Below are 144,179 nucleotides of genomic sequence, written 5' to 3'. Positions count from 1 at the left end.
ATTGATTATGTTAGGTTAAATGGATGCACAGGGAGGGAATGCACTTGGCCAAAGAAATCAAATTCGTCCTTTGTGATACCATTGCAGAGGAAATAAGGAGGAGGGAACGAATAGACCGGAAGGCAGAGGGCTTTTATAACGCGTTAAAAGGTATTAAAGCCCTCAGTAGGCAATGGCAAACTTCCGAGTGTATTTCTGCCATCAAAAATGGCCTCATAAAAAAATATCTGCCTTAAAAGTGTAGGTAACTCCATTTGTAGAACAGCATCAAAGCGCACACAGTAAATAGGAGGAGAAGCTAGGCCAAACACCCACAAAGAGTGTACGCGCCAGTTATATATGTGTTACAATCAACAGTTATGTAAAAAAATTATTCATATTCGCCACAGAAGTTAACCCGTTACTGCACATAGCGTTGAAAAACAAAAATTTCTTCACAGTGAAAATAACATTATTAAATTATTAATAGGGCATATTAAAAAACAATAAGGATACAATTTTATATACCATATGTTTATATATTTTTCTTTTTTTTTTTGCAGAAGCATTTATGAAAATGACATGCGAATATGGAAAACAGTTGAAAATCGGAAAAATTATTATCCAGTGAGAATGACGAGTAAATCTACCCCAAGAAAATATTTGTTTTGTCAAATTAGTCAAATTGAACCCTGTTATCGTTTTTTTGAAAATGAATCACTCGCTCTTAAATTTTGATTTTTCACCCATTTGCACAAAAGTGAGGTTATTTCGAAAAGTCATAAAATCATAGACAGTTTCTTGCGTTTTATTATTGCTAAATATATATTTGGTGGATCAAAATAATTTTATTGATTTTATAATACTTAGTTTGGAAATAAAACTGAATCAAAACTGCACTACCAGCAATATGTGGACTCCTATGCGGTGAAGGGTTAATTTGAGCCTGTCACATGATGATGTGCCATTTTGTTGATCGGTATTTGTTTCGATGATGGCGGCCGCCGTAGCCGAATGGGTCGGTGCGTGATTACCATTCGGAATTCACAGAGAGAACATTGGTTCGAATCTCGGTGAAACACCAAAATTAAGAAAAACATTTTTCTAATAGCGGTCGCCCCTCGGCAGGCAATGGCAAACCTCCGAGTGTATTTCTGCCATGACAAAGCTCCTCATAAAATATCTGCCGTTCGGAGTCGGCTCGAAACTGCCTGCCGGGCATCCTGATGTTCAATATGAAACGAAAGGGGATTATCCCTCTAGAGTAAATTAAAAAAATTAATTCACTGCCAACTCTTCTACTTATTTAAGAAGCCATTCTGCACTCATTTAAAATATGGCTGTTTTTTAAACCATAAGCCATAACCATAAGCCATAACCATTAGCCATCGAAAAATTGTTTATGGACTTCCAATTGAATTCCATGGCTAACCAACTAGCATACTAGAAAATGCAAATTTAAACTGAACAATGTAAATCTATTTCACAAACAAATTATTTCTGGCTCTTATTTAAAAAAAAATGTTTACTTTGATAAGTTAGTGAGCATCTACTTAAAATATAGCCGCTACTTAAAATTCTCAGCAGGATAGCCTTTACAACATGCTTCGGTGCTGCCTCACGCAAAATAAACAAAACTTGCCGGCAATCTCTGCATACTGGTAATAATTCCTGTTAAACGCCAACTCCATTCTCCACTATGTATGTATGTATGTAACAAAAGTGTATGCTTATTATCAGCCTAATTTTAATGCCATGTAGACACGAAAGCTTGCAAATCCACGGGCCAATAAATTGTTAGTACTGCTATGGCCAACGACCAGGCGGCGTTGAAGAGAGTGCCGGCGTCACAGTGGATATAGTGCATGTGAAGCCGCTAAGTAGTAAATGTTGAGCATATATTTGAGTGCAAAATCCCAGGTTGTTAACCCTCGTGGCTTTATAAGTAACATTGCGTACAAAAAATTATTTGCACAAATTCAGTATACTCAGGACTGCGGCGGTTCGCAGGCGCGATTTAATATTTACTTTGTACGCAATTAAGTGGAGCACACAGGCAAAGCCAGATGCGGTGTAGTGCGGCGAAAATTAATGACCAAAGTGAAAAGTGAAATTCTAAAAGAAGAAATTAATTTTAAAAGGCTTAATAAGCCATAATAGTAAATTGAAATTCCAATCAAATAAACAAGCTTCGTAAAAGCATATGGCTCGTAGCTGTGCTGTTAACGTTAAATTAAATTTGGTATTTTGCTACACTAAACACCATGGATAACTAGCTTATGGTAAGCTGCGCCGGCAGAGTCTACCTACGTGGCGTATGAGTAACGTGCATGGAGAAAAATATATGAATATAATTATTATTAGAGAACGACTGAAAATCGATTTGTAAGGCCGAGCGGAACCAAACCGAACCTCGGCGAACCTTTCAGCCGAAACTGAGCCAAAGACGAACCAAGTATTTGAAAGGATCTAAATAATAAACGACCACGATTTTTGTATTAATTAAATTGCAAAAAAGATACAAAAGTCTCAATCGCATTTATTGAAACTCATGAAATAGCAAACAAAAAATTATGTATAGTATTTATTAATAATATTTAAGATTTAATACTCATAGTTGAATAATTTTATATTGCAAAGTACAAACAATAGCTTATCGGCATTTTCACCTTATAAGCGGCACCTCCTGTCGGTACAGTGATTTTTCAGGATGAATGATAGTTCAGTAGCTACGCTCGATGAAATATCATCTCAAGGCAATTTAAAAAAATAGGAATTGATACCTTAATCCAAAAAATGTTAAAAACACTAAAGTTGATACGATGTTTTAACAACAAATTTAAATAACTTAAAACTTCGGGTACTTTTCGGCTGAGGCCGAAGCGAAACCGCGCTGTTCAAAGCCGAATCTCGGCCTCTCTCGACTTATAAATCTAAGTTATTTTAATATTAAATAGAAAAAATATATACTATTATTAAATAGGTAAAATAGAAAACATATTACTAAACGTAATATTGCAATTCCCTTTTAATCAATAACATTACGACGACATCTTATTTGTTTACCTGGCACTGGCGGTTTTCACAAATTCAGCCACAATTTTATAAAGCAGAAAATTTATTTTGCTTAACTATTACAGCAAAGCTTACGCCATTTTACAAAATAATACAAACATATGTGCGTTAGCGAAATAACTACACCGAACTAGAAATACAGACAAGATAATATATGGAGGCACGCGGCGTATGAGTGGTGTTAGTTTGTGGATAAAAGTGCTGAGTAGAGAAAGGGTTGCGAGTTTTTTCTATTTCTATGATCCCGGCTATTTCACGATGTTGTTATTATAATTCTGCTCTCCCAATATTAGTGCCGTGATTTAAATATTAATTATTTTGCAAGAAATTAAGACGAAAAAAATGTTATCGATATTGTTTGATAAGCTGTTCTACGATACAATAAATCTCGGGAATTCTGCCCTCGAATTAATGTGTGGCGTTTTTCAAAAAAGTGTTTGCCATCACTTGAACGTACACTGAGACCTTCACTTCCAATTGAGTTACGCATTGAACCTTTCCAAACAGCCATGTGATGCACTGAAATCAGTTTATCTGCAATTTATGTAGCCCTGTACCTTATGAGAGCGCCTGAGAGAGGAATGTTATTGTTTCGCGCATAGGCAAACTACTCGTATCGTAGCACTGCTTACCAATATTAGCTTTCTGAACTCAAACTACTTCTTCTGCCAAAATTGGCGCCACATTGGCAAACATTGACAAAATTTGGTCTGTATTTTTGTTTATTCTAGCGGCTTGAATTTAGTATATCTTACCAATTTTTTGCTAACTCGCACGTAGTGAGTTTTAGTTTGTATGTAATTCAATCTCATTAGCTTTGTTTCTAACACTTAATACAACAGCTTTGAGCAAATATGTGCTTTATTTTATCTAACCCAACGTGCAATTCGCGTGCAGAGGATTCGCTTTCTATAATTTGAATGAAAAATTAAAAAAAATGGAATAGTGTCGCCAACTATTTCGAAATGAGGAACTTAATTGCTGTTTTTGAAGTTGATGCGGACTCTTTCCTAATACAATGGAGAAAAATCACAAAAATTCTTTAACATATTTTTGATACATTAAAAAGTGTATCTTTAAGAGAGAGACTTCTTCCTTAGGGTATTGAATATTTTGTTTTAGAAACAAAGACTTGAGGTTTTTATAGAAAAATCCATTGTAACCAAATTTCTTCGGAATAAAAGAGCCAATAAAAAACTATTTCATAAGGTCGGAATACTTTTGAGTGCCAATGCGCTTGAAGGCCAAATATACCATAGTTACTGTGCATAACAACTATTACATTCTGCATTTCAGAATATAGTTTGCCTAAATAACTTTTCTTCATACTAATGAATCATAAAATATAATCGGACAAATAACCAATTTCCCATATGTTTGGCAATCAAATACCACTTGTTCTCACCTATTTTTTCGCAAAAGAAGTCAACGCAATCAATACAATTTCCAGTTTAAGTTTAGGATAGATAACTTCAAAGCATTCGAAGAAAAAACTATTGGTTGAGGGATACTAGTTAACATCAAGCATCATCGAACACCGATCAAAGTTAATCTTGTAGTAAATATACGAGGTGTGTTCAAAAAGTATCGCGAAGTTTGTATTTTTTCGAAAACTATTTATTTATTCTTTAATATTATATTTATTTTGTCCCCTTCAAAGTAATCCCCATGAGATATTATGCATTTGTGCCACTTTTCCTTGTTCAGCTCTTCTTTCGATGACGTCTTTATCTCGTCAATTGTAGCGTAACGTCGTCCTTTCATGGGCCTCTTCAGTTTCGGGAACAAGAAAAAGTCAAAGCGACAGATCTGGGGAATACGGTGGCTGTGGCATCAGTAGTGTGTTGTTTTTGGCCAAAAAGTCACGCACAAACAACGATGTGTGAACAGGAGCGTTATCGTGATGCAAGAGCCAATTTTTGTTCTTCCACAAATGCGGGTGTTTCTGGCGGATTGCTTCCATTGAAATGATTGAGCTTTGGTTTCCACGTCATAACCATAAGCCCACGATTCGTCACCAGTTAAGACCCTCTGGACCAAATTGCGACGTCGCGGGCAGAATCCAACATCGCATTAGCAACGTTCATGCGATGCTGCTTTTGGTCGAAATTGAGCAGTTTTGGTACGAATTTTGCGGCGACCCGTCTCATGCCCAAATCATTGGAAAAAATCGAATGGCACGAGGCATGTCTAGGTCCTCAGCAACTTCTCTAACGGTGTTTCGACGATTGGCCAATACCATTTTCTTCACTTCGTCGTTCACATCTTCTCGGTCTTCTGAGAACATTTGGTACCACCGATAAACGTTGCTTTGGTCCAAAGTAGCTTCTTCTTCTTTGGTACAGGTTCTTTGATCCATCTTTTTGAATTGGTAAAAATCGAAGACGAGCCGAGACACATGCAAGCAAAGCACTGTCAACAATTAATTGAACATTTAAAATGGCCGAACTCGTCGGCATGAGTGAGAGACATGAGTACCAACATATCGCCACAAAAAAATCGAAATTCGAATATACGTAACCTGCGAAATTCAAAATTCGGGATACTTTTTGAACACACCTCGTATTTTTAAGGACTACTCTGTGCTTTGAAATCTGATTTGCATGCTTTTCAGACGTAAGCTACCTCTTTTAGGCAAACCACTGTGTCGACGACTGCAAGTTACAGTAAAGCTCCACATAACTCGAGCTACAGTTCAGGAGCAGTTTTTCCACTGAACACTAAGAGCTATCACTAGACTCGAGCGTAATACACAAATTTTTGAAAGTTGCATCCATTTAGAAAGGCGAGTGAGTTTGATCTACTCAATCTAGTATGCCCCACCAAGTCCCAGCTACCTGATAAGAATCTTTGCTTGTGTCCCACTAGCTGCCGCCTGACAGGCATAATCAACACAACATCAACGCTGATTTAGTCGCATTACCACCATCGTGTGAAAGACGTGGGGGCGCGAAATTAAACCGAGTGTGCTGGGAAAGACTTTTTAGGCGGGCCAACCAAATGTTACGACGCATCCAACTTGCAAAATAACACTAGAAAAATTAGCAAATTACATGGAAAGTAACAACTCAAAATTCTAAACTTGAGTTGATATAACCGGTTTGAGTTAAAGGCGCATAACTACAGGGTGTCCGGTAGCAGAGTTAGACTTTAAATGTTCTCCCTGACCGCTAAGCGTATGAGTGGAGAGGAGAGCTTCGTTATTCGTGCGGGTTATTTAGTTTAGGGTGAACAAGGCGGTCGCAATCGAGGCGAATTTCAAGTCCAACGGTTTGTGTGCAACTGCTTGTCCTAAATTAAATTTTGTTCTCGACGTTTATGTGATGCCCCAAGTTAAGATTTGATTCGTTCTTTGGTGCAAAGGTTCCAGAAAGAAGTTCCGTGTCAAACAGCGCACAGCCGGGGCCTAGCCAGACACCGAGAACAAAATAATATATTGAATTGGTTGCTACAAGTTTACGGCTGCCCCGGGACTCCAAAAAGGACCTCACCCCTTCATATTTCACATCATTAAAGAATTGCCGTTATTGGTCATTCAAATAAAATAAAATACCGTTCGCGAGCTTAATAGCAGCACGTCATCACTTCTCCAGTGAGTGGCATGGAGTACGGAGGCCAGATTCCAGGAGTATATCCAACGATTAGAGGAAATAATTGAAAAAAACCGCACTTGTCTTCTTGTAAAAGTAATTGAAATAAGCTTTTGTCGTTAGTAATTATTTTCGGATTAAGCTCTTAATTCCTAATTCTGCCACGGGAGAACTTATACATATGAAATTATTGGTCTACCTCTACCTTCAATATCACAATGAGTTCTGCAATAAAATCCCTTGTTTCCCAGTTGCAGTAGGCGATCAAATGTCATCATCGGGCTATTTACAGTGAATTTTATATTTAATCTATTTTTTCTGTCAACTATTTTTATTAATGTAAAGTTTGGCATATCTTGGTTGTCATTCTCTTTTCTGCGTTGGCCAAATTCATACTTCTCTTCCACTTGATTGGCGCGATACCCGCTTACGCGATTTTAGCCGAGTTCAACAAAGCGCACCAATTGTATCTTTCTCTTGCTAACCGCCGCCAGTTTGGAACACCAAGCGAAACCAAGTCCTTCTTCACCCGATCTTTCCAACACAGAGGAGGCTTTCCTCTTCCTCTGTTGCCATTGTGTGTATCCATTCGGACGACATAACCCAACCAACAAATTCGCTGGAGCTCTATTCGCTGTACTATGTCTACGTCGTTGTAAAGCTGATACAGCTCATTGTTCCATGGCCAACGATACTCGCCGACGCCAACATGCAAAAGTCCAAATATATTCCCCAAGATTTTTCTCTCAAACACTCCAAGGGACGCTTCATCGGATATTGTCATCGTCCAAGCTTCTGCGCTAAGCGTTAAGGAAAAAGGATTTTACTACTGAATTGAATTTATTTGCTACTTATACTTTTATTCACCGTGTGGTTGGGGCACTCAATTTATCCGAAAGGACTAATGTTAGTATCCGCTTTCATTATAAACTTCAAAATTTTTCTCGATCCATTCTACAATGTAACGACTTAAATAATGCTGTCTCGCTGGACTTCGTTTTGTCAAGAACAGTTTTCTTGCACCTTGGAATTCCTATTTTCGACTTTATGATAAGTTTCTAATTTTTTTTGTTACTAAGGAACTATTACAAAATAACTATCTCTCTGCACACATTACCGCTCCTCGTCGGAGTGCAAGTCAATTTTTACGTTTTAAAGTCTTAGTGAAAAATAATAATGCAACTTAATTAAGTAAGAACGTTTCTATTATGATTTCCTATTTTCAATGAGTTCGTTTTTTGTTAGCCTCTCAATGATATCAAAATTCAATCGAAACTTTGACATTTCAATTCAAACGCATATAAAAAATATAAAAATAAATATTATACTTACACAACATCATGACTGCAACAGCCAATAGTGTTGTTGCCAGAAATGAGTAATTAATATATCCTCCAGCATTTTATACCGATTTCAGAATTAGTTCAAATTCAACTGCATTTTGTATATTACCAGAAAATCTTAATTTAATTTATATGAGAATTTCAACCAATCATTTCGTTAGCCCATATGTTTTGTTAGGAAATCTGTTAATCATTTGGCCACAAGTATATTAGGCTCACATTACAAACAACGCCTTCAGCAACCGTTAACCTTAAAGCCGATTGACGGTTTGGGTTTGAAACTTTTGTTTCCTTTCTGCCTTTTGTTTCATTTGGTTCTTTGTTTGCTCCAACAAATTCAATTTCTTTTCTTCTTTTGTTCGACTATTTGTTGTTTTAACAGCTCAGCAAAATTCGCCACTACACACTACCATACACTTCCTTTGTTTCCTTCAGCTGAATTATATTACTTTTAGCCACATTAGTTTGAGATTGTATCGTTTTTCGTTTACTTCTCCAACTTTTTCTACTCCTTTCTTCTACTTTTTCTTCTCCTTCTTCCACTAGAGCAAGAGAAACACCAAAACTAAGAGGCAAACTTTATTATTTTTCTAATTGTATTATAGTCGCAAGCGTTTTAGCACACATACACAAACACACAAAATTATATACACACATTTCCGTAACACTTTCACTTTTATTTTGCCGGTCTCGTTTGCCGCTCGTGCCTTGTTTTTTTTTATTTTTTTATTTTTTTTTTTTTTGTTTAAGAGAGAGTAAGGGCTTTCGTAAGGAACGGAATTTGTTTTTGGATTTTTTCCTTTTACAAATTTTCGGCCTTTCGCCTTCTCTGCGCTCACTTTTCGTCTTCTCTGGGCCTCTTTCGCTGCCTCTACTACTTCCGTTCTTGGCCAATCTACCAAAACAAAATCAAGTCAAATCAAGTCAAGAATTGAAAATTAGCAGCCACGTTCTGTTCGTATTGGATTGATAACGACGACTGAAACGTTTTCGGTCAAAAGGTTTACTTTTATTCGCGGATGCAAGTGTCGCTGTTTTTGCTTGAAAGCTTTTTGACAAGCAAAAGCTCAGCAAGACGACAAACAAGCACAGGACCAGTGCGAATAAGAGAATTCGAGTTGCCATCAAAGAGAACTGCCACTTCACTTAGATTCGACCAGTTTGCGTGGAAAATGCTAATTGTAATCTGGCTAAAGTTACGCAAAATTTAATATTAAGAAAATATAATTTAGTTACAAAATCCAAAGGCAGAAATGAGGCACTATTGAACAATTATTGCTGTAATAAGCTACTAAACTAATAAAGGCAGCCTGAAACTTTCTGATTTTAAGAAATCACACATCATCATTTAACGCTACTAGTATTTTTGAGTTTTTACCGGCACCAACATTTTCCTCCACCTTTATGGTCTCCTTTCAGTTCCTCAGCTTGATTCCCTTTAAGTTTTCTTTCAGTTCACCCATTCGTCCTGATCTTGGTTTCCATCCTACTTTGTTTTTGTAGGACAGCGCATCTACTATTTTCCATTGAGTTCTTGAGTCACCTAGCCTCAGTATGTGATCTAGCCATCTTATTCGTCGTGCTTTTATGTTATGCACTACATATTTTCCTTGGATTAGCTGTTCCCGTTCAGCTTGCGCTATGTCGACCTCGCTAAATGTTTTTCTAAGAATTTCAAAGGAGTGCAGTTTTGCCCTGCTTCTATTCCTCAGAATCAGTGTTTCACTTCCTTAGTGCAAAAGGAATCTACCATTAGTTTCATAAAGCAGTTTTGTTAATGTGGCACATCATGCATTAGCTGCTTGAATTCTACCGTCACTTTGTTTTACCCACCGCACTATCCGTCATAACTTTATATATTCAAAAACTGGTATTTCCTTTATATTATCTGGATTTTTTGTGAAAACTACTCCGATCTGACAAAGAGACTTTGTCTTACTAATCAAAATCATCGAAGAAGTAGTGCATAAGAAACTATAGTGCGAAGCTCCGAACTTGGCGGTCATTCAGCCAATGATCCGTGGTACCAGCTCTGTGTTATATATGTAAGATTGGTTAAGACCTGGAGAAACTACCGCAGAAGTTTACTACCGAACTGAAGGAATAGAGGTTAAATATAACGGATGAAAACGAGTTTCCACCTCACAAATGCTCACCTGCATATTAACCACAGGCCATTAATTACCAATACCAAAATTATGAGTGTAAACCCCAATCATATATACACTTATATATATAAAAATACGGAAATGTAGGATCATCCCATCTACCAAATAGTATGCACATTGCTCCTTCCGACTGCCACTTGTTACTTTCTTCCATGACGCATGGTCTGACTGAGCTGATTTTTCCATTCTTACGAATAGACTGAATGCCAAATCATAAGAGTAATTTGCAAGAAAAATATAATTGAGAATTTAAAAAGGCGCACATTTTTTGACCCATGTTACCATGTTACCAGAAAAGGATATAGAATCAGTGAAAAGTTCTTCTTAAAAACAACTCAAAATATTAGCTTACGAAAAATATCGACTCGTGTTATAAAGCACTGAGGCTAAGGCTGTTTATATTATATTAAAAAGTTTTAAATATTCCTGTTTTTTTTTAAGATAAGTAAGAAGAACAGGTGGAACATAGCTACCCTTAGTGATAGATAGGCTAAACTAAAATAAATATTTATTTGAAATTAATACTTTTCATAAATTGCTTTAAGATGACATTGACAACTCCTAAAGAATCCGGGACACAGGCGAACAACTCAATAAAAAAATTATTGTGCAGTTTGTCACACAGCAAAGCTTACCTGAGGAATCTTTAAGCTGGACGGTTACAAGATGTGATTTTTCAGTAGAAATCGCTGTTGTTCTGGAAACCCTAAGATGACTTTCAAGTTGAAGTCCTCAGTCAAGTCTGGAGTAAACCGGAATAGTGTTTGGAACTCCTCTACGGGTAAATTGAAGGCATTATCACATCACCGCGTGAATATCGATCCACTCTTCAAGGGCTCTCTAACTGCTCCCCAAGCGATAAATCCAAAGCCAACTAAATAATAACTTTTTTGTAATGCAGTTTCACCGTATCTGGAGATTGTAATTACCAACAGTTATATACATTAACAAAAACTGAGTCGAAAGAAAATTTTACCATAAAACTCTTAAATAATGGAGTACATAAAGTCAACACCTTTTCAATTGAAGACTATAGAAAATTATCAGAAACTTTTTCCACTAAAAATATTTCCTTGTACAGTTTTGAGAACAAACAAACGCGGCCAATTAAAGTCGTAGTTAAAAAACTACACCATTCCTGTGAAGCCAAAGCAATCATAGAAGATTTAAGAAAACAAGGTCTTAATGCACTAAGTGCTCACAATAAACTAAAATGGAAAACCAAGGAGCCTTTAGATATGTTTCTGTTAACATTCAACTCCATGGAAAATGTAAAAATATATCTGACATTAAAACTATTTTAAACTCAGTTGTCTCGATCGAACCTGTAAAATTATCAAATTTGAAAAAAATGTTGATGTCTGTATGATATCTGAAACGCATTTCACAACGCAATTATATTATATAATTATAAAAATTAAAAACTATGAAACCTGTCATGTGATTCATCCAAGCAATTGTGCCCGAGGTGGTAGTGCAATAATAATAAAAAGCTACATCAAGCACTTCGAAGAAGAACAAGTTTCTGATGATGACTTCCAAGTTACGGCAGTAACCATTAATGAAGATCAAAACCCCCTTTCGCTTATCGCACTATACAGCCCCCCAAGATACTAGATCAAATGTGAACAATATTATAAACTATTAAAATTATATAAAAATAGATTCATCATGGGTGGAGACTTTAACGCTAAAAACGTATACTGGGGTTCAAGACTAACTACAACGAAAGGAAGAGAATTACATAAGGCAATGCAACTTGCTGGATGTGATGCGGTCACAACATACAAACCAACGTACTGGCCAACTGATTCCAAAAAAATGCCTGACCTAATCGATTTCTTCATAGTTAACAAAATATTTCGAAACTTTCTAGAAATTGAATATAGTGATTATCTAATCTCGGATCACTCACCATTATTTTTATCTCTCAGCGAGCATATCATTTTTAAAGAACATATGGACAAATTGAGTAACCAATTCACAGATTGGCATTACTTCAAGAAAATTCTACAAAATTGCAAAAATAATGCAGCACAAATAGTTAATGAGGAACTTCGCCACTTCGCAGTAAGTGGCATCAAACACGAGCACCAATAGATAAAACTAGGCTAAACAAAATGACCAAAGATCTTAGTCGGAAAATAAAAAAATTTAAAAATGATGGGTTTTCTCGTTACTTGCATTCATTGTCCAACGATCGTCGGGTGGATTACTCTTTATGTAAATGCACAAAGTACTTAAAAAGGCCACAAATGCACTGTCCTCCTCTCAAGATAAAAGAAGGAAAATGGGCTAATAACAATTCTCAGAAAGCAAAACTATATGCAGATTATCTAACTGATATTTTTACACCTCATGAGGCAACATCCGAAAGCCTGTCTACATCCGTGCTCCAAGAGTTTGAAGAAATTCCACGAGTCACGAGCGCCGAACTAAAAAGAGAAATTAAAATGCTAAAAAATAAAAAGTCCCCTGGTTTCGATATAATCACAACAGAAATACTCAAGCAGCTTCCTCCTAAAAGCATTCAAATTCTCACTAGCAAAATGAATGCATCTTTTAAGTTTCATTACGTTCCTATTCTCTGGAAAACTGCGGAGGTTATTATGCTCCAAAGACACGAAGTTTCATCGTATAGACCTATATCACTCCTACCAGTGATCTCAAAGCTGTTTGAAAAGATTTTGATTAAAAGACTCATTAAAATAATAGAACGAAAAAAAATAGTTCCAACACATCAGTTTGGTTTTCGAAGTAAACATTCTACAATCGACCAGGTACACAGGATCTCGCACGAAATAGAAAAAGCACTCGAAAATAAAAAGTATGTTCTGGCGTATTCCTCGATGTGGCAAAGGCATTCGATAAAGTTTGTCACACAGGTTTGCTTTTTAAACTAAAATTAATACTTCCTAAGCAATACTACGAAATCTTGGAGTCGTACTTATCAGATCGCTATTTTCGAGTCAAGCAAGAAGCTGCTTATTCAAGTCTTCGACAAATAAATGCAGGAGTACCTCAAGGCAGCGTTCTTGGGCCTCTGCTGTACCTTATCTTTACACATGACCTACCGTCTGATCCTAATTACGTCACAGCAACGTTTGCAGATGACACCGCCTTGATTGCAGTTGGTGAAACTGAAAACGCATCGACAGCCACATTACAAACTTTTGACCACTTGTGCAACATGTGGCCGGGCATTGTCATGTTGCAAAATAACTTTGTCGTGTCTATCGGCGTATTGCGGCCGTTTTTCTCGCAGTGCTCGGCTCAAACGCATCAATTGTCGTCGGTAGACATCCCCCGTAATCGTTTCATTCGGTTTCAGTAGCTCATAATACACAACACCCAGCTGGTCCCACCAGATACACAGCATAACCTTCAGGCCATGAATATTCTGCGCCGACGTCGATGTTGAAGCATGGCCAGGGTATCCATACGTTGCCCGACGTTTTGGATTGTCGTAATGGACCCACTTTTCATCGCCAGTCACAATTCGATGCAAAAAACCCTTTCTTTTGTGCCGTTGAAGCAGTTGTTCGCATGCCATAAAACGGCGTTCAACGTCTCTTGGCTTCAATTCATACGGCACCCAATGGCCTACCTTTCGGATCATTCCCATGGCTTTTAAACGTTTGGAAATGGTTGATTGATCAACTCCCAAAGTTTTTGCAACCTCTTCTTGCGTTTGAGCCGGATCTTGATCGAGCAATTCCTCCAATTCGGTATCCATGAACTTTGGCGGCGCACCCTCGCGTTCTTCGTCTTCCAAGCCAAAATCACCACTTTTAAAGCGTGCAAACCACTTCTGGCACGTTCGCTCAGATAGAGCATGCTCACCATAAACTTCCACCAAGATACGATGACTTTCGGCTGCTTTTTTCTTCATATTAAAATAATGAAGAAGAATTCCCCGCAAAAACACATTATTTGGCACGAAATTCGACATTTTCAAGTGTGGTAAAAATATTGTTGTTTACGCTTCAAATAAAAAACTTATACTGACGTTTGTGCCTTACGACAGTAGCTCTCCAATGAATGTTTGGAAATGTGGATCGATGGAATAATAATCAAGTTACGCCATCTGTTGTAAAACCGCACGAACTTATTCATAGTCCTATTAGTTTTCACAAACACTAAAATACAACATATCCCACTATACATAGATGATCAACAGGTCCCATACTTAAACTATGCGAAGTACCTAGGTATGACACTTGACTGCAAACTTCGATGGAAAGAGCATGTCAAGAAAAAGAGGCAAGAATTGGACATCAAACTCAAAAACATGCAATGGCTCATGGGTAGCAGATCCGCTCTCACGATAGAAAACAAGCTGTTAATTTACAAGCAGATACTAAGGCCAGTATGGAGTTATGGTGCGCAGCTATGGGGATGCGCCAGTCAAAGTACGAAAAACCAAACCCAACACTTCCAAAATAAGGTCCTTAGGTGCATTGTCAAAGCACCATGGTACTGCAGAAGTTCCGACGTTGAGCGCGACCTTAAAATAAACTCCGTCAGCACTGCAACCGCAAAGATTGCAGTTGCCCATAAAGAAATACTATTAAACCACATCAATGTAGAAGCACCTAATTTAATTGAAACCAACGGATTAATACGAAGGATCAGACGCACTAAACCTAGCGATCTCATACCTCCATAGAAATGCTTTATGTCATGTAGAGTGAAAATTGTGTAATGTTATCATAAATAAATTGCTTGTTAGTCATTTGTAAATACTTATGAACTAGTTGCAATAAAAAATTAAACTAAAAAATAAAAAAATAAAAATTCACCGTTTTAATTAAAACCACTAACGTTCTAACTGATTTTTAGTAAGATGAATTTCGAACAGTCTAGGATTGGATATGAGAATGGAAATTGCGAAATGTTTTCTCATGCGACTGGTTTTCTGTTTAGAAATAATGATATAATTAATTATATAGAAGACTTGTGTTGGGTCATGTTATTTTGTATATAAAATGGCAGGTATTTATTATTGTATTGTATTATTATTATTATTTAGTAACTGGTATGAATACCAGTACTAAAATTATGTTTGAGCAGAGGCCATCAGCTCTGTGCCGTCTGTGGGTGTCTGGATTATTTGTTATATTGTCATTTCGATAGTTTTAATGAATTTGCTTATTTTTTCGATGTTTGAATGACTGGGAATGGCGAGGATGTCGCTTATTTGTTCTAAGTTTAGTATTTCTTTTCTTGCGTTGGCGTGATTTGGACATTTGTTGAGGATGTGGTCCAATGTTTGGTTTGTGTTGCAGGTTGTACAGATAGGGTGATTTTCTTTTTTTAAGATATGTTCATGGGTCTGTGTTGTGTGGCCTAGGCGAAGGCAAAATGGCAGGTAATATTCTGTATTCTGTTCTAAAGAGATTCAAGACCTCTTTCCACTTGAAGGTTCCAGATGGGTGTAGTGACGAAAGCTCTAAGACTGGAAAATACTACGAGTATATTACGGAAAAATACATTTTGGTTTTTTTATTTACGTAAAGTTAAACAAATTCACAATACGCCAAATCTTGGAAAAGACCCATGAAAGGAGAATCGACACACACCATATTTTCGTCGACTTCAAAGCTGCATTCGACAGTACGGAAAGGAGATACCTGTATGCCGCTATGTCTGAATTTGGTATCCCCGCAAAACTAATACGGCTATGTAAGATGACGTTGCTCAACACCAGCAGCACCGTCAGAATTGGGAAGGACCTCTCCGAGCCGTTTGATACCAAATGAGGTTTCAGACAGGGTGACTCGCTGTCGTGTGACTTCTTTAATCTGATGTTGGAGAGCATCGTACGAGCCGCAGAACTTAATCGCTCAGGCACAATTTTTTATAAAAGCGTACAATTGTTGGCGTATGCTGATGATATTGACATAATCGGCCTTAACAACCGCGCTGTTAGTTCTGCCTTCCAAACTGGATAAAGAGGCAAAGCGTATGGGTCTGGTGGTGAACGAGGACAAAACGAAGTACCTCCTGTCTTCAAACAAACAGTCGGCGCACTCGCGTATCGGCACCCACGTCACTCTTGACAGTTATAATGTCAGCATTAAATGTCAGCCTCGAAATCCAACGCAGAATCTCTCTTGCCAACAAGTGCTACTTTGGACTAAGTAGGCAACTGAGCAGTAAAGTCCTCTCTCGACGAACAAAACTAACACTCTACAAGACTCTCATCATGCCCGTCCTAACGTATGGCACAGAAGCTTGACCGATGACAACATCCGATGAAGCGACGCTTGGAGTGTTCGAGAGAAAGATTCTGCGTAATATTTTTGGACCTTTGCACGTTGGCAACGGCGAATATCGCAGGCGATGGAACGATGAGCTGTGTGAGCTTTACGACGACATAGACATAGGGCAGCGAATAAAGATCCAGCGGCTACGTTGGCTGGGTCATGTCGTCCGAATGAATACAAACGCTCCGGCTTTGAAAGTGTTCGATGCGGTACCAGCTGGTGGTAGCAGAGGAAGAAGAAGGCCTCCTCTGCGTTGGAAAGATCAAGTGGAGAAGGACTTGGCTTCACTTGGTGTGTCCAACTGGCGCCGGTTAGCACGAGAAAGAAACGACTGGCGCGCTTTCTTAAACTCGGCCAAAATCGCGTAAGCGGTTATAGCGCCAATTAAGAAGAAGAAAGTTTAACAAAAATGGAATCTGAAGCTACACAGAAGCCTGCTCTTCCAAACCCCATTATACAGAATACTTTTCTCATCAATGGGTTCTTCGATTCATGTTCCAAGTATTAAATTTGCGCTGTATGATTGAAGGGTGTGCGTAATATTAGCCCTTAGCGGTACTCCATAAAAAAGTTCTGAAGAAGTCTCACTCGATTTTCAAAACAGTGCGGTAAACCTTGAATGTAAAATTAGTTGTATGACTAGTAGCACAAAGGTGGTAAAACCAAATGCCGCCTAAACATCGATTAAAACTTATTTGGTATTCAGGGGTCAAATTTGCTCAAGACGAATGATGTGTGATAGTGTTATAGACCTGCCATGCTTCACTTCGGTGCAACAATACTGACTTCACACATGAGCTCAATATTCGCACCTGGAGATTTGCGAACTCGAACATACTGTGTGTGGATTCGCCCGAAAGCCGTCCGACATAGTCAGAAAAAACGATAGTTCAAATTCCAGGCGCTAAGTAAACCGCCCTCTGTAGAACACCTTGGACCGCTCTTATTTAGAAAAAAGATCCCGGCAGACTTGTAGCAAAAGAAAAGAAGCAACTCAGCTTGAGCTGGCGGGAAGTAAGGGTAAATATAGAAATCAATGAAAATGCACGCCCGTGCACCCGACGTAAGGAACTAAGGCAGCATTTTGAAAATTAGTATCCCCCCTGTGAATTTCACTGATTATGCAGAGCAATAAAAATCATTTTTTTTTTTGTTTTTGTTATCCAAAAAAAGTTTACATTCTCAGGAAACCATAGATATTATATGTTGTACAAACACACCTTGAGAAACTAATACGGATAACAAAGGGAAGGGGATACTCGTATATAGATATTAAAAGAAATTTGTTTACTTCGATAGGACTAATATAGATTTTTATAGTATCCAGCATATACTTTATTTCTTAGAAGAAAAATTTAGCTTATTTTTTGAAGTGCAAGAAGAACGAAGTTTATTTAAAAGTAAGCAAAACAGTTTTTTAATACCTGTATATATTTTATTTTTCTTAATATTCATATTAATATCAAACAACTTTTTCAAATTTTTTTTTTGAAAAACGTACCTATGGGAATCTTTAACTCCCCTTAAGTGCTAAATTGATAAGAAAAATTAAGAACGAAGTATGCCGCACTACTATATAAGATCTTCAGTTCGACGAGCTTATGAAATTTTTCGTGGATAACAAAAAATGTTGATTTTTGTCGAATGGTGTTAAAAGTGCAATGAAGAAAAACAGCAACAAGAAATACATGTATATTGATTTCCAATCATTTAAAAAAGCTGCACACAAATATATATCCGCATGTCTACAAAAGAATGCAAAATCTCCATGTCGACCAAAGTAGAGGGTTATGAAAGCATTTCCGCTTGTATGCACCGTTATACGGAGTGTAATTTTATGCAAGCGGAAACCGTGTCGCTCTTCACCGAGTACACCTACGGTTATGAAAAAGAAACACATAGTAACTGGCAAACAGGGCAGAAAGAATGGGGGAGTGCAGGAAAGCTCAATAAAATCTAGGCAAAGCAGCTACGTTGTGTGAAAGTGTAAAATAGCGGACAGAAAGCAGTGAAGCGGCAGTAAAGTAGCAGCATGCAACATGACAAAGGACTTCGGAAAACATGAAAAGGTCGCGGAGGCAGCAGGAAAAAGCTGAATGGGGAACACACATGCATTGAAGAGTGCATGCAGGCTTCACATAACACTTACGAACAGAAAGTATGTAGCAGTTTGTATATGTAGATATGTGTATGAATATGCACGGGTATCTGTGTAAGTTTCAACTTCCCTTTCAAGTGCAAACAGTAACGCAAAAGAAAGAAAAGTGAAAGGCGTGTTGTGAAATGTGCTGACAGTTAGCGTTGAGATATATATATATACATATACACTCATATACAATAAACAAGTATTGTACAATATACAAAATATCGATTCGAATATTTGATAAGCTGACAGCGCCTGACACCGGCAAACTCATCAGTTTGTTGCTCATTCGCCAATTGTGTGCAAGTTAAAGCCAAAAGCAGCTGTAGAAAGGTGGAGACAACAGTGCCGGCGTTATTACCCAACAACAGCTGCTGCTAGTTGGTACTCACCTCCGTATGAAGCTCTTGAAAGTGCATGCATTTCGAAGGCTAGCCTGCGATGTTCACCCACATACAGATATACAAATGTATGATTGTATGTATGTACGCTATAGAGTTTCTGCAAATTGGTTGCACCTTTGAGCAAAGCCGCAATATGACCTCGCTTCTCGAATGTGCAACAAACGTTTATTTGAAAGACGTTTTGCTCAAGACTTGCATTTGTGTAATCCAAAACCGCACCATAGCCTTAATACCTGCATAACGGCATATGTACTATTTGATATTGAACTTGACAAAGTGCACTCTCTACTCATTTGTTAGACAACTTGACACTTGATTGAAGGATATGTACGGTTGGTCTCATTGCACGTGTGTGCTGGGGTTATTGGTTAGTAGCTTTGGTTTTCGCTAACTGGTTGAGTGTAGCTGCAGTCGGGTGAATTTGATTTGATTTGGTGATGCAGAGAACTCCTTTACGAAGTAAAATAAAAACTTTGCGGTTTTGGTGATACAAAAATAAGTCGATTTCATTGCTTAGAGGCCCACATAGTTTGCCTCAAACGCAGCGCAGCATCTTGTAAAATCAATCCCTTAGCTGAGTTCCCATTTCGGACTCTTAGAGAGTGATCAAAGCTTAAATTTCTTGAAAATTTTAAACACAATTACCTAAAAAGGTTCCAGCAATATATACTACAGTTCCTTGCCCGAAAGAACAAATATTCCTAATACTTTAGAAATTGCAAAGAAATTCACAAACAATCCTGTAATGCAATAGCGCGATGCAATAACTCCTGTGCTAAACATTTCAAGGAATTTCAAGATAACTATTTTAGAACGGGCTCTCTGGGAGACAGGTAACTTATTTTGTGTTTATGTTTGATTGCCACATCTATGATTTACATTACTACTAAAATTCTGTAATCATTGCTTAACATTTGTAACACACCGCCGCCTTGAGTAAATCTACCTCTGCACGTGTTTTCGACTTTTTACAGTTTGAAAATGAATTTCAGACCACAACAAGGAGTTTGTATTAAATTGTGCATCAAAAATAGAGTCAATGATGCAGAAACTTCAGACATTTGGAAAAATTATTTCAGTAATGATACTCTAAAGAAAACATCCATTTACAAGAGGCATGAACGCTTCAGAAGAAATCGTGAGTCCAATACTTCGAAAAGCATCGATAAAGTGAAAGTTGATCAATAAGATCAAATTAACCATCAGAGAGCTGGCAGAGAACTTGAACAATGCTTATGGACCCGTTCATGATATTATAGTTAATGCTTCGGATTTTCCCAGTGTTGCTTCAAAGTTGTTCCTAAAGGACCTGAATTTCATGTAAAAACGAAACACGTTGATATCCGACTCAACATTCATCAAACTCGTCATTACTGAAAACGATTTAGGAGTACGACAGGCAATCCAGCCATCAGGCGAGTGCTTGGAGAGCCCCGAATAAATCAAGACCCAAAAACCCATGTCGTTTTCAGTCAAAAAATAAAGAAGGCCATTTTGTGTGCTTGGTACCAGGATATGAGGCTTATGATGGCAACGAAAAGGCGGACTGCCTATCGAAATTAGGCGCTATTTCTATATTCCACAGTTCAGAACCATTTTGTGGGCTCACTCCAATAAAAGAGTACATCAAATACTTGAGGATCAATTAAACATTCTTAAGACTTTGCATGGAAAGTCCAGTACACAGGCAGGCAAAATAATGTACATTTCCTTCTAGAGAAACGTCAAATAGACTCCTTACATTCCCAATATTAGAGTTGAAAGGGGCATTAGTGCCGCTTGACTATTACTGCGTTCTTCTGTTAGCCTTGGTTCTCCCTGAGATACTACTTGACGCTTAGAATTGGTAACACTTCCACTTGAAAATCGATATCGTACCTCTCTTGGGAATAAAAAATTTTTAAATTACTACGCTCAAACTATACCACAGCTCTAGACTCTTGCGCCAGCGAATCAAATCGTGATGTTAGTGAGCATTGAGCATCCAAAATATTATTCGTTCCTTTTCAATTCAATATTTTGAAGTGCTTCTACTGCGGTGGTATTCCATAATTTAGTACCTTCGCCTGGTTGGTGGAGTATCCATTATCAGTTGTTATTTTCATCTCCGGGTCATTAATGAGTCTTATTGGATTAGGAATTCATGGATGTATGCATGTAAAGGGTGATTTTTTAACTATTATCGTTTTAAAAAGTTGGTTCAAACAGCTGACGCATGTTTCGTGTTCTGTTTCACTGTTAAACATCTTCAGTTTGGTCTATAATTTAACCATGAATCGTCTAGCAAACGAACAACGCTTGCAAATCATTTAATTTTATTATAAAAATGTGTGTTCTGTTAAGAAAGTTTAAAGTCGAAAAATTGTGTTCAGCGACGAAGCTCATTTTTGGTTCAATGGGTACATAAATAAGCTGAATTGTCGATTTTGGAGTGAAGATCAGCCAGAAGAATTGCAAGAGCTACCAATGTATCCAAAAAAGGTCACAGTTTGGTGTGGTTTATGGGCTGGCGGTATCATTGGACCGTACTTGCTGCGAATCGTAACGTAACTGTGAATGTTGAGCGCTACCGTGAAATTATATCCAACTTTTTTTTGCCCAAAATGCAAGAGCTTGACATGCATGGCATGTGGTTTCAGCAAGACGGTGCCACATGCCACAAAGCACGCGTAACAATGGACTTGTTGAGAGGCGAGTTCGGTGAACATTTTATTTCACGATCGGGACCTGTCAATTGGCCACCCAGATCGTACGATATAACGCCTTTAGATTATTTTTTGTGGGGCTATGTTAAAGCTCATGTCTATTCAGACAAGCCTGCTTCAATTAACGCATTGGAAGACAACATTAAAGCATTTATATGTGAGATACCGGCCGAAACATTGGAAAGAGTATGCCAAAATTGGACTAAGCGGATGGACCATTTGAAGCACAGTCGCGGTCAACATTTGCTTGAAATAATCTTCAAACATTAAATTATATGGACTGTACTATCGATTTAAATAAAATTTTCATGAATTTTTCTGAATTTTATGTGTGTTTTTTGAAAAACTTTCCTATAGCTCTTAAAAAATCACCCTTTAGATACGAGGTCAATTAGAAAAGTATTCGACTTTGCTTTTTTATTTCTAACACCTGACAAATTTGAATTACGCGCGCTTGCATAAGCAGACCTGTAACCTTCCTCCTTGTGTGAATTTTTTCTCGCCTGTCGCTAGCGTCAGTTGCTGTCATGGTATTTAGTGCTCTCGTCGGTCTTTGAATACAAGCAAAATGACGGAACGATTTGAGCACATTCGAAAGATTCGGACGGCTTTCCGTGATGATGCCATGGTTCAGTCGGTTTAAAAACGGTCGCACATCGTGTTGAAGTCTCACAGGACCCGCTGGGCTCCATAAACAGTGATCCTGACTCCATGAACACCATTATCACTGGTGATGAGTCCTGGGTGTACGGATACGACTCGGAAACCAAAATGCAGTATTCACAGTGGAAGCATTTTAGGTCACCAAGACGTATTTAAAAACCGACGAGAGCACTAAATACCATGTTCCGTTCAGACTGCTTGACAACAACTGACGCTAGCGTCTGGCGGGAAAAAATTCACACATGTGCGGGAAGGTTACAGGTCTGCTTATGCAAGCGCGCGTAATTCAAATTTGTCAGGTGTTAGAAATAAAAAACAAAGTCGGATACTTTTCTAACAGAGCTCGTAGCTATCGCTTTCCACATACTTTTCTACTCTCGCTGCACAAATCTACTTGGTAGTCTTAAAGCTGATTTTTACGGTTGTTAGCTTTCACATTTGCATACGTTTTGTATTCGAAATGGCCAACCACAGACTCAACCACCAAAGGCAAGTCGAGAGTTGTAGCCAGTGCTTATTTCTAAGAAGAGATGCACAAATCTATTACAGTACTCATACAGCCGTTACAACCACATGGTGAATAAAGCATTTGATAGTGTGAGAATGCCGGGGAAAGGTGAAGCGATGAACAACAGTAGCTTAAACAAAGTAAACTACATTTTCACTCTGCTTTATTTCTCAGTGGCCTGTAGCTCTAAACGTTTGCTTGCTTTACTATTAGTTTATTGTACTCTCTATAAATGCTCGAACAATTTGTTTATGAATTTAAAATGTTTTTCGCATGACTACGCGCCAAAAAGGCTGCTACCTAACAATTTAACACCATGTCAGAAGCAGAGGAGCGGTACAGCAAAAGCAAGAGAAAAAACTTGTGTACACAAGAAAAGCGCAAAGGAACTTTTCAGCCGATGGATGTATTCAAATTATGTTAAAAGTTTTATAAATTAATACTCAAGGAAATTGGCCACTGTAGCGGTGAAAAAATAGGCAAATTACCGCAATTTTTTCAATGGAGCACTAAAATAAATCGAAATTCTAAATAAAGTTATTCATTGTACAAGTCGGGCTGTACCAACTACGGTCGTATCAACCACATCATTGGGATCCTGTCTTCCACCTAGGAACCGCTTTAAAATATGTTAGGGTTGTTCAACGTTGTTGTTAGGCGCTTCAACTTTTTTCCGATAAGGAGGGCGAACGACGCAATATTTTTTTGTTTTTCGCTTGTCATTTGTAAACTTCATTAGTATACATTTCATCATGGAACGCTACACACTTCAGCAACGATTAAAATCGTGCAAATTTTTTATGATAATAATCGTTCTGTTGCTGCTACTTTAAGAGCATTACGGCCATTTAACGGTCCATTTAACAAGCCGTCCCGTTTTGGGGTTATGTGAAGTCATTGGTCTACAGTAACAAGCCGGCGACGATTTGTGAGCTCAGAGCCAATATTGAACGCGAAATTGCTGGAATTTCGGCCGATTTATGCAAAAGAGTGGTCGAAAATTGGGTTCAACGATTGGACTTCGCAAAACGTGCACGCGGTGGTCATGCAAAAGAAATCGAATTTCATACTTAAATATATATGTTCAAACTCGATAATAAAAAAAAAAAAAATAGTTAAAAAAGTCAAACCGCTTGTGTTTTATTCAAAAACGTTCAAAAGTTGAAGCGCTCTTACTGAAAAACCCATTATATAATAGGACTATGAATAAGTTCGTGCGGTTTTACAACAGATGGCGTAACTTGATTATTATTCCATCGATCCACATTTCCAAACATTCATTGGAGAGCTACTGTCGTAAGGCACAAACGTCAGTATAAGTTTTTTATTTGAAGCGTAAACAACAATATTTTTACCACACTTGAAAATGTCGAATTTCGTGCCAAATAATGTGTTTTTGCGGGGAATTCTTCTTCATTATTTTAATATGAAGAAAAAAGCAGCCGAAAGTCATCGTATCTTGGTGGAAGTTTATGGTGAGCATGCTCTATCTGAGCGAACGTGCCAGAAGTGGTTTGCACGCTTTAAAAGTGGTGATTTTGGCTTGGAAGACGAAGAACGCGAGGGTGCGCCGCCAAAGTTCATGGATACCGAATTGGAGGAATTGCTCGATCAAGATCCGGCTCAAACGCAAGAAGAGGTTGCAAAAACTTTGGGAGTTGATCAATCAACCATTTCCAAACGTTTAAAAGCCATGGGAATGATCCGAAAGGTAGGCCATTGGGTGCCGTATGAATTGAAGCCAAGAGACGTTGAACGCCGTTTTATGGCATGCGAACAACTGCTTCAACGGCACAAAAGAAAGGGTTTTTTGCATCGAATTGTGACTGGCGATGAAAAGTGGGTCCATTACGACAATCCAAAACGTCGGGCAACGTATGGATACCCTGGCCATGCTTCAACATCGACGTCGGCGCAGAATATTCATGGCCTGAAGGTTATGCTGTGTATCTGGTGGGACCAGCTGGGTGTTGTGTATTATGAGCTACTGAAACCGAATGAAACGATTACGGGGGATGTCTACCGACGACAATTGATGCGTTTGAGCCGAGCACTGCGAGAAAAACGGCCGCAATACGCCGATAGACACGACAAAGTTATTTTGCAACATGACAATGCTCGGCCACATGTTGCACAAGTGGTCAAAACATACTTAGAAACGCTCAAATGGGATGTCCTACCCCACCCGCCGTATAGTCCAGACCTTGCGCCATCCGATTACTATCTCTTCCGATCGATGCAACATGGCCTGGCTGACCAGCACTTCCGTAATTACGATGAAGTCAAAAAATGGATCGATTCGTGGATTGCGGCAAAACCGACCGAATTTTTCACAAAGGGAATCCGTGAATTGCCAGAAAGATGGGAAAAAGTAGTAGTAAGCGATGGACAATATTTTGAATATTAAATTTGTAACCATTTTACGTCAATAAAGTTTCAAATTTCGAAAAAAAACCGCACGAACTTATTCATAGTCCTATTATATGCATATGAATACTTAAAAAAGTAGGCTGGAACTTTCTACGTGTAAATTTAGCAAAACTGTCGTGTTCAAACACAGAAGGTGTAAAATCTAGAATTAAATTGTGAGAAAATTTTTTATAAAAAATGAGGAATGTATCATCATGTAACAGCCATTTGTTTGAAGATTATAATTGTGATTATACCGTTAGAATGTTATATCAATTAATTAAAATTCGATCCTACGTCCGACCTTAAAAGAAATAGTTTCAAGAAAACTCTACAAATCTGTGATAAAACCAGTCTGGACTTACGGAATCCAACTGTGGGGTACTGCGTCAAATTCAAACTTGGAAATCCTGCAGCGTTTCCAGTCCAAGACTCTACGCACCCTAGTCAACGCTCCGTGGTACGTGACAAATGCCCAAATTCATCGGGACCTAGACATCCCTTCAATAAAAGAGGAAATACAAAATGTAACCAGTAAATACCGAAATCGACTTCAATCGCACCCAAATGAACTGGCCTCTACCCGGATGTCACCATCATGTGTTTTTTAAGGTTGAAAAGAAAAACACCAATTCAGCTCGTCCAAGAGCCATCTATAAAATATTGAATTTATTTAATAGAAAGGATATTTCACTGGAAATATTCCTTTAATACTAAAATCAAAGCCACTCTTAAATGTAACCAAATATTTGTAAAATGTCTTCTAAGAATTGTAAGTATAGACAGAATACAAAATAAAGTTTTAAAATAAAAAAAAAAAAAAAAAAAAAAAGAAAACTGCATTTCAAGCTTACGGTACGGTACGAATAGGACTGAGAAGGCCAGTGTAAAAAAAAAAAAATTTTGGATGCATTCATATTTTGGCATTTTTTAAGCAACAAATAAGAAATTTTTGGAATTTTTGGAATTTTATAAAAACATAAAGCATATATATTACATATAATTGGCGCTTACACCCTTTTTGGCTGTTTGGCCGAGCTCCTCCCCCTATTTGTGATGTGCGTCGTGATGTTGTTCCACAAATGGAAGGACCTACAGTTTCAAGTAGACTCCGAACGGGAGACATTTTTTATCAGCGGCCTTTTCATGACAGACATATACACGGAGGTTTGCCATTTTTTCTTAATTTTGGTCTTTTACCGAGATTCGAACCAACGTTCTCTCAGAATTCCGAATGGTAGTCATGCACCAACCCATTCGGCTAATTGGCAGCCTTTTTGGGTATTTGGTCGAGCTCCTTCCTCATATTGGTCGAGCTCCTTCCTCATTTCTCCACAAATATAGGGATTTGTAGTTTTATGCCATCTGTGCACGGCAGATAGTTTTTATGAGTAGCTTTTTCATGGAAAAATATACTCGGAAATTTACCTTGGAGACCGCTATTATAAACAACTTTTTCTATCACTTCTAGATTTTCCTGACCGTTGTTTCGAACCAGATACGGCGACAGCCATACATATGTACATACATACACCGCTGAAACTTTAACAAAGGCACCAACATTTCTTACAAAAATTCGATACATTTTGATCAAAGTTTCAAAAAAATGTATGAACATTTTTTTATAAATTTTGGTACGCAGTTGCGTAGGTCATAAAACTTTAGTACAACGAAGTAGGCCGTTGGTTGGTTGGTTGAAGTGGGGATTCATCCAGAATCCAACTAGCACTTCCACAGAATTGTTGCAGCAACCTCGCTACCAACTTGTTTAATGGTAATTTTACAGCATGCGGTTGTGAACCTTATGAGACAGGCAGTTGTGTGAGACTCTCGAACAGTGGTTTGCTCAGAGTTAACATGACATTATCTCCTTCCATAAGGCAGGGCATTCAAGCAGGAACTGTCACAGTGTGCGATCTCCATTTTAACAACATGTTCTCCGACAGACAAAAAGCCAGTGAGCCTCTAAGTGCACGTCGCTCACAATTTTCGTTGATTTTTGATCATTGTTTCTCCTAAAATTGCTGCGCATTTTCTTACATACATTTATTGACAAAGCCCATACTTTTTACATACATAGCACCCTAGAAATATGTCCAATGTTATTAAATCGCAAGATCTTGGCAGTCCTTTGATCAGATTGTTTCGTAGTATAATGCATTCTGGAATCTTCGATCGTACTATGGCCATTGTGGAAAGTGACACTATCCGGTGAAAAAATCACGCAATGCGCGAAATGTCCTTGCAGAACAACGATTTTAACAAATCATTTGGATAATTTCATGAATAAAGATCCAGCAGCTACGTTGACTGGGTCATGTCGTCCGAATGGCTGTGGAATGAACCAACACTCCGGCTCCGAAAGTATTCGATGCGGTACCAACTGGTGGTAGCAGTGGAAAAGAAAAGCCTCTTCTGCGTTTGAAGGATCATGGGGAGAAGAACCAGGCTTCTTTTGCGGTGTCCAACTGGCGCCGGTTAACACGAGAAAAAAACGACTGGCGCTTTGTTAAACTTGGCCAAAATCGCGTAAACGGTTATCGCGCCAATTGAGAAGAAGAAGAATTTCATGCTTAAGTTTACTTAAAAGCCGGGAGTGCCAATCATCTGAAATAAAAAAAAAAAAAAATGACATTTAAATGCTGCGAATGATATGAATCAGCCTTGATCTATTCTATATTTATGCACCTTTTATTCACAGTTGAATTAAATTAAATTTCAAAGGCTAGATAGACCACCCTGTATGTACTAAACCTGGTAAGAAATCACACTTTCTCGATCTGCATTATATTTATTTATTTTTATCTAAGTATATAAGGGTGTATATGTAAGACTTTAAATAGAGGTTACAAAGATTTAAAAACCTGAACTCTAGTACAATGGAATGTAAACTTAAAAAAAGCTAACAGTCAGATACATAAAGATTTGAAGACAAGTGTTGAGAAGTGTAAGGCTCTCAAAGATAAATTCAAAGCACAGAAAAATTAAATAAATAGACCGAAAAAACAAGATCAACGCAAACTTAGCCTAAGTTTTCAATTTTGTTAGTAAACAACAGGGTGCTATTGCCGACAAATAATTTTGGAATATCTTCTACTTTACTAATGGAAAAAACATATGGCTTGGCCGCATTTATGCTTCCACAATTATCATGATACCATTGTAAAATTTCAGATAAAAGTAGACCAATCTTACTGGACAAATGTAATTGAAAATCATCAGCATAAGCATGGGCATTCACATACTGACACATAGAGAATACATCATACACAAAAAGATTAAACAAGAGTAGACCAAGGACCTAACCTTGCGTCACACCAGAGCCAACAAAGCAAGACGTACATTACCTGTTGAGTTCTTCCTGGAAGGGCCCTTGATCATAAGCTTGCCAGAGCTATCAGAAAACCAAAAGGAGTGCTTCAGATTTTGCACCAAAGTTTGTGATATATCGAATCAAATATGTTATTAATAATATGTGTTAGAGCGCCTATAGTAAATGGTAGCACAAGCTTTGTAAATTGTGGGGATATCCCGTCCTATCCAATGGTACTCGATTTGATACTCATCTGTGATTCTGATTCTGATATCTCATAAAATTTAACTCGCCTTCTAAACCATAATATCTAATAAAATTTTGAGCTGCTTTTGCAGATTACGATGCATAAAGAAACACTATCAACAGGACGATTAAATGTCACATCTAGGCCATAAAATATCATGGTTAGAGACAAAAAAACATTTGGTCAAACTTGAGAATATGGTGAAGGTTAGACGTGATAATAAGGTCTAGAAAACTAGCATTCGAATTGTTGGTATATCTAGTTAGTACGGATCTGTTACTACAGCAAAACCTGCAGCTGATAGATGGTCATATTAAAAATTAAAAATCGGCCCCGGGACCATACCCACCACAAATAAGAAAACACTTTTTTAGGGCGTCCGTCAACCTGTATATGATTTTAACCGCTCCATAAAAATCTTAGCAAAACTTAGAATAAATGTTGGTCTTGGTAAGAGATAGGCGGAGAAAGTTTTATGATGCTTTAATTTCTTTGCGATATTTCCACATCATCACTCATATCAAAATGTGCGGTCAGGCCAATACAGGTAAATGCTGTATGAGCTTGCGTTTAGTGAGTAGCCTTTTATTTTGCTCCATTGCTGAAATAAACATACCTACATACATGCGTCACGTGTGAGGCTCTGTCTACCAATACAGGTAATTTTCTTTGTAGAATTTTGTTTATATGCTCCTTTGTTTGTTGGTAAAAATTAAGCCGTGGTGTAATTTTATAGTTTTTTGGAGGTGCCACATCTGACTCTAATAAATTGGCTAGAGGAAATATCACTAGATGGAAGTTAATTGGACGATGATTTCGATTCGGACGACGGTGTGGCTGACCCCACTTACATCGCAAATTGAGTTGATGGCATGCATAATATTGTCGTACCAAATCAAAGCCGATCCAAAGCAATTGATTTTTATAATGAAACAAAAAGTGATGTGGACACATTCGATCAGACGAGTGCTCACTCAAGCTGTAGCCTTAAAACCAAGCTTTGGCCAATTTGCATGTTTTACCGAATTTTGAATGTGGCTCTACCCAACATCTATATAATCTATGTTTACAATTGAGAAGTTTTGAGAATCAAACCAATGGCAAGAAGAGAATTCATCAAGAATTTAAGCAAGGCCTTATGTAGCGTTTGGTGCGCCAGCCATTTGAAAAATAGGCTGAAAAGGGTTCGTGCGACAATAAATGACTTGGTTATAAAACTGACGATTGGTCATACGAACATCAAGATATGATTTCTGTCATCCGAAGTTATGCGGAAATACAAAAAAACTTACTGCTTAGAACACAGGTCACCAAACTGTTGGCAATGCGACGAAAAAATGGAAAACATTTTTTTCTAAGCAACACGAAAATATCACGGACCGAAATATTTTTTTTATTTTTTTTTTCAAACCATGAAAAAATGTTATCTATTTTATGGCCGTAAGAAGTCTCAGATTTTAAAAATGATTTGTTTTGCTTATTTTTACTACAAAAGCTATTTTTGGTTTTATTTTAAGGTAAATACTTTTTTTTATTTAAATAATGCGTTTTTATAAAATCCGCCTCACAGGCGAAGTTTACTATTAAAGGGCTAAAAAATATGTGTAACATTCTAGGGTTGAAAGAAATTAAAAACAGGAGCCACGTACATAAAATTTGGTTCCGCCCGAACTTCATCACTTTTTAAGTGTTTTATGTAAAAAGATTATTCCTAATTACTAAAATTCAATCATTACCAATCTGGAAGAAGGCGTTATTTTGTCCACATAATCTATCAGTACCAAATGCGTAAACTAATGAAGCTTTCTTAGGCACTTATCTTAACCCGTATGAGTTTTTCAACAGTACATAAAATTGTCTGCTTAACATTTTTTTTAATCTCTAATTGGCCTTTATAACGATCACTTAACTATTTTGAGGTCGGGTCAACATTGTGCAAAATTGCAATTAAATTCTACTGTAGATATTTGACCAGAGACATTTTACGTGATAGTTTTCATAAATTGCACACTTAGCGGATATATTAAAATTTCAACTCCCCGTGATGAAAATCCGACCCTCCTTAGTCCTACTGTTTGCGGCAAAGTTGGTCTGGGAGAAATGCCTGTCATAATTATTAGCGTTTGTTCGTGTTGAGTAACATTTATGAAAAATTGTTGGACTAGGCTACACAGAAATATAACAGAATATGTTGTGTTAACAGAAAAACCCGTATGCCAAACGAAATTATTTTTGCAAGATGCTTTCAGGCGCAGCCAGTACTAGAACAATACAAACATAAGGCGAATCATTATTTGAGTTCGCGTTTAATTTGATCATAAATATATATTTCATGTAATTGAGCTAACAAGTTTCAAAACGCAAACCATATAACAGGTGGCGCTAAAGTAATCCTCCTATCAGAAAATGCTATAAATTTTGCGAATGTCAGTTCTGTTTTGACATTTGTGTAGTAAACACATGCGAAATACAGGTTAATAAACAATGCTACGCTACACTGCTCCAGAACGCGGAATATTGCTGATTATTTATTTGACCAATAATCGGTCGGTGACTTTGGCACAACGTGAATTTCGTCGCAGATTTCCTCGCCGTCCAACGCCTACTGGTGAAACACTGCGACGTTTAGCCGCTCGCCTCGAAGAGACTGACACAACCTGAGATGCTGCCAGGCGTGGTAGACCCCGGAGTTGTCGTTCTGCATAGAATATTGCTGCTGTAGCCGAGGATGTCATGGAAGCGCCGTCGACATCGACCAGACGACGTGCCACGCAAATGGGTATCAGTCGACGGTCTTTACAGAGAATTTTGGTATGAGATTTGAAGATGTTTCCGTAAAAAGTCCAGATGGTGCATCAGCTGTTAGCTGCTGACCGCCAATCGCATCTAACATACGCTCAAGCCATCCTTAATCACCACCAAGAGGAAGATGATTTTTGATCAAAAATAATCATGAGTGATGAGGCCCATTTCCATCTTAGCGGGTACGTAAATAAACAAAATTTACGCTTCTGGGGCACTGAAAATCCGCGTGTAACCCACGAAGAGCCATTACACCCGCTCAAAGTCATTGTATGGTGTGATGTTTTCGCTGGAGGAGTCATCGGACCTTTTTTCTTCGAAGACGTTGCGGGACAAACGGTTTCTGTGGATGGTGAGTGCTACAGAACAATGATCAACGAGTTCTTTTTGCCGCAACTTGATGAATTGGGATTGGAAAACATGTGGTTCCAACAGGACGGTGCAACAGCACACACTGCACGTGCCACAACCGATATGCTGAAGAATGCATTTCCCGGGCGCCAAATTCCCGCTTTGGCGATTTGCACTGGCCAGCAAGATCGCCTGATTTGACCGCTCCAGACTTCTTTTTGTGGGGCTTTTTGAAGTCGCGGGTTTATGTCAACAAGCCTCAGACTCTTGCAGCTCTTAAAGACAATATCCGTCAAGAATGTGAGGACCTATCGCCGGAAGTTTTGGCCAAAGTGATTGGAAATGCCATAAAAAGGGCTCAAATGGCAAGCAACTGTGGCGGCGGCCATTTACATGACATCATATTCTCGACTTGATGTAAAAAGATTAAAAGACCAAATAAAAATAATCTACAAGAAGAATCAAAGTTTTTTTTAAATTACAGCCAAAAAACATCGCAAGGTTACTTTTGCGCCACCTTCTATATGAAATTCGCAAGTGGCGGTTTCTACAAAAATATATAAACATCTCTGCTAAGCATCTGTTGTCAGCTAACCTCAATGTAAACAAAGCCTCATTCTACCGAAGCAGTCTATTGCAGTGGATTTAACTTAACAGAGTTCTTACGAGCAATTAAATTGGTGATGGAAATGGGCATTATAAGGATTTTTTTTTTTGTAATTCTGTTTGTTACATCACACATACTTTTATTATTTTACACGTACATATCTAATTATTTATTTGGGTATTTAATAATAACTAAAAAGAGGACTTGAGGTAAATTTAAAATTTTTTTTTATTTTGCTATTTATAGCATATCCTTCTTTGATTACTCCTATTTCTTAATATTCCAAAAAAAAATTTATACTCTTTAACGGGACAGCAAAGATTTTTAATTTAAATATGCCATCGCACGCAACTTTTTCAAAGAAAAGGGAAGTATTTTGCTAATTTGAAATTACTAAATCAGTTTTCATGCTAAAGGTTTCGTAATTTCCTGTAATTTTACACAACTCAACGCAAATTTCGAATGTTTCTCAAAAACATTAAAAGCCTACGCACTCACACATATACATACATACATAGGCAAGGAAAAAGGCAATGCGCTTCAAGCGAATTTAATCCATTTCACGCTCAGGCGAATGACAATAAAGGCTCACGCTAGTGGTTAAAACATAATGCCCAAACGCCTGAAATGCTGTAATGTGAGAATGGAAAAACCTAAAATCGCTCGAAAACCCGCATAAAATATAAAGTGGACGAAATTGTTGAAGGCATCATTGCAATTCTTACTGATTTGCTTCGTTTAACAAATGGAACGGTAATACAAAAGGGAATTACAGTTGAAGTGAAATTACAAAAACAAACATAACAAAGAGTGTACATTAAAAAAAATGCTAATAAAATGAGCGGCAATGCACAGAAACGTGCGCTTACCGAGGAAAACGTTGAAATATAAGATATAAACAGGGATAATGAAAGTAGAATAAAAGGCGTACGAAATAAAAAATGATAAAATTAAGTACAAATAAAACAACATCAGAAAATCAGCCCATGGTAATTCGACCCAATTTTATGCCAACGTTTGCAATAGCCAAGAAAGAAACACAAACAAAACAGCGCTTAACTGGAAAACGGCAAAATATGCTTAATAGCAGGCAAAGTAAATTTCGCTTGACTATCTAAAAAATTTAATCGTAGTGGCGCTGAGAAAAGGCACGGCCTTTATTTATGTACGCAAAATATCAACGGATGTGAATAAATGAAGTAGACACGTCCACAAAATTCCCAAAACAACAAAGGCAACAAAAACATCAAAGCTCACTAAAACGCATTACACACAAACACAAGCATGAACGATCGTTCGCTTGACATTCGCTAGCAAAAAAGTGAAGTGAAAGTGATGAGTTGGCGAAAACGCCCAACGATGTGTTGGCTTCGCAAAGATTTGCGCTCACTTATAAACAAATTAAGTTAATAGGTGCTTAAGCGCGAGGAAACTTTTTCATAGATTTTGCGTTTCATAGGTACTACAAATGTATCATATGACAAAGTGAGCAACGAGTGCGTCTTAAAATGGACTACCGACTATTTGTCATGGCAGTTGAGAAAAGTTGAGATGGACTTTGCATTAGGTAACGTAAAATGTTGTCAATGTTTTTTTTGTGTGCTTTATTAGGACCATGGAATTAACAGTCATAATTGCACAGATCTACAAAATCAAACAAATTACACCAGCGTCTTAAGAAACCTAGTTGAGGTCGTATATCTGGTCAACTAGTATACGAAAAAGTGTTTGGAAACTTTTTAAAGCCACCAAATTTCCTATATTGTGGATAAAAAATCCAATTTGGTATGCCCTAACCTACAAAGTAAGTCTTAGCTCCTTTAATTTTTTAGCAAATAGAAGTGTGAATACGTCCCTGAAAAAAATAATTTTGACATTCTTTAATGCAATAATGGCTTTGTACATACTTTTTTGTAAAATTGTATATAAAAATCCGTCAATTAGAAAATATGAAAGAGAGTTGTGCAAATTTTAGACCTATTGCAAATTGTTTAAAATATGCAAACTATTTCCGCAAAAGCACAAAAAGAAATTGTCAACATGTTTCTTTGCAAAGACGTATTAAAACGAAAATTTCTAAGAATTTCCAAAAATTTCAAGGAGGTAAAAAATGTTCTGTAGGCTAGGATATGCCGAACTGGTTTTTTATGAATAAGTTGAGGATTTGAGGGGGAGGGGGGGGAATTTTTAAACATATTTTTACGAGCTGCTCGACCAAATTTGGACCTCTTATAAGTAACTTAAAAGGTAAATTTGTATTGTAAAGGGTGGAGGTACTTTTTCTAATAGCGTTTTTTCGACAGATCACGCGTGACTACTGTCAAACTAAATACATAATTTTTTTCAGCATTCATTGACATTTCATTGAAGAAAAACTTACGTCTCTTTGGGCTGAATAACAACCCGAACCCGTTCAAGAACAACGGTTTGCTGCGGCCTATGGGCCCATATTTCTTCAAAAACGAGGCTGGCGCCAACATAACCTTAATTAGGGAACGCTATCGCGCCATGATAAGCGACTTTTTGATGCCTGAAATTGAAACCCGCGAACTCAACAACATTTGGTCCCAATAAAACGGCGCTACTTGCCATACAGCCTGGGAAACAATGAGTTTCGGTGTGCAATCTATCTCTCGTCTCAGTCCAGTGGGTTGGCCACCAATATCGTGAAGTATCAAACTTTTGCACTTTTATTTCACAAGATACCGACCGAAGTCCTCCAGAGAGTCATTCAAAATTGGTGTTTACGGATGGCCAAATTGCGGCGCAGTTGCGGGCAACATTTGAAAGTTATTATTTCTAAAAATTAAACCATTAATCGTTGTACACAAAAATAATAAAGATTGCCCGATCAATTTGAATTTTCTTTGTTTTATTTCTTTTTATTTATGCAAACACTTTTCCGACTAATCTTCAATTCCTATGCTAAATGCAAATAGGAGCAAAATGGAATAAGTGAGTTTTCATGATCTTCGTTCATCCACAGTACGAATACGAAATGAATGAACAATCAATTTTACTTACTTTAATTTAATTACACTAAAACAAAAAACAGTGAGAGTATAGACTTCTTCTACTTTCTAGAGACTTTAAGTTAGTTAAAATCAAGCGGGAATTATATGAAGCGATAGGATTCGTGAATTTTAACAACCTGCAAGCACACAGTCAATTCTAACTCGATATTCAACTGTACTCGTCTATCGGTTATTAAGGCAGCTCCTTCTTAAACTTATGAATTTTCAAAGCTCCGCGTAGGCGCGTACGGCATAATAGACGGTTGCTTCGCGACTTGTTCTTTTCAATTCTCTCAATTGCAAATAACTTACGAGGCATCCAAATAATTGTTGCAATCTAGAGAAAACAAAAGAAGTAAAAAATAATTTGGGAGTTTAAGGATTCGAGACCTTCAATCTATTACGCCGCATAAAATCTATATCGAGTAAGAAGTGGATACAACAACGTTAATGTTAATATTGAATGAAAAATGGGAGTCAAATATCACACCTAGAGCTCTAAATTTATGAACAGATTGAAGTCAAGTATTAATAATACTAAAGGGTGGTTGAATTTCAAAGGCCGATGATGAATGTAAACCACACCTAAACATCAAGCTTTTTCTGCATTTCATTTGAAATTTTTCAATTTCAGACTAACTCTATTTGAACCATGGAAACATGCATAATCGAGCAACGCGTTAAAGTTATTCAGGCTTATTATGAAAACGGGCGTTCAAATCAAAATGCATATCGCGCACTTCGTGAAGGAAATCATCTTCAGTGATGAGACACATTTTCACTTCAGTGGATTCGTAAATAAGCAGAACTGCCGCATTTGGGCGAGTGATAATCCAAGAGTGATTGCCGAAAGACCAATGCACCCACAAAGAGTGACTGTTTGGTGCGGTTTATGGGCCAGCGGCATCATTGGGCCGTATTTTTTCCAAAATGAGGCCGGTCAGGCAGTTACTGTGAATAGTGTTCGCTATCGTGAGATGATAACGAACTTTTTATGGCCCGAATTGGAAGATATGAATGTGGACGATATGTGGTTTCAACAGGACGGTGCCACTTGTCACACAGCTAACGAAACAATGGCTCTTTTGCGCGAAAAGTTTGATGGCCAAATAATCAACCAAATCAATTGACCGCCAAGATCATGTGATTTGACACCGTTGGACTTCTTTCTTTGGGGTTATTTCAAAGAAAAGGTATACGTCGATAAGCCAGCAACAATTCAAGAGCTAAAGGATGAGATAATTCGGCACATTAACGGCATAGAACCTCAATTATGCCTCAGCGTCATCGAAAATTTGGACCATCGGATGGAGGTGTGCTGCCGAGGGCGCGGCTACCATTTGGCCAATGTTCTATTTCATACATAATTGAGCCATACCAGTATTATCATAATAAAGAGAAATGAATATAATTTCTTAAAAAACTTGTATTTTATTCAAAATCAACACCGGCCCTTGAAACTTAACCACCCTTTATGAGGTGATTGAAAACTATTTTAAGTTTTTGTGAAATTAGCATGAAAACATTAGCGCATTAATTTCCCATTGCAACAAAAGAACATTGGACACTGCAAACAGATCTAACATCTAGCATAAAATATAAACATGATAGAAATATTCCAATTTTCAGTTCGCAAGAGAGAAAAGAAGCTCACTTTCATCGCTTAGCGAATTTAAAGCCCAGTAAGCTCTGCTAACCTCGTAAGCTCAATTTAACAATAAAACAAAACTAAATGGTATTCCTTGCTCCACACATCACCTGAGAATGACTTGACTAACTTGAAATTTGTTTTTTTTAACATTCGTAGTCAAGTTATCAAGGAGGAAAAATTTAAACAGTTGCACAGAGAACTAGAAAATTCTGGTTTGGGATTTTTATACGAACTCAATACCACAGCTCAAAATGCAAACGATGGATATTATTATTTTATTTAATTACTTGGTATGGTTCGAAAATAATTTGAGAAAAATTACTATATTTTACAAATGGAAATCAAGAATTTCTAACAAACTGCGAAAATCATAATTTCAGTATATATCTTCGTTCATAACTGATATACATTTTTGTTTGACAATTCTTTTTTTTTTTTGGTTTTTGAATATTCAGTTACAAAAACCATTTCGAAGATTAATTCGTGGTCGCCAAAAATAGGTTCCCGGCGCACTCAGAAATATTTTCTCATCACTCATATTTTCTTAATGTATTTATAATACCTAGTCTACAATAACAAACGTTTTTTCATGCAATGGATATCGATTCTTCCTAGATACAGGAATATATGTATATCAATATATCAACATAATGATATACTACATACATGCAGGTCTACTCTGCGCGTTAACAAGGATGATAGATTACTAGGTTTGGCCAATAACTATGGTGAACAACAGAATTGCGAAAAACAACAATTGTCGGCTGCCACAGAGAACGTTAATGTATACAGAAGTCTCGCGGGCTACGAATAGTGTGAATTGTCAAAAATGAAGTCTAACCGCCGACGTGGTGTGGTGCAACTTTTAACAGAGCTGATTGCAGTGAATTCCCTATTTAGTATATTGGCTCTGCACAGTTTTTGGCTTCTGTAGGAATTCAAATTGACGAATGGCCGACGGCATTTTGCACGGCATTTGAATGAGCTTATTCCCATCTTCCCTTGCCGAACGAAATTTTATTCATTTTATATTTTCAAAATTTTTAAATGTACATTCAAAGTTTTAATCGAGATGCGTTAGACAGACATAATATCTATATATATAAAAGAAAGTCATGTTAGTTACACTATTTATAACTCGAGAACGGCTGAACCGATTCGGCTGAAAATTGGTGGTGAGGTAGCTTGGAACCAGGAGACATACGATACTTTTTATCCCATTCGAACGCGTTTCCGTATAAAATGTGGTATAACAAAAACGCATCTGATATGGAATAACAAAACGCAAATGACAGCAGTAATATAAATTTTGTCAGTAATATATTATCACAGTAATTTGTATTCTCGTTGAATCATCATTATCAATGCCGCGACCAAGACGATCGAATCTTTCCCGGCAAAGCCGTAATGCAAGAAGGATACGAAACATTGCGAATGAAACGACTGAAGAAGCACAAGGAATTGCCCGTGAAGAACACCGCTTTAGTATGGGTCGCCTTCGTGCTTCTCAATCACAAGAGCAAAGCGAGGCAGCCCGTGAAACGGCTCGGTTGGCAATGCGAAATCGTCGAGCGAATAACAGAGATCGACAAGTAGATTATTTTCGACGCACAAGAAGAGAATTATCAAGTGCTGATTTGCATCGAGCAGCGTTTCGATATGATTGCAACACTGATTACTGCTTTCATCCTAGCGTTTGCATTGCAGAAATCACTTGAAGCACCTAACTTCATATTGAAGGACCTTTTGCGAAATAACAACACTTTTGGCGGCTTGATCATATTGTTGGCAGACGATTTCAGGCAGACGTTGCCAGTAATTACCCGTGGAACGCCTGCAAATGAATTGAATGCTTGCCTGAAGGCATCAACTTTGTGGAATAACGTAAAAACATTATCACTAACCACTAATATGAGAGCTCAATTTCAAAATGGACAAAGTGCTCCACAATTTTCCAAACAATTGTTAGCTGTTGGAAATGGAAAAGTCCCAGATGATGCGACAGCTGGATTAATTACTCTTACCAACGACTTTTGCCGATTTTTAGGCTCTCAATTAGCTCTTATTGAAAATGTTTTCCCAAACATTAGTGAAAATTATAAGAAATTTGCTTGGTTAAGTCAACGAGCAATTCTCGCCGCAAAGAATCATGATGTATACGCACTGAATTTCACCATTCACCATTCACCATTCGATGGCGATTTGGTGACATACAAAATCGTTGATTCCATAACAAATCCCCATGATGCAGTAAATTATCCAACGGAGTTTTTGAACTCTCTGGAATTACCAGATTGCGTAATTTAAATCCACCGCGACTGTGGAACGGTACTCGACTTGCGGTAAAAAGACATGCCGAATTTGATTGAGGCAACCATTATTAACGCAATTACGCAGGTGAAAATGTATGTATTTCTCGAATACCAATGATTCCGACTGATCTGCCGTTTGAATGTAAACGATTGCAATTTCCGGGTCGCCTTGCGTTCGCAATGACAATTAACAAGTCGCAAAGCCAATCGCTTAGTGTTTGCGGGATAAATTTAGAAAATCAGTCTTTTCACATGGGCAGCTATACGTTGCGAGCTCACGAGTTGGGAAACCATCCGCTTTGTTTGTGTTAACGTCATACCAAAGAAGAAAAATGTGGTTTACCAAAAGCACTTCAATGAAACGGATGAATGAAATATAATTTTTCCTTTTCAAATATAAAACAAAAAAATATTTTTTTTTCATCTTTTAATCCCTAAACGAAATGTTACAAAAAACGAAGCCATCTGGTGGCGAAACGGAGTTCGGGGGTTTGCTAGTATGTATATACTTACAAGGAGAAGTCCAAACTAAACAAGACTGAGCTTAAGTAGAAACGACAGGAGCTTTGTCCTGAAAACTTCGAGTTTATTTATTCAAAATAGTCCCCTCTGACCTCGATACACTATTTACCGTTACTGTTAAAAGCGAAAGAGTGCTTCTGGTCATTGACCGGAATGTCCTTCAGAATGTCGGTACAAGCCTTTTGGATAGCCTCTACGGACGGAAAACGTTTTCCTTTCATGGCCAAATGCAATTTTCCGAATAGGTAGAAGTGAAAGGGATCTGGCTAATACCGTGAGTGATTGATGATTAAAATGCGATTTCTAGTAAAAAGTCAGTCACAAGAGTGGATCGATTAGATAGTGCATAATCATGCAATAAGCGCCAGTTTTCTCGTTCGCGATATTCGACGAATGTGATGCAATAAACGCTTCAAAACGCCAAAATAGAAAATTGCACTGACGGTTTGGTCCATTGGTACGAAATTTTTGTGGACAATTCCTTTGGAATCGTAAAAACAAATGAGCATCGACTTGTTGTTTGACTTCACCAAACGCAATGTTTTGTGGTGGATCATCTGGAGCCTTCCATTTAGCACTTTGACGCTTAGTTTCAGGTTCATGTTGGAAACGCCACATGCCATCACCAGTTACAATGTTGTAAAAGAAGTTCTCGTCTTTTATCGCCTCTTCAATGAGGTCTTTCGAATGTTGAATTCTGAGCAATTTTTGTTCCTCAGTTAACTTGTGCGGAATGAAAAATGCACAGCACAAATGATCAGTTAAAATGCGATCAATCGATTTTCAGAAGATATTCAACTACGATTCCATGAATTTCAACGATGATTTCGGTTCATTTTTGATAATTTTACTAACAATTTCGATGGAGTTTTCGGTGGTTATTGTCATTTATGCCCTCACAATCATCTTTGCAACATATAAACCACTCATGAACTCTGGCACGAGATAGGCAATCGTCGCTATAAATTTGTTTCATTAATTCAAATGTTTCGGTAAACGTTTTACTGATTTTAAAACAAAATTTGATATTAGCTCTTTGTTCGAAACTCATTTTTGTACCGATGACACAAACATACTTACATTTTAGACGCAATAACTTCGCTTCCACTGAACCGAATGTCACCAAGCGTTCACTGGAAGACAGCTAGGGATGTAACTTCCAACGCACTAACTTTAATGAGTTAGGTGCCATCAAAAACGTTTTTATGACGCCAGGCTTCTGTATTTTGGACTTCACCTTGTATTTTTTGATGGTTTGCTCTTTCTAAGTTACTATTGAACTTAGCATATTTGTTTTTTTATGATAAAGTGCCTGTAGCTAGCCTACAGCGTTCTTCCTACATACAAACGAATCTTACTCAACTGCTGCAACACGTTCAAAAAACGAGTACCCCTCAAAATTCCATGCTTTCCCGACATTGAGACTTCTCTAACGTTCTCTGCTGTATATTTACTTACCCATATTCTGATTCCATGGTTCCACCTACAATAATTTCGTTTTGTCTATTCTTAGAATCTTATGGTGCTCACACTCCCCAACATAAACATACGCCTGTACGCCGGTACGCCCGTACGCCCGTATCAGCTGACAGGATGAAACAACGATCTACGATGCTACGAAACGGAACGGTGGTGAAAATTCATTTGCACCGTAAATGTCAGCTGTTAGGCGGTAGTCTAAGGACATAAATTTATAGTAAACACTTGGATTGTTGCCATCACTGGATTGCTGCGGTTCATAGATGGGCACTTTGCAGTAACAGTAAAAATGCAGTAAATATAATATTTTACTGATATTGCAATTTAATTTTCATTACCAGTAAACTTTTACTGAAGAAAATTGCAGTAAAAATATTTTTTTACTGATTCCACAATTTTTACTGACTCTACAATTCCGCTTAATTGGTTTTGTGCTCCAGTAACTTATTTACGGAATCATAAAGCGAGTTCCACCTTGTTATGCATGGAGTTATTAAATTCGCATTTATCACTCCATTAACTACTTCTGCAGATTTCGGTCTATTGCATTTATTCCAAAGTTGTGTGCATCTGTGCGGTAAGAAAATATGTAAATATAAAAAATTTCAATTAAATTGAAGGATTTTTTACCTTTGGAAAGATCTTTTGTGAATATCTTTTATATCCTGACTTGAAGAATTCATAATTCTGTTGAAATCGGTTGAAGCCAAAAGATTTAGAGCGTGGCTCGCACAAGGAAAATGTTTCGACAGACGTGTAGTTACAGATCGAAATTGAGGACCTGAAACAATTGTCGAGTCATCTGAATCGGAGTCAGTGTAAGTGTAAGTTTCCTCATCACTGTCATGTTCATTTATATATCCTAAATCATTAATTGAATATATTGATTGGGAATAAATACGTGTATCTGATATACTATACTTTATCACTTACTTAATTCAACTCCAAATTCTTTAAATGCTTTAACGAAGTTGGATCCATTGTCAGTGATCGTATAAACTATTTTTTCAACTGGCAGTTTATATTGCTTGTTTATGTCGCATATCATCTTCGTCACACGATCAAAGGAATGAGTTCCCTTAAACCTCCGACAAGCCAGTGCTACAGACATCCGCTCAAAATTGTTACAATCTAGCCAGTGGCAAGTGTAACCAAAAAATGATTTTTTTCCACCTGACCACACATCAGCAGTTACACACACGTATTCAATTTTATCCAGCTCAATAACAAGATTTTGAATATATTTAGTGTGGCTCTCCAAAAGTAACCTGGTAATTGAGCGACGGCTCGGAATACTTTTACCAGGAAATAATTTTTTAAAACTTTGTTCGCTGACTATGGACAAGGGAGACGTTGTGTTGCAAATAAAGTCCAAAATGTCACGGTTAAAGGAGGATTTCCGGCTTACGCTCTGCCTTCTTTCTTCTTTTATTGACTTGAAGTCGCAAAATTTTTATGGATGTTATTTTTTCAAATGCTTGATAAAATTAGAGCTAATACGAAGCGAACCTTTTTTTTTTCCACACACTTGACAAGCACCAATCAAGTCACACATTCTTCTTTGATTAGGAGTTTCGTTCATCTGCATTTTAATGAAATTGCGAAGCTTTAAATAAAAAACAAGAAAAAAGATCTCCGACGCACCGAAGATAATATACTCTTGCTAAGCCCTAATAGTATCTTATTATCTAAGAAGGGACTGCAACAGTTATAACTTTTATAAAACAAAAATTCCTCTTTATCATTATTTTTTGTTGTAAACTTTATTCCAAAATTAATTAAGCCTTAGTAAGAGTATAACATATACAGTGTTGTTCTTTTGTATCTTTTAAAATTGCCGTCTCCACAATTTTGAAAAATTTTTCACTAAAGAGAATTTTATTGACACCAACCAATTCTTTGTTTATCACCGAATCTGGTGTACTTGAAGTTTCACTTACATTTTCACATCCAATATCGTGACTTGTTTCTATGCTCCGACCGTTTGAACCACTTGGAATATTTTGTGCGCAAACAAAATCTGAATCATTGTCACTATCGGACTGTAATGCATTCATTTTACTGTATATTATAGTATTTCACTTAATAATTTTTCCAATATAGCACTTTAAACGTTTAAAATAATAATTACGATTACGCTCGCAAACTTATGACCGAATAGAATAATCACCTGTTTTATTCATTGATTGTGCACATGGAAAATATTACAAAAGACTTCATAGTCTAGCGAACCTGACTTGTTGATACCCTGCAAAATATTTGCAAATTATTCATTCTTCTTAATTTAAAGTGTACTTATTATTATATTGAAATAAACTTGATTTGATAAACGAAAGAACGTAGTTTAATCGATTCTGACAAAGAAGCTGATAATTTATGTAAAAATAATATATCTTATAACCTCCACTCTTTCTATGTTGTATAGATATTTGTAGCGTGCAATAAATATTTATTGGCCTGTTTTTTCTTTGCATCTTCATCCAATTCTTTTGTTTGGATTGTACGACAGTTACAGTTATGGGGTTATTATTTTGTTATTTAGGGAAATAAGAGAAACCAAAAAAAAGAAAGAATTATTGAGTACATAAATGATTGAACTTCGTGATGAGAGTGTATTACATTTTGACTTCCCATAAACAGTAAATATTATACTGATAATGCAAATCAAATTATATTATCAGGAATTTCACTGCAATTTTTTTCAGTAATCAGTAAAAAAATATTTTTACTGCAATTTTTTTCAGTAATCAGTAAAAATATTTTTTTTAAATAAAATATTTTTACTGCAAATTTTTATCAGTAATCATTAAAAGTTGACTGGTAATGCAAATTAAACTTCATTATCAGTAAAATTTTACTGATTACTGCTATTTGTAATGCAGTAAATTTATAATGCAGTGTGCCCACCTATGCTGCGGTTGATCATTTCTTTATTCACTATTCCAGATATCCCGCAATAAAATTTCAAGTTCCGGCACATAGTAGTGATACCTTTGTAGATATCTTTGTGCATTAACGAAGCCGATGGAAATAGGAAATTTATTGGAATAAAAACATGGTACAGCGAATTGAGGTTTAACGGCAATGCAAAAGCCGTAAAATATATTTTGTTTAATGAACTAGAAAAAAAGGACAGGCCTTAAATATTTGGTTTTAGATTTTCACTATCATATTAAAAAGGTCTGATATTTGTCCGTTGCAGACTTTCACAATCAACCCGACCGTACGCCTGCATATTATTGCACACAGTGGCTCTCAAACTATGTGTCACCTTTTAAATTCATTAATTTTTGAGACTAAAAGTATGCAATCAGTTTTCACGGGCATTGGAAGATGAGCAATGGCAATTCTTTTTCTCCCATCGACCAAATTCAATATTTGTGCATATGTATGTGTGTTAGTACTAGAATAAAGATTTGTAAACATTTTTGGAAGGCATAGCTATATTTCCGGACTTAATTTTTTCTTGTTGATGATAATTAAGCAAAAATAAGAATTGGATAATTTTTCGATATTCATATCATTCGGGGAATTTATAGCTGCAACAATTAACAGTACTGCAATCGGATGAGTAGTTTTTGACTTCCTGCTGTTTGTATGTTAATTTTATGATTTTTCATAGATACATTTTGGAAAATTTCGCAAATTATGTCGAAAAAGCCTCGCAGAATAGATTAGCATGAAAATACAAAAAAATATGTGCAAATGAAAGCATTCTATGCAAAATTATTGGCGCACAATCATTTGAACATATCATATTTTGGGACTTTATTTTATAAAACGTAGAGAAGATTATTTTAGTCCACCAACTTTATACACAATAAATAAACTGTTATATGATACATTAAATAACTGTATATACGCTTTTAGAATAGTTTTTGAAATTGGTGTCTTTTTGTTCATGCCACTAAATGCACAAGCGAGAAAGTGGTGTTAAAAAATTGTTTTTCTGTTAAGCCAAGCAAGATTAAATGTGTGTATGTCATTAAATTATGCAAATAAACTCTTTTAGACTACCACTTACCTCTTTTTTTTAAATAAATATCATTCTTATCTACCGAAAAAGGAAACAGAAAAAATATGAGAACATGTGCATTCATATCCGTACATGCAACTGCATATGTATGTATGTATGTATGTATGCTGTATACTCGTATGCGAGCTGGTTAACCTTTTCGGTACGACTGGTACCTATGTGTATCACCAAAGTTTAAACGTCCCTAAAATGTTTAATTTACATTCAATCGAGTTTAGAAATGTTCCGTGCCGTCTGTTGAGATTTTCGCAATCTGCATGTGCCTTTAGAGTATAGTTTTACATTCCCATTATGCTCAGATTCGTGTTTTTTCTATTGAGAGTAGTTGAAAAGTGCAGCGCGTGGACGTTTTGTGAAAGATATCTGTGCATTCATAGAGATTTATTGGCAGATAACAACATATTTTAGAGAACTACGGTTTATACCACATATTTGAAGTAAATCCGGTAAGAAAATGTAAATAAAAGTATATTTTTAGTGCAAATTATACAGGTGGTACGTATGTGTACCAGTAGTCTTCTTAAGTGCTACATATTAGTACCAGTAGTCCGGTGAATACAACCTATTTTTCAATGGATTCCACACAGGATTTAGTCAGTAATATGAACCAGGACAATATACATGTTGTTGGAGGAGGAAGATGAAAGTTGCAGTGATTTGGAAGACTTTTCATGCGGAAGCTCTGATAATTTTGTTCCAAGCGAAAACTATAAGTCAAGCGCTTCCAGTGCGGAAGACTTAGATAATGACAACATGAACGGGGATATAGGGGATATAAATGAATTCGCTACAAACACATTAGACTGTGGCCAACCACACGATGAAAATTTTGACTGGAAGTCTCCGGAAGATTTTGTTTTTAAGCGAACTGCAAGCACTTCCCCTAATTGCAAAACTTCATCAGATATACCTCGCACAGAGGGTATTGGTGACATTTTTCAAAAACTTATACCGAAATCCGTTTATACTATATGTATATACATATGTAGCTCAGTGCACGAATGAGCGTATACAGATGCTGGAAAGTGAGCAATCAGCAAGAAAAACAAAAACTGACTAGAACAAATGCTGGCGGAGTAATTGTTGGATGCATGTTCATTATGTGCTATAATCGACTTCCTTGCGTAAAAGATTATGGTCGCTTCATAAATATCTGGGTAATAAGTTTATTCAAGAAGCAATTGCTAGGGATCGATTCCTATTTATCACATCTAAGATGTATTTCGCATGCCCGGAAAACCCGTTAGGCTGTAGTAAGACTTATTACCTAGACGATTTGGTTAAAAAAAAACTAAAAAAAACTTTCCAAAAGTGTAGACAAGACAGCAACTTCTAAAGTATAGACGAATCGATGACAAAATTCAAGGGCCGCAGCTCACTGAAGCAATACATGCCCCTAAAACCGGTGAAAAGAGGTATAAAAATGTGGCTTAGGTGTGACGCTGTAACAGGTTACTCGTACGATTTCAATATTTATTGTGGAAAAGAACACTCGAGAACCCTTGGAGAAAGAGTAGTAACTAAACTCATCCGCTCAGTCGCCGAAAATGATGTTACTTTGTGTTTCGATCGCTTTTTCTCATCAGTTAATCTGTTAAATACTTTACTTTATCCAGCCGTTGGTACTACAATGCGTAACAGAAAAAACGTTCCCGAGTTTACAAGTAAGAAACTTGAGCGAGGAGAAGCAGAATTCCAAAGTACATCATCTGTTTTTTTTATGCGTAAAATGGCAGGACACGAAGGAGGTTTTGATAATAAGTAATTGCCACGAACCAGGCGTGACGTTTGTTACAAAAACTTTAAAAACAGGGGAAAAAATCCAAGTGACATGTCCAAACGCAATTCAATTTTATCGTCAAATTATGGGAGGTGTCGATTTAGCCGATCAAATGAGTGAACTTTACGAGTATGATCCGATGTCGCATAAATGGTGGAAGAAGGTTTTTTACCGCTTTCTTATGATGGCAGCCGTAAGCGCTTGGATCATTTATAATGAACTTAGAAGGGAAAAAATGCGTTTCAAATCGTTTTTGGTGACCTTGGCAGAGACACTCATAGATGAAGTCTCCAAAGTCACAGCTGTTCCTAGGTCGGTAGGGCCAGGACCAGTACGTCGGGTTACAGGACAGAAACATCTACCTATTGAAGGCGATACACGACGGCGTTGTATTAGCAGCAAACAAAAAAAAAAACAACAGACACGTACAAAAAGAATATGTAAGGAGTGCCAAGTTCCCTTGTGCAAGTTTTGCTTTGCATCATTTCATACATAATTTTATTTAAAATTATTACATTGCTTCTATCGCCATCTATGTATTTGATTACTAATTCTTCGATTCTTTATATATTAAAACTACTAATTTTGTGTATTATTTACATGCAAAATAAATGAATTATTTCGTTTTATTATTGTAAGAAAAAATATGGTCTAGTATGTTTTGTAGGACGGTTGGTACACATATGTACCACATAACATCCCGGATGGTACAATGGTTTACCACCACCTCCCCCGGTCAGCCTCTTATCCCACCTCCCTTTCGACACCAAAGAAATTTTATTTGGGGCCCAAACAACTCCTTTTTTGCATTAAGCGAAATCTCCTACTGCGCATAGAGTTCCGTACCGAAAGGGTTAAAGGAGAACAGCTCACTCGCCTTTTTATATTGATTTGGGTTGCCCACAAAATTCGCTCGAATAACGGACATTGCCACATAAATAGTTTTATATGTATGTGTATATGTGAAATAAGTAACGGTACTGCCAGTGCGTTGAATTCGATGAATAAATTGTATTAAAAGAGGAAGGATGGAATTCAATAGTTTCCCTTTTATTTTTTATGACTTAAAGAGCTTTAGTGCAGCCTGAAATCCTTTCCGTTGCCGCCACGGTCTATTTTATTTGCGTTAGTACATTTGCGATATGTATTTCAAAGGGATTTTGTGGCATTAAAAATGTTTTTCTAAATTTCCTAGAAATGGAGAACGGCCAGACCAGAGTGCAAACGAACATTCAAATTTTTATCTCAGCTTAATTGATTGACATTTACTCACATTTACCTACACAAGTTGAAACAATTGACACTTATTTTTCGCGTGAAGAGCTGGAAAGTAGCTTGAGAAAGTTGCTTTCTACTTTTCGAGAAGCAATTTCGAATTATCGAATTTTTTTGCTCTTGGGATATTCTATGTTAGCTGGGAGGCTGAACATTGAATAGAATGATTGATGACCAGAACTGGTATTTAGCGTTACTAAGAGATTACCTTGCTCGTGATGCACTATTTCGGGAGTTTTAGTAAATTACCGATGCTATGGTCCGAAATATTCCTCAATGAGAGAAGCAGGTGGAACCAAGGCAGTCGCGATCTGCAAACTGATGGGCAGTAACACGGTCTATCCAGAGTGCCATTTTTGACTACTTTTAATCTGAATAATCTATTAAATAAATCTAAATGAACCCAATCAACAAAAATGCAACGCAAACGATGATTACTTGGCTTCAGCTCTTCCACGAGTATTTTATAGGCACGTAAGCCAAGAGCCGTACGTACAATTTTCCATATAGTGGAAAGACAAAGACCAAAAAATAAAGAACGTCGCGGAGTCGACATTTTTTCTCCAACACTTCGTTTCATGAAATTTGTGACCAGATTTTATTGATTTTTTTTTTTCTAAATAAAGTTCCACAATTTGGAAACGCTTAACTCCCAAACCGTAATTAAAAAGCGAGATTACCCATTCAAAATGTTTCTCCCAAAATCCAAGATTATAAATAATTTTATCAAAAATATAAGGAGAAACATCAAAGTAAAAACTAAGTAAAATGGACGCCGGCAAATAAAAGAGAAAATAATTCTCTTTGTCTTTTCTTCATACCGTTAATAATAATTAAACAAACCAAAAACACTAAAATATTTCACCAAACCAATTTGTATGAAGAAAAATCTTTCAGAACAGTCTTGACAGCTGATTGTAAATTCTACAGCTAATCCGCCGGATGGGTAGATTATTTTTTGGGGATTTATTGCTAATCACTGCATATGTGCGCGTACTTTTAATGTATAAAAATGTCAAACACAGTTTGCCACTCTCAGCTGTCAAACCACAGCTATCGATATCGATAGTTCTCAAAACACACAAAAAAAAATCTTCCGATACTATGTTTCTTCTTCTTTTTGATTGTTTCTTCTTTCTTCCTCTTATGCAATTTGGACGAGTTGAACTAACCGGAGTCAGTTGGGCACACCAAGTGAAGCCAAGTCCTTCTCCACCTAATCTTTCCAACGCAGAGGAGGCCTTCCTCTTCCTCTGCTACCACCAGCTGGTGCCGTATCGAATACTTTCAGAACCGGAGAGTTTGTTGATTATTTTTTATTTATTTTTATTTTTTGTAAAAGTTTAACTCATAATACAACAAAAACCATAAAACTCTAAGGGTTGCGCATTCTGAAAGAAAATTAAAAAATAAAAACTCCATCACAGTTTCAAATTTTTTAGCCACGATTTTCAGAAAAATATGGCTATGCAGTTATGTAAACCATTTGGTTTGGTATAATATTATTCAAGTTTAAAGTGTAGCAAAGTTCGCCTCAATTTTTGAAAAAAAAATTTTTTGTTTTATTAATGGTATTAGCCATTTTTTTCTATATATCGAATGCTCGAAAGTTGTTCATATGGGAGAAAGGGCTAAACAGCTGCAACCAAAACAATGATAGAAATTAGAATAAAGTTTTAGAATTTTCAGCCGCTTTACTCTTACATAGTGTTAAACCCCGGAATTAATTGAGCTGCAAAACCGCATATCGAGAATTTTTGAAAATTCTGACTAAAAAGTTGGAAAGCTTTATGATTTTTTTTATTTTCGTGCAAAGTTTGAAGCTTCGAGTGATGTAGTTGTTGTGGTAGTATTAAAAATAAAATGAAATAATAACAAATAAATATTCAAAACTTCGAAATATGTGACGGTGCTTTTATTTTGACCACCACTGCATGTATGGAAATTGTACTACTTTCGCCCCTCAATACTCTTTTCTGAAATGATTAATTCAAGTTTTCCGAACCACGCTCTCAAATCTTTTTTTCAGAAATTTAACAAGAAACTTTTCGGAAATAGTTCTTCACTGATTCAACAAAGTACTAATAAGAGCAATACTAATAAAATAGTTCCAATGGTCACTCTACCACGCAGCTAACGCATGAAGAACAAAGGATTGTTAAATGGCGAATTCTTAAACCATTCAAGTACATTAAGTATTCAATAATCGGTTTAAGAAAATAGAGATAACGATCATTAATAACTTATTGATGGATGATAGTATCGTTTTCTTGAGATGAAAAGGTGAGTACGATATATGAAAAGTGCTCTAAAAAGAGTTAAAGACTTGACATAAGCAATTTGTTTTATAAGGTTCCTAGAAAAACAGATCTATAGTCTTAAGATTCTAGGGGAGCAGTGAACTTATTTTCGGAAGTACCATAAATATAATACCTGGAAACTCTATAATAATCCCAGTTTGATTATATTCATAGCATTTAAAGATCTACTGCATTTAGTAGCTGCTCTGCCATTATTTTTCTTCTACGTTAATGGTATTGTACATTAAACGGCTAAACATGAAAAAACACCTAGTTAATCTAAACCTTCTCTACCTGATGTTTTTCAACACAGAGGAGGCATTCCAATATTCCTCTTCCCTCATCCTGTCTTCCGCTGAGTATTTTTGTTTTTTAAACCTTCAAAAGCCGTCTTGCCGTTGCCAAAACTGCAATTTACAATGAAAGGCTTATAAAATATGTTTTTTATTTATTTGTTTACCTAATTCATCGTAAAATATTTTTATTCCTCAATTAGCCTCTTAGTCGAAAAAAGCACTTGTTGGCAAGAGAAGTTTTGCGCTTAATTTAAAATTAGAACTATCGTCTTCCGGTTTTGATAATCGCAAAACGAATAGGATACTGAAGGTGACGTCTTCCCAAAACAGTTATTTCATTTTTCGGGTTTTTGACAAGTCTGACTTCAGGACCCTTTCCAATACAAGACAAACAAGAGAAGGAAAAATTACATGTTTGCGAAAATTCAGTTAATGGCTTGCTAATATTAAGATTTATGAGATTGAAAGTAAGCAAACTAATGCAAATGAAGTGTTGAGTGTTGAACTGTGAAAGCACCAATTAATATGAAGCCTCTAAATTTGTGTGTGTTTTTATGCGGCGGTCGCTATGGTGTGTGTGTGCGTACGATATCTTATGTTTGTTTGTTTCCTGCTTTTGCCTACTCTTCCTCTTCACATACAAGAAATTCCCCTTCCTTCTGTTCGTCTATTCATGGGATTTGACGACACAGCGAGTTCGGAAGACGTAACCTTGTATTCTACTATCCTTGTGATGCCAAATAACCGAAGTATCCAAATGTTTGGTGAGCACTTCGTTCCCACTTTCGACGGAGTTAGTTTTAATACTCAACGTCTTCTCCCACAGTCGTGCTAGTGCGTCTTGATACTTTTTTCGAATCTTTTGTGCAACTAGGTGAAAGTGGATAGGTCCACTTAATTCATGGTGGGCTTTAGCACTTCACATAAGACACTCAATAAGATTGGAATTCGGAATTAGGCACTCCAAAATACCACTCGGCACACACCATCTCGACGGCGAATAGAATTGTCACATTTGGAGGAAAAAAATTAACACGCCATTGCGGAAAAACCAAATTTTCGTTTCCGCATGCAGATATTCAGTTATCGCGGAAAAGCTCAATCTCTAGATACATAATATGCACAATTTGATAATATTGATATTGGCAGGCTTTTGAATAACAAACAAAAACAACAATCTAAACAATTGTATAACACACCAAACATAATTCGACGCTCCACCGCGTCTAAGCGTAGTAGGGGGGTCACTCCCAATCTCCAATCTCCAAAAACAAAAAATCAAAATAAATAAACAATCCGAGTGTTAACTGAAAGCTAATAAACAATTATACAAACACTATTTGCCAACAATAAATACATTCCATACAAAGCAACTACTGCTAAAAGGTTCAAACGCATCGACCCGCTGCATCAACAAATAAACCAACGATCGAACCAGCGAACCATCGAACTTGTGAACAACGCAACATGTTGGTAAACAAATATTTGCAAAATCAACAACACTGCTGACACGCGATCGGTGGAAGAGCAGCATGAAATTAAGCACGCCAAAAGCGCCACAAACAAGGGAACTTTCCAAGTGAGGAAAAAGCAGAGAACGAGTGTGCGCGTGTGAGAAGTAGAGAGCGTAAAAACAATGAACGGTAGAGATCAAAAAGCGGCAAGTCATCTCACATAGGGCTTTTGGCTTGAGCGATTTTGCACAGATCTGTAGATAGTTTAGACAGATTTTCGAGCAAAACATAAATGCAAAAAAAACAAAAAACGAAATCGCACAACACCTACCGACTAGCCAAGTATCACACGGATGCGATGTAACTATTGGGGAGCACTGCTGATAGTTTCAGTTGCAGGCGGTCGCGCAAACAAAGTAGTCGTGTGTGAATGAGCGAGCGGTTGGCGGCGGGTACATTTAATAATCTTAGCTTCGACACGCTTTGTACACCATCGATCGAGTCGATTGAAAATTTAAGGCGCGTGTGACGTAAAAATCGCAAGAAATTTCAAGAAAATTTGAAACCAAATTATTAATCGCGTGTGCTCGGTGCAGGAAGTCAAAGCAGTAAAATTCACGGGTTCATCTTGCCATTCGGTCTCCAGGCAGTCCAAAGCTCAATTTTTCATTTGCAGCCAGAAGAGAAAATTAAGTGACGTGACGTTGTTGTGAGCAATAACTTTTACGAGTATTTTACGATTGCAGAGGAAAATGCAAAAAAGGTTGAATAAAATTTAATACCAAATAAAGTGATTGTGCAAGCTGCAACTATATCACAATAGTAATAACAACAATAACAAGGGGCAGTGTAATTTTCTTAAACATAGAGCAAGCAAAACAAAGAAAATTCGCAGAAAAATTGTGAAATCTGGTGTTTTGCGAAATTTTTTGAAAAAGCAAAACGGGCAGAAAACCGCGCTGCCTGAGTGGTGAGCATGCACAGTAAGTACAACAAAAACAATAACAAGGTGAAGAGGTGAAGATAATGTTAAGATAGTGGGCAGGAATACGTAATAACAAAAAGCAGGTTGCTGGTTTTTAAATATAAGCAGCGAGGACTTGTGGTCCCAAGAAAACTTAAATAAAACTTTTTAATTCTAAAGATGTTCAACTTTATGATACCATAGGAAACCGGAACTGCAAACATATAATTCAACCCTGCGTGGATTTCAAAGAATTTTTTGGGCAAAAGTTTTGATAGTGGAATTTACTTAATGGGTCCTTGTAACTTCAATGACGTTTCAACTACGTGTTGTCAGATTATCTACCACTTTGAAGACTCCAAGAGCTGCTACACTACAGGACAGATGGCTACGGTATTCTTAACGGAAGTCTATGCCATCTTGAATGTAGCATACTGACTAATTGCGAAAAGGTGGCGGGGTAGTACTCAACCTGCCATAAGAGCCCTTCCTAACCCACGCTGCGCTTCGCAATAAGTCGGGGAAGTTACAAAACTGAGCTGTGACAAAAACTGAATGCGCTAAAACTGAACAGTATTGCCAAACATAACAAAGTTTGTCTTATTTGGGTGCCTGGATTTTATAATATTACGAGTCACAAGTTGGCTGATAAACTGTCTAATGAAGGCTCTGAAAACATACCACTAGGCCCTGAACCTTTTCTAGGTATCAATTCTGCATCGATTCGACTATGCATTGACAACTCCATGAGGTCTGCCCCTAGAAGACGTTGGTTTGAGTTGGGGCCCTCCAGTGTAACCAAGTACTTTGTGAAAGAAGCAGACAGAAAATTAACGAGCTTTCTTCCAAAATTTAGTAGGAAGGACTTGAGAGTACTGGGGGAGTAATCACAAGGCACAGCGCCTGTGGTCAGTATATGGCTACCATGGGAATCATTTGTTTTTCTTTGCGAATTTTCATTTTGGCGTTTGGGGCTATTTTTGTTTGAGCTTCGACATTTGTAAATATCGCAATAACGAAAAAGTTTGATGAAACTTAGTTTTGTATCACGCCTTTAGTTTTTGATTTACATTATTTCGTAAGCTAAGCGGTATATAGAACGCTGTGTTTTATTCGAGCAATTTTGTGGCGAAATTTCATTTTGATTAATAAAATAGCGAACACCCAATAGCGAAAAAAAATTTAATGTTTAATAATTTTTTTTTTCTTCTTGAAAACGAGCGATATTTTGATAGAAATTTTTTATTTATTATATTTTTGCCTTAGAGTTGCATACATACACACATTACTCTATTAATTAGCTAAACGAAATTAAAAAAATTAAATTAAAAGTTTAAGTAAAAAAATAAAAAGTTCTTCAAACCCTGGTTCTAAGCCTACATAAAAACATAAATATGTAAATTTACAATTATGTGTACAATTAGAAATACGCACCATCATACAAAAGCCAAGCATCAAGCATAAGCTCAATTTTGTTGTAGGCTAAAAATTTGTGCGAATAAAGCTACGAATGCATAAAGATTGCCTTTTTCGATAACAATTTTACGCTCCTTGCAATTTATATGAGTTGATAAGCAAGCAAATCAGCATACATAATATGGATGTGTTGATAATGATATTTTGCTGAAATTGGTTTGCTTACTGTTTACACAAAAATTATTTAAGATTTGGTGTTTGCCTCTTTATCTCGCAATTGTAGATGAAAATTGCATCAACTTGGTTTATACGCGAAAGTCATACGTCAGGCTCTTCATGGTCAACCTAGGCAGAAGTACTGGTGGGTAGAAAATCATTAACATAAGAAGAAGTTATTATCAAACAAGAGCGTTTTTACGCACGTGGTCACTTTAGGAAAAGTCGATTGACAGCGTTTCTCAGTTGCTGTTGGCACTTCAAAAAATTGTAACAAAGCGAGATTCCCAACAAAATCGTTCTGGTCATTGCCCATCCGCCGCATCAAGGTAGTACGAACCTCGTTCTCAGTCTTTGAAGGTTTATACACAACACTTTCATGGCTGATATTATATACCGACGGCAGCTGTAACAGAGTGACTACTCTATAGTAACGGAACATGAAGCTTCACCCGGTGTAGAAAGATTTTTCTGAAAGATATTGCCTCTGAATTGAGCAGATCTTTAAATAATTAAAACTGTATATGATCCAAAATATCTAGGGTTCCATCTATTTCTAATTGAGTTTTCAAAACTTATCTGGTACCCGTGGACATTGCAGGCAAAACTGCCACTCCACGCGCTGCAATCAAATTCAGAGGCTCGCCTGACACACTAAACCAAAGCTACGGACACTCCAGTATCCTTAGACTGGTGATTGATTAATGCCCCCCACTCTGGGTCTGAGTGGAACATTCTCCATGCATTTTAGTGGCAATAGTGGATGGGATGCAGCGTTTGGAGACCATGCCTGATGAACCTGTTCGCGGATTCCTCTAAGTTAGATGTAAAGGTGGGTGTAGAAATATTTACGAAGAGCTCCCTTCTCCATCTCCTATGAAGCTCACATTCAGGCTAACAGGCCATTGAAGTGTTCTCCAAGCGGAGGTAGCCGCAATCAATGAAGCAGTTCATTGATTGCTTCTTTGTGCAGTTACTCCGAAACGTCAAACGGAAAAGGGAGCCCTGATGTTGGTATGCTCAAAATGAGTCTAACAATACCTGGCTTACCTCTCGGCTGCATCCAAATACTAAGATATTAGGCACATTTGAGTACCTGGCCTCAGGGACATAGAGGGAAATACCAAGCAGTTTGATGAGCTACCGTAATTGATTAAAACCAGTGGAAAGGAGCAGTAAGCGCTGGACAAGTATGCAAACAAGGCACGGGTAGATCAAATGCGCTCGGGGGAACTTCTAAAACTAAGATAGATGCAGCTCTCGAACTTTTTGGGAGCCCTTTCCGGACATTGATCTTTAAATGTCCATGCTGGGAGACCCAATATTGCTACGAGTCCTTTCTACAGCAATTGCCTGGATGATGAGGTGCAATCATCTCAGCCCTTCTTGCTCAACTATACGTTCTCATTGGACTGATATTGAGACATCTTAGTCAACACTTTTTTGCTACTTCTGCGGATATAGCTGAATTAGATATAGCACTCCAAATGAATTTCATCAGTAGGATGAAGGGGTTAGCGTAACCATAAACAGTCATCGTTCGGTAAACTCCGTAACCCTCCAACAGGATCCCTCTCCCATTTCCTTTTTGCTGTATTTCTCCTTTTTATCGTCACAATTACAAGGGACGAAATTTAGATTGTCCGCCCAAGTCGGCCTGCTCATGGGCAGCAATATAAATAAATTAACCTAAAGTGAATAATTCTTTTATAGATCGCGAATTTCTTGAAAATTAAATAACAAGGACTTCGATCTCTTTAGTAAAATATTTATATTGGTTGGTTGGTTGAGGTACTGCCTGGGTGACGCCCCAGACTCAATTAACATGAAAATTACTATTGTTGTACACCACTAGTAGAACCACTATTATTATTTAGACAAGCCATCTTGATTTGACTATAAATATGTCATATTTTTTCTTTCCTGCAATTTCTACCAAGTTGTTCATTGAGAATTTTCCCAGCATTCTATGTCGGAGGACACCCAGACTTAAGCACTCACACAGATAGTGGAAGATTTTCTTCCTAGAATCCACTTGGTTGCAGCTTCTCCATCTATCGTTATACGGTCACCCTATCGTCCTAGCATAGTCTCCGATAGGCCAATGGCCGCTTATTGTTGACGTAATTCTAAAGATGTCTGTTGTTGGCTTTCCTAACAGCTCGTCAGCTCTCAGCTTGTTGTACTCTGCCCACGTATCCGTCGCTATATACACATATAGGTATTTATTGGGTTATGCTGTTAATACCTATATGTTAAAATATGATATTAATCATTCCTACGACCGCAACCCTACTGGAGAAAAGTAGGACAATTTTAGAATGAGAAGAGCTATTACTTTCAATGAATAGCTCATAAAGTCAGCTGACCGCCCGTAAAAGCTATAACTTCGTCCAAAACTGAGGTGCATATAAAAAAATATTGTTGTTGTTACTACTTATGTTATGAGGTGGGCTGATAGTTATTGGACATAACAAAATGACAAAAAAGTTTACTAAAAAATATGTTTACTCAAATTTGGAATCATACTGAATCATAAATCCTCAAACAATTTTAAAAATGTCACTATCCACATCAAATTCTACTCAATTTTTGAACTCATTAATACAGTTTTTTCTTTGAATTTGCTGTAATTTTTTTCTTTTGTTCTTACTTGAAAATTAGCAAAAGTGACCGGCAACTTTGCGAAAGAAATCTTGTGTAGGTGCTAAAAACTGTGATATTTCTGAAATGTGCACTGAGTACAAATATTTTATTTTCGCTCGAGCGCTACTTTATCTGCTTCTTCCGCATCGTCGAATGAATTGCACAGCATTGAAAGGTTCGATTGATGGCGTGATGCGATGTGGCAACAAAACCATTATACGAGTCGATACTGACAAAGCCAATTCCCTGTAATAATAATTTACAATTTCCGTTTAAGCTGTCACTTGTAAAATGAACTATTTATTCTCGAGAATATTTCATTTGAAGAAATTACATAATTCCATATATACTAAGACAATTCAAAGGAACATCTGAGGAATTTAAAAAAGGTTGGTGTCAATTGGGACAATCAAGTAATTGTTGTAGCATAGACTATTGGTGTACCGTTATTCAAATAACAGTGTAATAAGAAATAAACTGATTTTTTATCAAATAATTCAATAATTCTGAGATATTTTCATTGCTAAAAATGTTGGTCTAGAGCTTTTTAAAGTTTGAAAGTTCTTTGCATTATTTTTATATTTATTTTTCTACTTTATAAAAAATTAGTTTTTCGAGCGAAATGTAATTATTTTATTCAAAATTTTTATTTATTTATTTTGTTTTAAAAATCTAAAGTACAAATTACCGCACAAACTAGACAAAGATGTGAAGGAAAACAAGCCAACTTTGGCAACTAAAATATTAGCTATCGATATAAATACAATATTAAGCAACTACATTAAAAATTCTCACAAAATTAATCAACGGGTGCATTACCCGCAAATTTAGTCTTAAATTTTTCCCCATAATAAGGGTAAATACTGGGAAGACTTCTTTGTGGAGCATTACAGCTTATCCGCTCGAGTAGAACAGAACAGTCGACGAGGGTACTAACAACACGCAAAATAAACAAAAGTGAAGAGACTGTTCTTCTTTATTCCAGAGATTCCAGATGAATTAGCCTTAGCCAAGAATTATTAAAACAGGGGACTCAAATCCTAGGAAATGTATTGCCTGCTTAAAAAAAAAAAGTACAAGAGCCGTAAACAGCAGTTCATATGTGTAAGGGTCAGAAAACTCAGACGCATTGCGATGAATGAACGCTAGAACCGAGAACGATTTTGAAAGAATAAAATTAACGAAACCACTTCAAGAAAATTTCGTATCGAATAAATTTTCAAAATCCCTAAACTCTGCTACACTTTGTAGTACATTATTAGAAATGGTGTGGGGTGTGTTAGAAATGTATTGGCGCAACGAAATTTTGAACTAGAAATATTTTTTTAATATTCAAGTACAGACGCAACTTCATGTACGATCGGTGAAGATTGTTCAAGTCGAGTTGAAGCTTTTGAGCATCCCTTGAGTTCTTAACAAATGAAAAAATGTTTAAATCATACGTGAAGAGCAAGAAAAGGTAAATGAGATCATTCGCTTATGTTATTGATAAAAATAACAAAAAGAATTGGGCCTAAGATGCTCCCTTGGGGGACACATGAAGTAGGAACAAAGAAATTCGATAAAACGCAAACTTTTCAAAGTTATTCGTTATTGCGCTACCAATTTTTACCACGAATAGTGTGTCCGTCAAATATGAATTAAGCCATTGTAGAAAGGTGGAGTGAAAACCCAAGTGAGATAACATGTTTAATTTAAATTGTCAAATGCCTTAAAGAAGTCAGTGCAAGTGCAGTCAACTTGGAGTCCTTTAGAAAACGATGGCTTACAGAGTTCATTAAAAACAGCAAGATGAGTAGCTGTAGAACGCCCAGCTACAAAACCATATTGGCTTGGGATGATTAAAGATTTAACCGCAAAATAAAATTTATCTTTTACAATACATTCAAACAGTTTAGAGATGATTGATAGCTTGGAAACCGGTCTATAATTGCGAACTTCAGTTTTTCTTCTGCTTTTAAAAAAGTTGTGAAGAATGTAAAATTCCATTCACTTAGAAAAGTGTCCGTAGATAAAGATTTGCTATAAATAATCTCAATAGGAATTCAATTCAATTCAAATAATTCCTGAGTAAGATAGCTGAAAACCCGTTAGCATTGAAAATGTAATTAGATGACTCGTCCGAGTTGCCTAAATTTAGATATGATAATATCTCTGATCAAAGTTCCGGGGACGCCTCATCAACCGAGACATAATTTGACATAAAAAAGTCTGCAAATAAGTTAGCTGCTTCGAGGTATATTCAGAAATTTATTATTCCACATCACCGAAGCAGGTATACTCGAACTCGACTCTTTAGCTTTGAGAAAATTCCAAATTCCGCTCTGTGCTAAGAATGCAATTGTTGAAAACTTATCTCTTATCTAAGGATTGGAATTTCTATTCAAAATTCTTTTGAAAATGCTTGTATTTCACAAAAAAATACTGATTACTAGTTGCTTTAAGTTTCTTGAGGTTTTTATTTTTAGAATTTTTTTATTTCTTGACTTGCTTCTTATGCCAAGGTGGCTTATTTACAACAGCGTCTCTTTCTTAAAGGAATATTATCAATGCAAAACTCTTGAATTATTGATTTATTATTTTTTGAGAATAATAAAAACTTCTGTGAATGCCTAAGTCGGACAATAATTCATCCCATTTAAAAATTGTTTGAGCTCAGATAATCCCACGATTCATAGTTGAAAATAGTTTCATCAATAAACGATAAAGGTAAAAACTAATAAAATTTTAGCTTACTATCTAAAGGCATATCATTAATACCAGCAACGGATATTGAAGTAATACACTTTGATACAAAGCACAATAATTACTATTATCACTTATAAATACTAGGTCTAGCAATTATTTAACTGATTAAAAATTTCAATAATTTGGGTAAGACTTATGTTCAGGAGACTATCTACGAAGTAATGTTCTAAATTAGTAGAGACATATCGAGGTGCATTTTTTTCTCCTCCTTCAGATATTTTTCTTTTTTTTCATTACTAACTGAAACTATGCTCAGTAATCAATGCAAGTTATAGTGTATGATTCCATTAACTTCTCGAGTTATATTCTCAAACGAACAGCGAACCAGAGCAAAGTACAGTTCTAGCGAAGCGCTACGCATCACGTCCGTTTGCAAATCGATCGAAGCATCGGTACTTACATTAGTAATGCAAATATTCAAGAAACTTTGTTATTGCTATCACCGTGACCCAATTTGTTCCGTATAATATTTAATGCGGCATAAATAAATAAAGAAACGCCCGTCATTGAGTAATAATCGAAATGAAACACCTCGTCAACACGTCTGCTGATGCGTTTCAAAATGGAATATCCAAATCACTAGAAACCCAACGGAAGTATTAGCTTAAATCCCGCTTGGTAAATGGCATTGCTTGTGAAAGGTAAATATACATTTAGTTTATATTTCTAGCACTAAATAATTGCAAATGCGACTTTATCAGCAAGTAAGAGCCAATAAATCATCCATTTCCACGTCAAATTTATGCAAGCACTGCGGGGGATTTTTTTAAATAAACAACATTTTGCAAATAAAACACAAACAATTAAGCACTCAGTTTACCATTAATTACGAATATATGCCTATTCCATCAGATGATATAAAAAGTTTTTTCTAATAGCGGTCGCCCCTCGACAGGCAATGGCAAAACTCTGAGTGTATTTCTGTCATGAAAAAACTTCTGTTAAAAAACCCTTCGGTCAGTCCAATTTCTTACCGCTTTTTCAAGCAAGCAGGGTTTGATTGAAAAGTAATGAGCCTTATTTTTTTTAAGCAGCTTTGTTAAACCTTTTGGCTTATACAACTAATATTCTTCAAAATAGGACCCTTGAGCGTCAATACACCGCTGCTAGCGGTCCTTCCACTGCAGGAAACATTTTTTAAACTCATCCGCCGGAATCGCGTTCAATTCGACTGTCACAGTTTTTTGGATCGCCTCGATGGAGTCGAAACGCCTCCCCTTCAGCTTTCTTTTCAGACGCGGGAACAAGAAGAAGTCGGGAGGGGGCAGGTCTGGGCTGTAGGGAGCACCGGAACCCCCATCTTGGCGAATGCAGAGGTGCAGAGGAAGGCGGTGTGCGGCGGCGCATTGTCGTGATGAAGGGTCCAATTGTTGACGAGGTCGGGCCGAACCCGGGCGACGCGGTTTTTCAGCCGAAGGAGCACTTCTTCCTGGAGGTACAAACTCCTTGCGGACGATGCCTCGAGAGTCGAAAAAGATGACTTCGACGTCCTCCCGGCCTTCTTTGAACGACTTGTGCCACCGTTTTACCTGGGCCCTGGACAGAGATTGGTCCCCGTAAGCCTCCTTGAGTAGCCCAATGGTTTCGGTACTCGTTTTGTTTAGATTTACGCAAAACTTGATCGAGTAACGTTGTTCCAACGATCGCTGCATTTTCGCCACTGCAAAATCCTAACACACTTTTAAAACAGCTTTCACGCGCGGGGCGATGTTGACTGCACCGCTGTTGGCAGCGAACTGGGACCGGTTTATAGTGGAAAGGGAAGGTCAAACGATCATTTTCCCCCACCAACCGATTCGGTTGATCGCTTGGCAGACGCTCCGCGTGGGAAGGCTCATTACTTCTCAAACAATCCCTGTAGCCGAACTTAACTCGCTAATAAAAGATTTCAGTTGGTTGCCAAGTTGTCAGTAGAAACTGGTTTATTATCATAGACCAGTGCGTGGAACGGCTTTCAAAAAACTAGTCCAAAGTCATAAGACTTCTTAACCAAATTCTTTCCAGTTTCTTAAGATGATTCACTCACTACAAATTCGCATCAATATCGGTGCTGGAACAGCGTTTCAATGGTTTTCATTGACTTGGGTCGCCAAAATGTAGGCATGGCTTAATAAGGTCTGCGCCATATAGAAACTACTTAAAATAGGGACTTTTCCGGAATGAATGGGATTAGAGAGACTGTGCTGTTGTTATAAATTTGTTAGAATGCTGCTAAAGTGAGAGCTAACAAAGAACCGACTGCCACTTGAAGGAGCCTCGTAAGGATTACCACTCCAAATAGGGCAATTTTGATTCTTCTGTTTCTTCACTAAGCCCAATTTCCCGGTTAATGTGCCCTAAGCTAGAAGTGTGAGTCTTCATTAAATCCATTTTGACGAGTAAAATGCTTTGAGATATTTGCTCTGACATTCTTTCTCTTTTTGTGCCTACTAATTTGTCAGAATATACAAGTAACTGCCGAACTGAAGCGACGAAACATGTGTTCGCTTGAATAACTGGGCTGGCAGACATCGTCATCTTTGCCAAAGAACGCGTCTTACATAAAATAGATTACCCTTGAAGAAAACAGATAACACAAGCTACTCAAAGGCTACTTTAACTCAGCATTGCAACTGAACAAGTAATGTAGTACTCTTCTACCTCTCACTTCAAGACTGCTTCGCGAGCTCTTGAAGTTGACAATAAATTAAATTTGTTCTATCACTCACTGCGGATGTGTCTGCTTGAGAACGAGAACGCTACCTCAAGTAAATCAATAAAAATTAATACTCTTCTAAGAGCGCGAACGCGCGGCACTTAAGATGACTCTCATCTGATTGGCAATATTTAAGATTTTTTTTTGTTCTAGTAGTAGTGCTTATGATTTATGTATAAGAATAAATTACTGCATTGGTTAAAAAATTAACTAACTTTCTTTCACATTCCTATTACCGAAAGACGAGTTGAAGAAAATCAAAAACCTGGCACCACCTGGCTCCAATACTTATAACCGGTATATAAATATGAGTGGGTGGCATGCTCTGCACACAATGACAATTCAAAATTTTACTTACTCACATAAGCACTGAGCCAGAAATGAGCCGCATTCCCAAACAGGAAATGTGTCACTAAAACAAAAACAGTAAGACCAGCCAACTGCTCAAGCGCCACGTGACCAGACATGAGCGCCATAATTTATTTGAAACGATGTTAATGTAACATTATTTTTTTATATAAATTTTCAAAATCTGTAAACGCTCTTCGAATGCAAGTCTTACCATACGTAAAAAATCTTAAAGGGCTTCAAGAAACAAATAAAAAATATGTGTTCGAAAAACGAATTCAACAAACACAACTTAGTATTATACTTGCATTGTCTCACTCGGGCCGTCACTTTCTTAGTTAATATTTTACAAAAAATTTGAAAAGCTATAAAATTCGAAAAGTCTCGTGATATATACTTATTTCTTGGATTATATTTGAAAGAACGCAACAGGAGCAGCAAAGGATGCAATTGAGACAGATCCAAATCAATGTTTTAGGTTAGGTTAGCTTGCCCTGGCTGGCTGAAAGCCATCACATAGACCCATTGGTCCTTAGTGGTACCAAATGGAGCATGACCCTTACCCTTCCTTGTAATAAACCTGCGTCTTTTGCGAATCTAAGAAAGCTCTGAAGTCCAAACCCCGAGAGTCATTCTATCCTCTCATATTGTAGAGCTCCTAAACATTTCATTCGGGGTCTAGCTAATGCAGGGCAAGAACATAGAAGGTGTTCTAGAGTTTCCCTCTCTTCCAATTCATTGCAAAATTTGGAGTTATCATTATTTATAATTCCCATCTTGTATGCGTTGTGGCCTGTCAGTATACCTATGATAGTTTTGCTTTCTTTTCTAGACCGAGCTAGTACGAATCTGGCGTATACCTATATCTGCATTCTGTGTCCACATGATTTTCGTGGTTTGCAAGTGGCTAGATTATTCCACCTCCTATCTAAACGTAGTTTCATGTCCGCAGCGATGTCATTGTATACCGTAATTAACGGTTTCAGTATGCCGTTTTCTTGTTCGAATTGTATGTAAACAGCGTTTTTGGCAATCGTATCTACAATTTCGTTTTCTGCAATGCCCTTATGTCCGGGTACCCAATAGATGTATAGCCGTCTGTCTGCGGCTAGTATTCTATGGCCTCCCTGCCATTCCTAAGAATGTTTTTAGATGAAATTCCATATGAGTTTATTGCCGCTTGACTGTCAACGTAAATATTTATGTTGGAATTGATCGATATCTTTGCTAGTGCTATTTCTGCAGGCTTTCTGCTTGAAAAATACTGCAGTGGTCAGGGGCTTAATTGGCCGCCTGATGTCCAGCTTTGCACAATAAATCCCTGCACCTACTCCGTCCATGATTTTCGAGCCGTCAGTAAATATGTTAAGCGTATTAGAGCTCGGATTCATATCTTTTTTCCACCTCTCTTCTGCTATTGTTGTTCGGAATCTCTTCACCCAATTGTATTTCGGAGTCATATAACCTGTATTGGTCCGAAAACTCATTCCTATTAAGGTGTGTCTGAATATTCTACTCGTAAATTCACACGTTGCGTTAAGTCTTGCAGCAGATCTAGCTACTAGACCTTCTGCCGCAATGCCAATCGGTGGTAGGTTTAGTATTCTTTCAAGTGCTGCCGTAGGAGTTGTCAATGTAGTATGAATTGAAATACTAAAATATTTTCACACACTTACAATCCGTGTCAAAAAAAGGAATCGCGATTATTCATGAAGTATAAAAGATATATATTTAAATTTTTTTTACATGAAAGTATGTACAAAACTACGAGTCGCAATTACTCAATAAGCCATGTAGTCTTCATCGTTGTCGGGTATAGCCCGGCATCTTCTTCATGCTTTGAACCAGCTTTTCTGCGTAGCTCGTCGACAAAGAGGAAGATTTTGCGAACTTGACGCACGAGCAGCTTTAAATCATGGACTCGCCTTCCGCCAAGATGCATTTTCATAGTTCCCCACACATTTTCAATGGGATTGGCGTCTGGGGTCTGGGAAGGCCAGTCCAATACTGTGACGCCATTTTCTTGTTTCGTTGTTTCTCAATGTGTTTTTCTGAGATCAGTGGTTTTGATGATATGGGTCAGTAGGAGATCTTCGCCTCCTTCAGTCGTCGGTCGATGGTGTTGTTACTCACATCTATTCCCTTTTTAGCAAAACTGAACTACTGCTTGGCGTAGTCGCAAAGAAGGGTCCCAGTCAAAAAGTTTTACGATCATTTTATACTGCTTTTTTGTCGTCACTCGCTTCAAGTTGCACTCGGAAAGTCATCAACATTTTTGTACAACTTACACCGCTGATTCCACATCACAACAAACCTGTTTGATTTTTTAGTCACTTTTGCAGCCGCGGCGTAAGATAATTTCGACCGTTTCGAATGCGTGCATAAAAGTATCGCCTCAACGCTTCGGATACTTCTAACCTATTTTTGTTTGGTTGGTATGAAGAGATACAGAGGTATAACGGATGTTAATTTTTTTGGATTTTCGGCATCCGCAGTATTTTCGGGGTCCATTGAGACAGATCGAAATGAATGAATTAAAATACTAAAATATTAAAGCTATATAAAGATATTCAGAAATCCAGGTAGGTAGGTATGTATAATGGTTGTCAATTGAAGCACCTAGGCCTGCTGTAGGCTCATTGTGATGCCACCAGAGCTGTTCCTCCCCTTCACTCTACACTGTCCTCCTTGAACCAACCTGTGGTTTTAAGGTATCTAGCAATCTTTGTGAGTGGTGAATTGCCTACTTCTGCCAAATTATTGGAAAAATTTTGTCCTAGAATATTCCCAAATATAGAATAGAATATAGAATATAATCCAAAAAGATTTCTCACGTCCTTCCTGTTAAGTTCCACAGTCCGATTTCACAGAGCGTTTGATTTTATAAATTTTACAAAGCAAACAAATACAGAAAAGTTCAAGCCAACACATATTTGCTAAAAGTTGAAGAATATGTTTTTTTTTTATTATTATTTTTTTTTTGCTCTTAAAATGGAATTTTCTGTACCCATTTCATGTGCTTAGTAAGAAATTACAATTCTCAAAAAAAGACCGCAAATCCCGAAATTAGCATACATAGACAAGTTTAGTATTGCAAGCAGTTGTGGATAATAAAATGTACATCTAAACAAAAAAATTGCAGTTTCTTCTAAACAATTTTTTTTTTTATAAAATAATAAAATAATCTTTTGACAATAGTTTTTCATCAATTAAAATAATCTTTTGATAATAGTTTTTCTTCAATTAAAACAAAGATATTAGTGTGAAGTAAATAGTTTAAACCGCTAATATTGTTCATTTTCAATAGCGAATTTCGCATATTTACATAAGTTTGTCTATACAACTGCATAAAGTTGTAAACACGTGGCAAGATTCAATATTATGAGAAAATTTACATACACTGAAACTTACACACCGATTTCACACAGACTATGTAGAACCTGCGCTATTGCTGCCCTCTTACCAACAAATTGTGAGATCTTTAAGTTCCAATACCTACTTGCAGTGCACTCTATGTTGGTATGAAATGCGCCTTAAATTCGCTGTCCATTTGAAGCCGTGGTTATAATCAGACAGAATCGATTATTTCCCAGCATTTTGGTCCGATGACAGAGCGCAGAATCTCGGCTATTCGTGAAAAGTGCCTTTACTTTTCTATCTAATAAGATCAGCTTGGCAACATCACAAAAAGGGAAACAGCTCCGAACTGGTCCTTGTAATGTTCAGCGGTTCTGCTCCTGGCTTTATATATGCCATTTTTTACCATAGTTTTAGAGGAAATGCTTGTCATGGGTTCGAATTCGGTTGATTTTAAATCCTATGAGAAACTCACTTCACTCAAAAATAAGCTGTTCTCATACAAATTTCGATCCGTCCTATCATTTATGAACTGTATCCAATGCCTTTGGCAGGTTTAAACAGGTTTCTCAAACTCATGCGCTCTGGACAGTCAGCCTCCATCAAGTCATTTTCTCTGACGATTTTTAGAACACTTTTGCCTTCTTCACAGTTACTCCTACATTTGTAAAATATAAAATGTTTATTAATTAAGTTCAAATGCGAGTTCAATTTTTTATTTGAAATTTAACTCAGTTTACAATAAAATTTTGTTACGGGACCACAGACAGAATCCTAATAATCAGTCTCTCTTTTACATATGCACTAAATATTGTAAAAAATCGAAAAAAGAAAGAATACTACTACTACTACACTAGCCAGAAACTTCTACATTTAGTTCTTCCTTCTAAAATATTCACAATTTTGGTCACGCTAAATTTTTTCGTAAATATATATTTCTTCCCATAAAAAAGGCCATGTAAATCAAGGTACCAAACTTTCTTTAAATTCTCAAAAATTCCAAAAACGTTCATAAAAATTTCAAATCCTATATTCGGATTTCTAGAAACTTTCTAGGTGAGCAGTTTTATATTTCCATTTCAGTATTGTAAAATATAAGCTGAAGACGCTCAAAATTCCAGTGGAGTTTTTGACATTTTTTTGCATAGACGGTGAGAATTTTCTTCCATACAAAACACGTATTCAGAAGCCTTTTATAAGGAGGCCTAGGGCTTCACTCCGTAATGTGATGCAAGTTAAAGAATAATAGCAATACAAAAATGTAAAAAAAAAAAACAAAAATCGATTTTTGAAGCAAAATTAGAAAAATGTGCTGAAAGCATCACTAGTTCCAAGTTGTTCTTACTAAATTCTTTCCGTTGAATTTCCATATATCTGACAATTTGACACAAAATTAAAAAAGCATTAAGCTTTAGAAATATGGACAAATCCAAAAATCGAAAATCGGAAATTGTATTACGAAAACAACTTGTTGTCTGTATTCAAACAAAACAATGGCAATGAAGTTAACTTTCTTCTGAACTATATTTCTATAAATGATATTTAACTAAGTGTGGTATTGCTATAAAAAATACTAACACTTTGCGATCGATGCCACCTCAGTGATGGGTGACGGCATTCGCAAATCGTCATAAAACTTGAGGCCGCCAGTATGGCGACAAGATGTCATTAAGAGAAAAGGGAGAAAAGATTTCCGGGATCACTAGAGTTGAGATCAGTAGAAATCTAGTCCCTCTGCATGTCGCACGCGTTATTTTAAAAGCTGGTACTCCCATCAGAGAAATTGACCGATAAGTAATATATATTCCAAATATTTTATAAAAAAAACAAACACAAGAAAAAATAAAAGTAGCCCACCCGCTGAATCTTAACATGTACCGTGTAGAATTTGTAGCACTTCAAATGCAATTTTACCAGTCGTCCGAATTTTTGTTTACGCAACTGTATATTTAACGTATTGTATATTCCAGACACGCGTTGAATATTAATGACATCTTTAAAGACGGCGTGTTTCTTATTCTAATTCAATAAACAGCTTTAAATTTTGCTTTGCAATTAATCGCGCTGACGTCAAATCTGCTGGATTGTCAAGTTATTCACGAGAAAGTGAAACCAATTAATAATACTCAAGTCGTACGCTATAAACGCTTAAGTTAACTTAACAAATAATTTAGCTTTACATGCTATCGTACGCTACTAGTCCTAAAAATATTTTTTATTTTTTTTTTATATACTGGTCTAGTGCTTTTCTCGAATTCGTGACTTTTGTCTTAGGCGAATATTGCTTGCGGCTGAAGAATTATTTCTGCTTCAAGTGGGAGCAGAACTTGTTATTAAAAAAGTTTGCTTTTGACAGAAAGTCGCTCGAGGAAACTACGAAACAAACTTAAATCTTTTTTTGCAACATAAACTCAGACTAAATAACTACATTTTTATTTATATTAATTTTAAAAATATTTGTAAGTAAATATGTATGAGCATCACCACATTTGTATGGCAGCCGATAAAATTAACTGAGTTAACTGGAAAACAAAAGCTCTTAATGAATATTCATTGTCTGAAGTGACACTTCAGTTTCCACACCGCTCAAATGTGCTACTCATATGGTTTTCAATTACGAAAGTATTTACAATCTCCTTAACAAATTCAACGTGTTGAAGTAGTGTACAAATGGGCACCGGGAATGAAATTAGTATTTTTGAAATTGTAGAGAATGGATTTCCTCTAACACTGATTGTCTAATAGTAATGGCATTTTTCCACAGTAATTAAGATATGGATACCAAAGTCCAACTGTCGAAGAAAACTAGCAAAGAAGCAGATTTCATCATACCAGGTAGATACCTATGAAATGAGACTTTCAACTATTAGGTCATAGATATCGATAGGAGTATTTTTAAACCCTCCCAAATGTCTTGAAAAAGTTATGTAGCTATATATGTACAAGGTGGCACAAAACGAATCTCCAATTTTGTTTCTGTATAATTTTTTCATTACATAAAGAAATGATTTCGAGTAATGGAAATCTTTATTTTGACTTTTAAACACTCCATTGCTAATCTGTTTGTATACTACAGCTGTTTAGTTCACAAGTGTCAGATTGACGTACCATTTGCTAAAATTACAATTGGATGAAGAAGTTTGCTCCACCTTGTAAATATGTAGCACTGCCTTGACAAATTTTAAAATGTTTGCTTCTTCTTCAAAATATTTTCCATCGTCTCTTTCAAAACGATCTACCTACGCTAAAATACATAAAGATTTTTTTTTTAAATTCTTGTAACAGTTCTTAAATTCGATTTCCGAAAAGCCCGCAGTTCGTCAGCAGCGATAAAATTTAAATCTTTTCTATAGACTAAAAGGATATTCTCCAAGTCTGGTGAGTTTAATTCATTGGATGAATATCAACTCGGTCAAAAAGTTCCCGGAACAACCGCCAGATGACGCTCTAAGGCAAATGATTTCACTTCGTATTTTTTTTTTTTTTTTTGTTTCTTTGGCGATATCTTGACATTTGTAAAATCTACGCCATCTTGAGTAAATCTACCTCTGCACGTGTTTTCGACTTTTTACAGCTTAAAAAAGAATTTCAACGAGCAACAACGAGTTTGTATTAAATTTTGCGTTAAGAATGGATTCAGGGGGGCGGAAACCTTTGAAATGTTGCGAAACTGTTTCGGAGTATTACTCTGAAGAAAACAGCCGTTTACCAGTGACACGAATGCTTCAGAAGAGATCGTAAATCCAGTTCATCGAGGATGACAAACGTATCGAAAACTGATGAAACCATCAATAAAGGGAAATAATATTTGTTCAATAACCACAAATTAACCATCAGAGAGCTGGCAGAGGACTTGAACATTGCTTATGGATCCGTCCAGGACATTGTAGTCAATGATTTGGGTTTGCGCCACGTTGCTTCAAAGTAGCTCCAAAAGAACCTGAATTTCATGCAAAAAATGGATCGTGTTGATTTTGGCAAACCCCTGATTTCCAAGCATTAATTCTTTTTGATCAAACGCATCATTACTGGAGATGAGGCGTGGGTTTATGAGTTCAGCACGTAATCCAGACCGCAGGCGAGTGAGGAGCGGAGTCGAGAGCTCCAATGAATCAAGTTTTCGTATACCAGAGCGTCAAAAAAAAATTATATCCGCTTTTCTGGAAAGGAGTTCAAGCACTTCTAAAATCATACAGACGCACTCATGGACATTTAAATAATCGATCAAACGCAACACACAAACTGATAAGAGCACTTTTTCTGCCGTTAGGTCTGTTTCTGTCTTAATTCATACTCATTCGCACACCCAAAAGCAGGGACGATAGGCAAGGACAGGGTTTGGCCATTGCGAATTGTGAAACAACGTAAAATGCATATTGGATATGGGAATAAGTGTCCGCCCTCGCAAAAGAGGTGTCGCTGCCGATACTATTTTTGTTTTCGCTCTAGCAATATGCTGGTGATTTGAAGGTGTATATGTGAGGTCTCGATCGCAGTAGGTGACATTCGTTTGAAGCGTAATGATCCTTTTTATCTGACTTCAAAACGTTTCCAAGCAATGGGAATGGTCCAGAAAGCAGGTAACTGGGTGCCACATCAATTGAAGGAGAGCGATATCGAGAGACGTTTGGTGACGTGTGAGATGTTTCTTGAACGGCAGAAAAGAAAAGGTTTTCTGCATCGCATTGTCACTGCCGATTAAAAATGGATATATAGTATTAATGCAACCCGAAGCGTCGAAAAGATTGGAGACTGACCCTGAAAAAAACATTCATGCTTCAAATTATGTTATCTTGTGTTGTATGGAAATGTTGTGCATATAGTGGGAACAGACAACATACTACACGCCCTCCGCGCGATGCAAGTTACGACAGAGATGCCGGAATCGTTGTCTACAAGGTCACAGCTGACGTGCCTCAAGGATCCGTACTAGGGCCTCTCCTGTGGAACATTATGTGCGACGGCATTTTGCGGCTAAAGGTACACAAGAGAGCATCATTCGTTGGCTTCGTGGACGATATATCAATCGTTGTAACCGCGAAAACGCTCAGGGATATTGTAAATATCGCGCAACAAGCTATAGGCTCAGAGGTGGCTAGACGCGAAAGCTAACTGCGCATAAAACAGAAGCCGTACTTATCAGCAGCCGAAAGAGAGTTGAAAAGGTCAAGATTAGAGTTGGGGACAGCATAATCAAGTTAAAGCCATACATAAAATACTTAGGCGTCTTGGTAGACTATCGAATTAGCTTTCGAGACCACTTGGAGTACACTAGCAACAAAGCTGCGACCGCGACAGCAACCCTGGCTAGAATAATGGCGAACATTGGAGGACCAAGACAGCAGAAAAGACATTCCCTGGCTGTAGTAGTGAGGTCTATCCTCTTATATGGCACGACAATTTGACGCGATGCATTCCAACACGCTTCATACGTACGAAGCAGTAACTCCACGTACCGCTTGTGTGCTCTTCGAGTCTGCTCTGTCTTCAGGACAGTCTCAGAAGATGCGGCGCTCATCATAGCTGGTCTATGCCCACTCGACCTGATAGCGCAGGAGATGTGCGAAATGAGACGGATGAGGATCAACCAAGTCCAATGCGACCAGCTGGCACTGAGAAAATCAATAAACCACCGTTGCATGGACCAGTGGCAGACGCGATGGGACAGTGCAAATAAGGGCGGGTGGACCCACCGTCTCATCCCCAACGTTGAAGCTTGGCTCCAGAAAAGGCACGGAGAAGTAGACTTCTATCTATGCTAAATCCTAAGCGGTCCTTCACTGCTTTGGACACGAAGAAAGTCCATACTGCGAGCAGTGCACACCAGCAGTTGAAGAGGACGCAGAACATGTGCTTCTCACGTGTCCCCGCTTCAAAAGAGTAAGGGCTAAACTGGAAGACAACCTTGGCAGCAGCATCACCCCTCGTAAATTTCTGCAAAATATGTAAATCGCAAAAACGAACTATTCCCGGCAGTTTTTTTAGCGTCTTATTTCTAGCAACTCGCAGTTTCCCGTCTTTCAGTTTCTCATACGTCCAGGGATTGGGAGTTCTGCCAAGTCCACAAACGAGTTCCTGAGTTCTAACTTGAATTTCGCCTTTTACAATCTATGGCTCACACGGCAACAAAGTAGCATTGCTAGTGCAAGTACTGCATTAATTTTTTCTTATATCACCAAAACAATTCCAATTTTGTCGTAAAAAAACCGCTTTGCATCCGCTGATTAGCTGAAAATTGATCTGGCCGGTTAACGTCTGATGCTCTCCACACCTTCCAGATTCTCTCCACCGGATTGTCATTCTGAGAGACAGTCAGGCGGCACTGTCATCCTTTGAAGGTAAGTTCTCACTGGTCCCTAAGTGTATCGAGAAACTAAATTTGTTAGGAACGCACACTCGCATCCGGCTCATATGTCTGCCAGGACACAGAGGTATAACTGGGCACGAAGTAGCGGATACATTGACTAAAGTGACCGCGGTCTCGTTACTAATAGTACTCGAGCTCTTTCTTGATATGTGGTAACACACATTCAAGGAGAAGCTTAGGAGTGACGAGCTACGGCTAAGGGATGTTCACCAACTATCATCATAACGCTTTACGCACTGTAATTTGCTTTGCAATTTGTCACAGAATTTATGGCAAGACTAAATACATATATATATTTATTTATTCCACCAAAAAATAAAAAAAATTAATTTACCTAATTTACATATCTTTCTGGCGATACTTATATACTACTATACCTACTACTTACACCCGTCGGAGCGATCCCGCTTTGCCACTCCTCACGCACCATGCAAAGTGAAAAAAGAAAAGCTAACGCTAGCGAACGAAAGAAATGGCAATTTAGCTGCTTCATTGTAATATTAATTTGTATAGTAGCATTTTTTTCAATTTTTTCCTTCAACTCATGAAACTAACCTTAGCATAATATCGTGCGGACCGCATACGATTTGCAAATATTTCCTACATCCATTATTAGAGTCTGCAAATTTTGCTCAAGCACTTGTGCCACTCAAAATAAAGATGCGTTCAAGGGCTTTATAACGTCAAGGCTATAATTTACTTAATGGCAACTAACCTATATACATACATATGTATGTATGAATGTAAGCGTGCCTGCTTAATATTTTTGAATGGAATGGACGCGTTCAAGTTGCTTCTGTCGTTTCTAAAACACAAATAAAGCGAGCAATTTTGCAAATAAGCCACTCACAATCACAAAAACTAGACAGATGAAATGAAAAGAAAAATGCATAAGAAGAAAACAAAACCAAAATATACAACATTTTTTAAAAGCCAAGTTAAAAAGCATGCAGATATTTTTTTGTTATTGTTACTTTTTTGCCTTTGCCAGATTGCCGGTTTTGTTTTGAAGTTTTTATATTTTATAACACAAAATTCCGCACGTATTGATAAGAGATTGATTTTTGGTTGTTATGTATTGGTATGATTTGCAAATGTTACCGTCAAACTGAATGATCTTCTTTATCATCGCTTTGTATTTTGAACTCACACTTAAACATATTAAATATAGCCACAAAGTATTAAAATGAAATAAAAATGATAATAGATGGCTACAAATTCAAAGAAACGCAGGCCTCTCAGCTAACAATAAAATGCTTTTTAAATTTTTTCGGAAACAATTCGATACTCGCTTGATAAACTGCTTTCAAATCACACTTCGATTCAAAAACAACTTCAAAAGCTGAATTTTATTTATAAAAACGTGGTATTTATATATGTATATACTTTTAGCCCTCAATCTCTATAATATTTCTTTGGCTATACGAGTACAAATAAACTTTGAAGAAAACTTGAGAACCATCATTTTTGTGTTTTTTTTTTTCTCTGTTTAGTGAAGCATTTACTGAACGTAAACATATTTTCCCACTCACATCAAAAGTACGAAGAAGCTGCCAACGATGCTCTCTTTTATCGAGTTTTGATACCCACCAAAGTTTCTTGTCTAATTATTTTCTAAAATACGTTTTCGGAATGATTGAAATATGTAGACTAGCATCCACCATTACATTTGACAAAGAATTTTAAATATTCTATTCATTTAATTTATCAAATAATTTCCTGATGAAAACATACTTAGGTACAAATGTATTTATTTATTTGCACATAGAAAATATAGTTAATTAATGTATGCCAACACATAGTTCAAACACTCGAACAAACATTAAGGATATCAGCCATAAAATAATCCGAAAAAGCGTTTCTAGAAAATACACAAAGTTATTTTTAAAGAAAATCCACCTAAGCCATTGGCGACAATTAACAATGTGTGCGCCAACGGCATATGTACATATGTACAGTATCACACAGAATTAAGTTTACAATGCGCTACAGTGCTATGCTATTGCTGAGATCATTTAAGCGTTTAGATATATAAAATTAAGTTTCCAAAGGTTTAGATATATAAAATTAAGATTACAAATCAATGTTATGTTTTACGATTGCAATCCAGTTGTTGAGGAAACTGTGCACTCAAAATTATTTAGTAAGTTTACAAGATAATTAAAAAACAAAATTCTTTCACATTCTTAGGTCTGGATGGTAAAATTTAAGCAATTACCAAGAATGCAAGCCTGTAAAAGAAATGCATCAAAATATTTTTATAAAATCGCGTACTGCTTTCGTGAAATACTTTCGGGCGTACAAGAATCATTCATGGATAAATCTTATAAAACGAATGGATTAGCCACGACTTACGAAGAAATGAGTTTTAGATGGAATTTAAACTGTTGAAAATTCAATTTTCTTTAATTCAGCCACGAAAATGTGTGACAATTGCAAAGTGAAATACATGAAAACCCTTCAACACAAATTCTCAAAAGTTAGTATGAAGCAGAAAGACATGGCAGGATGCCAAGAAATGTCAAACGTTAACATGCTCAATATGAAAAAAGAATGGAGTTTTAGCAAAATCATGCTATGCAGTCACAAAAATTCTGGAATAAATCACTTTGGAGAAATGCATCTATGATCTGGTTCAAATCTTCTCTTGACAAGGTGAGCGTATGCAAAAAAACGGAGGAATGCCCATATTTAAATCAGCTAAAAAGGGACTATGGTATGCATTTGCACAAGAGAACGTGAGAAATTAGTAATGCTAGAAAATTATATGCCAATATTTGGTGAGACATCCTTAAAGAAGTTGTACTACTGTGCGCAAAAAGTAAGGTGAATTTGGTTGTAAAATGAAAAATCTAGTATTACCCGAATTAAAGGGGCTGATAAAATTTATAATTACGGTTTAGACTTGAAATAAACAATAGTAACACTTTAACACTACATCGAAATATTTACTTTGAGGAAGAAATTATAAATATTTTTAAATGGTTACCTCAAAGCTCGGACCTACAGGTCCCATTAAAAATGCTTGGGCAATATTCAAACTGCGCCTCAAACAGACACCTCAAACTATCAACGATTTGTAAAAATATATTCTTGAAGCTTGTCCGGAAATGTCTTCGGATGAATACAAAAGGCTTGTCAATACGCTGAGTGATCGTTTTCATAAGATTCCTTCCCTCAGAAGCACTATTAATTTTAGTAGAAACTTACTTTTGTAACCTTTTTTTACATGTATTTCGTTGTTATGTGTAACATTTTAGAATATAATTGGAGCTCTATTAAGTTTTTTATACTTTTTAATACAGCAATGTTTGTGTTAATAATTCAAGAAAATAAATATCAATACTTTCATTCAAAAAAAAATATACTGCCTTGGGTATAAACTTGAACAGTGTCAACTTATTTATGTGATGTACTGTATGCACTCTAAAAGTATTTTTATGTCTACGTACGTCTGTGAACCTCTTTGCTGTTGTCATCGACACATTGACCGTGACAAAGAAACTTATAAAGACGCCGGCACTACGGTCTGCAATGTTGAAATTTGTACATAACTACATAGCATACAATGAATACAGTTGTTCGCACGTGGCGCTGAAGTCCAGCGATATGTAGGAATACGAACGTATATCAAGCAATCAATGCAGGGAATGCCTAGGGATGGAAATTATACAGCGAAATATCGTTGAATCGATGTATCGGAAAAAAAACTGTCATTTTTAGTAACTTTGAATTATTTTTATAAAATTTCATACTTTAAGTGAAGGAATGGGAAATGAAACAGAGCATATTTATTATTCATTCAAACTTATGGTATCGGCCGCATGAATAGTGGTCCAATGAATATCGAATCATTAGTATTTTTCAAACGCATTTTTCGGAATTGAATTCACTTCTCGGCGCGAATTTTTTTCAGATAAAAAGAAGGTGCCGGAAAACAGAATAGACGAGTACAGTTTTACGATTAAAAAATGTTGTGAATTTTCATCGCGCCATTTTATTAATAGCTCAAACTAAAATATTGTCTGAAAATGGAAATGGAATGAAGTTTTGGATAGAAAAACAAGTCATTCGTAGCCCCATCAAGGGATGATGGGACATTATGCGTTATAATGGTTCAAAATGCATGAATTTTTTGTCACAAATTTGTCCTTTTTCGAAAACTTTTTATCCGAAACGGCAAATAACATCTAGATTATATGGTTTGTTTAAGGTCTAAAATTTTTTCTTTTTCTAATTTTGATAGTCCCTTTCAAAAAGTTTTTGAAATGATCAATCTCTGGCATTTTTGTTTTTTTAACTATTGCGTCTTCGAACTATTGAACTATTTTAATTAAAAATAACACGAAAGAAAAATTCAGAGAGTTTAGTCTTGATACCATTTCCGATATTCCCCAATTTTCTGTGATCACTTTGGAAGAGTCACAGAAGACTCCTCAGGAATTTTTTGAAAGAGCCACAGAATAATATTTTGAACAGCGAATCATACACAAATCAATTGGATGACTCGCCGCAATTTAGAGCAGTCCAGAAAAAGTATTCCCTTTACCGCCCTGGGAATTAAATATTTTCTAGACAACATCAAGTTAGTTAGTTTCCGAACTTAATTGTTTGGTAGACGCATTGGTCCTGGTGGTGACATTCTTTGGAATTTTCATACTTTGATTATGTGGCACAAATAAGCAAGAGAACTGTTTCTCCCCTTAGTCGCTCGATGCTTTAACGAGTGTTTTTTTTTTTTGTAATATCCATTTTAATTTAAATGAAACTTAATTTAAAACTTAATTTAAAGCTGATTATTTAATTAAAACAATATATAACATTTAGTTAAAAGTTAATTGGAAAAGTTAAAAATTCAAGACTCAAATCGCGCTGTTGTTCGATTGCTGAAAGGTGCTGGCCCAATGCAGGCTGGCTTTGCTTGCTTGGCTTTGATAACTGTCAAAAATTATTAGAACAATACGAAAATATATGGAATGGGAACAAATGGCAGCCTTACTTGAAGTATGGCGAATTTTCAACTAACTCAATGTTCTATTTGGCAGAGCTTTTGACATTAAGAATTAAAACTTTCTAAAAATTAAAAAAAATAGAAGAGAAAAACAATATCTTCACACTTTTACGACCACAAAACTCTTATAGTCCTTATGTTACGGGTACTGCTTATCGAAGTTAATTTGAACCCTAAAGCAACAGGCTTGATTTCAACGGTTTTTGTTTAAGTTTCTTATAAGAGAACCAATTTTTCTAATCTGCATAAACCAGAGAAACCGCTGAAGTGATTCTGATGAAATTTTGGTGAGCTATTATAAGATCCTAAGCCACGACAGGTGGGCATTCCCACTACTTAGGACTGGTAGCGGCAGGCTAATCACCTACACTGTCAGAAAGCAAATAAGAAGCAAAAGTCTTGTTGAGGCCCTATGTTCCCGCGCGGAGTGATCAAGGAAAAAACCAAAATAAATAAATTATGAGTTTGCCCATGAATATTAATTTGCATGCTCAAGGTGGAGCTGAAGTCGAGAGATTTCTACAAAAATATTTACAGTCCAATTTTATTCATATTCAGAATATATATTGGCTAGATGAAAAGCGAAATGTTTCCAATGAATAGTTTCTTCATGTACAGATATTAGAAAAAGATGTTAACTAAATAAATACTCATTGAATACTGAATAAAAACTAGTATAAATAAAAAATATGTCCCAAAACAGAATATGTTGAAGAAATCCGTAAGGGAGAATGGGGAGTTGTGAGATGGGTTTTGTTTTTGGACCCGTATTACTCTAAATCTTAATATTCTGCATATGTCAACGATGGAATCTTTAGTCAATGAATACCGGAAGCTATTGGTATGGCCTATTTAACAAAACTATATTACAATTTTCCTTAAAATTAAAATTGTATATAATCATATAAAATATAATACAAAATACAAAAATGTGGGGAGTTGTGAGACACCATGGTTTAAATCAATAAAAATGACTTATTTTAGTTGTTAGTTCTTTATTAAGATGAAAAATAAAAAAGAAAAGACAATTGTTATAAAAAAGTGTATAAAAAATGCAATGTCATCAATCTGATGATTCGCAGTGAAAACATGTATGGTGCACGGTGCACAGCTCGATCGCATACATTGCAATGAATGGTGTTGTTTCTGCTTAACTTTTTCGGCATTGCACCTTTGCAGATGATATATATACAAACAATGCATGAATATTGCGAGGTACTTATGAAAGATGCGTTAAAACGTCGAAAAAAACGGTGTCTTACAACTCCCCAAATCGTTTTTTTTATAAATGGCCGCGTAGTCATAAACACATCGAACGTTCATGCCCAAGTGAATGTGTAAATTCAAAGCTAATAGGACAATTAATAACTTGTATATATTAACATTTGCAATTTGCTTCAACAACTGATCGAATGTATCGCAAAACAAATGATGAAAAAAACTTACCGAGAAATTCCAAAACACAGTAACTGGAGAGACGCGTCGAATGCGTGTAAATATGACCATGCTGAAAAGTGAGATCGCATCGAGAACACTTGTTGACACTTAAAATCGAATGTAAACAAATGAATAATGCCGAACGGTAACAATGTCTCACAACTCCCTGTGTCTCACAACTCCCCATTCTCCCCTACATATTCGCCAATTATTTATTTCTAAATATTTTTTTAATTTATATGGGTGTGTCTTTGGCTATCTTTTTTTCATTAACTTCTAGAATTACAAAGTTTCTTTCAGATCCCAACTACTAATAGGTTTCCAGTTTGAAATTGCAAATCGATTTTATAACGGCCCCTTCTCTAGTCTCGCTGTTTACAAAAGAAAAATCAATGATTTATTTGTTTCTCTAAATATGTCTGAGTAGACAATATTCTTCACGGTCTTCGTGCACTCTCAATGGATAACATTATTTAGCCGATACGTGGCAAAAAATTAAAGCAATTTTCGGTGGGCGCCTTTTGAATGATAAATTAAATTGCAAGTCGCTGCAAAAACATTGAAAGAAAAGCAAAAGCAAAAAAGTAAATATTTTGGGTTAAATTAAAAACTAACAACAATACGAGGGTGGATTGATAAGTGTTTAGAATTGCGACATCTATCGGTCATAAATTTACTTAATTATTGTGATCGTTAAAAGTGAACTGTCAAAAGCGAGCTGTCAAAATTTCATAGCATATGGTCAAACGGTACTTTTTTGAGAATTATTTTTGCAAAACACTATTGTATTTTTATTTAAATGAACCGAATGTCGACTTCAAAAGTTGGTTTAGACATTTTTAACAGAAATCCATCTGAATTTTTGCGTCATTTCATAACGATGGATGAAACGTGGATCCACCACTATACACCAGAGTCTAAAGAACAGTCCAAACAATGGGTAGAACGTGGCTCAAGTGCTCCAAAGAAGGCAAAGGTCGTTGCATCAGCTGGTAAGGTTATGGCATCTATTTTTTGGGATGCACAAGGTATAATTTTCATAGATTATATTGAAAAGGGTAAAACCATCACAGCTGAATATTATTCATCTTTGTTGGATACATTGGACCAAAATATTAAGCAAAAATGGCCACATTTGAAGAAGAAGAAAATCCTCTTTCATCATGATAACGCTCCTTCACATTCATCTTGGAAAACGCAGGAAAAAATAATTGAGTTAGGCTATGAATTGCTCCCTCATCCGCCATATTCGCCAGATTTAGCTCCCAGTGACTTTTTCCTTTTTCCAAATATGAAAAAATGGCTCGGCGGAAAAAGATTTGTGTCAAATGGTGAAGTTATAGCTGAAACAAATGCTTAGGTATTTTGAAGGTTTTGAAAAAACTTATTTTAGAGAAGGAATAAATATGTTGCGTTGGAAAAAATGTATTGACTTAAAAGGAGATTATAATGAAAAATAAATCAATTTTTTATTAAAAAACCAATGTCTAGTTTTTCATTCTAAAGACTTATCAATCCACCCTCGTAAATCAATGCATGCATATGTTCCCATAAACTTTAGTATGCTGCTTTTGTCGCTTAAAGAAAACATAAACACAAACGAAAAAACACAAAATCTAGAGAAACCATGCGAGGCAAGCGAACTGAATACTTTCAAAGTTAGCCAAAAACAATTTTGTTTTGCTTTTTACTTTGATTTTACATATTTATATATGTACATATGAATAGGTATGTAAATTTCTTGTGCTTAAATTTTCGGTGCTTATTAATTTGCACTTCTATGTGGCCCGCAGTGGTCAACACGTTATGAGTGGCTGTGGGACAAATATCATAAAACAAAATTTTTTTATAATTATTAAAAATAAAAGTGCTAAGCCTGAGTGCAGCTATTCATAGTAAGCAGAATTTAACGAATTTGCCAAAAATGCGTTTAATAAAATATTAATTTAAGCAAAATCACAAAAATTTTAAATCTACTGTAGCAGTAAAATTTCAACTAAAAAAATTTTTTTTTTAATAATTTTTAGGTGTGCATACAGAAGCTGAAAATAAATTTGTCTTATCTAGAGGATTAGCAACTTACACTGTCGCGGTTAGGTACGCATGTAGGTACATATTTCATACACCAGAAGAATGCGCTATGTCCATTAGAGTGAGCTACATGTTTTTCTTTACTTAGTTTCGGCGACTGCCGAAAATTCTGAACAAAAAAACCATAGGAACAAAGCTCTACAATGGCTTTCCAGGTTTTAGTTACATTTTTGGAAAAAATTTTGAATACGAGAAATTAGTTTTTAATATTTATTTTGTTCAAAACCCACTACTAGAGAATGTAGCATCAATTACGACCTGCAGTTTTTCACATTAAGCCAAATTCTGTGCCAACTTACCAGTTGAGGTCTGTGGGCTACATGGTTTCATTGCATGACTCAGATGACGCAATGACAACTAATTATAATGGGGAATGCACAACAACCAATGCAATTTTAAGCACGTTTTCAATCTTCTATTTACACTGTATTACACAAAAAAAATATAGTTCTGCTAAAAGTTTTTTTATTATATACGTTACATTACACATGAAATATAAGAGACAAATGCCTCAATACAATATATTTGAGTGGTAATGGGAAATTTAGTGGAAAAGTAATACGTTTTGTTCGAGATTGTGACTCTATGTTATTAATTACTCACCAATGAAGCGCAATTACACCCAGAGGAAAACCGAGTACCAACTTGTGTGCTAAGAGGAGCCGAAGTTGCATTCAAACAACGCAAACATAATTAAATTTCGATACATTTTCCTCGAAAGCTTTTACTTTATTATAATCTAAATTATTTAAGCTATTGTTTCGTTCAACTAGAAACATAGTTCAGTCTTTTTATTAAGCGGACACTTAAGAGACTGAAAAATTTGTCCGCTTAAGGGGGTGTCCGCTTAACCTGGGAAGTCCCATAACTTTTTTTGTTTTGGATTTTTGTGAAATGTTGTATACTTATGTATTTCGATCTCCTGAACACGAAAATGAAGTCCATTTTCATTTTCCTCGCCTCGATTTTCCGGAAAATGCGGAAAACTAGCGTTACCATATGGTAATCGTGGGACCTCTAGACAACATTGTTATCTTTCCATTTCACCAAACAAATACCAGTGCTTTTCATTTCAATTGATTCAGAGTAACCTCTTTCCATTGACTTGAAGTCCTTTTTATGCACTAGTGGACAGCTTGCTGGAATTCTGTTTTCTCGGATTGTCCCAGTACCATTATATCCGCATAACTTGAGATATGCCAACAGAGGATAATTAATAAACAGGTTATCGAAATAAAACTGGAATGACAGCGATTTCAATTCATCAGGAAAATCGTCGATCATGCTGACTAAAGGAGCGGAGCATTTTCTAAACTTTGCTTCGTACTCCAAATTCGGTCGAGGATTCTTCCCGTGGTAAATTTCAAAATTCACCAAATAACCAGATGGAGTGCATAGGGACCAGACTTTATATCCAAATCGTAATGGTTTGCCCTTTATAAATTGCTTGCATCCATGTTTACCAAAATAGGAGATCACGCTTTCGTCGAAAGAAAGATTTTGTTCCGGATGGAAATTTTCTATCATTTTTGCTTTCAAATGATCCGTAAGAGGACGCAGTTTCCACATTTTGTCAGGATTTGGGGCGTCTTTTGAAGAAGCCTTGGAATTTTCTTCGAAGTGGAGATTTTGCTAAATCTCTTGAAAACGATTCCGACGCATGGTGTTACTGACAAGATTTTTCCGAATGTCTTCATCCTGACTCCACAAATGTTTGTAATTGGAGTGATAATTGTAGCCAGTGACGATCAATATGCCTATGAATGCTCTAAGTTCGCTGACTATTATATTTGGATTCGGTCTATTCTGTTCCACCGAATATAACGCACTTTGTTCGCAAATATATTATGTTCCAATAATGTGTCATCAAAACATTTTTCAAACTGTTCGTGTGGCAGTGAATGGCGACAATCTTCGTAATTTGCGCTTGGAAAAATTGGAATTAGAGATGACGATTTCTTCTTGACCCATTCAAATATTGTACAGTTTCCTTGTTTCCTGATGGCAATGCAACGTTTGAAGGTTTCGGTTCAATTGTACGTAAGGGCTTCCTCATTGGAGATTCTGAACGATTAGCCGTTGTTTCTTCATCTTCCATCTCATTATAAGTGTCTTCAACCTCAATAACAGGAAAATCTCCTGGATTTGGTGCTGAAAAATTTAGAGTTTATAAGATTAAAATGATGGTATGCTTACAGCGTCTCTAAACATGCCTCCCATATCCTCCTCTTCATGGAAACCTTGAATACGTCGCCCACTAGCCATAACAACTTCGCAGCCACCTCTTAGCTGAGCCGGGCAAACATTATCTGGAATGCCCGCACAATCATCTTCAGCGTCATCTTCGCCAGATTCGTTGCCATTCACAGGAGGCTCGATATAAAGAGTGGTTGGAATATCACACAGTTGATTTTGATCTTCTGCTTCATCGAGTTCTTGAATGAAATCAAGCATTTCTTGCAACGATAAACCGCTGTAATTCACAAAATATCAATAAATATGATCAAGAATCTCAAAAAAAAACTACACCAAACGTAACTAAAACCCTGTACCCTAGACGTCCCACGGTTACCATATGGTAACGCCTTGAGTAAAATACAAAAAAGTTACACAAAAAATCAAATTTCAAACAAAAATAAACTTGCATTTACTAGTTTATTTCATTAGCTACAAACTGATGCAATTTTTTTGGAAATATATCAAAAAAGCAAAAAGTTATTCATATACTTACCGACGTTCCATGTTAAAAAACCACAATAATTCACTTTTTTTTCACCTGAGTTTTACGTCTTATAGCTTTGCTAGCTGCACTAAAAATAACAAAAAACTTATGTTTTTCCGTGAGCTGCATTTATTCTGCGTGAAATACAGTTATTCTTTTTTGTTTTTGTTATTTAGTTCAGACATAATACGTAAAATTGCAACGGCATGTTTGCATTACCATATGGTAATCGTGGGAAGATTCGGGTTAAGGGAGCTGACCGTTAGGAGAGAGTAAACTGTGTATTACCTAATCAAGTCTTCTTCTTCTTCTTCGTCCTCGCCATGGCCCCTTCGTTGGGGTCGGCCCTCCTCGTACACAATCTCCAGGTTACTCGGTCCTGAGTAGCCCCTTCGTTAACTTTGCTACTCTGCATATCGTTTTTAATAGTGTTTAACCAGGACTTCAAGGACAATTTCTCAATTATTGGAGCCACATGGCAGCTACCTCTGATGTGTTTATTACCTATCTTATCCAGTTTTGTTACGCCCTATGCCCATCGCAGCATTCTCGTCTCCACCACATCGATTCGTTGTTCCTGTTTAGCAGACAGCGGCCAGCATTCTGAGACATACGCCATTGCAGGTCTAACCACAGCTTTATATTTTTTGCCCTTAACTTTATTGGCATCTTTTTGTTAAAAAAGACTCCTTGTATGCGGTTCGTCACTTCGCGGTTTAATGAGCAATCATCGCTTAATTATGCATAGCTCTCGTAAAAAATTAAAAAAAATTGAACCAGAATTAAAATCAATTTACGAAATTTTTCTTGATATGGAGAAAATGTGAAAGAAAGAAGTAATGAAAAATCAAATGAAATATCTAACAGTTTCAAGCTTGCATTTTATTGTATTAAAATTTAATGGGCAATAAAACTACGTAATCAATTTTCTTTTTATTCTGATAGCAAAACTTGATAAAAAAACTTTAATGAAAATTTTTCCTATTATTATAATTTTTTTATAAAATTTGAAATTTGGATTAATATGAATCTTTAAGAAGTGAACTATACTTTTTTACAAAAGAAATAATGAACATAAAAAAAGAAAAATAATCAAAACTGGCCAAAATATAGGGTACTAAAGGATCTTTTAAAAGTGACGCCTAGATGTCACTAGTAAATAATTTCTAGGGGGTACCTTTTTCATGTCATATTTGATATTTGTCAAGTAGACAGATGCATAATTTTATAGAACAAGATATTTCATTTATTTTTAATTCTAATATTTATTTAAAATTCGTGAATTTTTTGGAGGATGGAAATGGAACGGATAGACGAAAAACTGGACGTTTTGTTGAGAGTATAGCTGCTGTAGTGCAAAGTGTTACTGAACAACCTTCTACATCGATATAACAATTGAGCATTCTTGAATCGACAGTTTGGCGGATTTTACCTGTAGATGTGCTCATGATGGACATTTAAATGATGTTATCTTTCACACATAATTGTTAAGAGCCGTATCTTGAAAACAAATTGTGAAACCTGAAAATTGTGCGCCTTCTGAAAGATCTTTTAAATTTTTTAGCGCGCTGTAATATGTGTTTTCAAGCTAAGACAGATGCCTTTAACAGCTCACTCAATAAATTAAGCTTAACTATCTGTAACATGCCACTGTACCGTAACACACGTCATAAACAGAATTAGTCTCTCTGAGACCATCATCTGGCGATTCTATCAAATGGATACTGAAAATTCACAGGCATCCTTTGTAAATGTCATGCACTAGGCAAAAAACGGCCACACCACCTTGGTGGTATTGCCGTGCTTCCATATAAATTATGACCACTAAGCCGCCGGGTGCCTCCGAAGTCTTTGCACAATAGATTTCTTTTGGTCGCTGTGCGCAGTAGCCTAACAATAATATTAGAAACAATATGACAATGTGACACACTATATCTGTTTTTTCTTCTGTGCTTTAATCCCATTTCACTTGCGGTTAGCTCTCCTAGTAAGTAATAATAATGTTTGGCTCGTCTCGATGTTTAAGTTCGCACATTTCATATCACTTTCTATTTACTTCGTACTCCGTTCTTGTACGTTGTGGTTGATCTAAGTTCCTTGGCGCCGTGGTGATGTTCAGCACGGTTTTTGTCATATCTGGTTCAGGCATCCTCTAGACATTCCCATACCAGCGAATACGGCTTTCTTGTATTTTTTGCTCAATCGGCGCAATTTTAAGACTTCCATCAATGAATCGATTAGGCACTTTGTCCAGCATTGTGACAGAGACTGACCATCTCAACATTTTAATTTGTGCCGGTTGAAGTTTTCTTTCGAGTGAAGTTTTCTGTCCCCTATCCACCACTGGGGCATCCGCTCTCTATGGGTTTCAGGCTCCCCCGAGGGTATCTGTAACATATACTTCAGATTTATTCACCAGCACACCTTCCAAAAAGTAACCTGGCTTTGACCTTATCACTGGGGAAGTCCTAAACCAGCTCCCACCAACTACTCAAACTGAATGAACAGAAATTATGAAAGCTACAACAAGCCAGGAAATCCAGCACGTCATATTGACCTATATAACTCCTACCCTTCTTATGAAAACTACTCGAAAAATTACTTGCTAAAAGCTTTAACAAAGTTATTGAGCAGAGGAACCTGTTACTAATGCATCAATTTGGCTTTCACCAAAAACATTCAACAACCGATCAAGTCCACAGGCTAACTCAAGTTATAGAAAATGCCTTGGAAAAGAAAAAGGTAAGCTCCGCTGTGCTCCTAGATGCACCCAAGGCTTTCGAAAAGGCATGTAACGATGGCTTACTCAATAACTCAATATTACGATATTTTAAAATCCTATATTATTTATCTGATCGCTTCTTTCGAATTAAATACGACGGCGCGTATTCTGACCTAAAACAAATTAAAGCTTATGCCCCACAGGGTAGCGCTTTGGGGTCTATCATTTACCTCACAAGCGATTTGCCTACCCATTAGAACTGCGTAAGAGCACCGTTGCAACGACACCGGTATCTTGTCAGTTGGAAATACACAGATTGAGTCAATTGCAAATCTTTAAAAACATTTCTGAGTGGCCCGTTACTTGGCGCATAAAATTAAATCAAACAAAATCAATTCATATCGACTTCACGTACAATAGAAAGAGATATCTTCCTCTACATACACTGAAGAGCAAAACTGTAACAAAATGTAATACTTTCTATTTCAACACATTTTTTTTAGACATGTTTTAACAAATCAAATATTTTTTTTGCATAACTTTATTGGCATGTATGTACTCTCTCTCTCAAACCGGTTTGGTGTCAATGCAACAACAACAACACTAGTAGCAAGCAATAATGCAAATAAAGACAAATGTTACAGTTTTGCACTCACTCTTAATTTTCAAATTTTCCGTTATTTTTCTCGTAATTAAATATTTGGTGGATTTTTAATTATTATAAACGTGACCGTGAATAAGACAAAATGTTAAATCGGGAAGTACAACGCCAAATAATTGATTTGCTGAAGAAGGGCGAGTCTATAAGAAAAATAGCTAAAAAATTCGAAGTGAGCCACATGGCTGTGCAAAGGCTGCGGAAAAATGTACCAGACGCTGTTCCCAGTAACAAAGGAGGCCGGCCAAGGAAGATAAGCGACCGCGATGCCCGCCATCTGGCAAATTTGGTAACAAGCAGCAAAGCGGTCACTCCCAAAGAAGCACTAAAGATGCTGGATATTGATGCCAGTCAGTGGACAGCCAGGCGCAGCCTGTCAAAACTGGGGCTAAAGGCAGCGGAGAAGAAAACCAAGCCAATGCTAACAAAAAGACATGTGCGGTTGAGGCGGGATTTTGTTGCGGCTCACCAAAGCTGAACAGTTGAAGATTGGGATCAGGTACGTCTTTATAAATGGATTATAAAAGACCTTTTTTCATAAAATTTCAAAACGATTGCAGGTTATTTGGTCTGATGAAACCAAAATCAATCGATTTCAGTCAGATGGTCGGGCCTGGTATTGGGTTAAAGACCCAAATGCAGTCCAGCCACATCACATCAAGCAGACAGTAAAACATGGTGGTGGCTCCATTATGGTGTGGGGCTGCATTTCCAAAAATGGTGTGGGTCCTTTAGTACGAATAGACGGTATAATGCGGAAAGAGGAATACCTGGCCATATTGCAACAAAATCTGCCGGGTGTAGTGGAAAGTATGGGTCTTGCTGCTGAAAAAGTAATTTTTCAGCAAGACAATGACCCTAAGCACACCGCACATGTTGTACGAAATTGGATGCAACGCCAAAAATTTCGTAACTTGAAGTGGCCTCCACAATCACCGGACATGAACCCAATCAAAAATTTATGGAGTCATGTAAAATCGAAGCTTGCCGAATATTCAAGTCCGCCCAGTGGAGTTAATGAGCTGTGGGAGCGAACACGCGATGTATGGGATGCTATTCCGACTGACTTTGTCTTGAGGTATACACGAAGTATGCCCAATCGTATCCACGAGCTGAAAAAATCCAAAGGATATTGGACATCTTATCAATATTTATTTTATTTATTGTAAAAAATAAAAAATGGGTTGAGTGCAAAACTGTAACGTTTGTCTTTATTTGCATTATTGCTTGCTACTAGTGTTATTGTTGTTGCATTGACACCAAACCGGTTTGAGAGAGAGAGTACATACATGCCAATAAAGTTATGCAAAAAAAATATTTGATTTGTTAAAACATGTCTAAAAAAAAATGTGTTGAAATAGAAAGTATTACATTTTGTTACAGTTTTGCTCTTCAGTGTATAAATGACAATTCTCGTATCACAGTACGGCTAAATACCTGGGTAAGACTTTTGACACCAAACTCATACGGAGTGCTCTCGTAAAAAAGGAAAGAGAAGAACTTGACATTAAATTCGACAACATATATTGGCTTAAGAGTAGTCGATCCGCTTTATCCACTTATAATAAAGTACCTACTTCTCTAGAATCAAATACTTAAACCAATTTGGACGTATGGAATCCGGGGTTGCTCAAGCTGCATCAACATACTTCAAATCCAAATGTTCCAAAATAAAGTCTTGCGATGCCCTACTAACGCACCTTGGGATGTACGCTTCATTGAACTTGGACGCAATCTCGGCACCAGTTGCCGTCGATGCTTTCCATTTCAATTGAACCGGGCTATTCGGGACATGTTCTTCGATTTCGATGTTACTCAAATATGTTGCTCTCTGGTCAAATTAATGAGACACGTATTTTTTTGTTCGCCCGAAAATTTTTTTTTTTTTCAAGATTTATCGGCAATTTTGTTTTTCGGCTCAAAATGGATTTTTTTTAATTATATAAGAAATTCTTTTTTTTAAATGCTTATAACTTAGTCAAAAATGAACCGATTTTAATAATTCTGGGTTCAAAATGATCGTCATTACTTACACGAATGACTTCATGTAGAAACAATTGCAAAAAAGTAGTTGAAAATTTTTTATTTACCAAAAAACAACACACTTGTCAATGCACCTTGGTTTATCACAAACGAAGCCATACACATGGATCTAGGTATTCCATTTGTTAAGAGAGAAATCTCAGTATATTCTAAGAGATACATTTGCCTATGACAGTAAAAATGTGGTTGCTCCATGTCAAAGTTCTATTAAATGTAACCCCTAGATTTTTAACATTGTCCACATATTTAATCGCAGCGCCATTTAGTTTGACTTGTGTATAGCCATTGATATATTTTTTGTAAATAACGATGCATTGGGACTTATCAGGATTAAGAATTAACCCATTTTCAGAAGCCCACTTGCTTGTGAGGCTCAAGTCAGAATTCATATTACTTATGCAAATGTCAATGCAGCTAATGGGACAACTAACATATAATTGAACGTCATCAGCATATACATGGACATCACTATATTTAATCACACCGAACAAATCGTTAATGTACAAGACAAATAAAAGAGGGCCAAGGATAGAGCCTTGAGGTACACCTCTGGTTACAGGGAGAAAGTTTGACATGGTATTATCACTACATACGGTTTGTAATCGGTCACTAAGATACGTTTCTATAAGAGTCAAGGCCGACGTTGAAAAGCTAAATAAGTTTTTAAGCTTCAGAATTAAGAGCATATGGTCTACGGAGTCAAATGCCTTTGAATGGTCAAGTAGAGTTAGAAAGGTCACATGCTTTTTGTCAATGTTGAGCCTTATGTCATCAGACACTTTTAGGAGTGCTGTGGTGCAGCTCCTACTACATCTAAACCCCGACTGCAATGTGTTCACCAAGGCGTTGCTATTCAAAAACGTGTTTATTTGGCGATGTATAATACGCTCATGAACTTTGGATAAGAACGGCAGTATTGCAATCGGGCGGTAGTCTCCATTCGCTTTCTTAATAGGTATGATTTTGGCTTTCTTCCAAGAGTTGGGAAAGATTGACGTGGTTAAGACGGTTTTCAGAGCATAGGTAAGATATTTTAAGATCTTTGGTAACAGGCATTTTATAAATTTTGGATGAATTCCATCCAGACCGGCCGCATTCGACTTGACACTAAGTATGGACTGTACTACCTCACAATCATCGACACATTCAAAACAAAAACTGGACATCACAACGTTAAGATTAGAATTGTAATTGTCATAACATATATTAAAACATTTTCACATAGCAGGTCGCTGTTAAAATCTCCTGCTACAACGATATTATTATAATTAAGAAACAAATTTTCGATAAAATCAACAAATGATGCGTAGGCGATGTATTTGTTAGGTCTATATACACAGCCAATGAGGAGTTTGTCATACTTAGTTTTAATTTCAAGGAAAATATATTCTATTAGGTTCGTATTTTCCGAGATGCACTTGAGGGAGCAAGACAGACTATTTTTAACAAACACTGCAACACCGCCACCACGCTTGGCTCTATCTAAACGGAAAGTTTTATAGCCATTAACACAAAACGAATCGTCATTATGCCACGTAGAGAACCATGTTTCAGATACACACACAACATCTACATCAGATGACTCAAAGATATATCGAAATTCATCAATTTTAGATGGCAAACTCTGAGCGTTGAGATGACATATTTTCAGTCCAGACTTTAGCCTACTTAGTACGCGAATCATATTAAAAGTGGTATCTCTGCCCGTGTGAAATTGTTTATCCTTACCTATCATTGGTGAGGGAAGTAAAGAAGAGAACAAATAGAGAATATGAGAGGAAGAGATAAATAAAAGGAGAAGGACACAATTTATTTTTATTGAACTAAGTAATAAGATGTTATTATAAGAACTGCACAGTTGCTTTGGTTGCTAATAGCTAATATTCTTTCGCCTTATTTCAACTTTGTTGAGGTATACCGGGCATCTCTTGCTCTGAGTTGGATGATTTACGTCTACGCCAAGATGTAACTTCTCATTAGCTCGTATGCAGTTTATACATTTCTGAATACTAGCTTTATTACAGTCCTTTGATCTGTGTTGCTCGAGGCACTTATAACATACTTCTTTGTTTTTGCATTCGACAGCTTTATGGTTAAACCCCTGACATTTAAAGCATCTCAAGATTTCTACGCCATCAAATACCTTACATCGCTCCCATCCAATATTAACTTTTTCGCAGTTTAAAACATAGGGGAAAGTCTCGGGATCAATTTCCAAAATAGCGTTGTAAAGAAGTCTACTCTCCTTTCTAACTTCATACATTTTTACTAATTTGATTTCACTATTTTCTAGAACTTTGTTTTGCTTCTTTAGATTCTCTACTAATGACTTTTCATCATGCTTATACCCCATTAGTGATACCATAAATCTTGGTCTTACTGATTTCGGTATTTGAATATCGTAGCTTTCACCAATGTTCACCAATTAAATTTAATAACATCATAAAATATGCATAAGAATTGTAAAAAGAAAAAATTCTATAGTTTTCTATGTAGTTTTGCACCAGTGTAAATACTATGCTGTCATTAGGTAATAAGATCTCTTTTGTTGAATATCTGTATTCTTAGATAGATTGCAAATAAAGTATTTCCATTTAAAAAAAAAAAAAAAATTATGTTGTGTTAGTAAAATTATAGCTAAATACCACCAAAGACAAAACTGTTCTCTTCCAAAGGGAAGAGACGTTTTAAATCCAAACCCCAATACCAATACGCGTTCACCCTTTTTCGGGGTTTGGCCGAACTCCTCCTCCTATTTGTGGTGTGTGTCTTGATGTTGTTCCGCAAATGGAGGGGCCTACAGCTTCAAGCCGACTCCGAACGGCAGATATTTTCATAAGGAGCTTTTTCAGGGCAGAAATACACTCGGAGGTTTTGCCATTGCCTGCCGAGGGGCGATCGCTATTAGAAAAATGTTTTTCTTAATTTTGGTAGTCACGCACCAACAACCAATTAGGGGAGGGGGCCCAGTTGTGACGCGGGTTTTGAAAAAAATTAAAATTTTTTCCTCAGTTCCGGAAAATGAAAAATTAAGAAATTTAACATTTAAATATTAACCAAACGCAACTTTTTTCCAAAGAAAGTATGTTTATTTGAGTTACTAAAAAAATTTTGGAACAAATTTATTCAGGATAACTTTTTTTAGGCCGAAAAAAAAGTGGCCCAGTTGTAAAGCACCTAAAGAAATTCACTGAAAATGAGAAAATATGAAAGGAATGTCACACCAATTGTTGTGATTTAATGATTTATTTATTATGAAGGCCTTCATTGGCAAAAATAATGAAAAATACAAAAGAAAATGGCCTTCATTGGCCATAAATGACAACGATTTTTATCCATCATCGGCATCGAAATATTCCAGTACTTGCAAGTGAAATAACTTACCTGCATGTTGGCGCACTTCAAATGAACTGGACGCTTGCATACATTGCAATTGATCGAGTTGGCAGGGGTCAATTTCTGCGGCAACAGCTTTAGGCAAATGATGCAAAAATCTGTTTCTTCATCAGATGGTGGTGATGTTGGTTTGACGCGCTTGGCCGCTCGTGATGGTGTTGCTCGCTTGGTGTTGCCCGGTGTTGCTCGCTTCGTTGTTGCCTTCTTCGGTGTTGGCTTCTGCGGTGTTGGCTTCTTCGCCCCTTGGCTGCTTTTGCTGCTGCCTTTTCCTTCAAAACAGCACGATTTTCAGGTACTTTGAAAAAAATCAAAATAACTTTTTCGCACGATTTTCAACACGATGTTTGGTGCGCGTATACAAAATGCGACTATAAACGTTGGTGTCTGTCCAAAAACTGCAGATCGTCAAACGAACATGATTGGCAGGGCCCAAACTGTCATTCTCATACCGCATGTCAAAAATATTTAGCTGCGTCACAACTGGGCCTGCATCACATCTGGGCCCCTTCCCCTACTTATTGTTAATATTAACAGATTGTAATTTATAATGGAAATTAATTTAAAAAAATCATGTCAATGGCAAAACCTCATCGCTCACCGACCAACACAAATGTTTTCAAAGGTTGAAACGCAAAAAGCCGCACAACCTCATTCAGTAATCAACTCCTTTGCAAGTCTTGTGCAAACCTTCATCTTATTAATTGTAATATACAAACACCAAAGAAAATTGTCCGTTAATTACTGTTATTTATTGTTAACTAGTTACAATGCAAATGGAAAAAAAACCTGCTCTACTCGAAAATTCTCTTGAGACTTATGAAGAAAAGTCGTATTCCGGAAATACACAGAATGAGCTCTAAATATTTTCTGGCTGCGAGAAGAATTTCAGCGCGAGAGAGCCATAGGTAGTAATTGCGTTAAATAATTTTTAGAAACATTGCTGCTGAATATTTTGCAATGAATGGTAACTGCTACTCGTATATTTCCACATGTGTTTAATTAGCTAAAATTTCATAATTACAGTGCAAGGTAAACTACAAATGTGAACGTGCCATTTCGGGTGAGTGATAACGACCAGAAGAAAACCACCATGAACACGTTTCGCTGAGAGTGATAACCATATAAATGCATACATACATACATATATGTCCGTATGTATGTGCGTGTATATGAAATTCCACTTAACTAATTTTTGGCTCGCGTGTTTCTTTGTCACGATTATTGGCGGCCGCTATGTACATACATACATAGACATAGAAGTTTCAATATAAATTATTCTAATTGTTCCGTTAATAGCACGATGAGTAAATATATGTGAGCATAATTCACAACGGATAACAAAATTAAAGTGGGGAAATGTGGTTTTTTCTAGTATTGCATTGTTTATTCACGGGCATGATTTATTGGCATGGAATTCAAAACAAAGCAAAATAGGATTAAGGTAGTAGCTTTCGAAAGTGTCTTTAATACCTTTCAAAACTTCGTAGATCTGAGGCCGTTAAACCATAGGCTCAATAATTTAACTTAAAATAATTTAAGTGATAGCAATGCTGATATATTGAGTGAAGTGATTTACATACATGTGTTAGTATTTGGCTTCCATTAGCCCATAAAAAGCAAATGAGGTAAAAGTTCCTAAGAATTTCGTGCGATATTTCAATCAAAATTCAATCTTGCCGAAGGGCGACCGCTACTAATAAAAACTTTTTTTCGTTTTGGGGTTTCACCGAGATTCGAACCTCTCCGAATTGTCGATAATGCAGTGTGAAAATATGTTATCTATTGACTTAGCATTAAATTCCCCATTTACCATATACTTGTAAAAATATTCACATCTACAATATATGTATATACATATGTACCTGCCAATTTATAAACATAAGCACATATCTACATATGTTTATGTACCATATTAGCCATATATTTATGCAGAAATTACGAGTATTCTTGTGTGTACGTATGTCGATATGCCTTCAATCAATTGTTCTTCTTCCACGTGTTTAGCCTAATTTGGCACTGAATAAATAAGTTTCTCCCACACATTCACACACACTATCATGCTTTATTCTCTCGTCCAAAAACAAAACTTTAGCTACCAATACCACACCAAAATAGATAATCGAATCATAATAAGCTATTGATTAATACACAGCTGAGTTGCCGATCACTAAAAGAATGCATATTAAATTGGCACACTCACACATACAATTACAATTACAATAATTTACAATTCTAAGAATCATTAAAAGCAAAATTCCACGAGTGCAAAATAATTGAACACAGTAAATGTTTGTATTATTGTATAATTGAGACATATGTACATACATACGTACACATCGAATTAAACGGAAATCTATATTATACACAGTGTCACTCAAATTGTCAAATCATTGCCATGCGATCGCAATACTCCAACAACCCTAACTGCACACCAAGGCGAATTATTCAATCATTCTTGACTGTACGCAAGCCTCTCTGAGCCACTCGTTGTTCTCATCATTTATATATTTTGGTGTGTAGCTTTTGGAGCTCTCTTGAGAGGCCCGGCACTGTTGGTTTTGGCGCATTTTCTCTCTAGCGCTTGTTTGGCGTATGTAGGTATGTAAGTGGTTTTCATCAGTATCAGCTGGGTGAAGCAGCTGTTGGCTGTTGCTTGATCTCTTGTGCTTCCGCAGCAGGTCTTTCTGGCTAACGCGACTTAGAGTAACCCATATAAATATTACATGACTTTTCTCGCTTTCCAGTAAATGCAATTTTTTCCGCTTTACATTTTACTTTCGTTTCGTTGATTATACCCATAAAAAGTTTTTGGTTTTGCATTCTTGCATGAAGTGCAATTGCGTGTTTACGCGTATTGTTTTTATTTTATATATGTCATTAGCATTGTTCAGCTTCATTCACAACTACTCATGTAATCAGCAGTGGCTTCGTTTCACTTCAGTAAATTTTGTGCTTCTCATATTGCCAAACAAACTACCATTAAAGCAATTAAAACTTTATAAGCTTCCTAAAACTATTTATATGAACGGTTGCGGTTTAGTTTTTGGATCATGTTTTGGGTGTTTTATGAGTGGTGTCTGAAAAGTCTTCATATGCCAGCGTACATTCGGCGTGCTTGGAGTCATCTCTCACGTAAAATATACAATTTTTTGTGGTTGGTGGATATTCAGTTTTAAATGGAAAAGTTGTATCAAGTTCAGGACGAAAATGTACTTCTAGTGTCTGCAGCTTACAGAAGCGACTGAAAAGGTCACAATATATAGAAAAAGATTTAATTTGATGTACGAAAACACAAACTGGACTTCTAGACTATTTCGATTTTGGACTATTTTTCAAAAGAATAATTCCTGAACTAGTAATAAAGTTAAGGGGCGAAAGATATTAAATGCAACCAGCATTTTATTTCCAAAGTGACTACTAAGTACACCAGTGGGCAGGCAGTGAACAAATTAGTAAATCGCCACCTCTTGTGGCAACCAAACAGAATCAGTATCTTAATGACTACTTTTGTTGCAGAATCTATTGTCCATATACGAATGATCCCTCACAGGCGCGGTAATTAAAAGGCAAATGTGGATTTAATTTTGGACAATTTTGGACTAAAGCTTCGCTGACTTCAATTGAGAGACTTACATACATATGTACTTATGTATATGTATATATGTATGTTATAGGGTACTGAGTGATACACAACTGTGCTTAATAAATTAACTTAGCTGCTCAAAGACAAATTACAAGGACATAAACGCTAAATGCTCAACAAAAATTTCCAACGCCTTACAGCTAATAAGAAATCCGATTATTCTCTTTGGAAAGCCACAGCGAGAATAAAGGAACCAATCACCTACGCCATACCTGCTCACCAATTTAGGTTTATATGGCAGACCAAATGCGTAGACTAGTTTATAGAATCGAAGAAGCTCTAGAGAAGAAATGCGCGCTCCACCATTTTCCTCGATGTCGCACAGGCGTTTGACAAACTCTGGCACGGGGGTCCAATCTACAAACTTCAAACAATACCTCCGATGCAGAAGCCTATAACAATGCCCGGTATTTTCTAATAAAGTATGGACAGGCACTGTCAAACATAAAGGAAATTAATGCAAGGCCTGCTGCCCATTTTTACCTATTTTGTACTTGTTACACACTTCAGATATTTCTGTTGCTGAATGCAGCAACATTTGCGGACGATACGTGGACTGGAATGTGGAACATAAAACTGAATGGAACAAAATCAGTACACGTAAACCTTTTTGTTTTTTTCGAACTTCATTTATTCCATACAATCTGTCATAACAATAACAATAAGTACTATTTTTACCTACAATTTAAATAAGAATAGCTTAGAGTAAGATTTCCCAGTGGAATTCGTTACTTAATAATGAACAACATATAACATATACATATATTATACTATTTTACAACTTTTGCATTTACGTATATTACGGTTTAAATCTTTGCATTAAATCGTTAGGCTGACTTTTTTTTAATCTTGAGGAGTAGCTTATCTTGGAAAGGTTATTTGCTCGGTTATTTGGATGAGTGGCAAGTCGGTTGTTGAATCTCAAGCTGAGGTTGTTTATTTCTTCGAAAACTGTCGTAACTTTTAGGTCACGGTGCAATATCTCGTTTCGTACAAACCATGGGGCATTGGCACACATGCGGAGCACCTTGGACTGAAATCTTTGCATGATTTCTAGATTTGATTTTGCTGCTGAGCCCCATAATTGAACGCCATACGTCCATATCGGTTTCAGAATAGCTTTGTAGATAAGCACCTTATTGTCTAGTGTAAGTGCTGAATTGTAGCCGATTAACCAGTGTAGTGATCGCAATTTCAGTCCAAGTTGCTTTCGCTTTAAAAATATATGCGATCGCCAAGTAAGACGCCGGTCTAATAGAATACCTAAATATTTGGCATTATCTGTTTGTGGTATTGGAACGCTGTTCAGAGATACGGCAGGACATGAGCCATTTCGAAGAGTGAATGTTATCTGCGTCGATTTGCTTTCGTTAGCTTTTATGCGCCATTTTTTCATCCAGCCGCTAACACTGTTAAGGTTTTCTTGTAGGTAATCAGAAGCAATTGAGGGAAGGGTACTCCTGGCCATGACGACTGTATCATCTGCATACGTGGCTGTATATGTGTTCTTTGATAGTGGAAGATCTGCCGTGAACAAAGTGTACAAGACGGGGCCTAGAACACTTCCTTGTTGTACACCTGTTCTGATTGCGTGAAGGCTGGTGGTTTCGTTGTTTACTTTAACAAGAAAATGTCTATTTTGCAAATATGATTTTATGAGCATATAACAGTTGTGCGGTAAGCACTGCTTAAGCTTGTATAGCAGGCCTTCATGCCAGACTTTATCGAAGGCTTGCGTTATATCTATAAATGCCGCTGTACAGAATTGCCGCCTCTCAAGTGCTTGTCTAGCGAAATCATACACACAATTAACTTGCTCTATGGTGGAGTGATACTTACGAAAACCAAATTGGTGGGCTGGAATGAGATTTCTTTGCGCAATTATTGGATTTATCCTTTTTAAAAGCAGCTTTTCGAAGAGCTTGGAGGCAACAGGCAATAGACTTATTGGCCTGTAATTGGATACCACGCTCGGGGTCTTCCCTGGCTTTTGTATAAGGATGATTTCAGCAACTTTCCACTGAGTTGGGAAATACTCTTGTTTGATCATCGCGTTAAATATAATGGTGAGGAATTTGTATCCACATTTGGGCAGTTCTTTTAACACCTTACTAGTTATTAGATCGTAACCTGGTGCTTTTTTGGTTTTAAGAGTTTTGGTTGCTGCGTATCTAACTTCTTTCCAGGTAAATCGTACAGTCGGAAAATCCATTTAAACGGAGCTGAGAGAAATTCGTTAACTTCTGAGTCTACCTCCGTACTTTGACTCGGAAATGGTTGGAAAATATTTGATAGATGTTTGGCAAACTCTATTGCTTTTTGTTTATCAGTTTTTGCCCAATCTCCATTACACGTTTTTATCGCTGCATTGTGAGGCGTTGGTTGTGAGATCTTTTTCGTTGCCTTCCAGAGTGAGTAGTCAGTAGCTTCCGTAGGTGACAAGTTGGATAAGTATTCATGCAGTTCTGAGTTTTTTGCGTCTCTTATTGTGTTTTTTAATTGTTTTGTGAGCTTATTTAGTTTTTTTTTTGTCGTTCCTGTTTCTGGTGCTTTGCCATATGCGCCGAAGCTTGCGTTTTTCTGATATTAAAATTTTGACGTGATCGTTAATGTGCGCTTCAGCGTGAGTGTGCTTAGTTTCCGGCGTAGCGGTTCACGCAGCTCTTTGAATGCAGTTGTTGAAAATCTCAACGGCCGTGTCCAGATCAGAGTTGGATTTTAGTGGAATATTTAGGCACAGTGTATCCTCGACTAGTTCTTTAAAGTATTCCCAGTTTGTCATTTTATTGTGTAGCTTTGGTGTCATTTCCTTTTTTTGAAAACAAGAGTTTATTGTTAACAGCAAACTTTACAAATATTGTAGAAAAATTATCATCAGCCCGTCCACACGCTTGGAGCGCAAAGTACTTGTGCAAGACGCTAGACGCCAAGCTGAAATGGAAGGAGAATGTTAAAATTAAAACAACTGAGCTGAATGTCAAATACAATAAACTTAATTGGCTTGTCTGCAAAAATTCAAAGCTAAGTGTCGAAAACAAACTCTTAATTTACAATCAGATTCTTAAACCAGTATGTACCTATGGTTTATTCGGAAGGACGACATACACAGAGTTCCCCGGGTAAGCTCAGTCAACGACTCCATAAACTCTTTCCCCATACACCAATTTTGAAGCCTCCACTCTTTGCAACGATGTCTATGTCTTAAAAAAATATTATTGAAATGTAAATACATTTTTAATTCATATTCAAATAAAATGATTCAATAAACAAAAACAATAAAAGTTGGACTTAACTTCTCCACATTTTTTGCCATTGTTTATATGACCTTAAAACATGAGCAACAGCATTTTATACTTATGCATATAGCAATTTTTTAAATAATTTGCCAATTGATAACCAACCGTAGCTCAGATCACATGACTTAAAGTCACAAGACCACTGACAGCACATGCATACGTACATGTATACCTAGATTCATACCCAGTCAGAAACGATGTGTATATATAGTCATGGGCTTAGGTGTTCAACATTCCAGAATGCATAATTTTTCACACATCATAGAAAAGTTATATGCCAATTTATGTACAGTGAAACTTCTCTTAACGGACACCTCTTTAGACGGACACTTTTTCCTATACCAAATAGTATGTATGAATTTCGGAACAAATTACTCTCTCTTAAGCGGACGCTCTCTTGGCCGGACGCAAACAGTTATTTTTCATAAAATGTACACAAAATCCTTTATTCAGCGCAAGTGAAACTCTTATCAACAGACATTAAGATTACTTTTCATAACAAATTGAACAAAAACCTCTCGTGAGCGGACGCGAACTCCTCATAGCGGACAAAGTATAAAACATGGGAGTAAGCAGTTATTTACAAACATATTTTCTAACAAGAAAATCAGCTTCTCGAAAAAATGTGAGATATGTTTTCATGCACACATTTAGTTGTGCTTACGCAGTGATTTAAAGCTATTGTTTCTGGACGACGCAGCATCTCACTCTCTTGATATTCGTTTACAGAATATCAAAATAAATTTTCTACTTAACCGTTGAGTTAAGTCATCTTAGAGGCTGGCTTGACCAAACAAATTATAAATGTATTAAAGGCAATACATTTCTTAAAAGAAGCTTGGGCAAAAGTTCAATTTGTAATGAGAGTAATCAGTTTTGAGATTTCTTTAGCTCTAGCATTAAATGCGTTCTTCGACTTTATATAGTTTTATTTTTCAACACCAGTTCACATAGAAATTATGCGTCGCAAGTGGAAATGGATCGGACACACATTGCGCAAACCACGGGATGATATCGCAAGGACAGCGCTAGACTGGAAACCCCAAGGAAGCCGTAAGAGCGGGAGACCAGCAAACACATGGAGGCCACAAGTAGCAACAGAGGCGGACAGAGCAGGCCGTTCCTGGAGTCAAATTAAACATCTAGCTCTAAACAAACGAAATTATAACTTGTTTATTGAGGCCCTGTGTTTCTTCTAGAAACTACGGGAAAATATATATAATATATATATATATATATATATATATACATATATTTCAAAAGTGATTACAGAAAACTTTGCCAATTCGGATGATTCTGTAATACGGAAAGAGTTTTGAATTCTTCCAAGGTAACGATTTCTATTATTTACCTTTGCATCCAAACCGATTAGGGTTTTCTTAATACGGATCGCGTGTTGAGTAATCCAGATTTCTGGCAGTCCTGAGCTCACCTTACCGGATTACCGAAGCTTCGTATTGTTTAAAGATTTTATTTATTCTGTTATTAAGTCTTTTCTATATGCTAGGTGCAATTGTACAACGCAATTGTATTCCTACATCTAAATACATGCATAAGTATGTATGTATGTGCACATACGCGCATGTGATGTATTCCTTGATAACATCGGACAGCCTGTTATGCTGGAAACAGTCACCGACGTAAGCGCAGTGCCCTGTCAGCTGTTACGATCAAACTAATGAGTACCCCATGTAAATGAAATATTACTTCCTTCCGTATCGCAGATTTTATCGCAGGATTTTTGAAAATTCCCGTACAACCCTGTCAGCTGATTGCTCTCTCACCCCACAGTGTTGTACATTTCGAAATCGTTTACAAAATAAACTTAGAAGAATTATAATTTTTATTTAAATAACTTAAAAACACTGTTGAATAATGTTAATTATAAATAAATAAACTATTTGCATTTGTTGGTTTTTCGCTTTGGTTTATTAAACAATGAAAAATTCTAACTGATAACGCGGATGTGTGAAAAAGTGTGTAAACAAAAATATCAATGGCAACATTGTGCAGATACAACCAACCACATACACACACGAACCGATGTATTGTGTAAATATGTAACTAAAAGAACACAGTTGTTCTCTACGGGATGAGTTTTGCTCAGTCTTGTGCTCGTTAGGGGCTGCGGTAAGGGACTACGAACGTCGGTGACTGTTTCCAGCATTAGATTTATAAGAATAACAAAATTTATTTCATAGAACGGCGTTTTACATGACAACAAAATTTTTTTTAGTGTTTGATTGCTTGAAATTGTGCGTGTCAGAAACTATTAGGATTCCGAGAAGCTCTAATAAAATACATCATATTTCATGTGCAATATGCAACTATTAATTAAGACTCAGCTTGGATGCAATTTGATTAATATTTGTTTTTATTACCGAGAAGCTTGAGCAGCAATTCGATTAAAGAAGAAGACTTCAATTTTTCCGAGAAATTAACTAGTGTTGAGATAAAAGTTATGACTACAGAACAGTTGCAACTATTTATTTTAATTACAGTGAAATTCTACAATAATGTAACTCATTTATAAGTAAATCTCATAATTTTAGTGAATGGATCACTTGCTTTTAAAAATAATCTGTATATTTGTGTTTGTAATATGCAATTATTAAAAGGCGATTTAGCTAGCGAAGTAAAAAATACCATAAAGGAATATTTATTTGTAATGAACTATTCATCGTGCGTTACAAAATGCAATATGTTGGCGACGTTATATTTAAATTTTGTATGGAAATTAACAACACCAGTGATGGTATCGTTGGAAAAATACAAAATATTAACATACATATTTCGTAACGAACCTTAAATAGCACAAATATCTATGTATCTATCAGTTTTTAAATTAATCAATTTATTTTTCATTTCATTGAGAATTATTGGTGAGCTGTCGTAGGAAATTTTACATGCCTAACAAATGCTCTCATCACGTCTTAACGATAGGCACTTTTGCGTAAAACACGAAAATGCAAATTCGGCTCTAAAAAATACAAACGCAGGCGTTCCAATAGCGGGGAAGCATTTTGGGTCCTCTGATTTTCCTCCTGTATACCAGTATACTGTATACTGTATGCGCCAACAAATAAAGAATAAAGCTAAACAAAGCCAAGTCAGGAAATATAGTATTTTCCTTAAAAAACGCTACTTACAAGTCAATCTTCATCAATGCATCGATAATCCCATACGTCGACGAGGCCAGATATCTGAGCAAAACACTAGATGCCAAACTGCGCTGGAAAGCTTAAGTAAAGAAAAAACGAAAAGGGATTGACTTGAAATTAAATAAACTACATTATCTCATTGGTAGAAGCTCAATCCACAACAAATTACTTTCTTACACCGATTTGGACATACGTTATACAATTTGGGTCCTGCGCTAGAAAAAGTACACCACCTCTATCCAATGTCTGCAAAACTTAATAATGCGTGGGATAATAAACGCGCCATACTACATATACTATATAACTGTACATCTACACGTATGGCATATCACCGATGGCATACGAAGTGTCAGTTCAACAGTCAACAAACAAGTGAACAAACAGTCAACTAAAGGGATATTGTTTTTCATTTTAAATGTATGGTCGAGCAAAGTACTTCGCTGCCTTAAAGCTATTAAAGCAAGAACTTCGAAACCTAATATAATTGAAGACGAAGAGCGTGTGAAGTGGGCTCTTTGGGTGAACCCATTTCTCGTTACGTGGGCAACACCGTCTAGAGGCAAATCTGCTGAGAAAAGTCTTATGGGATTTCAGAATTTTTAACCTTACTTACTGGAGTAGTAGACACACTTGATGCCTCATTCGCTGCCTACGCGAATAATGAGAGTTTTCTGGCCGAGAACAGTTTCTAATCAAAGACTATGGGAAGAAACGAAGCAAATAGGCATAGATGACATTAAGCGCAAGAAATGCGGGTGGACCGAACTCACGTTAAGAAAGAATGCAAACAACATTGCAAATTCAGCTTTATAATGGAACCCGATCGGTACTAAAAGCAAAGGGCGTCCCAGAGCTCTCATGGTGGCATTTCTTTTATACAGAGTTCTTGCCAATATAGAAAATATCTACTAAATTGCGAAGTGCTCTAGGTGACGTATTAAGATAAATTCACCCAGTAAGGGAATACAAGAATGAACGACTGCCTCAAAATCTGTCAAATTCGGTTTTAAAATGAAAAATTCTCTGGGCTAGAGAACTCAACAAAATTGGAAATGCTTCTGACCTAACATGGGATGACATGGAAAATGACACAAGAAATGACAAATGCGAAATAATGCTGAATTACATTAAAAATGCCAACGAAGAAAAAATGTATATTAGCAACGTGCAATGAACGGTTACAGAATATGTAATATAAGATTTTAGATCATAACATAGGACATACATACATACTTACTTTAGGGACGATTTGAATAGGCACAGAATTTCGTTGATTTTTTAAGCTAAGAATGAGTGCATTATGCTAAACGGGCTGTTTAAGAGAAACTGTTCTAACTGTAACTTAATTGAAATTTAGTCAAATCCGGATTTTATAGGAAGATACCCCAAACTAAAACTTTTATCGACAGGCAGTTTTTTCTTTTCTTTTTTCATTATAAATTACAATCTGGTAATATTAACAATAAGTAATTTTTGTTGGGCTTTGGAATTAAAATGTCCCTTCCCTATGAAAGAGAAAATTATTGTCTTTGGTGGTGTTTAGCTATAATTTTACTAACACAATATAGTTTTTAGTTTTTTATTTATAGGGTGGGCCATGTAAGATTTGCTTTTTGAATCGGCCTTAAAAAAAAAAAAACTAATCAATATTTTTTCAAACTTTTTATTTTATTTTAAAGATTGAACATTGTCATGTATGAATGAAAAATAGTATCGTTCAAATGACTGCCACGACTGGCTTTACAGTAGGCCATTCGATCAACCCAATTTTTAAGCACATTTCCGATTGTATGGGCTCCAATTTCATGAATGGCAACTTCGATTTCGTGTTTTAAAGCATCAATCGTCTCTGGATGGTTCGCATAGTATTTGTCCCCACAAAAAATAGTCCAACGGGCTTAAATCACAGCTCCGAGGCGGCCAATTGATATCGGAATTCAAAAAGGGTAGCCAAAAGTTCGAGTGTAACTTTGGCAGTGTGACAAGTTGCACCGTCCTGTTCAAACCAAACTCGTTGAGCATGTCACGGTAACGCTCGCCGTTTACTGTAACCGCGGAAGAAGAAGAAGAAATAGGTTTTCAATATTTCCCAATTTTGTTCAAGCGTATAGTGTCCCATTTTCGTTAAACCTTTAAGTAAATTATGAACACATTTGACATGTCCTTTGTGTTACCATTCTCAAAAAAATTGGTGGTTCAAAAAGCAAACGCTATATGGCCCACCCTGTATATTACAGTACGAACAAGACCTGTGGGTACTTTGCGCTTTAATCATCTTGATTGAAGTTTCATTGCCGGTATCAGTCACATTTCATATTTTGTGTGCTCTTATAGTCGCAAGATATGCTTAATACTGCTTCTTTTTACTGCTTCAGTGACAGTGTCTATGCCGAGGTATTCACCGCGACATATCTTATGTACCAATTTGCGTTTGTGATTGCCTTTAGCGTCTTAGATTGACTTCTCTGTATAATTTGTAGGTTATATTTACTGGCAGTTTCCAAATTTCTAGTCCGTAGGTCCAGCCGGTGTAATTACTGATTTATGTACCAATAGTAGATTTGTCGGAATTCGTTTTTCATCTCGATTCTCTTGTTCAGCATGTGCTTTTCCATGTAAGTTTTGAGTCCATCGTGATGCCTAAATATTTTGCACTTGAGTGTAAATGTCTTGCAGATTTTCTCTTCGTGTATATTTATTACATGTTGCGTTTCGACCTCAATGCCCCGTTTTTCAAACCATTGTGTTGTAGCTGATAGCGTATCTTGCAATGTTTTTGTTGATGCTTATTCATTGTGGTTAGCTGACATTAAAACTGTGTCGTCTGCAAATGTTGCTATCATTGATCCTCGAGTAGTTGGCGTTGGTATATCTGCTGTGTATACTAAGTATAGTATGGGGCCCAGTACGCTTCCTTGAGGTACTCCAGCAGACGCCGTCAAGATAACAGAGAACTCATCGTCATATTTTATGAAGAAGTGTCTATCAGTCATGTAGCTTTTAAGGATATTAAATATGTTAAGTGGTAAAATGGTTTTTAGTTTATATAGAAGCCCTTTGTGCCATACTCTGTCAAAGGCTTTCGCGATGTCCAAATACACGGCAATGCAATATTTCTTCTTATCGAAGTCGTCTGTAATTTTGTTGACTACTCTGTGAATCTGTTGCACAGTTGAATGTTGTTTTCGGAAACCGAACTGGTGAGAGCATATTTTTGTTTTAGAATCGGATCAATTCTGTCAAGTAATATTTTCTCGAACAATTTGGAAAGGATGGGCAGCAAGCTAATTGATCTGTACGAGCTGGCACAGTAGCGTTCTTGTTTGGCTTGTGGATCGCTATAACTTGTGCAACTTTCCATGCCAAGTTATTCCGTTGAAGAATACTCGTATGTAGTTTATTATAGTATTGGATAGCTCCTTTAGTATTTTCCCGTTTATTTGGTCATATCCCGGTGTCTTTTTCTCTTTAAGTTTCTTCATATAATATTTTATTTCTTCTTTGTCGTGTTTTGTATTGCGTGGTCTGCATTTTTAATTGAGTTTGGGAGCTCAATGTTTTTATAATATTATCCATGATATTTGTAAATATTGTTTAAAGTGGCCAGCTAGTGTTTCAGTATTTTCTTTGCTTGTACTTGCGCATGTGTTGGAATTTGTTTTTATTTGAGGCTTGTGTATGATTGTTTTAGTGAGTTTTTTTAGTTGCTTTCCATAGGAAATATTTGCTAGCTGTAATTGTTTCGAGGCTGCTCAGGTACTTTTTCAGTTGATTGTCATTATGTTCTTCGACAATTTTTTGAGTTCATTTGATGAGTTGCTTAATTTAGTTTTATCGGCTGGGTGTTTGGAGCGTTGCCAGTATTTTCTAAGTTTGCCTTTTTGTTCGATTTTGTCTAAAATAAAAGCAGGGATTTTCTTTGTTGTTAAAGTGTCTAATATTGGTGTCGATTGTGTTAGTGCTTTTATTATGTTACCATTTAAGTATATACATATAAGCATTGTCTAGTTCGGTGGTGGATTTCAAAGAGACTATAGTTTCCATGTTTTCTTTTATGACATCACGAAATATATTCCAGTTATGGTTCTTATGGTTATGTAGCGAGGTAATGATGATGCCACTATTGGGAAACACTTTCTACTCCTATCTGAAATGGTACAAATTCTGAACGGTATCGAGGATACAAATTGAAGAAATCTTACAAACTTTGTTATTGGTGCTGACGAGGTTGGCAATTTATTTTGGATGAATAATATTGATCTGTTCCCGGCAAACGACTTAATATGTCAATGCTGTATGTTCATTTTAATGTAATATATTTTTTGTAATACATTTTTTATAATTTATTTTTATACGGTATCTGATTAATAAAAATATTTCTATCTACCTAAGGTCGTCAGCATAAATTAAAAACTTAGCAGATTTTTATGTGTACAAGGTTTCGACAAATTTCCATCAATTTTTGAAACTTTGTAATCAGAAGTATTGGGTAGCAATTTTATAGCCCATTAAGTTTTAGAACCCTACGGAGTTGCTCATTTCCTCCATATAACGAATGAAAGTTATTTCTTTTTTCTTAAATATATCTGTCTAAATTTTTTATGCTGCTACGCACAGCAAAATTATAATACCCTTGTGCCCAAATGCGCGCGTGCGTAAAAAACACAAAAAAACTAGCTTATTCACCAAGCTTGTGCAGTCATGTTAAATAAGTGTCAAACATTTATATTGCGAATAACTTCGACCAATAAATTATGTCAACTGATGCAAGTTTTGACGCAAAATCCTTAATTCCAAAATAACCAAACTTATCACTAGAAAGATTTTTAAATTGGAAACTAAATTATTAGGAGTTTATTGGCGTATGCAAATTCGTTAATTATTATGTGGTGTCCAATTATAAAATCAAATATTGCTCATGTACATACATATTTACATAAGTACAAGCCGTTCTTTCGAGCGCACACACTTCCATAATGGCAGTAGGAATACTAAGTAATACCACAAATATTTATTGCAATGCGCAATTATGTTTGATGGAACTTCAAAATAAGCAACAAAATATGTAAGAGTCAATAATTGTTTATTTTACCAACAAATGGCATTGAATTTTTCCAATTGCGCGTTGATCTTGAAATTTGTACTTGGGATTATTCATTCTTACCATATTTGATTAAGGTGGCAGGTGTTGGCTGGTACAATTAGCGTCGAAAAACTTGACGTTTTCAAGCATTAACTCACAATATAACCGAAAGGAAGTACAGTAGGTTCTGTTTTTATGCGGTAGATACGTTCCGCAAGAAACAGCATAAAAAAAGCTACTAGTTCTATAGTAAAACTATAGATACGTTTCAAATGCTAAAACCGCATAAATCTGAAATAATGTAATAAAATCGCATAAAAAAGGGCACTAGTCCCATATTATAACTATAGATACGTTCCATAGACCGCATGAATCTGAAATAATTAAATAAAATCGCATAAACAAAATATTGTATTTTTGAAAATTATATCTTTATTTAAGAAACGTCAGAATCGAAAAATAAATTTAAGTCAGAAATAGAATCAGACAATACCCACATGTTGCGCGTTCGTTTAGGATTTGGCGTAAAATCACTTTCGTCACTTTAGGAAATGTACACGTCTGATCTAGATAGTTATGCAGGCGGTTCCATACTTGTAGGGTTAGCATTTCTGATGTAATCTGTGATGAGTTTTTGCTTAGCTGGTTTAGAATCTTGTTTATATGTACAATTCCCGATAGGACGACATGCATTTTGTAATTAAAAAAAAACCGCACTGTTTCAAAACCGCATAAAAAAAAGCCGCATAAAAACAGAACCTACTGTACTGAAAAGAAATTAGAGCGCTTTCATGTCAAGCGAAGCAAGAGTTTTGGGTATTGTCGCAAATTCCTCTAAAAAGTGGTACATTTGTTAGCTTGAGTATGCGCCAGGTGTGCCAATTAACCCCCATTGCAAAAGCTGTGGGACCGTTGAGAGAAAGATACTGTTCAGCACTTTCTCTGTAAATTTCCGTGTTTGGCAGCCAGGCGATTAAGTTTCCTGCAAGCTCCTTTCTTCGACAATCTGGTGCAGTGCGCCAACCTAAATCCCATTACTTTTCTCCATCACATCAGCAGCTCTGGTTGGATGAAGATATCTACCCGTTGGAGGCCTCATAAAGGTATCAAAACGTCGCTTAAATGATACTTGGGGAGTGCCAGAGTGGTACTTCAACCATTTCCCCACCTACCTAGCTTGAGTATAATAAGAAGTAGACCGAGGCACATTGAACAGTACCAGCAGTAGAGCAAAAATAGCCAGAGTAATGTATTTTGTTTTTGCTTTTGTTTCCTATAACGTCAAAATCTATATACAGTTTCGCATAATTTGACAATTTAGAGATGATGCCTGCTTAAAAGTAGAACTTGAAAAAATACTACAGGAGTGTATTGAGACAAAGGGTCTAAAAAACAATATAAAGTTCCCATATAACTAATATATACAAGCTGTTTCAACAGTAAATTAATCTTTTAGTGTTCGGCCGCCGTAGCCGAATGGGTTGGTGCGTGATTACCATTCGGAATTCACAGAGAGGTCGTTGGTTCGAATCTCGGTGAAAGCAAAATTAATAAAAACATTTTTCGTACCTCGGCAGGCAATGGCAAACCTCCGAGTGTATTTCTGCCATGAAAAAGCTCCTCATAAAAATATCTGTCGTTCGGAGTCGGCTTTAAACTGTAGGTCCCTCCATTTGTGGAACAACATCAAGACGCACACCACAAATAGGAGGAGGAGCTCGGCCAAACACCTAACAGAAGTGTACACGCCAATTATTTATTTTTTTATAAAATATACTTTTGGAAAAAATTTGTTTGGAAAAAAATTATTATTTTTTTTTTTAATTTGAGAATATTTTTTGTTAAGTATACAGAGCCTAATAGCTTTTCACTTTTGGCCAGAAAAAGTCATGCGTGTCTAATACAAGGTTCTTATTTCCAGCACGGAAGTAGGATCACGTCTCCCACATATTGCTTTAAGGCAAAGAGTTAAACCCACGGAATTGGGAAGAAAAGTTTGAGAGTTTTTCTTTGATGTTTTGTTGGACTTTCATACAAAAAATAGTTAACACTAAAAAAAATAGTCGAAACTAGTGAACATGTTGATGTGCTATCGTTTTGTCGCTGAGTGTAAATACTTCCCTAAATAATTTGTTAACTTTGTCCAAACGTAAAAACTTTCAGTAATTGTGGAGGGATTACTCAACCGCAACTTATATCAGTATGGCAGGCATTTTTCTGCCTCCCGTCCAAAAACCAGTTGTCAACATAATTCACACTTTTTTAAATTTCCATCGAGAAAAACAACTACCAATTAGCAGAGAAAATTGATAATTATTAATTCAATTAAACGCCTGAGTGACTGACAAAAAGTCCCATTATAGTATTTCCGGGCATCGGCAATCAGATACTGACAAATTGGTATTTAATTATTATTTACTTTTTTTTTGGTAAAAAAATGTGTATCTAGGAAATTGTTGTTGGAATTGTTATTTTCGCTCGTTTTTTTTTTTTGTTGTTTATTTTCGTTTTTTTTTTCGTGGCTTACTTTTTTAGAAAACCAGCTAATTAAACGCAGAGCTTGCAGTGGCGCATGACGTCTTGCGGCGACATTGTTTTTCAGGCTTATCAATAATCATTGCCACCCAAGTCGCACTCAATTGTCGTGACTTAATATTCGATAAGGCGGAAAATAAATCTGAGTGCCACTAGTTTTGAACAATTATTTAATTTTAGTTAATTGAGAAATTGACATTGAAGAGCCAAAGTGGTTGTTAAAAGTAAACGGGTGGAGATAACTGTAGCAAAAAAGAAGATGCTTTGTGAACCATAAAGCAGAAGAATCAACGAACAAACACACGACATGCAACACACTTTTCACACACACACACACACAAACAGGCAACACGGACAGTCCAACTCAACCCTGCAGAGCGTTTAAGCTGAATCACATGATGGCACAAAAAACAAAAACAGTTACTCTAAACTAAAAACAAAAAATATTTCTCCACACCATTCTTCCAATAAAAAATTGAAGGTCCATTTGATAAAAATCTGCTAAAGCTTTTTACAAGAGGTAAATAGCATTAACATTAAACATTGTAAGTCAGTAAGTCACCAACCCAGCTAAATGAGGCTAAGTTCCATTAAATGTCTGCTACCAATTAAACGTTACCAGACACAGTAAGTTGACTTTGACTCGCTTGTGGCGTTAGGTAACCAGTTTGTAGCCAAAAAAATACAAAATTTAATGAAAAAAATTAAATCGCATAAAAGCGTGTATTTTGAATGGCAAAATTATGTAATAGCGCTAAGCTGACTGAGTGAATGACTGCGAGTTGAGTAAGTCCCAGCACAAGAGTTGAGCGAAGGCAAGGAAACGAGCTGATATGAGTGTATGTGTGTATTAAAAGTAAAAGGAATGCGGCTATAATTTGTAAATTTATTAAACAAGCTGTGATTAAGAGTTCGCCAGTCTTAAAAGCATACATAGACAGAATTTATTTATGGAGAAAATTACAAAAAAAAAAAAAACATATGCCCGCATGTAGTTTTGCACGGGGTACGTATATAATTTTGTTGCTTACTCTTTTCTTGTTAAATCTAAATCTTATTTTCACGGATGTACATATGTATGAACATACGAGGGTCGTTTGAGAAGCCCGTGCAAAGTCAGAGAGATGGCACTACTGGCGCCTATCGAGGACATGTTTAGTTAGTATCATCTCTTGGAAGAAAACACACCTAGTTTTAGTCGGATCGATCCATTTCTTTGTGTTTGAAGTTCATTTCAAACGCGGAAGGCGAGTGATTTTCCTTCTCCATCACGACAATTCACCAACTCACGCCTCAGCAGTTGTGGTCCCAAAATTAATGTAAGTGGGGTTCGAACTGAAAAAGTATAAAATTTGAATACGTCCGGTTCTTACTTATTGACCTGAAATCTGTGCATGCAAAGTTAATGATATAAACCAGCTATTACGATTTGCAAGTAGCATTATAAGAAAAATCTACGGTTCTATTCGGCTTGGAGGCGACAGGTATAGTATCTGTTACAACAACGAAATTGAAAACCTTAGTGGTGGTGCGATTATAATGCGTTTTATTAAAGCTCAGTGAATTAGAAGAATTGGCCACATTATAAGACGCCAAATGAATGAATTCAAAAAAAGTGTTTACTTTAGGAGGAGGAAGAAGAAAAGGCCGACCAAAAAAGATGGCCGACGTCATCGAAGCAGACTTGAAAGTGATGAACGCTCGTAATAGGAAAAATATGGCAAAAGAGAGAGAGAGTGAAGTGGAGGAAGATTGTTAATGAAGCTATGCCTCCCCACAGACTGTGAAGCTAAGAAGAAGAAGAAGATAGGTTCACTTTTCACACTCCCTATTGTCCATATTTCGCTTCCTCGCATCCCTCGAACTACGATTTGCTCCCCAATTCGAAGAAATGGCTGGCGGGAAACAGATTTTACTCAATCGTGGAGGTGATTGCAGAAATGAATGGCTATTTTCCAGACAAACTAGAACTGCGCTGGGCGAAGTGTATAAGCCTATAAAGACTACGTCGAAAAATAAAAAAAGTTGACCACAAACAATTAAGTAGCTTTTATTTTGCATGGACTTTTCAAACGGCCCTCATATATACTGTATGTCAAGAAATTCTTTGCAAATTCTAAAATTCTGATGAAATCTGCGTTCAGATGAAAATGCGAAATAAGGAAGTTTTAATAATTTTAGTTTAGCAAATCATTTTTCAGTTTATTTTCTTTGATAATATACATACATAAATAAAATGTAAATATCTGTTAAAAAATACAAAAAAAACACAAAACATTTTGCATTGCATCGAGTTGCAAAATTTGCAGTTTGCGATGTAATGAAAATCAATTAACCCAAAAGTAAGCGTTTCAGCTCCTCTTAATCACTGAAGCATATTTCAGGCTAAAGTTCTAGCCATTAATGCAGTAGCGGCCTAGTTAGGCAAAATTGGTACTACATTTAGATAATTTTATATTTACTCCGATAGCCAAGCGGCAATTAAATCTTTTGGTGGAGTTGTCACTAACTCCGCCATTACTCGCAAACGCCGGGCGTCTCTTAACGAGATGGCGGAATATTTCCGTATCCATTTGATATGGGCGCCAGGGCATAGTGTCATACCAGGGAGTAGGCAGACAAATTAGCGAGAGAGGGCACCACGAATCACCTCCCTTTTGATATGGAGATTGACTACAAAAAAAATTTGGCCAAAGTCAGACGTCAGGCGCTCAAAGGCGCTACTTAAGATTGAACATACCTAATTTCGACTATTTCAGAAGCTACAAGAATGAAGAGGAGGAAGAGTCTGACAGACATCTTCGCTATCATTGTCTTGCGTGGCATGCCACTGGCTTTAGACACTTTGGCTCATCGTTCTTGAATGATACTTATGGCCTTAGAAATATAAGCGTCCCCCAGATCAATGGGTTTGGACTTAAAACAAAATCTTTTAGCGAGGAGTACCAGATAAGCTGCTACTGGCGTATAACAATGGATCGGCAACAATCTAAGTGAGTTCGTTTAAAGACCGACTGCCACTTCTACCTACCTAACCCTAAATTCGATCAAATTTTCATTGCCATTAATCATTTTGACATAGAAGCAATCGGATTCTAGAGGTCATAGGGTCCAAAAATCTTTACTCATATTCTCTAATAAACTCTTATTCCTCTTCTTGGTCAAGTACAACAAGTACAGCCAACGAACCGTTGGATCTTTATTCACTCTTTGAAATTCTAAGAAACAGAACACCAGCTTCCATTCCATTCTAAGTCATTTAAATCTTTAGTAAATATAACTGGCTTGTTGGGTGGCTACCATTCGGTAGTGACCTGAACGAAACCGGGAAAGTTATGCTAAAATTTTACACATACAAAATTGTTTCTCAATATTTTATTGACTTTTTTCTCTGAGATATGTGGGTGTGAGATTTTAAGTTTCTATAACACTTCTACAGAATATGGAAAAATTTAGAATGTTGCTTCTAAAGACAATTTTCCTAAACGGAGGGCTCCGTTAAATTTAGAAGGCTCCAATTAGGTAGGATCAACAATCAAAACTTTGAAAAAAGTTGAAAATTTGAGCACAGTGTTATTAATTAGTTGTTACTTTTACAAATAAAACAAAAAAAATAGAAATAAAAACAATGATATTTTTGCATAAAATTACAATTTTTGTACTTAGTGTGCCAATTCTGTGTGTGATTATTTTCAAAAATCGGATGAAGGCTAATTTAGGTAAATGTGGCACCTCGTCTCTATTAACCATTCCGCTACATTGGGTGTGGATAGGTTCCCAGCAAAGCATTCAGAGCTTAAATGAAAATGAAGCCTCCCACCAGATGCCAGCCAGACCCAATATATCTGAAACCAGTTCATTTCGCTTTTATCTAAAGCATAAAACGCATTACTTTTATTGTAGAATCGCTTAAATTATATTACAACTTACTATTCTATACTATACAAATCACCACTCACAATTCGGTCGCTGCTTACTTAGGTATTGTACTATAAATGCAGCCTGATTTCCTTATCATTAGTAGAACACAAATAAATATTACATACCATATAACTAAAGAAAATAGCGGAGAAGAAGTTTGCCGTAGTATTTAAATATTTGCTTAACAACTATCATATTTTATATCAACTATCTAATCAAATAAATATTCATTCGCTTTATTTACTTGCAGTTCCATAAAAGAGGGTACATCAACAACCAACAAATACTGCAAAACCTACCTTAGCGCAGAGAAAAACCTGTTTAGTACAAAACTAAATTTGCATACATAAAAGACAAACGAAAGCTGTAAAAATGGCCACAGCCGCTAACACCACCACCACTACCACCGCAGCAACAACGATCGCCGCTCCAACACTTGTCGCTAGCATTAGTAGCGAAGATGCACCCTCAACGCCCACGCTGAGTGATGAGAATTTCGACGAATTCAATGTTTCTTACAGCGTTTACGTACATCCCACATTATCAGAGTACTACACGAGTAAGTACACACATACATACATATGCGCATATACACAGTTATCCTTTTAAGCCTTAACTTAACTTATTCACATTTTACTTCTCTTCCACAGATCTCACACCATTTGTCACACTTTCCATCTTTGTCTCCATACTGATTCTTATGCTCAACATTTCCATTTTCCTCACCACAGTCGCAAAACTGAAACAGCGTTTGCGCAAACCTCTGATCGGTCCTTCCATAGCTCTCATCTCCCTATATCCACTTATCAGCCTAGCGGCATTGCTCACTCTGTTCTTACCCAAGATTTGGTTCAGCTGCCACACTGTGATGCATCTCTCGTTTACTGTCGGTGCGATTATCTTCTATCAGTTATGCCTTCATTATATTGGCTCTGAGGTGAGCTTCATCAAAGAGACAGCGGGTATGGCTGTGCCGATTAGAACACCGCCATTGTGTTGTTGTTGTATGTGCTTGCCAGGCGTTACACCCACAAAAGGCCGATTTGTTATATTGCGTTGCATGGTGTATCAGATGGTATTCGTGCAGGGCAGCATAATGTTGGTGTTGAATGGAATCTACTACAATGACGTGGTGAGTTGAACGACGATAGCGAAGTACTGTTGTTGCTGTTTCATGTTCTTTTTTCATATTACATTTAAATAATTACACTGGCATAATAATAAATAACAGACCGTACGTGCATAACATAAGTTGTCAGTGGGGGGTATGGTAAAAAAAGGTTATTTTGGCATATAGTTAATTTTTTTCTTTTTTTTGCGCTTCAACATTGTTATTGAAAGACTAATGAAATGAAATATAAATTAATCAGTACACAGCCAATTACAAGCAGATTACGAGAATTCATTAGGATTAAGCCCCCTGTATTTGAGGCAGGTGGATAAGAATTTTTACAGAGCTTTATAATCACTCAAAAAATGCTCAAAATCATGTTTATATTTAAGAGATCCAATGTCTTTTCACCAAAAAGTTTACAACGATAATTTGTATAGGCCGGACAGGTACCAATGGTGTGCTGAGTATTTTCTAGGATATCCAAACTACAAACTGGACAAACGGTAAAAGTAAATTTTTTAAAAGACTTGCATTTTGATTAAGGAGCCCTCTCCTTGCATTAAAGATCAAACTTATAGCACAAGAAGACAAGTCAACAAGTCGACACTAAATTGGTTGATGTTTGTAAGTGATAGACAAGGATACAAAATGTCAGATGAAGACTTTTTGGCTGAGTTTACAAATACCGAGAATTCTTTGACATTTAGTCTTCTATAAACTTGCGGAATATATGCCCAAGAAGCAAAAGAAAAGACATTTAACGCGAAGTATAAATGCAAATACAGGGTGGCGCACGAATCGTGCTACAAAAACAAAACGTAATAACTTTTTTTCTAATCAATGTATTTAACTTTTTGTTTTTTTATTGTATAGATAATTCAATTTTATTTTATGTAACTAATTAGTTTTGAAAATAATAGAACGTAAATGACCTCTATGCTCATTCACGCATATGCGACACCTGATGAGAAAATTGTTCATTGCGCACTGAAGGGTTGAAGTCGGGATCGCCTCAATTATTGTTGTGATGGACTGCTTGGACAGTGAGGTCAGGTGACCTTGGGGGCCAGCGGAAAGTGGAATTTCTGGATATCAATTTATTTCTAAATTTTCGTTGGAGCTCCTCCATAACCGGTCTGGCTATATGTGCAGTTGCTCCATCTTGCTGGAACCAAATGCTGTTAAAAGGGATACGTCTTCGCCGCAATTCTGGATAAAAAAAACTCCTTCAACATGTTTAAATAACGGTCCCCATTTACAGTCGCTGTTACACCGTTTTCTTCGAAGAAGTATGGCCCGACAATGCACCTTGATGAAACTGCGCACCACACTGTGACTCGTTCTGGGTGCAGTTCCATCTCATGGAGTATTTGCGGATTTGATTGACTCCATATACGGCAATTTTGCTTGTTTACATTGCCGTTTAGATCAAAATGGGCCTCATCAGACATAAACAAGCAATTTATGAAGTTGTTGTCTTCTTCGGCCATTTCAATAATTTTTTGGCAAAATTCCAGGCGAATAGGCAAATCCAGAGGGTTTAATTTGCTTGTGATTTGAACTTTGTACGGAAACAAGTTTAAGTCATCATGAACTATCCGCTGCAATGACCGTCTGCTAACTCCAATTTGCGCCGACAAGTTACGAGTCGAAACTCTTGGATTTGCCTGAATTGACGATGCTACAGCCGCGATTGTGGCTTCGACCCGAACATGGGGATCTCGATGGTACGGTCTGCGTGCGATGCTTCCAGATTCAGCAAACATGTTCACCCGCCTCATAATGGTCCATCTGCTCGGGGGAGTGCCGCCAAGCTCCCGCCTAAATTCCCTTTGGACGGAAATGATGGACTGCAAAGCATGGTACCGCTGCACTATCCAAATCCTCTTTTCGGTATCCCAAGCCTCCATTTTTTGTAAATCTAAATACTAATCTGCAAAATAAAAAAAAAAAAGCCGATTACTCACACAGAAAAAAAGTTATTACGTTTTGTTTTTGTAGCACGATTCGTGCGCCACCCTGTATAATGTATAATATGGGCTGAAATGTCCCGAGCCGAACACATATTAGGTGCACAACTAATTTCTCGCTGTTTTTTTGATGAAAATACAACTTTATTCTGAAAAAATGGTTACAAGTGAATCATTGAAAGTATTGCCCATCGCTGGCTACTACTTTTTCCCATCTTTCTGGTAGATCTCGTATACCGTCGCTGTAAAAAAAAAAAAAAAACTTTTGAGGTTATCCACGGATCAAGCCATTTTTTAATGTCTTCATACGAATGGAACTGCTGGTCAGCTAGACTACGTGCCCTCGATCGGAGCAGGTGATAATCGGTCGGAGCAATATCTGGAGAATATGGCGGGTGGGGTAGGATTTCCCATTTCAGTGTTTCCAGGTAGGTTTTAACGGGTTTGGCAACGTGAGGCCGAGCGCTATCATGCTGTAGAATCACTTTTTCTTCTGCTTCTCGCGCAATGCTCAGCTCAATCGCATGAATTGAAGTCGATACCGATCCCCCAGTTTCGCTTGGTTTTAACAGTTCATAATAAATAACACCAACTTGGTCACACCAAATACCTAGCATAACCTTCACAGCGTGAATATTCGGCCGAGGCGACGACGTAGAAGCATGACCGGGCAGTCCCCATGTCTTTCTTTTCTTTTGGATTGCTGTAATGAATCCATTTTTCATCACCCGTCACGATGCGATAAAGGAACCCCTTCCTTTTTTGCCGCTGGAGCAGTTGGTCACAGGCGAAAAAACGACGTTCAACATCCCTTGGTTTTAACGCATAAGCAACCCAAGCCCCCTGTTTCTGAATCATTCCCAAAGCATGCAATCGCTTGGAAATGAATTATAGGGTAACTCCTAATACTGAAGTAAGCTCTTCTTGCGTTTGACACGAATCCTCATTGAGCAATGCCTCCAATTCAGCGACTTCGAAGGTTTTTGGCCTTCCTTCACGCGGACGGCCGTCAACATTAAAATCGCCGTCTTTGAAGCGACAAAACCAATCTTGGTACGTGGTTTTACTTAAAGCAGTATCTCCATAAACTTTTTGTAGCTCTCGATTCGCTTCAGCTGCCGTTTTTTTTCGAATGAAAGACGAAAATCACTCCTCGCAACTGACGATTATTCGGCTCAAAATCAGTCATTTTCACAAATCCAAAAGTATATGATGCCAAAGCAAAATCACTAATGTGACGAAGCAGTTTGTTTACCATATGTCTAAGCTTGGTTTATGACGTTTAGGTTATGTTAGAATCGACTAGCACACACGGCATCTATTGACAAACAGCGAGAACTTACTTGCGTACCTAATACATGGCACAAATTCCATTGCATTCACCTCTTTTTCAGTTAGTACTAACCTGATACAGCTGTTAAAATTTCATGATTTTCTCAGTTTTGCGAGTTCTAAGACGGTTTTCTGGTCGTATGGACACCAATGATGTACAATGCAGTGGACGTCCAAATGACGCGGTAATACCACAAAACATCAAAAAATCCACAAAATCGTGTTGAATGATCGAAAAGTGAAAATGCGTGAGTTAGCTGACATCGTAAAGATATCAAACGAATGCATTGGTTTTATACTGCAAGAGCATTTGAGTATGAGAAACCCCTGTTCAGAGTGCGTACCGCGTTTGCTCACTGTTGACCAAAAACAAGATAATCATAAGTCAATCAAAACAATGGCAAACAAACAATGAGGCAACAGATAAACCATTCTACAAAGTGGTATTGAAATGTTAGAGCGGCGCTGTAATGATTGCGTTGTTCTTGATGGAAATTACGTTGATGAATAAAGCAAATGTCAAACAAAAAAACGTATTTTCTTTGTTAGGCCTGGGACTCCTCAGCCCATGTGTTTTTTTTTTCAATTTCTCTAAAATCGTAGAAATCTTCAGTATTATTTACATTTGCCTCTTTAGATGCGCAAATAAGTTTCCGGTTTTATTTATAAAACAAATCGAAAGTTCTGCGAAAAATAGAATACTATTTAGGACATCTTTGACGAGTTAATGCCTTTGCGAGCTGTTCTTGAGTTTGGATATCAATTTCTTTCAGCAACGCTGGCAGTTACTTAAATATTTTTCGTCTTGCAGTCTCAATATTGGCGCAAAGTGTCGCATCCAAGGCAAATCCGCACAAGGTGACTTCAGTGTAGCGCTGATTTTTTCTTCTTATCTTGCGGTTTGGTGGTCTGAATGTCAAAGAGCCCTGCTTCTTTGCGCTTGCATTTTTTGTTTGCATTCTCAATGAAATTTTGGCATTTGAACCACCAAATTGCAAAAACAACATGCACGTAAATATTGTTGTTCCCCTCCGAAGTCAACTTATATGAAATCACCTTGGGCGCATCCAGCATAATAGACCATTAACTTGCCTTCTGAGTCCCAGAAAATAGAGTTAGCACACCTGTAGCGCGCGAAATAAGGGATTAAACGCTAAGGCTATGGCAAGACCGCTGGCTTAACAAAACACGCGGCAGATGAACGGCTAGGCTAATAAAAGGCGTTGCTACATGGTGCAGCAGGACCTTCGGTGTAGTCAATTTTTATACAATCCAAATGCTTTCGGGGAACGGGTATTTTCAAAAATATTCTCCTGACGAAAAAGCGGCACCTGGGCGAAACACATAGGCATAGCCTTTGTAATGAAGAAGATGGAACTAATGTGAAAGCGGTTCCAGGGTAAGCGGCGGATCCAAACGAAGGGGAGTTTTTTGTCTCTGGACATGCCACCACGGCAGCTTTGATGATGCATTAGGCATTTTAAACCCCCTCATTCGCCAAAAAAAATCCCAGAAAACAGTAGTCATCATATTTCCAACCGTTTTTCGACACCACGAAGTTCATGGTGATGAATCCACATTTTCTGCCTTGTATCACTCCAATTCCAAAAATGCCTTCATGTTCTTGCTGCAAGAGTAAAAATTTTACATAAGCACACGTCCACGAGATGTAAAACTGTTACGTAGACCTTAGACATATCAAGATGATCAGAGGCATGTTTAAAATTCCCTGGACGATACTTCAACTACTTACGTATTTCTGCGACTTTGTTAGGGCGTTACAATTAAACCTCTGCTTTGCTTAAATAAACTGTGCTGCTTATAGATCGGAGAGTGCTAAGATATATGTGGCATTTCTTCTAAAGGTTGGCTAAACTTTAAAGGCCGATGTTGAATGTGAACCACACCTAAACGTCAAGTTTTTTTCTGCATTTCATTTGACATCGTTCAACTTCAGACTAACTTAATTTGAACCATGAAAAGATACACAATCGAGCAACGCGTTAAAGTTATTCAGGCTTATTATGAAAACGGGCGTTCAAATCAAAATGCATATCGCGCACTTCGTGAAGAAACTCATCTTCAGTGATGAGGCACATTTTCACCTCAGTGGATTCGTCAATGCATAATTGCCGCATTTGGGCGAATGATAATCCAAGAGTGATTGCCGAAAAATCAATGCACCCACAAAGAGTGACTATTTGGTGCGGTTTATGGGCCGGCGGCATCATTGGACCGTATTTTTTCCAAAATGAGGCCAGTCAGGCAGTTACTGTGAATAGTGTTAGCTATCGTGAGATGAAAACGAACTTTTTATGGCCCGAATTGGAAGATATGAATGTGGACGATAAGTGGTTTTAACAAGACGGTGCCACTTGTCACACAGCTAACGAAACAATTGCTATTTTGCGCGAAAAATTTGATGGCCGAATAATCTCACGTCGCGGCGATGTCAATTGGTCGCCAAGATCATGTGATTTGACACCGTTGGACTTCTTTCTTTGGGGTTATTTGAAAGAAAAGGTGCACGTCGATAAGCCAGCAACAATTCAAGAGCTAAAGGATGAGATACTTCGGCACATTAACGGCATAGAACCTCAATTATGCCTCAGCGTCATCGAAAATTTGGACCATCGGATGGGGGTGTGCTGCCATTTGGCCAATATTTTATTCCGTACGGAATTGAGCCATACCAGTATTATCATAATAAAGAAATATGGCAATAATTTCTTAAAAAAATTGTATTTCATTCAAAATCAACACCGGCCCTTGAAACTTAAACACCCTTTATAATATGTTGTGTTTCCCTTTTCTTAGTCAGAAACTTAATCCCGGCAGGAAGCTTTTTGATTTTCATAAAAAATGTTTTCTTTCCGAAAGACTTGTATATTTTATGATTTATTAAGCGTTAGTTGAATAGTTGAAAAGATATTGCTAAGGTTGGTTATTTGCAATATTTTCTTATATATCTCCATTATAAAAGTTAGTTAAGATTAGGACACCGGTTGTTACGACAAATTTTAAATGTTTTCAATCTGTAATTTTTTATAGGCAACAGTGAAATACGAAATATTTTTCAGTCGCAAAAACGAATGCATTTAAAAAGAGTAAAAATAAAAAATTTATATATTATATTATATTTAAATTTACTTATAATTTATTTCAAAATTTAAATATTTCTACAGAATTTTTCGCATCTTATTGATGTACATTATAAAGAAAAAGTAAAGTAAACGTAGAGACTAACGCGATAAATACTTGATAATTTTTTACTGGTGTTCTTTCTAATTATATTTTACTCTATTCGTCTCCATTAGAATTGACAAATATTTGTGTCTTCAATTATTTATGAATGAATAAATTAAATTATTTAAAACTTTCGCCTAGTATTTGGCGTTAACCAGTGCATAAAATATGATGCATATCTTTATCTCTAACTAGTAATAAAAAACTAAGTGAAATTGCCAGACAAACCAGCGCCGCCTGTCTGGGCGCTAATTGCTACTCGCCAACAAAGTAAACAACAATTCCAATTTTGTTAACAGAGTCAGTGGCTAGTCTATAAATAGAATAATACTGAACGTAAGCCGCAACAATAAAATATGTATTTACTTTTGTTCTTACAACAACAACAATGTGTTCTGGTTAGACGGATATAAATTGCGCATTTGGCATATATTTTAATACAGCCTCGGTGGCGCAGTAGGCAGCGCGTAAGTCTCATAATCTTAAGGTCGTGAGTTCGAGCCTCACCCGGGGCATAATTTTTTTTATTTTTTATTTTTTGCATAAATGCAATTGTTTTATTTATATAAAAAAAAATTATCCACAGGCTTTCTTCCATGAAGTGCAGTCATACTTCTTACCATTTATCATTTCTTCCATTATACTGGGTGTATGGGGTCTGAATATCACGGTGCGTGTTGTGAATAATATCCATGCGGACTACAGCACTACGGTGAGTGAACAAATTCTTGAAAATTAGCTGCAATAAATATAAAATACTGTTTGCCTATTTTTTCCGCTTAGAAAAAAATGTTTTCACTGCAATTGATTTTGTTGCTATGCAAGATGCAGTACCTTATATTGGACAAACAACTGGATCGGCTATTGCTGGGTGGCGAGTATCCCATGAATCACACTATCTACAAGCAGAGTAAGTCTACTATACAACTTATAACATAATGGGTTTTCCAATAGCAGGTGTTATTTTGATATTCAAAGAAAAATGTTATTTTTTAATGTAAATGATCGCATGTTTATTTCATTATAAAGAGGAATGTATGCCGTTAATAATGGAAAATAACAGTAGGCAAATGACCATTATGACCACGCTTACAGGACAATATCCGTATCCTTTTCATGAAATTTCCCATAACCAAATTGCAAAGTGGCTGCCCTATGAGAAAAAAGTCACAAGGTGTTAAATCACATGATCTCGGTGGCCAATTGTGGTCACGTCTTCGAGAGATAACACGGTCCGGAAACCTTTCCCGTAAAATATCAATGGTTTCGTTGCTTGCGTGGCACGTGGCGCCGTATTGTTGAAAATAAACGCTGTCCAGATCAATACCATCCAATTCCGGCCATAAAAATCGTTAATCATCTCTCGATAGAGCAATCAATTCACCAATAACACCTGTTATTGGAAAACTCTTTACATAGATACAAGGTGGCGCAATATTAATCGCATAATTTTGTTTTTGAATACCCTTTCTTGAAAATACAAAAAGAAATATTTTGAGTGCAAAATAGTGAAACCTGATTGAAATCTTTATTTTGAGTTTTACCTTTTATACTGCAGCTGTTTAGCCTACAATTGTCAGATTCGATTGACGTACGTCACCATTTGCAAAAACTTAAAATCTTCCGAAAGGGTGATTAATTTTGCGCCACCTTGTATGTAACATATATTTATAACATAATATGTATAAGAAAGTTATCTCAAAAGCTCAGGCTATCGTTCTTTGATTAACTGTGAAGTTTGTGTGTGAAAAAATATAATAGCATAAAGTGTTCAACAAAAATTCGAGGTGTACCTTTACCTTTACCTTTACCTTTATCTTTACCTTTACCTTTACCTTTACTTTTACTTTTACTTTTACTTTTACTTTTACTTTTACTTTTACTTTTACTTTTACTTTTACTTTTGCTTTTGCTTTTGCTTTTGCTTTTACTTTTACTTTTACTTTTACTTTTACTTTTACTTTTACTTTTACTTTTACTTTTACTTTTACTTTTAATTTTACTTTTACTTTTACTTTTACTTTTACTTTTACTTTTACTTTTACTTTTACTTTTACTTTTACTTTTACTTTTACTTTTACTTTTACTTTTACTTTTACTTCTACTTTTACTTTTACTTTTACTTTTACTTTTACTTTTACTTTTACTTTTACTTTTACTTTTACTTTTACTTTTACTTTTACTTTTGCTTTTGCTTTTACTTTTACTTTTACTTTTACTTTTACTTTTACTTTTACTTTTACTTTTACTTTTACTTTTACTTTTACTTTTACTTTTACTTCTACTTCTACTTTTACTTTTACTTTTACTTTTACTTTTACTTTTACTTTTACTTTACTTTTACTTTTATTTTTACTTTTACTTTTGCTTTTACTTTTACTTTTACTTTTACTTTTACTTTTACTTTTACTTTTACTTTTACTTTTACTTTTACTTTTAATTTTACTTTTACTTTTACTTTTACTTTTACTTTTACTTTTACTTTTACTTTTACTTTTACTTTTACTTTTACTTCTACTTTTACTTTTACTTTTACTTTTACTTTTACTTTTACTTTTACTTTTACTTTTACTTTTACTTTTACTTTTACTTTTACTTTTACTTTTACTTTTACTTTTACTTTTGCTTTTGCTTTTGCTTTTGCTTTTACTTTTACTTTTACTTTTACTTTTACTTTTACTTTTACTTTTACTTTTACTTCTACTTTTACTTTTACTTTTACTTTTACTTTTACTTTTACTTTTACTTTTACTTTTACTTTTACTTTTGCTTTTGCTTTTACTTTTACTTTTACTTTTACTTTTACTTTTACTTTTACTTTTACTTTTACTTCTACTTCTACTTTTACTTTTACTTTTACTTTTACTTTTACTTTTACTTTACTTTTACTTTTACTTTTACTTTTACTTTTACTTTTGCTTTTACTTTTACTTTTACTTTTACTTTTACTTTTACTTTTACTTTTACTTTTACTTTTACTTTTACTTTTACTTTTAATTTTACTTTTACTTTTACTTTTACTTTTACTTTTACTTTTACTTTTACTTTTACTTTTACTTTTACTTTTACTTCTACTTTTACTTTTACTTTTACTTTTACTTTTACTTTTACTTTTACTTTTACTTTACTTTACTTTTACTTTTACTTCTACTTTTACTTTTACTTTTACTTTTACTTTTACTTTTACTTTTACTTTTACTTTTACTTTTACTTTTACTTTTACTTTTACTTTTACTTTTACTTTTACTTTTACTTTTACTTTTACTTTTACTTTTACTTTTACTTTTACTTTTACTTTTACTTTTACTTTTACTTTTACTTTTACTTTTACTTTTACTTTTACTTCTACTTTTACTTTTACTTCTACTTTTATTTTTACTTAACTATTACTCTTAATTTTAATTGTATTTTTACTTTACCTTTGCTTTCCCATTTACTCTTACATAATTTTTTTTTTTACTTTGACTTTTAATCTGATTTGATTTCTACTTTCACCTTAGCTTTGATCTTTATTTTTACTTTAAATTTTAATTTTAATATACTTTTTCCAAAATTTTTAATTTTACTTAACTTTCACTCTTAGTTTAACTTCTACACTTAAATTTGCTCTTACTTTTACACTCTCTTCTCGGTCATTTCACTTTTACTCTCATTTTCACTGAGAAAATGAAGTCTGAGTTGTCTCTTTTGCGTCTAATGCTCTTTCTCACTCTCTTTCTCTTTTGCAGCAATCATTAACTTCTTGGTCCTGGTGGAAATGGTGTTTGTGTCGCTATTTGCTCAACACGCTTACAAAATTCCAATTCAAATCGATGATAATTAAAGACATGCAATCCAATTTACTTAATAATTAGAACCAAGTACTTAAGTGCCGTACTTAAATGCTTACCATGCATCACACTTAGTTAGTTAGCTTGCTTCAAAAGTAATCTATGAAAATCAAATATTATTATAAACATTCAAAGTTTAGGTCCTAAGGTTTATTTTATAAAATACGTGTTTTCCAGTTTTTATTTGGTGAATCGATAGAGGCCAGGAAACCTGAAACTTTAATTTTAGCGCGAATTTGTTTTATAATATTAAATTTTACACAACTATTATTTTCTATCGAAATAGAATGAAGAAAATTGTGATAAGCACTTGCAATAGATTAGACAAATAGGTTTAGCAGTAATTTAGAAATTTCAATACTTCATAGAAAAATTAAAAAGAAATGTATAAAAAATAAATAAATCACTTTTTCACAATCCTAAATTTTCAGTGTAATGGAAATTACTCAACCAGAAGTTATATATAAGTTTTCCCATTTAACCAATAAAGTGAACTTTACTAACCCAGCCAATAAACTATTCCTACCATTAAATTGCGATTAACTATCTTTCTTTTCTAAATTTTCTGAGTAAAAATTTATTTTCAAGGAAGGTAAGGCTGATAGCAAAATTTTATGTTATTTATTTACTTTGCCTTAACTGAACTCGCTCCCCTTTACTGTATTGAAATTTTCATAATTTAGTCTCAAGTTCATCTACAGCATTCGATATTCGCAATTTATTTCTATTATAGACTTAAAGCCAATATTAATTGTAAATGTAGATTTATACGAGTTTTTTTCCAAATAATATTAATCAACTTGAGACCAAATTAGGTAAACTTTAATGCACTGTAGAAAAATTTTTCCGTTTAAGGACAAAACGGCAGGTAATCCAAGATTCTACAGTATTATTTCCTTTTTTTTGGCTGCTGCAGACTGTATTGATCGTAGAGAAGTCGTTTTCTCAGATGAGTCCGAGCTTAACCTCTTTAAATGCAGCTCGTTTATATGGAAAAGAACTGGTGAACACTGTATCGATGACCACTTCAACATTCCGTTATATAAGGTGGAAGGCCTTTATCTGCCGAAGACTTCTTGGGCAAAGTTTGATTGGAAAGCTCAAATGACGTTAACTTTCTTGGTAAATTGGTTATTATTCGGGCTAAACTCTTAGACAATTTTATCAATTGACTATTTTTTGCTTCAGAAATATGTAAAAAATATGAATTATGTGTCAGAAATAGGGAATTCTATACTGCATCGGTCTGGTGATAGCCACCGCAAGTGTCAAGAGTGCTCTGAGGTATTCTAGAAAGCGCTACACTCTCATACATTTTGGCTCACAAAAAACTGTGAAACGACGATTTACAAATAAGTCGCATAAGTAAGTGGATCTTGCGCCTATTGAAATAAGGATCCTGGTGCAAATGTGCTGATTAAATGAAAGTTCCACGTAAATAAAATAACAAAAAAAAAAAAAACGTAAAAAAAGAGAGAATTCACGAGGCAGCGCAAATAAAAACATTCGAAATACTGAGATCACTGCATCCAGAGAAGGTCAATTTGCTGAAATCGAGATCAAAGTGGCAATGAGTGTATAGTACAACATTTTAGCAAATCATTTTACTGCTAGATATTATTTGTTAGCAGGACGACGACCCAAAGCGCTACTTCAGCGTAGGTATGCCAATATTAGCGGAAAACTTTGATTCTGGGAATTCGAGGTACTTTCAAAGTAATACCGGGAAACACACAAAACTTAAAGTCGTAAATTTTTGAAGTTTAACTTAAGAAACCACTTGATTCAGGAATCGTACTTATTTTTGTTTCATCTTCTTATGTCACCTTTGACATTTGTTAAGTAGACAGATGTACAATTTTACATGATAGAACAGCGTGTTAAAATTATTGAAACCTATTATGAAAATAGTCGATCTATAAGAACAAATCAAAATAAGAACAACATATCGCAAAATTCGCGTCTTTTTCGTGGAAATAATCACCTGAATGAATCGAAAATTCAAAGGTTGGTGAAAAAATTTCAAGAAACTGGTCCTGGCCAGGATGGAAAAAGAGCTGGCAGACCAAAAACTGGAAGCCCTGTTGAATATTCTCAACGCATTCTCCAACTCAACGTGTGGCTGAACAAACTTCAAGATCGATTTCTTGACGTTCTCAATAATTAGGCATTCATGAATTGACAGTTTGGCAGATTTTACTTATAGATGTGCTCATGGTGCACATTTCAATGATGTCACTTTTCACATACAACTTTTAAGAACCTCATTTTGAATAAAAATAGTGAAACCTGAAAGAATCTAAATTTCTATATGATTTATTTCAAGACAACTTCTAGGTGTGACTTTTGAAATACCCTTCACAAGACACTTTCGAAAATAATAATTAATATAAAAAAGTATTAACTAAGATGTGCAAAAACAAAACTTTTAAATATTGGCATATTTATAATAAACCACACTTACACATTTTGCTACTCTTTGTTACGATTTTGTGTGCATTTTCTCAATATAAAAAAAATGTATTGGCACCAAAATTTTAAGTAATGAACCACGAAACGGAATATTTAGAAACTTGGAGTTATACGCTTTTTTTGTTGTATTAACTATATTTTTATAAAAAGATAAAAGAAATTCACTAAGAGATTATGAATGGCCAAGTTTCTTAATTAACAAGTTTTTGTTTCTTTCAATTCGATATTTAAAGTTTTTCGGTACCCCAGAATGAGCACAAAATTGACAGAACCTGAAAAATACTGTGACTGGCGTACTTATTTCAGCGTCAGTAAGATATAAATCCCCGACTTAAAACCAAGGGAAAATCAATAGTGAATTGCACAGTGGAACAACTATTTTTGAGTCCCTAAAAAAAGTTAGATGGACAGTCAAAATAATTAAGCTAAGTCTCATAGTACCTACTTTTTACCAGTTTTCCATCATAAACTTAAATGTGACACCTTCACTTATGAGCTTTATTTTTTCTTTTTTGTGTATTTGCATGGTTCTTGTGGCCCGTTTTTGAAAAAAGACTTAAGTTAGAGATTTTAAGTGCTTAGCAAATAATTTAAGAAGGAGATTTCAGACGCCACAGTATAGTATTTATCTTTTTAACGCCTCTGGGACAAGTACATCCCTCCTGCAAGAATAATGAAATACCAGCAAGACCTAAATATAGATGTTATCCGCTTATTAGTGTAATACTTTTACAGTTTTTATAAAAATACAGTATTCTAGTAGTATTTGTATACAGATAATCAGTGGTAATGAGACATATTTAAAACTTCTTGGAATAGGGTGTAAGTTTTCTAATTTTCAAATTTAGATCTAGAAACAACAACCTCGAAACTCTATACTGTACATTTTCCGAAAGAAATAACATATTTTAAAAACGTTATCGCCAGATTTGAATTTAGCAAATAAACTAAGGCTAATAAATATTTCACATTTGGTCCAATATACCTTCGCGTTTTCGGAGCAGTAAAATTGTTGAAACCGATTTCTTAATTTCTGAGAAATTTTTAGGTACCAGTAAATTTAAAATTTTACATGAATTTCCATAACAAGCCGTTTGTGTTTCCTGAAGAAGTTGTCTGAAGAAGAATGTCCATTTACTACAAAGAAGTTCAGCAAAATTCTCAAAGCGACCACAGATCAACAATTTAAAAACTTTTTATGTTGAAGTCCGCGGACACGAAACGACTCTTTTTGAGTTATAATCTGCAAAAAAGTATTGATAATTTTCCTACCAATGTATATATATTATATATATATATATATATATATATTAGGTCGGGTCGATTTGTGGGGAGGCAAAAAAATCGCCCATTGCTCTGTGAAAATCATATTCTAGGGATCAAAATAAGAAACTTTGCCGAAGGAACCATACCTCTAAAACGAATTCTGATGTCCACCAATTTGGGTCGAACTTTTACGTTTCTTTTCTCATGTAAAGGCCAAAAATGGTGATATTTTGAAATGATTGTATGGGGAACCCCCCAGGGGAGTTCCAGGGGGTGTGCCACTGGCATGGGTGGATCGGCCGTCCAAAGTTAGTGGGGGTCGGTCATACATTTGGACTCGATTGGAGCACTCTAAATGGGTCAAAGTGGGATTTTTCGTTCGACCCAAATTGGGGGACATCAGGATTTGTTTTAGAGGTATGGTTCCTTCGGCAAAGTTTCTTATTTTGATCCCTAGAATACGATTTCCACAGAGCAATGAGCGATTTTTAAATCGACCCGCCCTAGTATATATATATAATTGGTGCGTACATCCTTTGCTTGGTATAGCGCCAAAGTCATCCTTCAATTTGCGGTCTGCGGCCAGCGGTATTTTAAGCCGGCTCCGAACGGCAGGTGATTTTTTATAAGTAACTTTTTAATGACAGAAATACTTTCGGAGGCTTACCATTGTCTGCCGAGGGACGATTGGTATTAGAAAACCCGGAGTTTCGAAGCCGGACCATACCGAATGGTAGTTACGCACAGCACTTTGGTCTACGACGTCCGCGAAACCATTAAAAATTTCCTTCCTTTCTAATCAACTTTTGTAGCGTATATTTAGGAGGCTTTAAAATGTATACCTTATTCTTGTTCTTTTCACATAAACGATTTCAATTTTTGAATCAAATGAGCATTAATTCAAAAATTTCAGCCTTAAATGCCAATTGGCAAAGATTTTGCTTATTGAAGCCTTGAAATGTACCCACTAAACCAAAGTAGAAGCGCGCCAAAGTGATAGACTAAATATTAAACGAGTCTTTACGGAACAGCTTTTTAGTGCAGCTTTGCACTATTCTTAGTCTCTTATATTATTTCAAAAAATTACTATTAATATTACTTGTAAAAGAGTTTAAGTAACTTCATATTGAGTGCTTAGCACGAATGGGGTGGAGTCGTCTGTCTCCCATCGGACGTGTCCATAGGCAACGAATCGGGGAAAGCTCGGCATCATGCAGAGTAAATGCGAAATAAAATACATACCACTCCCTGACCAAACAGACAATCCCCTACTTGGAAGTGCCGATAGTTCAACTATCACTAAACGCAATATGATAACGAATCGTCGGACGCCCTATACTCCAACTAGGAGGTAGGGGGTCTCTTATATATATCATAGATATATATTTTTTAACTCAGATATATATTTAAGTCTCAGTTTAGTAGATCTAAGCTCCACAGCAATATGCACGTACGTTTATGTGAAATAGCTGTACTAAGAACTTTTGGCTTATTGGGTTGACAAATATACTTACCACTCATCCATGTTGGTTAGTACTTTGTGAATGAGCAGTATCAAAGTGTTAGATATGTTTGTATACTTTTAGGCACCACCATGGAATTAAACCTCTATATGCACACACGAATTAACTGCTGCATGCTAGAATTTCTAGTGGAAATTGTATATCGAATCAATAAATCAAAGAGGAGCTATGCCATAAAAATGGCAAGCATATGCATACATACTTACTTAGCATATGCGCCCATGCATACATACACACATATGCAAGTATCTATTCACGAGCTAAGGAGAATCATTTTCACACAAGCATATCTCCCTTGGGCCTGTGGGAAAATGTGGTGTTGGAGTTATTGAAAGGCTGCCTTTGAATGGTTTAGTTTGCATGATTAATCAAGTACGGGTGCGATGAATTTTAACAAAATTTCGCAATCCGAATCAGTGAATTAACTATTAAACGGCAGATATCTTTTGTGCTTGTGCATAACTAACTTTTGTACATACACAGCTGTGGACAGAGAAATAGGGCACTTCCCCACAATAACAAATAGTGATAATTATTTTTACTGGATGACCAAATAAAACAGTTATTTTTGCGCAAATCTATACAAAATATAACAATTCAATATCTGCCATTATAACGAGTTCGAGCCATTATCGGAGTTTTGCATATTTTGAACTGTACACTGAAATAGCGCACTTTTACTGATTGTCAAGGAACATAAATTAATTGTTCTAAATTGGTAAACATTGTTTATTTATTTCTTACCTGACTAGTATTTCGAGGAGTATCCATTATTTTTTAAAACTGCTTCACACCCGCTACAGAAAGGAATGTTCTTTGCCATAGCTTACTGATATTTAAAAAAAAATTAAACCTAACCTTAAAATCGCTTCACAGATTTTCTAAATTCATTCGGGGCATTGTGCATTTTTTTTTCCTTGGAAAGCCAATTATTGACTACTTTTGCGGTTGGTTTATTGACATTTAAACATTTTTTTCCCAACCTTAACCTTGAATGGTTTCAAAGATTTTCAGGGCAGTTAAGGTCGGGGCTTTGTGTCATTTTTTCTTTTGATGTATGCTTGGGTCATTATCATGCAGTATACCAGATCAGTGGCATGGACTCGAAAGAATATGGCTCTATCAGATGTTTGAGAATTTCAAGATGGGCACACTTATCCCTATTGGCACTTACTCTCACTATTGGGCCAACTCCATTCCAAGAAAATGATCCCCAAACAGTAAAGTTACACCCCACCCCCCCGCCACGCTTTACGGTCTTTGTTGTGTCCCGGGGTTTGAACTATGGATTTTTCCCGATTTTTTTTTTTGAGTCCATTGATTTATTGCAATTGTTTTACCTTCGCCAATACTTGTAATTATATTACTTAAAACTACGACATTATACCAGACATGCATGGACAGCACCCAGTGCCATTTCCCCTTCAAACCAATCCCCATGAGATATTATGCACTTGTGCCAACGCTTTTTCCAATCTTCGAAACACTTAAAAATCATTTTTTTTTTTATCTGGTTCAGCTCTTCCTTCGTCAATCGTAGCGTAGCGTCATCCTTTCATGGGCCTCTTCAGTTTCGGGAACAAGAAAAAGTCACAGGGGGCCAGATATGGGGAATACGGTGACTGTGGCATCAGTAGTGTGTTGTTTTTGGCCAAAAAGTCGCCCACAAGCAACGATGTGTGAGCACGAGCGTTTTCGTGATGCAAGAGCCAATTTTTTTTCTTCCACAAATCCGGGCTTTTCTGGCGGATCGCTTAGCGCAAATAAATTGCGCATAACTTGCAGGTAATATTCATTATTGACCGTTTTACCCTGTGGCAAGAACTCATGTTGCACAACGCCCCTGCAATCGAAGAAAACGGTAAGCAAAACTTTTACATTCGACCGAATTTGGCGCGCTTTTTTCGGTCTTCGTTCGTGTGGCAGCTTCCATTGAGATGATTGAGCTTTGGTTTCCACGTCATAACCATAAACCCACGATTCGTCACCAGTTATGACCCTCTGGAGCAAATTTGGGTCGCCGCGGACTGAGTCCAACATCTCATTAGCAATGTTCATGCGATGCTGCTTCTGGTCGAAATTGAGCAGTTTTGGCACGAATTTTGCGGCGACCCGTCTCATGTCCAAATCATTAAAAAAAATCGAATGCCAAGAGCTAATCGATATGTCTAGGTCCTCAGTAACTTCTCTAACGGTGATTCGATGATTGGCCAATACCATTTTTTTCTCTTCATCAATCTTTTCGTCTGTTGTTGAAGTGCTCGGGCGTCCGGCACGCTTTTCGTCATTCACATTTTCTCGACCTTCTTAGAGCATTTTATACCACCAATAAACGTTGCTTTGGTCCAAAGTAGCTTCTCCGTATGGCACAGTCAACATTCGGAATGCATCCGCGCACTTAATTTCGTTTTTCACACAAAATTTGATACAGTTTTTTTAATCCATCTTTTTGAATAGGTAAAAATCGAAGACGAGCCGAGACACGTGCAAGCAAAGCAGCTGTCAACAATTAACTGAACATTCAAATGGCCGAACTGGTCAGCATGAGTGAGAGACATGAGTACCAACATATCGCCACAAAATATTCGAAATATACGTAACCTGCCAAAATTCAAAATTCGCGATACTATTGTATTTCAACACACCTCGTATTTGGGCATTTGTAATGTAAAATGGTGCATTTGTAATCATTCTTAGGGTTTTCGACTGGAATCTTTGAAGTATTTCCATATTGGTTTTAAGATGGCTGAGTAGAGCAAGAGCTTATTTTTGAGAGAAACATGAGAATTTCGAACCGGTCCAGATTTCGAAGTTTCCAAGTGTCTTGCGTGTAGTCAAAATATGTATTTTCCATGTAAGCTTCTTGTCGGGGTGCATCCCAAGATATTTCGTGACATTATTTTGGAGTTTATTGTGATTAGAAATATGTTTTAATTCTTTATTTTTCAATAAATCTTTTAGACTCTCCAACCAACATTTCCGTGCACGCAGACTTTTATCCATCACTGCATCTATGATTGATAAAAAATGAAAAGCTGATTTTAGCTAAAATGTGTCTAATTTAAAATATTCCTCATAAATATTTGCTAACGTTTTGCAGAAAATCAACTATGAAATATTCCTTCTGCATCCGCTCATTCAACTTTTGCAATGCTTCAATGTGGTCAATAGTCAACGAATGTGCTTGCACTACTTATCTGTATTTAAAGTATACGAGTACACATTGCTTTCTACTCCTCCAACATCAAAGTCCAATCCACATTTCTTAAATGACCAACAGCCTACGCTTATGGAAAGCAAATAAGTTTAGCTCGCAGTAGGGCTATGGAAAATATGCTCGTAAATAAAACCCGATAAGCGCTAAGATAGCTTCAATCAGCAGTGTGAAAACACTGGTAAGCCTTGCCACAGTAGCTGCGTGTGCTTCCGCTCTCCTACTTCCATTTGTTCGCTTGTTTAGCACCCTTTAATCCGAACTCATAGTTGGCGAAACCTTCATTCGATTTGTATGCTGTTTTTTATCGTCCTTTCTGATTTATATTTTATTTTCCCTTCTGCTGAAGTAAAAACAGATAAAACCCGATGTAGCTAAGATTACTCATACAAAATTGCATACATGGACAGATGTAAACATTGTCGTAGTCGGAAGAGAAGTGCGGTGAATATAATAAAGTTGTGTGCTTCCAAATAGATCTTAAATTTTAATGAAAACTCAATTTAATATTTATATATATATAGGGTTGTTCAATAGGTGCGTTTCAACTTTTTTCCGATAGGGAGGGCGAACGACGCAATATTTTTTATTTTTCGCTTGTCATTTGTAAACTTCATTAGTATACATTTCATCATGGAACACTACACACTTGAGCAACGATTGCAAATCGTGCAAATTTTTTATGAAAATAATCGTTCTGCTGCTGCTACTTTAAGAGCATTACGGCCATTTTACGGTCCATTTAACAAGCCGTCCCGTTTTGGGGTTATGTGAAGTCATTGGTCTACAGTAACAAGCCGGCGACGATTTGTGAGCTCAGAGCCAATATTGAACGCGAAATTGCTGGAATTTCGGCCGATTTATGCAAAAGAGTGGTCGAAAATTAGTTAAAAAAGTCAAACCGTTTGTGTTTTATTCAAAAAAGTTCAAAAGTTGAAGCGCTCTTACTGAAAACCCCTATACTTATATAGACTCAACATAAACCCTGCAGTGAAACGCCAACTATTCAGCTAACATTCTAGTTCATAAGTGGTGAAGATGATGGAAGAAGTTTTGCTAGTTCGTGAGGGACTATAGCCACCTTGCAGTCTTAAATTTCATTTTTAAAATGGGATCAGCAAATTTGATAGCTGCATTCGCGCATGCAAATCGCGCGGCAAAATGAAAATCCAAATGTCAACCTTCGAAATGACAGCTGATGTTAAGCCAATGATGGCAAGAAATTTGATAAGATAACGGGTGACTTTTTAGCTATTATCTTTTCAAACAGTTGGTTTAAACAGCTGACGCACGTTTCGTGTTTTGTTACACTGTCAAACATCTTCAGTTTGGTCTATAATTTAACCATGAATCGCCTTACATACGAACAACGCTTGCAAATCGTTGAATTTTATTATAAATTTTATTATGTTCTGTTAAGAAAGTTTATCGCGCGCTTCTTCCATTTTATGGTCAGTTCAATCGAATCAAATTTACATTATTGGACATCAAACCACCAACACGCTTACGTAGAGTGCGAACTGAAGAAAATATCGCAGCTGTATCGGCCAGTGTTAATGATGATTATCTGTTATCGATTCGTCGCCGTTCGCAGCAATTGGGCCTCTGCTCCTCAACAACGTGGAAAATTTTGCGAAAGGATTTAGGTGTGAAGCCTTTCAAAATACGGCGCTACCGTGAAATGATATCCAACTTTTGTTTGCCCAAAATGCAAGAGCTTGACTTGCATGGCATGTGGTTTCAGCAAGACGGTGCCACATGCCACAGAGCACGCGTAACAATGGACTTGTTGAGAGGCGAGTTCGGTGAACATTTTATTTCACGTTCGGGACCTGTCAATTTGCCACCCAGATCGTGCAATATAACGACTTTAGATTATTTTTTGTGGGGCTATGTTAAAGCTCATGTCTATTCAGACAAGCCTGCTTGAATTGACGCATTGAAAGACAACATTAAAGCATGTGAGATACCGGCCGAAACATTGTAAAGAATATGCCAAAATTGGACCATTTGAAGCGCAGTCGCGGTCAACATTTGCATGGAACATTAAATTATATGAACTGTACTATCGATTTAAATAAAAATTTCATGCATTTTTTGAATTTTACGTGTATTTTTACGTATTTGAAAAACTTTCCTATAGCTCTTAAAAAATCACCCTATAGATACATATATTAATAGTAAAATTCAAGGTCTCCGCCATTTATTTCTATTTTAACTAAGCTGTTTTAACACAAACTCCAAAACCATCAAGCTCAGGATTTTCAACGCATGTGCCAAGCCGACTCTGCCATATGGAAGTGAAACGTGGTTTTTCTCGAAAATGATCATGCAAAAACTTTAATGCTTCATATTCTACGCATTAGGTCCGTTGTGTGTAACACGCGGAACCATTTTTCATGGAACCAGTTAGACTCTCATATGAAGCGTAGGAGAGGTTTTATCCCAACACCGGATAGTTCCGTAAGTACCGTACTCCTAGCTAAGGCTGAACAATTGCAGAGGAAGTCTTCTTCTTTTCTTCCTCTTTTGGCTTTGGGCCACCCCACAAAATGTTTATTTCTAACATCTCAAAAATATACCGTTGGCCGTTATTAACGTCGATTTTACTCTTCGAATTCATTCAGTAAGTCCCCAATAGTTGATGCGCACCGAATTTATGCAGATCGGAAAAAGTGATTGGGAGAAGTTTACCCCGTCAAACAGCATCAACTTCAAAAAAAAGTGTACACCATATATTGAAAAGTCTAGGGCAATATTATCGCCATCAAAGTCAATTTTCACAATCAATCAATCAACCTAACCATGTCAATCTGGTTCTAGCTAACACAGGGCAAGAACATAGAAGGTGTTCTAGAGTTTCCCTCTCCTCTAGTTCATTGCAAAATCTGCAGCTATCATTGTTTGCAATTCCCATCTTGTATTAGTATGCGTGTGCATTTTATTTACACATTATTTTCGTGGTTCTATCCGCATTTTCAAATCCGCAACGATGTCATTATAGATCGTCTTTAAGGACTTTAAAATGTCGTGGCATGTAAACTGCGCTCTTCGCAATCTCATCTACAATTTTATTTCCTACAATGCCCTTATGTCCGGGTACCCAATAGATGTGTAGCCGTCTGTCTGCGACTAGTCTCTCTATGACTTCTCTGCTTTTTGGAACGTTTTTAGTTGAAATTTCATATTTATTGCTTATCGCCGCTTAGCTGTTAACGTATATACATATTTATTTTGGAGTTAGTTGAAGTGTTTGCGAATGCTATTTCTTTTTTCCTTTCCTACAGCAAAGACTTCTGCTTGAAACAGTATCTTTAAGTGGTCAGGGAGCTTAAATGGCTGTCTGATGCCTAACTCAGGGCAATAGATCCCTGCCCCTACTCCGTCCAACATCTTCGAGCCATCGGTAAATATATTAAGAGTATTTCGGCTAGGTTACAATCCTCATATAATGCAACTAACTAACCAAGACCAAGTAATAATTCACTAACTAACTTTTATGAATTTGCTATTTTTTCGTATTCTTACTACTTCGTTTTCAGGTTATATATTTTTCTTAAGTCCAAGATAGTTTTTTCCTTAGAACGCAAAGCCTATTTCTCATAACTTTTTTTATGTGAGTAAAACCCATGTATGGTATTATATTATCTGATATCTAGAATGAATTAAATTAAGCAAATCATTTTAAATTTATATTATCTAAATACTGACAAACAGAAGTTCATTAATTGGGGTGAAATTTACCCCAATTTGTTGTTTACGTAAAAAAAATAATAATATTTAGTTGTATGTCACTCGTCTGCGTATATTATTTTCAGTTACTTTCACGTGTGTGTGTGTGTGTACATTTTATGCTTTTTTTATTAAATATATTTTGATGCTTTGGTTTGCCAGTATGCGCTACACGTGTAGTTTGTGCCCTTTGTGGCATAACAAACGAGCTGCTAAAATCCTATTGGGGTTTTTGGTTAGCGATGGAATAAGAAACAATAAAGGCATTGCTGTTTTCGGGTGCTTCCACGGTCCTAGAGCAGTAACTGTTTTAAACTTTAATTTCAATTATCATACCAGCACATGAAAGGTACCTACTACTCGTTAATTTATCCCGCTTTTCTCTGCATTATGCGTTAAAGATGCTTTATTCTATGGTTGGTATAGACCAAAATGTTAGCAGTTTTGAGTTTTATCTGTGAAATTTGAGACGATCAAATACAAGTTTTATCATACAAAGTTTCTATCGGATAGGTAAAGGGTAAGGTACTAAATAAATTTAAGATTTGCTTCTAAAACTCTCTTTTACTTCTGGGAAATATATTCTTCTTCTTAATTGGGGCGATAACCGCTTCCGCGATTTTGGCCGAGTTTAACAAAGCACGCCAGTCGTTTCTTTCTCGTGCTAACCGGCGCCAATTGGACACACCAAGTGAAGCCAAGTCCTTCTCCACCTGATCTTTCCAACGCAGAGGAGGCCTGCCTCTTCCTCTACTACCACCAGCTGGTACCGCATCGAATACTTTCAAAGCCGGAGCGTTTGTATCCATTCGGACGACATGACCCAGCCAACGTAGCCGCTGGATCTTTATTCACTGCGCTTTGTCTATGTCGTCATAAAGCTCATACAGCTCATCGTTCCATCGTCTGCGATATTCCCCGTTGCCAACGTGCAAAGGTCCAAAAATCTTACGCAGAATCTTTCTCTCGAACACTCCAAGCGTCGCTTCATCGGATGTTGTCATCATCCAAGCTTCTGCGCCATACGTTAGGACGGGCATGATGAGAGTCTTGTAGAGTGTTAGTTTTGTTCGTCGAGAGAGGACTTTAATGCTCAGTTGCCTACTTAGTCCAAAGTAGCACTTGTTGGCAAGAGAGATTCTACGTTGCATTTCAAGGCTGACATTGTTATCGGTGTTAATGCTGGTTCCTAAGTATTCGAAGTCCTTTACAACCTCAAAATTATAACTGTCTACAGTGACGAGGGTGCCGATACGCGAGTGCGCCGACTGTTTGTTTGAAGACAGGAGGTACTTCGTTTTGTCCTCGTTCACCACCAAACCCATTCGCTTTGCCTCCTTTATCCAGTTTGCAGAAGGCATTTACAGGGTTACATATTACAGGGTTAAAATTTAGCGTTAAAATTTTAATTATCATAGCTCAACTAAAACATAAAAGAAGCGTAATTATTTCTCAAAAAGGTATTTTTTTTTCTTAGAAATGGTAAATCTATCTATTATGAGGGGATTTAGTACTGCGATCTAAAAAATTTATTGTGCTCCTTCAAAGATTCCAAGTATTTCGCTGCGACTAACTTCCTCAATAAACTTTAGTATTTGCCCTATATCATCGAGTTTTATTTCCTTCCCTGTTGAAACATGTTTACCCAGGTGTTTCTGCCGCTGGGCACGATTTGAGCTCATGCTTAGCGGTTTCATCTTCTTCCATACAGAACCAGCAAATATACTTCCAAGTTAATAAGATAATAACTCAATCTTTAATGTTCTGCTAGAGTCGATGATTATAAAAGTATTTTTAGTTTTGATTGCGGCAAACCAGGTAGAGTGCCCCAGTATGATCTTCTTTGTACTTCCTGAATAAGAGAAGAGAAGCTACCCTTTCCTAGGCCATATAATGGCTCAGGGCCTATAAATTGAAAAGCTTTTCCTTTCCTGATTAATTTATCTGCCATTTCGTTCCCACTAATTTCTATTTGTGGAACGCCATAGGCTTAGTAAAGACATTTAAGTACCACTATTGAGGTAACATGCAAAGAGTTGAGAGCCCTGCTTTTTGTTTTAGTCAGGAGGTGTAAATCAAAATGTCAGAAATATCATCAAAGGTGGCCCCACATCAATGGAATGTGGGGCATACTCCCACTAACACTATAATATTCCTCCTCCTTAGCTGATTTCCCGCCGCGTTAGTAAAGGGCGATTTTTTAAGAGCTATAGGAAAGTTTTTCAAAAAAACACATGTAAAATACAGAAAATGCATGAAATTTTTATTTAAATCGATTGTACAATCCATATAATTTAATGTTTCATGCAAATGTTGACCGCGACTGCGCTTCAAACCGGGTGATCGAATGCTCTCCAGCACTGCTCGTTCTTCACTGAAACGTTTGCAACTCTATCACATAGATGTCCATTGGTATCTTTCTAGTAATTGATTGCTGACTGGTTATCAGTAAGGTTAGTTAAGCTTCTGTTGTTTTAGTTGCTTTCAAAGCTGAAATGAAAAAATATTTTTACAGCGTGGTAATATACTTGTACCCCTGCCTAGCGCTTCCAAGTATTATTTTCCGACAACTTTACGTAAAGTTTTTTACACGACTGGAGCGACCTACAGTTTTATGCCGCCTCCGAGTGGCAGATGGATTTTATTACAAGAATTTTCATGATAGAAATACATTCAAAGGTTTGCCGTAGATTCGAGTCCGTGTACTTCCGAATGGTAGTCACGCGCCAACGCATTTCTCTGAGATGACTTTTCTAAGACAGCCATAGTTATTTTTGAAAATCATCAAGGACGGATAACTTTTACAAATGATGTGAGGTTGTTCCTAAACGAGCTTTCAAAACTAAAGTAAATGTGACAAAACGAAGGCATCATTTAATTTAGAAGATCCCAGTGATTTATTTGTTTATTTATTTATACAAGCTTACACAATGTTAATTAACATATCGATGGTTTTCGAGAAAAGCGACACAACTCACAATTAACTCAAATTCAGAGTTTTGCCGTTAAAAGCAAAAATCAACTAAAGAATTTATATATTTTTATCTGGAAAAGCGTCATAAGCGAATCTTGAAACAATTCTGTGAAATGGCGTTAGTGTCGTTTTGTCAGGTGATCGAATTGGCGCGTCACTTATCTAGAAAACTGACCCAACTCAGTATTTTGTATTTTTGAATTATGTCACTTTTCTCGAAAACCATCGATATGTACAACCTGAAACATGCAGCGCTAGCTCCCAGTGATGTAAAATCAACTACTATTGTTTTTTTTTTTTTAAGAAAAGGAAAAAGAATAACTTTTTTTGAAAACTTTAAGAATATTAACTGAAATATTACCGAAACCCCGAGATCAGCACCCGCTAATATTTACAGAGTTGCTGGCACTAAGACTGTGCATATAATATCAAACAATATTTATTTAGAAAGCGAAATTAATAAAGTAAAATACGAAAATTGAGAAAAAATACACCAACAACAGTTTGGTTTGAAAGTAAAAACACCTAACCTGTGACATTTTTTTTTTTCCAGAGTGAAATAATATCATTTGTAACTGCTGGCAATGACTCTGGTATCACCAGAAAGCTGCAAATAAAACAAGCTCTTATATTAGCACATATTTCTATATTATCAGGTCAGTTCATAAGTTCGTGCGTTTTTAAAAGGTGGTTTTAAAATTAATAAAAAAGATGTTTAAAGTATTTATTAATCAACTAGCGCACCCGACAGACTTCGTTCTGTCAAATAGATTTTGAATGTGGGAGTTTATATTTCGACCTTAAGACGTTTTTACTCTGCTGACCCTCACACACCGCTCTATCATCATGGTACCGCTTCTGTTCAGGAGAATTAAAGAAAAGTGTCAGCTCGGATGATCTAAGTATCTTCGCTTCCACGAACTTTGGACCCTTTTGGGACCCACTAAAAACCCCGACTGGAATGTTTGCCAGAGGGCTTTAAATTAAGAGGGGAACTTAAGGTTCAAACCTGAAAAATAATCTAAAGGGATAGTGGGAACCTAAAGGTGACAAATATTTATAAAGTGGGTGCTTCAATGACAAAACATAGAGATATTTAATTATTTTTTATTATTATTATTATTAACATAGGGTTATTAGCAAAAATCTGTTTTATTTTTATTGTAGTGCTTTATGATATACAATGTTTTTTGTTTGATTACCTGGTGAGTATACAAACAAATCTGATGGTTTTCCAACACGGGAATAGGCAACATACAATTGACCATGTGAGAAACATGGATTTTCTAGATTAATTAATAATGTTTCTCCTTTTTTCTTCTTAAAATATGTTTCTCTTTTGTTCTTTTAAAAATACATATGTTTACCTTTTGGTGTTCTTAAAATATGTTTGGATTTGTTCAGCCCTCTTTGATAATTCTTAAAATTTAAATACTTACCTATTTTTATTTATTATTTGTGAATGAAATCATTCTTTAACTCGTTCTGAAACTAAAGCAAAAGAAAAAATATTGCGAGGCCAATCAAATCTGTAGCACTTACATTTTTTGACTTTTCAATTTGGTCGGGTTCACGATATTATCACTATTGTGTGAACGCATTAGAGCCTCTAACGCGAACACGCACACACCTGAACGCGCAATGTTTGTATGGGAAAAAGGAAAGGGCTGTTTTAGGGTTTTCCCGGAAATTATTCGCATTTTTCTCGCCGCAAAAACCATCCTTGGACTTCCAGGAACATTTTAAAAAAATAGTTTTTAAGATTGGTCCATGCGTTGTTGAGTTATGCGCTTACCAACGCATTCAGCGATTCTTTTTTATATTATACTATAGATAATGTATTTTCCTTCATTATTTACAATGTCTTCTCAACGTTTAGGCAAATTTTTAATTCCCTGCTCAAAAACTTTTTTGTCCTTGGAGCCAAAATACGCTTCGATATCCCTTTTTATAGCTTCTTCTGCGGATTAGGTCTTGTCACTCATATGGGATTGAAGTTCACGGAAAAGGTGATAATCACAAGGTGATGGGAATAATAATCAACAGTTATCGTCTGCTTTGGTTCCAGAAGTTCATAATAAACAATAACGGACATATCCCACCAAATAGACAGAAGAATCTTCTTGTGGTGAAGACCATCTCTAGGGGCGGTTCTGATGTTTCATCTTTATCTAACCATTGGCGTTTGCGAACAGGATTATTGTAAAGGACCCATTTTTCGACACCAGTAACGATACGGTTCAAAAAACTTTCATTTTCAAGCCGTTGTAGCAGCTGAGACACACATTCACTCTCTGCTGAAGGTTGGCGACGGAAAGTCTATGCGGAACCCATT

General features: G+C 36.4%; 1 protein-coding gene and 1 non-coding gene across 6 annotated transcripts; both read left to right on the top strand.

Moving 5' to 3' along the window:
* The first annotated feature begins 53,055 nt into the window (after positions 1–53,055).
* On the top strand, positions 53,056–127,176 carry LOC128860873 (organic solute transporter alpha-like protein). Of its 5 annotated transcripts, none has more exons than XM_054098660.1 (6): positions 53,056–53,458; positions 115,422–115,730; positions 115,822–116,303; positions 123,420–123,545; positions 123,617–123,743; positions 126,562–127,176. In XM_054098660.1, the coding sequence occupies exons 2-6, from the start codon at positions 115,544–115,546 to the stop codon at positions 126,654–126,656; spliced, it is 1,017 nt and encodes a 338-aa protein (XP_053954635.1). In that variant the 5' UTR covers positions 53,056–53,458; positions 115,422–115,543; the 3' UTR covers positions 126,657–127,176. The 5 variants fall into 5 exon arrangements, with proteins under 5 accessions (XP_053954635.1, XP_053954634.1, XP_053954631.1 ...); XM_054098659.1 differs by having other exon boundaries at positions 53,056–53,665; XM_054098656.1 differs by having other exon boundaries at positions 53,056–53,678.
* Trnam-cau (transfer RNA methionine (anticodon CAU)) lies at positions 123,276–123,348 on the top strand. The gene has a single exon. It is a non-coding gene; the product is annotated as a tRNA-Met (tRNA).
* Positions 127,177–144,179: the final 17,003 nt, after the last annotated feature.

The sequence above is a fragment of the Anastrepha ludens genome, chromosome 4, assembly GCF_028408465.1.
Source record: "Anastrepha ludens isolate Willacy chromosome 4, idAnaLude1.1, whole genome shotgun sequence".
Lineage (NCBI taxonomy): Eukaryota > Metazoa > Arthropoda > Insecta > Diptera > Tephritidae > Anastrepha > Anastrepha ludens.
The sequence above is the reverse complement of the archived record's forward strand: the minus strand, read 5'-3'. Positions and strand labels throughout refer to the sequence as shown.

Coding starts and splice junctions, on each gene's coding strand:
- LOC128860873 (XM_054098660.1), top strand. CDS start 115,544: ATGGCCACAGCCGCTAACACCACCACCACTACCACCGCAGCAACAACG. Junction 116,304..123,419: donor GAATCTACTACAATGACGTG/GTGAGTTGAACG, acceptor AATTATCCACAG/GCTTTCTTCCATGAAGTGCA. Junction 123,744..126,561: donor TCACACTATCTACAAGCAGA/GTAAGTCTACTA, acceptor TCTCTTTTGCAG/CAATCATTAACTTCTTGGTC.